Below are 111,939 nucleotides of genomic sequence, written 5' to 3'. Positions count from 1 at the left end.
TAAAACAGCAAAAAACCTGGGGAAATGACCAAGAGCTGCAGTCAAATAGTGGGAAGTGACACTAAAGTCATCAGCAGGGCTTCATGAGTAGGTGGAAGGCAGTGAAAAGGCACATAAAAATAGTCCTATGTGATACAAATGAGGGAGGATTTTCTGTGGCTCCAAGTCAGGACAAGAAGTAGCAGAATGACGATAATGTGAATTTGCGCAATCTGCCCTTCTCAAGCTCTGCAGTTTTTTCTCTTGCAAATGAGCATCTGTGGTATTTGGCATCCTACAAAAGGACCCCCCTTGTCAGGCAGCACTGGGGTGCCCCCTTCCCATGGGTGCTCCTGGTTTTCCTTTCCTGCATGCTGCAGGATGGTGTCATGTTCTTCCTGGTCCATGCAAACTACGGTTTCTGGTGCCTCCATTAAATGTGTCTGTATTGCTTCTATTTTCCACAAGGAAGGTCCTTTCCAATGGGCAGACAAAAATCAGTAACTGCTTTCAAACCATGGACAGACAAGATGTGATCCTTGGCACAGGATTTTCCTGCAGTACTATGGAGGAAACTGTAGATATTTGAAAAAATTGTCATTTCTGCAACAGGTGTGAATTGCAACACAGAATTTTACCAGTTTTGGATTTTTGCAACAATGCAGTTGCAAATTGAAACATGTTTTATATTTTGTGTTTTGGATTATTCCATTGAAAGAGGTGGGGATGAGGATTTACAGGTGTAATTACAGGATTGTGCAGTTACCTTGTGCACACACTGCAGATTTGGAAGGAGGACCTGCTGCAAATCCACAGAAAACCCCAGCTTAGGAATTGCATGTGCCACAAGCAATTACACAACGTAAAACTTCGTGAAACATTTGCTATGTGTGCACTATGCCCTTTTTAAATTTAGATTTCTGGGAAGAAGAGAATTGCTGGGGCATTTCTGTGACCTGATCCCTCATCTTGGTTGATCCGCGATGGAAAGGTGACCCCGGGCACGGCTGAGCTGGGAATGGATCTGGTGAGAGCCATCGCTGTCTGAGCCAAGCAGAGTGTTCCCAATTGCATCCCTGAATAGATTCACTTGCTCTTTCCCTGGCTCTATTTTAGCCACAAATCTGTTATTCTGCCCTGTGGGTGCCAACATTTTTTAAAAAATAACCAAACTCAGTAATATTGGATTTCTGGTGCACTTTTTTTTCCCCAAAAGGGTTGAAGTGAATATTCTTCTCACCTAGAACTTCACCTGTGTGGCTGCAACTCTGGTGACGTCCAGAAAGATACATGACCCTTGCTCCTTCAGTGGAGCAGATATATCTCAGCAACTTAGCAGTGTTGTAACAAGTATGAAGTGGAAGGCATTGAGAAAATATTATATCAATTTTTAGTTTGTATTTAAGACAATTTATACACACTTTTTGTGTTCTCAAGCTTGGAAAAAGTTCACTTTTGTCTACAAACACAGGAACCAGTTGTTACTTCAATTTTTTGTTGTGATGGTAGGATTGAGACTTGGATGAAACAAGAAGGATTCATACAGGGAAATGTATAGAATCAAACAATCATGGAATGATTTGGGTCAGAAGGGGCTTTAAAGATCATTTGCTTCCAACCCCCTGCTGTGGCAGGGACACCTTGCACTAGACCAGGTTGAATGTGAAAGCAAACACCTTCCAAAAACTCTTGTTTAAAACTGAGCATGAATGCATGTTTGTGCCATGTGCTTTGTTCTGTTTCCAGAGGAAACAAAGGAAGAAAATGTTGCTGAGAACACTAAAACATAACACTTTGGCAGTGGTGGTTATCACATCCTCCAGGCATTTTTACCTGTGGTGCTGCCCTGACAATTGTGGTGCATTGTGGAAATAAAGTGTGAAGTCATTCAGGACTGGGTCCTGCTGGTTGTGGATGAGGCAAGTACATAAATACCTTTTGACAGAGGTAAGAGGGAATGCTTGCTTCCACAGGGGAAAGGGAATAGTGGTTCTGAGAACTGAAAACACAGCAAATGTTTGTTAAAAGTGGGAGTTGGGGAGCAGGACAAGGTGGCACATAGAACCCAGTGAAAGGTCACAAAGGGAGAAATGCTACAATTCAGCATTTATTGGCTAAATGTTACCAGGATTTAGGAATGGGACCCTAATCCTTTTATAAACCAGGAATCCCTTTGAGCTGGGTGAATGGGACAACCAACAGCCACCATCAATAAATAAAAATCACACCCCTGTGCTTTCTGGCACACATTAAACTCTCAGTGGAACAGTCAGGGAAAATCCCATGGCAGGCTTTCCAGCAATTTCCCACCAAAGGTTACCTCCAGACTGCAACTTCCAGAAGCTCTGAATGATTTGTACCTGTGAGAACTGCTCAGAGGTTGCTTGGTAGATTCAGAGAGATGAGTTATTCACCAAAGGGAACTTGGTAAAGACAGTGCTACACTGTGTGATCTCATGCCTAAAACTGTCCCACATCTTGTCTATTTATTTGGGAAATTAATTTCTAGAACACTTGGAAAACAAAAACAGGAATTGAAATTGCCTCTCAATATTTCTTCAGTCCAAACCAAAAAACCAAAGAAACAAGCTCATTGTGTGTCTTACATGTTCAGTCAAAACATCTGTTATTAATGTTAAATTCCTGGGTACCTGGAGAACCTGTTCTTGAATAAGCTACAAAGCTGAAGCCTGGCTGAAAATATTAAAATAAGGTATCCCACCATCTGAAGGATTTTCTACACTTCTGCAGTGATTTTGGGAGGCAGAGACATGTGGCCAGAGAAAGAGAAAAGGCTCCAGCCATGAACCAGGGAGGTGGGGGCTGAGAAGCAGATTAATTGTTCCAAGTGGCTTTTTCCTGTCTGTTCATTTATCCTCTTTTACCATCCTCGTTTCCATTATTTCCTCAGCTTTATCTCTGTTGAAGAGCAGAGAAAATATTCTATTCCCCCTTCACAGTTGTAACACATATTCATTAAGTCTCATTCTATTATAGCTCAAATAACTATTGCCATGTTTGATTATTTATTTGGACCATTTAAGCTCTTAATGAAGAATTTGCACTTCATCTGCATCTCTTGCTACCTTTTCTGATTGTGTTCTCTTCACAGTCAGGTCCCATGGACTGCTTTTAGAGACACTTTGAGTGGAGGTGTTTGGATTTTTATCCAATTTTCCCTCCTGTCCTGTCTCACCCCTCCAGCTGCGCTGCTCAGACCAGGAGGCACCAACTCCATCACTTTGCTACAGCCTCAAATACCTTCTTCCAAGCCAGAAATGTGGGCAGGGCCCTTGGAGAGATTATCATCTTCCTAACCTCAGCCTGAGTGCAAACCAGCCCACAGCCCACTTCTGTCCCTAGATGAGCAGTTGTGCTTCTCTAACCATAGAAACTTCAGCAGCACAATCACTGCCTTCATGTTTCCCCAAAAAGGCAACACAGCAGTGACAGCTTAGTGGGAGGTCATTTCTTTCTCCAACAGAACAGAGCTTCAGGTGGCCACTGCCTGGAGCCCACCACCTCTGCGCTGCTCAGTGTCCTAGGAGAAGATGCAGATGTAGAATTTTTGGGCTGAGGTCTTATTTAAATTATATATTAGGTTAAAAAATGAACACACAGGAATGAAGGATGCTCCCAGTGCCTGTGGGTGCTGCAGCAGTGTGGAGCTGGCAGCGGGGATGGTCTGGACTGCTCCATCCTCCTCCTGCATCTCAAGGCAAAAACATGGCAAACGCTATGGGCTGAAAGAAGTCCCTTTTATAGGCCTCAAATCTTACAGAAAATAAAGAGATACAGGACTGAGGAAACCTCTTAGGCTGGAAATGTATTCAGTGTTTCTGCAGAATAGGGAGAGCACAAAGCTTCACTTACCAAAAGCAGCAAATCTACAGGACTGTGGGGTTGGAAGACTTTTATGTCTAGCAAGTAATAACTGTCTTTAATTAGCTTTGTTTACATGATAGATGTCAATGTCAAGCTCTCTCAGTGAAAAGGGCAGAATGTCCTTAGTGGGAAATGTGATTTTTGAAGCCTGACAACATAAAACCAGCGGGAAGGTTTGTGCTCAGACTGCTGGGGAGAAAAATCACCTTTGGCTCAACAAAACAGGAAGGATTTCAAGCCCAGAGCAGAAGTTTTTCAAGAAACTAATGAAAATGGAGGATTACAGTTTAAACTGTTTTGCAATCGCTGGCCTCAGTCCTGGAGACACTTTTCACACACACTCAACTTTATATCTGTGGTTGGTTTTGCTGACCCTCATGGGATTATTGACACCTGGAGATAGAAGTGAAGGCCAGACTGTTTACAGAGCAGAGTTTAAACCATAGCATTTTAATTTTTAAAAAAGCCATTATGTCAAGGTCTTAATAATCGGCTCATTGGGATCCTTTATGTTGGAAAAAAAAAAAAACAAAACCCTGAGAAATGCAGGAATTAAGATTCATTAGGTGGTCTCAGATCTGCTCCCTTGTGTGAATAGTACCTTTTGTTATGCTGGATCACAGCACTGGGCCACAAAACTTATTCAGCAAATATTGAAAAAAACACACCTTCATAAAATTTGAATTGATGGCTCACATGCAAATAATGTCTGCATTTCTTTCCTCTCTAAAAAAAGTATGTTTGACCACTATCTGAGACTGAAAGGTTTCCCCTCATCAATAGAGAGCAACTAATTGGGAAAAAAACCTGGTTTATAAATTTTTTTTTAATTTTGATTTTTTTTTCTTTTATATCTTAGCAGTATATTGTACCTGCCATGAAACAGCCTTTTGAAAACCCTTGAAACAGGAATAAATCCCCTCTGGTTCCACCATTTATCAGGCTGTTGGTGCAGGAGCCAAACTGCCATTGGGCTGACTCACATTTTGGCATTTTGTGTTTATGTACGTGATGACAATGTTTGCAAGCAACAGGGGAAAAACCCTGTGTTCATCAGCACCATGATCCCAGCAAAACCTTTCCCTCCTCAGTTGCATCAGCAGAGCCCAGGGATGTGGCCAGAGCCACAGGCTGGTGTGGACACTGTTGTCACTGCTCTTTGCCACTCAGCACCCATAATCCTCACGTTGCATCCCAGACCTCCAGCTGGCCAGGCCCTGCAGCTGCCAGAGCCCCAGATCTGCCCAAATTTAGGCACACCTGGTGCCCCTTTGCCCTGCCCATCCATCCTGACCCTCTGTGATTCTGCCAGCATCCTTCGTGGCTCTGGAAAGCCAGCTTTGGCAGTCAGGACATCTTTCACATGATCTTTATCCCTCCAGGTCCAAAATTTTCAATGTAGTATTCCTGGCACTGGTATCGTCCTTGACACTGGGTTTATTTTTATCTCGCTGCCAATTTTTATCTCCAGCTCCCTTGCCCTACGTCTTATCTTGTTTTCTTGCCTTTTCCCAGGCTTTAAGGACCTGATGGGGACTCTGGCCACACAATGACCTGGCAGACTTGGCTGTATGTGGCTGTCACTCTCACCCACCTCTCCTGGCATTCCCTAAACTTTAACCACAACTTCTGGCTTCATCACAGTCCTGTTGGTCACTGGGGAGAGGCAGAAGAGGTTGTCCCTTCAGGCCCTGCCACCACAGTTCCTCTTGGTGTCCTCTGGCTCGGGCTGACCCATCACCACCTGCCCCACATCCCACCTCTGACATCCTGCCTCATCCTTTTCCAGGTGAAGAACCACAGCTGAAGTAAAATGGGGACAATGCCATGGGGAAACCCTGTCCTGGGATGCAATAACCCCCCAGCCTGTTCAGCTTTGCCATGACTGTGCTTGTTGGCACAGCTCTGCCACAAAGCTCGGGCTGTAGTAGGCCCTGCAGGGTTGGAGGCTGGGCTGGCTCTCCTGGAGCATTTGGCTGAGTCTGTCACCATTTACCTTAGCAGGAGCAGGTCTCAGCTGCTGAAAATCCCATCCAGATCTGCTGCAAAGTGGAAATAATTTGTTAAATGCTTTATATTGGGGCAGTAGCACCCCTTCCTCTTGCCAAAGCATTTGGATTTCTGCCCACAGAGAGGATCAAAGAGAGCATCAGGATCCAACTAGGTGAGCAGATACCCAGAGTACAGCCTTGATTTTGGCTGGGGCTGGGGCTGCAGCTGCAGCTGACATGAACTTTCCACCGGTGGCAATGGGTCAGAGGCAGCTGGGGCTCCTTTCCTTCCCTCTCCAACCCTTGCCTTTGGGAGCTGTGGGCAGGATTAAGGAGAAAAAGCAATGTATGGGTCATGGGAAGAGGGAAAACAGAAGCAGCTTGGCCAGCCGAAGAGGAAACAGGGGACACAGATGTCTGTGGAAAGCTGAAGCCACTTACAGAGGATGCATTTACTTGTATTTCCTTCCAGTAGAGCTTAATTGCAATGTTTTTTAATGACAGGTAGGATGGGAGCTGGGCTTCTGCCTAAGTACTTCTGCGTCCTGCATAATATGCTGAATTTAATATTAACAACAATTAATCACAGCTACCAGGAAGCAGCCAGCAACATTCCCTGCCCTGGGAGTGCTCGGTTTGCATGCTCAGTCCCACAAACTCCCATCCCCAGGCCAATGGCACTGGAAAGTCACAAGGAAGCAAGGGCCTTCCCTTGTGCTGCTGAATTTTGATCTGGAACTGAACTGGTGGTGGCACCAGCACCCCCTTCCCACTCCTGCCAACAGCTTTTGATGGGAACACAGGTAGTTTTGGACACCTCTTGTGTCTCCCATGGGTAGGAATTTGCCACTTGCCACCATCTCACCCACATTCCATTTTCCCTCCCTCTGCCCCAAAAGGCTACTGGGATAATTCCAGATCAGAGCAGTCCGTGTGGGTTAGGGTGGATTGCAGGTTTGCCAGGATGCTGATGGATTTCTCCTGTTGTTGACACCGTGACTCGCTCTCTCATTAGCAGCATTAATTGCTCATTGCAAGTTTTGCACAGGTACATGAGTATTTTGGAACAGCTCATCTTTGCATCCTGTAATTAAATGACCACTAATGAATGTGTTAGAGAAGGAGGAGCCAAATGCTCCTGTCCGTGCTGGGCATCCATAGAATAACTGCTGGGAATTCACCAAGTTGCTGCCTGGGCTGCAGCAGCTCCTGGCCAGGGAGAGCAGCATGTGAGCACCCTGTCATCCCTCTGGCCTCTGCTCTGCTTAGAAGTACCCCCAGGCCCTGGCCTACCACCCCCCTGTTTTTCAGGGGTAACATTTGCTGGACACCTCATGGAGTGAAAATCCCCATCCCAGGGCTCCAGGATGCCCTGGCTTCTCTGATGCTTGCCCTGAATATAATGTAGGTGTACTAATGGTGATCCCTTGGGGCCAATATCCAAGCTTTTCCCATCTCCCTCAAGCAGACAGTCCTTTTGGACATTCCTTTTCCCAAGGCAGACACCTCCAGAAGCGGAGCTGTCCCCTTCCTTCACCCTGTCTTCTCCAGGAAACACCAACATCACGTGCAAACCCCAGTTCTGGGTCTGAACCCCTTTGCAGTCTGCAAATCCTCCTCCCATGGAGACACATGGATGTGGCAGTTGGGGACATGGTTTGGTGGTGGCCTTGGCAGTTCAGGATTAACAGCTGAATTTGATGATCTTAGATGGCTTCTCCAACCTGTGATTCCATTGGTGTCAACCAAGGGAAGTGCTCCCAAAGCCTGCACACTCTTCAGGACATGGCTTTACTTGCCTTCCTGGTTCAGTGTCCTGCACATCTTGGGCAAAATGTGTTGATTTTGGGTTTCTTCACAAACACAAACTGACCTCAGTGCTCTGGTTTGAGGTGGGAGGTATCTGTCCGACATGTCCTGAACTTAATGTTGAAACTCTTCCAACTCCCAGCCTGAGCCTAGACCCTGTCCTGGGAAGGGATGCCAGAGGGCTGGGGTCTGTGCAAGCCAGAATGCTTTTGGGGCTGCATGAAGTTCCACAGACCTAAAAAGGAGTGACTTACATGGAAGGGGGTTTTCTTTGCTCCAGGAGCTGTAAATGGCAGCTTGAATCTGCTGACAGCAGGGAGAGTGACAGCCCCAGCTCTGTGATGGACAGCCAGGTGGGCAGATTTTTGGGACCACCTAGGCAGAGAGTGAGTGTCTTCATAAACATGTCACAGCCACTGGGGTCTTATAATTTGCAGCACAGGGAGTTTTGGGAGGCAAGGTTTGGAAGGAGTTTGGCCCCAGCATTGGATGCATGGGAACAGCAGAAAACAGACTGGGTGGGGACCTCCACCATGCAGCAGGCAGAGCACCAGCGCTCCCCTCAGCTCCCAGCAGACCTTTCCAAAAGCTTTTATTCTGTTTCTGATGATTGGATGCAGGATATTTTCATGCCTGCAAGAGATGCCACCGAGGGGCTGAGGTGGTAGAGGACAACCAAAAGGGACTGTAAACCCCTTGGCTGGTGTTTGAGGAACTTCAGGAGACCTCGGGAAAACTTGGTGGGAGCACCATGGGCGCTGGCAGGATCCGGCCACCGCCAGGCTCTCGGCAGCACCGGCAGCTCTTCCCCAGCAATGTCACTATGATAAATGTTTGTCTTTTCCGTCCAAGAGATACAGCGGAGCCACTGCCAGCACCATGTCTCAATGGAATTGGGGTTTGCACTGCCAGGAGCGTTACCGGCTCATGATTCACATCTTTACAGCAGCTTTGGAAGGAAAATGTGCTTCTTGCCAGGCAGACCTTCATGCACGTCGAGATGCCACAGTTTTTCCAGACTTTCCAAAGGAAGCCACAGCCAAATGAGACATTCCTTCTCTTCTTCCAGCTTTCTTGGAACAATCTTCTTTGATTAGTGAGTGAGACAGATAGTTGGAAAGAAAGACAGACAGACAGGCTGGGAATAGGGTTATAATGAGCAGTTTGCATGAGCCCCAAGTCGCTGGTGGGAGGGATTCTCCATCCGCCCCTTGCTGGGTGGCTGCTGAGAGCCCCTGCTGTATACTGTAGTCCCCCACCCCTTTGTCCTCCTCCATGGTCCCCAGCCCCTGTCCTCCTCTGTGGTACTCCATTCCTGCCCTCCTCTGTGGTCCCCGAATCCTTGCCCTCCTCCATGGTCCCCAACCCCTTTGTCCTCCTCCATGGACGAAAAATGGGGAGTAGGGAGACATCCATGGAGGAGGACAAACCCCCCCACCTCTTTCCTCCATGGTCCCTGACCCCCTGCCTTCTGCTGGGATCCCAACCCCCCTGTCCTCCTCCATGCTCCTCCATGCTCCTCAAATCCCTGCCTCTCTCCATGATCCCCAACCCTGCCCTCTGCTGTGATCCTCAGTCCTGGGTTCTTCTCCGTGGTCCCTGACCCCTGCCTTCTGTCATGGTGCCCAGTCAGCATGTGCTGAGGCAGGTGGGATCTGTCTCACCAGGGAGGATCACACTGCCCTGAGGCACAAAGCAAAGGAGTTGGGGTTCACTTTGCCTGTATGGCACAAGGAGACAAGTTGGAAAAGCAGCCAAATGACACAGGCATGGCTGGCAGGTCCTGTACAAGGGACAGAGGCCAAAGCTGGGGTGCAGGGAAGGAGATGGCAGTTCCTGCCTTGCTCCCTGCAGCTGCACCCCCTCAGCCACCCCAGTCCTAATGCTCTCTCTCACACCAGGAGGAGAAACAAAACAAGCATCTCCAGGGAGTGTGTTTGGAAAATATCAGTTTTTATTAGACAGGCTGATGTTCAAGCTGACAGTTTTATCCCAATGCACTTGATCACGGGCATCTACAGGGCCTGTGTCCCGGCTCCCTCCCTCCCATGAAGCTCTTAGGCAAGATGTTCAACCCCCCCCACATTCTGCGGGGGTTTGGGTTTCTGAGCAGAATGAAAATGTCTCCCTGCTCCCCATTTTTCCACTCCCAGATTCCCAGAGGTCTCCTAAGAAAGCTCAGTGAGAACTGGGCGGGGAACTGCAATCCTCTTGGGACTGACAGCCGCCTGGATCCGTGGGAGAGGAGGCATCTCAGTGGCAGCATCTCCCTGAGGCAGCACGGAGCTGGGTCAGTGTGTGTCACAGGGAACAGACCACCAATGCCATGGCTTTGGAAGGAGAACCCAAAAGAACCATACTGGGGGGGAAAAGGGTTTTGGCTGTCATGGGGGTGCCCCATCCAGCACACAGGCACCACAGCTTTGCACAGGGCGTGCAGGTGCTGCAGGGAGGAGGAAGGGAGGAGAGGAGAGGATGAGGTCTGGAAAATAAAGCAAGATAAAAGGAAACCAGAGAAAGGGTGGGGAGAACGATGGGAGTGGCCTGAGAGCAGAGTAACAGTGCCTTCAAGGTCAATACTCCTTGTGGGACAGGGGGCCTTTCCCTGGGTACCCCATGGGCTTTAGTGCGACAGAAGAACAAGGAAAGAGATGGTGCAATACAGTGCTTGCAAACAGAAATGTTTAAAGGCCTTTGCCTTCTGTGACAGTGACACACAGTGTGACAGCAGGAACAGTTACAACATCAGCCAGTTTCTGTTGGTGATTCTATTCCATTAGCTCTTAAAAAACCATGCAGACCAGTCCAACAGAGGAGAGTGAACGACAGATGGAGAGGAAAACTGATGAGCAGTGGGATCATGGACAAGAAAGAAGGAATGACAGTGGAGGGGCAGCAGCACTGGGGCAGGTTTGAGACCTCACAGTACTCACAAGCACATCCCTTCTCTCCAGACTGCTCTGGCTGCTGCTCTCTCTGACACTGCTTGCCTTCCCTTGCACCCTCTGCTCTCTCTGCACTGCAGGCAAAATCCCTCTTCCTGACCCACGCCCTGCCCTGTGCTTGGACGTAGATTTCAGTCTCAGCTTCATTAGTTCAAATGTCAAGTCCTACCTTGAGGCAGAGGCAGAGGAACATTCAAGTCCCTGCAGCAGCATCCCCTCAAACTCACCTGGACTCAAGGGGACCTCTTCAATGGAGCGCCTGGGGGACATGGAGCTCTCCCAGGCCTCCTGCCATAGCTCATGTCCTGTTGCACATGTAGGGATGCCCTTCACACCCTCCCCATCACAACACAGCCTTCCATTTCCAGCTTTCTCTTTCCCTCTTTCATTCCTTTTGCCTTTTTCTTGCTTTAGCCAGCACCTCCACATCCTCTTGCTTCTGTTAAAGTAAGTCCCTTTTCTCCAGAGGTTTCCTGGAGAGCAGTGCTTGCAGTGGGTGTTTGGCAGGAGGAAGGACTTTCAGCAGGTTCTTGGTGGGCTTGAAGGTGTCGGTTTGCCATCCAGGACATCTATAGCCTGGTTGTTTTGGGCTCAGCTTGGCAGACAGCAATGCTGTCCATGAGGGCCAAGTTTCAAGGTCAGCTGTCCATGGGGAACTTCACCCTGCTCAGGTGCTTCCAAAGCAATACTCCTTCAGGACTGAGCACCGATGCTCAGAGATGAGCCAACAAATGGCTAAAAAGGGAGGAGTTTGGAAAGCAAGCCCCAGAAACCTGCCTGGACTGTCCTGGGGAGGACAGATCAGCAGGTAGGCAAAAGGGATGTGGCCTTTTTAACTTCACAGCTAATGACCTCCCTTCCTGCCTCCCTCCGCAGAGCACAAAAACACAGAGGGCTGACTGAGAAAAGAGCAACATGGACTTGAACAAAGGCAAACTGCCAAACCCTCACCCTTGGAGCCCTGCTGGTCCACAGACAAGATTTGCTAGCATGGGTTTTGAGGTTAATGACACACATAGGCATGAAATGCCTTCTTCTGTGCTGGTTCAGGGAAGGAAACCCTGCTCACATCTCCTTGTGGGACCATCTGATTTGGGGCGCTGGCCCTCCTCCTCCAGCACAACTCAGCCAGTGCTGGCTGCTCCTTTCCACCCCATTTCTTCCTTTGCCATGGACTTGCAAATCCCATCATGGCTGCCTGTCTGGAGATACAAACACCCCTGCAAATGCTCCTTCTTAAGTCAAACACCCGCATGAAAGCTGCAGAAGATCAGCTGAGCTGTCAGGTGAAAACAGAACTCACCAGGTGACCTAGAGGTCTCAGAAATAAAAACAAGATCAGTATTTGTTGAGATTTGTAGGTTTGTGCCTGAAAACAACAGCTGGGACATGGCATATCTTTCCTTGACCAGTGCTCCCGGTGATGCCTGGGTTAGTGTGTCACTGCTCTCCCCTGTGCTCTCACGCCGTGCCCTTGTTCTCACTCCCTCATGGCTTCGGAGATGCAGAGGTTGAAATTCCTCTTCATGCACTCTTGGCACCAGTGGAAAAGCAGCTGCAGTCCTACCCATGCATTGCTCATACTTACAGCTTAAACATTGCCTTCTACTCAAAAGAACAAAGATAAAATGTTAGGAATTCACAGTTTTTATTCTCTTCCTTATGCCCACCCATCTTCCCCTGCCATCGATGTCAATGACTCAAAGTCCTCATCGTACGGTAGCCTTTGCCAGCATGCCACTCAAAGGGTTAACAAACCACGGCTTCTTGGACAGATAAGACATAAGCTCATTCACCAGTAGGAACACGTGGACAGTTGGGTTGCAGATCACCTTAGGGTTTCCTGTAGCGATTCTTTGGGGTTTCGCCACAGCCAGTGACGTCGCAGGAGAGGACATTGGGCTTCTTCCCCAGGCCGATGCTTCCCAAGAGATCGGGAAGCTCACGGGTGATGGCCTTCTCGATCTTCTCTAGGAAACACCCTCCCATGTAGGAACACTGCTGAGATAGCAGCTTAAAACTGGTGATGGGATTGATGCCAAAGAAGTCCTTGTAAGCCTCGCGGTTGGGGAGGTCAAATTTGCTGACATTGGTCTTTGCCAGAATGGATTTAAAGATAAAGAACCTGTCAGGATCTTCCACAATGTCCCTGAACACCAGTTCTCCATCACTAAAGAAGGTCATTTTGTCCTTGTAGGTCTGTAGATAGCGATCGACTAGCAGGGCGTGGATGCGCACCCGGATGGCGTGCTGGCGGATGAAGGCAATCTTGTTTTCCATCCTGTTCTCAATCACCTGGTTGAGATCTTCCAGGAGCGATATCTCTTCTTTGAGGAACAGGTCTCTGTGGGTTTCCGGATGGTAGTCATGGGGCCAGAAGGAGCTAACGTACACCCTGGGAGGCTCTGTGACATTGATGAGAGGAGCCAGGCTCCAGAACAAGGCGCCATAGACTCTCATCAGCTCCTGGGTAGCCAGGCTGTCAGCTTTGTTCAGGATGATTCGGATCTGAGACTCGCGGCCCTTCAGCTGACGAAACAGCATCTCCAGCTCCAAGCCCACGTCCAGCTTCGTGGGGTCAAATACAACAAAGATGAGATCGGCTCTGTCAATGAACCACTGGCACACGTCATTGAATGGGTAACCTTGAGGAGAGGAAACAGGGAAATCAAATGCAGGATGAGTCCCTTCATCAAAGGATTGATAAACCGTGAGCCTGCTGTGCCTCAATCCCCATTTGGGTTGCATGGGTTACAGCGGACTTCCCCTGTAGCCTAGAACCTCTTTCTCACACGCTAAAAACACTTCGGAGCTTCTTGGCATGAAAAGCCATCCATGGGTGTCTGAGCCTCAGACTGTTTGTCTCTCCCACCCTTATCTCCATACCTTCCTCCTCCCTGATGCTGACCACAGGTTCCTGATGTTCCTGTGAGCAGATACTGAATCACAGGATCAGAGAATCATTATGGTGGGAAAGTCCTCTAAGATCATTGAATCCAACCATTCCCCCAGCACTGCCATGTGTAGGGAGCGCCATGGCCACCAGTAAACCATATCCCCAAGTGCCACATCCACACATCTTTTAAATCCCCCCAGGGGATGGTGACTCCACCACTGTCCTGGGCAGCCTGTGCTGTGTCAGGACTCCATTGTGCTTCAGCCACCTCTGTCACCTCAGATCATCATAGCATCTTTTCTGGGGTCCCTTAGATGAGCCCAGTGAACCCCTACCTCTTTCTTGCTGCTTGCGGTTTTCAATGATGCCTGGTGTGTCCACGAAGGTGACTCGCTCCAGCAGTTTGTGGGGGACCTCAATGCCTATCAGCTTCTCCAAGAAGTTCTGCCCAAACTTCTCCAGGGGTGAGAAGGAGCGGGCGCTGTCAGCAGCCATCACGATGCCCTCGATGGTCTTCAGCTTGGGGCCGTGCATGATGACAGTGAACTCAGAGGTGGTGGGTTCTGCCCCTGTGCAGCAATGAGAGGAGCAGCAGAGGCATGAAATCCGTGCCAGGCTACAGACACAACAGGGCTGGCCTGAGACTGGGATTGTGCGCTTCTCAAGAGATGCAGAGGCAAGGCAAACAGCATGAAATTCCTGCCCTGACTTCTTGGGAAGATGTCAGTGGGGTTGTTTTCTGTGGGGACTGGTTTCTCTGGAAGTGACCTGACTGCACAAGGTGTCATGGAGAACCGTCTCTTGGGAGCCCTCATTACCACAGCACTGATCTGGCCATGGACATTTGCCCTTAGCTGTGAGATGACATCCATGGGAGCAGGGAGGAAGGAAGGGGTATGGCTTTTCTCCTGGAAGGGTGAATTAGCTGGCTGCACATAAGGAGGGATGGGGAGAAAGATGGGCTTTTAACATGACTGCTGCTCATGGGGTTGGGAGCTGTGAGCCCTGTGCTGCAGGATGCTGATGTTGTGGGAGAGATGCTCTCCTCCACCCTTGGAAGGGTGGACAGGCTGTGATGGGGAGCCTCTCCCTTCACATGGCACCACAGCCATGTGGCACGGAGTAGATCCCAACCTCCCGGCTGTAAGGAGGGATTGAAGACACACGGCTGGGAATTGCTGACTGCACGGTTGTGGCAATGCAGGTGTCGGCACCCCCTTGGCAAAGCAGTGAGTGTGGTACCTGTGTAGAGCTGGTAGGGAGTGTTGTCCAGCCCCAGGAGGTAGTTTATCATAGAGGATTTGCCGACGCTCCACGGTCCCAGGAATAGCACCATAGGCTTGGAAGTGATCTCCCCATCTGCGGAGAGGGGAAATAACAAGAGGAAGTGAAGGAACAATAGCCGTCGCCGCCGTGCGATTAACTCCCGGCTGTAACGAGCATCCCATCTGAGCGGCGCGGTGCTGCTGCCGGGGAAACAGCCGCCCTTCGGGGGCCACCAGCCATTCGCCAGCCAAGGCAGCGCCCCGCCGGCTGCGGGAGCGGGACGGCCCCGTGCTCTGCGGCAGAGCCCACCTCGCTGCCTGACCTTCTCCGAGGTTAAGCCCTTCTTAGACTACGGAGGACTGGAAGGTCTTTTGAGCCTTGTCTCGGTTTGTTTCTGGTTTAGCCGGGTGAGTCTGGGGCTGGCTGCGGGGTGGGGGTGTTGTTTGAAGGCAGCCGCCGCAAAGCACGGGACATGCCAAGGAGGAGGCCATGCCGCAGCCGGGCCGACGCCTCGTGCACAGGGAGCTGCCGTGGGTTCGGGAGCAGCGCTGCGGCGCAGGGCTTGGTAAGCGCGGTGTGAGCCTCGAGCCAGCTGTCTGCAAGCCTTTCCACCATGCCCTTGCAAGGACCTACCCCCGGGCCGTGCCTCCCGACCCTCCGGCCGAGCAGGAGGTCACTGCCCAGGTGTGCGCTGGGTGTGAGGCTCCAGCTGGATGTGGGGAGGTCAAACAGCCCCACTTTGGGCTTGGGGAAAGGCAAGAGGAGAGTGAGCTATAGTCCCCATCCTGCATTCTTCAAGTCACACAGTTTTCTCCATGAGGATGGTGACCTGTCCCCATGCCATGCCATCAGTCCAGGAGCACAGAGGTCCCTGGACACACACAGCCAGCACCCCCAGGAGCAATCCCTGCTCAAACAGGACTCATGCATCAGCCTGTGCCCACACTGCTTGACCACCCCAGCCCCCAGGACCCCAGGTAGGCAGCCGGTGGAGCCAGAGGAGCCCAGGGCCTATGCCAGCCCTCAAGGTGTGCCCGGGACACATGGGAGCCCGTGAGTCTGAAAGAGGACAAGAATAAAGCGGACAAGAATGGAAGTAAAACTGGGTGAGTTCCCACTGGTGAAAACCAACCCCATCCTATGCTCAGGGTGGGAGAGGGTGCATCCCGTTGTTGCTAGCAGGAGTTCAGCCAGGGGATGGATGACACCAGAGGAGCTGGGAGCTGCTATCTCAGCTGGAGCAGAGCCTTCCTCCATGGCCCAAGGCAAGGAGATGCCCTGGGCAAGCTGTGCTGCCCTCAGCACCTTCTCTTCATCCCCGTGCCTAAGGCAGAACTAATTTCCATGAGGTAGCTGAGAGCCCCTGGTGCTCCATGGCTGCCACCCATGCAGGAGCCAGCAGCATTCCAGCAGGCCAGGGATCCATCTCCAAGGTGGGGGAAAACACAAAGCCCCCATGGTGCTGAGCTCCTGCCCCGAGGGTGCTGGAGGGCACTGCATGGCAGCTTCACACTGAACCCATCTGGCCATGGGAGCGGGTGCTGGGGAGAACATTCCAGCCTCCTCCTGCTGTATCTGCCCATCACAGGCTCACCGTGTCCTCTCTGGGGAAGGGAATGGGCTGGGGACATCTCCCCATGAGGCACTGCTGCATCCATACAGCTCAGACCTCCTTCACAAAGCAGGGCAGCACCTCTGAAGCACGCAGAGCATGGCTCTTCCTGCACCCTGCTCCCTGCCTGGCAGCTGCAGGAATCCAGCCTTGTCTTCTCACATGGGACCAAAACAAGTGTTGAAACCTTGGACTCTCATTATTAATCATTCCTCTGCCGCTGCTGCTCTGCTCTCTTGCCAGCTTTAATTAGGTTATGGATGGTTGTTATTATTACTATTATCCCTGTGATGTTGTGCCAGAGGTTTGGGGTGGGTCCCTGTGCGCTCTTTCATAACACATCCCTGGCCAGGTGTGACTGTGTGAATGTGGGCATCTGTGAGCTCTGGCTCTGCTGCACATCCCCCTCTCTGCTCCGCGGAGCCAAGGTGGGCAGCGACGTGGGCAGCCTCCCTGCCTGGTCACCCACAGCCCCTCAAGCACGTCTCTGCCTGCCATGGGCTGTGTGGGCAGTGCCGGGCACTTGCAACTCTGCAGGAAGTGCAGGAGCTGCAAGGATGTGAGACCGGGTATGGATTCCCTGCTGCTTGCCCAGAGGATGGGAGAGAGGGAGCATCTCCCACCCGGGAGGGTGCTGGCCTGGCATCTGTCCCTGCTATGTCCCCGTGCCACGTCTGTCAGCAGCAATTCGGGTTAGCCTGATGGTCCGGAGAGCAGAAAAGAGCCGGGGCTCCCTGGCGGCCGGGCGGGGATGGCGGCAGCTCCATCACAGCGGCTCTCTCCAGCCACCCTGTGGCTGCTCGCTCTCAGCTCAAGTTCAGACGAGCCTCAAGCTCATCTCTCCACAGAGTCTGGGTCTGCTTGGGCTGCTCAGCTCTGGGCATAGGAGCAGTTCAGATGTCCAAGTAGTTTTCTTTCCTAGAGTAGTGGCTTTCTGTGAGGTTTTGCCATGTGGCAGTAGCAGACTGCCCTTGGCTGGAAGCACTACTGCTGCTCTGGGGTGGAGAAGAGACAGCTCTGGGGAGAACTTGGAACCCCTTCCAGTGACTAAAGGAGATCCAAGAGAGCTGCAGAGAGACTTGGATGAGGGTCTGGAGTGACAAGGCACAGGGAAATGGCCTCACACTGAGAAAGGGCAGGGTTAGATGGGATTTGGGAAGAAATTCTTCCCTGTGAGGATGGGGAGACCCTGGCTCAGGTTGTCCAGAGAAGCTGTGGCTGCCCCTGGATCCCTTGAAGTGTCCAAGGCCAGGTTGGATGGGGCTTGGAGCAACCTGGGTTAGTGGAAGGTGTCCCTGCCCATTGCACAGGGTGGAACTGGTTGGGCTTTAAGGTCCTTTCCAACCCAAATAATTCCATAATTTTATGATTAATCCTGGGCAGGGCCTTGTCTCCCCTTGTCTCCCCTTGTCTCCCCTTGTCTCCCCTTGTCTCCCCTTGTCCTCAAGCCCAGCAGATGTGCCTACTGTGGTTTCTCCCCCAAGTACAAGTCTGTCCTGAGGATGCTGAGCAAAGCAGAGGACCTAGCAAAACCTCCTTCCTCTCTTGGTTCCAGCTGAGCCACGGGCACCAAGGTCGTCTTTGTCCTCAAGCCACCCAGGAAGGCTGGAACACCTGGGGAGACTCCCAGCATCACCCGGACTTTTGTCCCACCCCTGTGCCACAAACACCACCGTCCATGTGCCCATGGCACGGATCCAGCAACCCTTGCTCCCAAAGCTTCCAAATCCGTGAGTATCCTCACAACACGTGTGCCCACAGACGGAGGGACCAGCCCACGTGGCTGCAGATGGCCTGTGCCTCCTCCGTGTGCCCCCCCGTGCCTGCACCCACCCCGGCAGCACGTGTGCGAGCGCCTGAACCCGAGATGAGATAAGACAGCTATCGGAATATGCTATAAATACCCACAGCCCTCTCCACTGCTGGCACGCTGGCACGGCAGGGAGCCACAGGCTCTCCAGGCACTGGCAGGGCTCTGCTGTGCCTGTGTCCAAAGGAGCCTGGTTTGGCAGGGTCTGGCAGCGTGGCCGTGGGGCAGGATAGGAGGAACAGAAGATGGGAATTCCCTGCAGGAACATTGTTCCCGTGGCTGAGCACCAGGCCCAGGGGAAGGGCTGGGTGTTGGCTGGCATTTTTTGGACTGTCTCCCATCTCCTGATCCTCCTGGGGGACCTGGCAGCACACCCTGAGCAGGATAGGCAGGGAGAGGAGCCAGCTCGAGCTTCTGAGGGGACTGAGGCTACTGGGCAGGGGCCAGCCCGTGTTACTGGGACAGCTGCTGTGGGATCAAGGGTGGACATTCAGGAAAGTTTCTGCACGTAGGAGAGTGAAGGGTGGGAAGAGATCCCCTCTATAGGACAAGATATCTTCTGGGTGCCTCCAGTTCATGCTGTAGGTGACAGATCAACTTAAAGGTCCAACACATACAGTCATGGAATTGTTTAGGTTGGAAAAGCCTTCTAAGATGACCAATTTTAAATGCTCCCGCAGCACTGCCAAGGCCACCACTAACTCACGTCCCCAGGTGCCATATCCACAGGACTTCTAAATCCCCCCAGGATTAGGGACCCCACCACTGCCTTGCGCAGACGTGCCAGGGCCTGACGGCCCTTTCTCTGAAGAAATTTTCCCAATATCCAATCCAAGCTTCCTCAGGTGAAACTTGAGGCCCTTTCTTCTTGTCCTGTCCATTGTTCCCTGGGAGCAGGGCCCAGCCCCTACCTGGCTCCACCCTCCTGTCAGGGAATTGAGATTGAGTAGGTCCCCCCTGAGCCTCCCTTTCTCCAGACTGAGCCCCCCATCTCCCTCTCTTAGGAGTACCAGAAACGCCTTTGAACCCTGGCCAGAGGAATATGCTGCCTCTCAGTCTTAAACCAAGAGAGAAAGGTGTCAGAGCCTGGGCGAGGTGAGGATTGGAGGGAAGGACGCTATCGGGACACACAGAGTCAGGCTGCGGGCTCTGGAAGGGCTGGGGACACTGTCCCGGTGGGGATGGCAGGTACCGGCCCTGCTCGGTGCCTGGGCAGCGCGGCTGCATTGGGCCAGCAGCCCGGGAAAGCCGGAGGGCAGCGCAGAGCAAAGGCAGAGCCGGCAGCATGCAGGGAGCAGGCGGCGATACCAACCTGTGGCCGAGGAGCCCAGGGTGCGTCCGGGGTAAGCTGTTAGCGAGGGACACGGGGAGAGAGAAAAGGAACCGTGAGTCCGAGGAGGGATGCGACAGCCCGGGTGTGGTCCAGGACAAGGAGGGAACCACATTCCCACCAGGAGACAAGGAGTTACAGCCTGGGAGTGACCTGCAGCTCCCAGGACAAGCACTGAACCCCTGTCTGCCCTGCAGGGCAGGGACGTGGCTCGGGGTGCTCTGCATCCCAACTCCTGCTCTGCGGGGTTGTTGCCTTCCCTGGCATCACCCACCGAGCACACGGAGCCCAACAAGCCAGGGTTAGACAGCCACCAACCCAGCAAGTGTCCTGACAACCCCAGTGATAGGGTCACCTGGACCCAGCCCCTGTGGCTGGTGATGGCACCTGAGAGGTCATTCTCTACACAGGGACACTTGCTAATTAGCATACATCAGTAACTAGGGTCACCAGCATGCGCCACAATCTGGTGTGACCTCACAGCAAGCTTTCCATGGCTGGACTGGGAGAATCCCTCACCCTCAGCTAGGGATAGTCCCTCCAAGCACAGAGTTGGACCCAGCCAGAGCATGTCTGCATCCACGTGGGATGGCAGAGCAGAGAGGCGGGAGGGTGGCAGGCAGGGAGAAGGAAATGGCATCTGCCAGGCTTAAGCAGAGGGTGTGTGGGAGATTTCTGAGATGCACCCTGACAAGTCAGAATTGATGGTGACAGCCACAGCTCCCACAGGACTCCATGGGAGTTTTCACATGTTGTGGGGACCAGAGGAACTCTTTGGATTACACTGCAGTGAACGGAGCTGATGGGAAGGGAGACAAAATGGAAGGCTGCCACGTAATGGAGGGGCCAGGGTGTTTGCCACGGCACCCCTCTATATTGGTTTACACCTCCAAAGGTCACACATATTCCATGACAGGCCTGCCCCAAAGCTCCCCCAGCTGTCCTGCTCCTCCCAGCCAGCTGAGCTGGCTGCTCTGTGCCCTCCAGCCTCCATCCACCATGGAGAGGGGGCTCAGGGGGGAGCTGAGAGCCCCTCTCAGCCTGCAGGGACAGCACTGATGGAGTGAACCCTCTCGGGACACAGGCACTGTGCAGGGGAAGTGTTGAGAAGGCTCCCTGAGCTCCACTGTGTCCTCACCTGCCCTCCAAGGTCAAGAGAGTTCCCTGGGCCAACCCTGTAACTAATGTGCAGGTTTCTCTGATTACACTGTTAATGAGGGACTGGGGAAAGTTGGATCCGTGGGTATGAAAGGCAAACTGCTGAGCTGTAGGTTTCCAGATAGGGTTGTGCATGCCAGGGTATGGCTGGGCTGTCAGAGATCATTCAAGAAGTTTGGTGTCAATACAAATTTTTTGCAGGGAAGCATGGCCAGAGTGTCTCACAGCTGAAACAAGGACTAGAAGCAGTGCAGCATGCCTGTGCCCTTCCCTGGGGGCCAGGAGGGGACTGTGGGTCACCAGCTCCAGAGTCACAGCACCGTGAGGGTGCCCTGTAGGACACAGCGGGGTGTGCTGGGACCTGACCTGGGGACTGTCAGCCTGAGGGGTGGCTGCTCCTCACAATGAGGTGGAACAGACCATGGAGTGTTAAGCTGAGGCCAGGAGGAACACCAGGACCTGCTGTCCAAGGTGAGTCCTGCTCAGGAGCTGGGTTTGAGAGAGTCTGGGAAAACACTAGGGTTAATGGTTGTTTCCTCAGGAGCTGAGAAAACCAGCAGGAGCCCGGGGAACACTTAAACACTTGTTTCTTTCCAAAAAGGGAGCAGAGAGGCAGGGAGGTGGATGCTTGGGCATGAGATGGATTAAGAGTAGGGTAGGGTAGGATGTCCTGAGGGCTGGAAACTGCAGCTGGGGGCTGCATCATCTGGCTGTGAACACCAAAGTGGGGGTTAGAGCCCACCAGCTGCCCCTGTAACACCAAATATCCTCCTAGACTGTGTCCAGGTTGAGTTGACAGAAAACATCACAGACCAGAGAAGCTCGGAGAGAAGTTGGGGTGTTGCCAGGGGACAGGCCAGCAGCCATGGGGTGACAATCAGGACATGTTGTGAACCTCAATTACCCTCCCACAGGGTAACTTCCCTGTGCTCCCCACTGGCTCTACACTGGAGATGGCCTGGCTGGGTAGGGAGATGTCCAAGCCTGCTTAGAGAATGTCTGGCCCAGACTTAGGAGTTGCAGGCAGGATGCCTGGAAAGCAGTTCTGCTCTACAGGGATGTGCCCCAGCTGAGTGTGGAGCCTCTGTGCTGGTGGAGCAAGGCCAGCTGTAAAAGAAAGATCTGTGAGGAGGGTGTATTCCAGTCCTGCCTCAACAGGAGGGAGGGCATGGCTCCAGGAGTGTGGGCCTGGAGACCTGGGGAGGCAGGCAGAGCTGCAGGACAAGGAGGACAACTTCAGGAGCTTGGCAGGAGGGTGACATGGGCATGAAGTCCTGGGACACTGGCAGCAGGGACTCCCGCAGCCCCTGGATACTCAGGAGACATCTGGCCCTGGTTCCTGTGCTTGAATAGATACTCAGAGGAGAATTACTGCAGTGAACAAGGAAGTCAGACTTGGGTTTGAGCCATCTGTGCTTGGAAAATGAGGCTGCTTGTGTTTCTTGGGTCACAAGAACTTCCTGTATCTTGTGAGCATCTTGGGACAGGGCTGCACTTTCCTCTTCTGGAGGGACACATGTGTGACCTGGCTCAGCCCACACCATGCAGGGGCCACGGGGACCTGCTCACCCCATCCAGTGTGTGTGAGATTGCCAAGGGCTGGGATCTCCAACTCTCAGGATGAGTGAAGGCTGTGGAGCTTGAGAAACACCCTGCCCACATGGCTGTGTCCTGTACCCAGCAGGAAGGATGCCAGCTCCAGCCACCCCCAGGAAGCTCATCCCCAGCCTTGAGAGGTCCTGAGCTTCCTTGCCAAGCCTGTTTCATTGGGCCGTGATCTCTGCTTGGCAGGGGTACAGGGCATTGATGCTGAGCAGGTGGGAGACCCAAGGCAGGCAGGGCTCAGTGCTCAGCCCACACAGATGGCCCTGACAGCAGATGGGCTGAGGCAGAGGCAGGAATTCCTGCTGCTGGGTTCACTAGGGCATGGCCTCTAAGCCCAGCGTGGACTGGGAAGCCGCAAAGGAAGACACACTATCCATGATCTGCTCTCTCTGCTGTTATCTGCATCCCAAGGACCTGGTGGTGCTGGAGACCCCAGTGCCCGTGGCATTACCTGTGATCTCGTGCTGCCTCAGCTCGTTGTATCTATAGGAGTGTTCCAGGGGCTTGATGGAGGAGTGGTAGATCTTCCTCAGCCGCTGCAATACTCCTGGGGGGAAAAGCATGTGGGCAGGTGAGAGGCAAACCCCACCAGGCTGGGTGACACCCTCCTGGGGCCATTCCCTGCAGGTCCTGAGGGTGGCCCAGCCATGGATCAAGGGACTTGGCTTACAGCTGAAATCTTGGCCGAACTGATCCCAGTCACACATTTTGCCCAGAGGAGTTGTGCCTGCCCCTGAATCCCTGGAAGTGTCCAAGGCCATATTGGTCAGGGCATGGAGCAACCTGTTCTATGGAAGGTGTCCTGCTCAAGGCAGACCATCATGAGATGGTCTTCACCGTCTCTCCCAACTCAAGCTGTTCTAGGATTTTGATGCCTCTCCCCTGCTAATGTTTCCCACTGGGCACTGTCCCCATCTGCTCCTAGCAGCTGATGGGAGGAGCATCCTTCCTAAGTGCTGTTCAGCACTTAACACCCACGATCCCAAAAAGCCCTCCACTATGGTGCCAGGGCCCCCTGGCATGGCCCCTGAGCTGCTTGTTAGAAAAAAAGGAGGCGCTTTTTCCACAGTATCTCTTATCACTGCCTTTCCATCCCAAACTGCCAGCGGGGCCAGAAGAAGCAAACCTTAGAGTAGCAAAACACAATATATAATTGGAATAAAAATCCCAACCCTTTGTTACAAGTTGCTCCAGGTTTCTTTGAGCAGGGATGTGCCTGATTCACTGTCTGCATCTTCCAGCCTCTATCTCTCCTAATTCTTATATGCCCTCGGGGATGTCCTTAAAATACCTAAAATATGTTAACCCAGAAGCAGCAAAAGGGCTGTTATTGAAGATCTGGCATTACTAGACCTGCAAGAAGTAACGTTAAAATCAAAACACAAGAGAAGGAAAATCCAGTCCATGATCTTAGTGCAGGGCATGCATGGCCTCCTCACCTGAGACATCATCGGCAGGTTTTTCCTCATTGAGCTTGAGGGTGTTCTCCAAGTGGGAGCGGTCGCGCTTGGTCGGCTCACTGGCATCTTCAACTTCTTCTGGAGGAGAAAACAAGGAGACCTGTTACTGCTGGAGGGGGGAACCCACACAGGAGCTCACACAAGCGACTGCCAGGGAGAGGGCATGGGGAGCACACATACCCCGAGCCTGCGGGCACACCATGCCCACAGCAGCCGCTGTCACCCTTGGCATGCCACGTGCTTTCCCTTTAGCACAGGCTCCTGGAGGCTGCCAGGGCTGTGGCTGCTGGGAGAAGCGTCATGGGCAACTGCTTGGCTCCGAGGAGGGGCTGGCTGCTCGTGGGGAATGCAAAGGATGTGCCTGGAAGGGGCTCCCGGGGTTGGGATGTAGCACAAGCACACACGGCAGCTGCTGCCCAGCGGGGCCCTGGTGCTTCCCCCGGCAGCTGCAGCTCCACGGGGCTCGGCCTCGGGTGCAGGCTGTGTGCTGCTGCCTCTCTGTCTGCCCACTCCCCTAGAAAGCTGCACGGTGAGCTGGAGACGTGGGCTCCGAGGCTGGGGCTGCCTCCGGCTCTTGGGGGACAGGCCAGCCGGGCCCATCCTGGCTGTGCCACCTTTGCCAGTGGGGCTGTTCCCTCCCAGTTCACCCACCTCTGTCTCCATGTTGCCCTGGAGCCCTCTGCACAGCGCCCTGGCCCTCATGGCTCTGTACCGGGCATGGGGAGCATGAGGCAGCTGCCTCCACTGGGGAAGGCACCCCACTGTCCCCAAAACAGGGAGACAGAGGTGTCCTTGCCATGGAGGTGCTGGCACACCAGGAGCTTCCAAGAGCTTTTTGATATGGGGAGCTGGGTTGGACTTCAGCAGGGGTTTGGGGACAGGTCTGGGGACACAAGGATCAAGCAGGGCACCACTAAGCCCTGAGACTGTGTTGAGCATCTACTGAGTGTTGGGCTGAGGAAGACCTTTTGACTTGCCAAGTGAAGACACAGAGACCAAACTGGGTTTGCCTTCTGCGTAAAATGGGAGGCTTTTTGAACTGGGACGTTACAGATGAAAACAACAAAAATACTAATCTGGGTCCAAAGGTCACTGCCCAACCTGTGGGCCAAAGTCTACAAATATTTCTAGGAAATCGTGGTGGGGGGTGTCCCTTTCCCCTAGTTAGCCTTTCACTGATTGAGCAGGTCTGGTGCCTCAGCAGCTCATTGGCCTGGATTAGTTCTTCACACCTTTCCTACGAGCCAAGAAGTGGTGGAGAGGAGCCCCACAATCCTAGGAGCCCCACCATCCTAGGAGCATCCTGCCCCTGCACAAGCTGAGGGCCCGGAGGACTCTGTGGGTGGTGGATAAAGAGTCTTTAAGATATCTGCGAGTGCTGAAAGGGGCCTGGAGGTTAAACATTTTATCCATGTCCACATCCCTGAGGAGAAATCATGGACTTGGAGTGGAGAGAGGGGAACATCAGTCAGTTTTGGCACCACTGCGATGAGTGCCCGCGTGATGGGCATCCTGCTGCGGCCTCGCTGCCCACGGCCGAGCGCTGTTAGGGGCGGGCAGGGAAGCAGAAGCGTTAAGAGAGGGCCATGCACTAGGTCAGGTTTAATGTGCCAAGCTCAGCTCCGCCGGGTTGATGGGAGGTCACTCTTGCTGCTACAGCACACCCACAAGAAAAGACTCCAACCTATCTGGCTGTGCCGGGCCTCGGCGGCAGCTGGGGTAGTGCTGGGGCCCTCTGTTCCTGCCAGTGGGGTCTTGTCTGCAGGGGGGTCTGCTGCTGCTGGAGGGTCTTCCTGTGCTGTTGGTGGGTCTTCTGTTACTGGTGGGTCATCTTTTGCTGGTGGATCTTCCACCACTGGTGGGTTTTTCACTGCTATTGGCAGGTCTTCTGCTGGTGGTGGGTCTTCCACTGTTGCTGGTGGGTCTTCTGCTGCATCCCCACAGGGTGGGTGATGGCAACTGGCAGGGCCATCCCTGGCCTCTCCTGTGCCAGCAGCTGCTGGTTTGCTGTGGCTCTTTTTGTTGGAAGTGCTGGCTGCTTCCTTGTCATTCTCTTCAGCTTCATTCTCTGGCCTGTCACCATCTTCGTCAGATTCTTTCTCCTCCTTAGACTCTCCCTCTTCAGACTCTTCCTTGTTTCCATCTACCTCAGACTCCTCGTGTTCACCTTCCTCAGACTCTCCTTGCTCGTCATCTTCCTCTAAGCTCTGCTCATCCCTTTCCTCCTCTCCCTCAGGAGCAGATGCTGCTCTTGGCTCCTCTGTTTGCTCTTCCCCTGGCTGCCCTTCCTCCTCAGAGCCTCCTTTCTCTGTGCCAGGCTCCTCATCCTCCTGGGCATGGATGTCATCTTGTGTGCCAGGCCCATGCTTCCCTCCATGATGAGCTGCCATGAAATCCTCCCCTGAGCTCTGTTCTTCCTGGCCCTGGTCCTTGCTGCTCTCCTCTGTCTGGCTGTCCCCTGGCCCCAGGCCCCTCCTCAGGCCACCCGCCGGCTCTTTCTCCCCCTCTCCACGTCCCTCCTTGGTGACGCCGGGCAAGGAGGCATTGGCAGTGCCACTGTCTTGCTCCTCCTCAGGGCTGCCATCGGCCGCCTTCTTCTCCAGCCGGGGCTCCGTGCCTGGTGGGGGGCTCTCGGCAGCACCGTCCCCATGGCCCGTGCTGGGGGCGCGTGGCTCTAAACGATGAGAACAGCTCAGTCAGTCCCACCCGTGCTGGCCCGCGGCCACCGGGACACCTGCCAGGGCCCTGAGGGACGAGTTGTGGCTGGAACCAAGAGGTTTAAACTCTTCCCTAAGCCTGCTCTGACTCCAGCTTAATTTTCTGTCCCTGTCGCAAGGAGTTGGGTGCAAAGATGTGTTTGTGGGGGGGGAGAAGCGGAGCTGGCAGGGGCTCTATGGCTCCACCAGCCCTGGCTGCTGCCCACCCCAAAGCACTGCAGGAAGGTGGCAAAGCTGCCCTAAAGATGGGGAAAGGAGTAAAAATGGCAAATTTTGAGGGGCTGTGGACACTTGGCAGGTTAAAAGAGTCCTTCCCCAGCCCTGACTCAAGAGAGCATCACACCAGCCAAGGTGGGCGGTGAAATGAGGGAGAGGAGGAGGAAGGGGCTTCCTGGTATGAGGGGCTGCCCAGCATGAGGTCCTGCCTTCAGGCAGGGCCTAACCCTGGCCACGGGGCTCGGGAGCTATTTATTATGAGTGTCCCTTCACTAGGAAAGCATGTGCTACGCCGTGCTGCTGCTGGGGACACAATGAGTGTGTTCTGTGGCCCAGGAGAATCCATCCGTATTTTCCATAGGCTCCAACTGCAATTTAACATCAGTCAGTGGATGCCAAAAATAAAAGATCACGGCTATACTGTCTCTGTTACAAACAGTTGCTGCTAGTCTAAATAATCTCCCCAAACGTCTCATGCCAGGGGAGCATTTCAGAGGAAAATAATTCCTTTGTACTCCAGCTGGCAAGCAGAAGCCAAGCAGGAAAAAAGGCCACCTCCACCAGGCTGCAGGAGGAGAGCGGGCACGGCCAGCCCTTTGCTCTGGCTCCTGCACCGTGTCCGTGCAGGAGCCACAGGACTGTGTCCAGCAGGACCTCGGCAAAGCTGGAGCTCACTGGGCTTGGACACAGGGCCTGTGGTGACTGAGCACAGGAGGAGTTGGGCTGGGGTCAGTGTGGGGCCAGCCCCAGACTCCTCAGCCCAGTTTGCCCTGGGGATGCCAGCGGGTGGTTTTAGCTCCCTGGCGCCGGGGCTGGTGGGGCTGTGGGCTGGGATCAAGTCGCATTGGGAGGCTCGTGCCATGCCAGCAGCGGGCACTGGGAAGGACAGGCTGCCCCCCAGCCTGCCCTCGTTGCCAGTGGCTCTTGGTTCCCTGGCACAGCAGAGCTGCAGCCGCTGCCACCGCCGCCACAGTCGCTCACCCTGCCCAAAGCGGATGCACAGGTCACCCTTGCTCTGCCCTCGCTGACCTCCCTGTCCTCTGCTGGCACACAGCTCACAGGTGCCTCCAGCCACCCAGTTCAGCTCCCAGAAGGAGGGAGATAGCTGTAGGCAACTCCCACGCCCCTCCCTTCCACCCTGGTCCTTCAGGTCACCTTCCTGCAAGACCCCTGGGATCCTGCAGGAGCCTCTTGAATGGAAATATCTGTATTTGACCTGCAAAGCTCTAAGTGGCTGGGGCCAGCATGGCCCTGCCTGACCCTGGTGGCCTGGGAACCAGTTTGAGTCATTAGAGGATCCCCTCAGCTGATGCGAACAGGGATATTCTCAGTTTGGCCCCAAAACAGAGGGTGACCTGGAGAGCTGGGAGAGGAGTGACGGTCAAAGCAGAGGAGGAGGGCAGGACCAGGCAGAGGAGACCATGAGAGTCCTCAGGGCTTTGTCTGGGGTCTGTGTGCCCCCTCTGACCCAGAGGGGCCATCACCCACCATGGCCAGGTACAACAGCAACGCCAGTGCCCACCACAAGCCATCCCTCGAGGAAAAAGGGAAATATCCCCCAGGCGCTCAGATGGGGATGTCCCTGCCGGCGTGCTGGTCACGGGCTGTATTTCCTGTGACCTTCAAGGTCTGACATAAAGTCCCTGTCCCCTCTCCACCTCCTTCTCCCTGTTTCCCCTACATGGTCGCCCGATCCACGGTGAATTGTGCTGACCTGCACATGGCGGGCCGATGAGTGCAAAATGGGCCGAAGGTTACGGGCTTAACACCCTCCAGAGGCTAAAAATACGGCACGGCAACTGTACGGGGCATCGGGAGGAGCAGCCCCGATGAAGCCCCCGCCCCCGCGGCCGCTGGCCCCAGCCCCTCGCCCCGCTGCCAGCCAAGGGTGACGTCCGCACCTGGGGGCCCCCGTGGGCCCCGGGAGGGGACAGCCACGGTGTAAAGTGACACCGGGGCTCCCCGTGTTCACACCTTGCATTGTGCCAAGCAGATGGGTGGCATCAGAAAGGAGACCTCGCCCTTTTCCCCTCGGGGACTTGACCTCCTTGCGAGTCCCTTGCTTGCATTGCCCCTGCCCGCTCCTTTCTCATGCTGGGACTTTATGAGCTACCAGGGGACACTTTTTCAGGTGGTGACAGCGGGGATAGAGACCCCACGGCACGGTTCTGAGTGCCACAAGATACCGTGGCTGGTTTGCACCCAGAACAGCCCGTGCGGGAAGGAGGGGCCTGGCTGAACATCACGGTGTCCCCTCCATCCCTGCACGGGGACGTACAGAACAGCAACGACCTGACGGCAAAACGGGTCCTCCAGGAGGACGGTGAGAAGGGACAGATGGGCACAGGTGGCTCTGGAGGAACACTCTCCCCCTCCAGCAGAAATCGGAGCCCTGAGCGTGGGGCCGGCGATGGCAGGGCTGCGGGGATGGCTTTTCACACGCCCCCTTCCCCTGCCCAGATCCCAATCCCTGCTTCCCTGGGGGTATTATCCACTGGCTCCTGCAAGTCCTGGTGCTCCCCGTGTCCTCCCAGGGGGGTCTTGGCGGGACCTTGTATCCCAAATATCCAACCCTGCCTTAATTCTGGCAAAGCTCTTTAAAACCTCACAGAAACTGACTGGACACAAAGAAGCTGTCAGGGAGTTCCTGGGATTTTCCAGCTGGACCTGCTGTAGACCCTGCCTTTCCTGTGAGACCCCTTTTCCTGGCGATGTCCATTCCCTCTAGGCTCTGTGGGGCTCCCATGGCCCTCGCTCAGGGCCACCCCCCAGCTCGTGGCCCTGCCAGCCCAGGACCCAGAGCAGGGCGAGCCCGGCTCCAGCTCCAGTTTGGGGTCAGCTGGGCCAAGACCTTCAGAGGGAAGTGTCCCACGAGGGCTCAAGCAGCCCAGAGGACACAAGCACAAGGATGGGGCTGAGGATGGGGCTGGCTCTCCAGACCTTTGTGCACCCCAGGATGCCCAGACACATCATCGCGTCCCAGAAGGTTCATGATCCCAAAACTCCAGCATAAAGCAAATCTATTCCTGGTTCTCAATGCAGAGGGAGGTCTAGGAAACAGTTTTGTCAAATTAACTTGACCTCATTTGTACAGAAAATTTTAAGTTTAGTTAAAAAAAATTATGAAGTGATTCAATTTCTGTAAATGATTGGATAGAACCATATGATATTTTTATTGATATGTGGTAAAGAAACCTCACCAGGATCTACCAAAGGGTTTAAAACTAGGCTTGGAGCTTTCTAAATAGAGATTAAAATAGGGAATCACTGCTGCAAGGTGTTTCCTTCGCTGTCTCCCCACTCTTAAGGTCTGTAAGGAACCCTGAACCCTGACTTGCAGAATGCACTATGAGGAAGGTGGGAGATTCAGCACCCACTGCTTCCAAGCTGAGGAGATCTGGGTCCATCAGACGGCCAGGAAACATCAGGTATTTTGGCACAGGCAGATGTCACACTCTACATCGAGGAACATCCACCTGCGGTGTCCCTTGCAGCTTGGGGACATGCTGAGGGCCCCAAGGGACATGCTGTGGCATGGCTGGGGCTGGAAGAGCTCCTTCTTCCAGAGGAAAGGTGTCCAGGAAGTCTCACTGTTCCTGTCCCCTGGCCTCCAGCCATGGGAGGCTTCACCAACCTACCCCAGGGACGTTCCCTGAGGGACATCCTCTGTCCATTCAAGGCCAGACTTCCTGGCTCCCCATCCCTCCTTGAGTCATCCCAAGCATTCCTGGTCACCCAGTCACCCCTTGGACTTGCCAGCCTGGATTCTAATGCCTGATGTCCCACAAGATCCTCAAATCCATGGGAAGGTGGGGGCAGACCCTGCCTGGCCATGCTGAGCCAGGGGACCCAGCCCTGGGGTGGCAGCACATGGACAGGGCCACACAGCTCCGAGCCCTTTCCCACAGTGTACCCCGGGCTGTGTGACCCCAAGGGTCGAGCCATGTGCCCGGCTGGCATCAGGACCACGCTGCCACTGCCAACACCCCGTCCTGGCTCGGGGTGCCTGTCCAGAGCCTCCCCTGCCCCTCCTGCAGCCCCCACCAGCACAGGAGCTCACAGCTCCCTCCAGCAGTCGCTTACAAGGGAAATGTCCCCGTGAGCTGGAAATAGCTCCCTGGAGTCCTGCACAGCCCCGGGGCCACTGCTATTCCTGCAGAGCTCAGGGAACAGGCAATTCCAGAAGAAATCTGGTCACCCTGACCTAGTGGCCGGGCTGGGATTTCACCAGCTCGGTGAGTGGGACACAGTGGGAACGTGGCAAGAGTGTTGTCCTTGGGCATGGCACAGCCCTCCCAGCCTGGTGCCAGCCCACAGAGACCTGCTGGTACCTCTGTGCCACCAGGGCCATGCACAAGCAAGGTCTCCTGGCGTTCCTGCCAAGCTGGATGCCACCTACACACCGGGACAAGGATGGCTGATGGAGAGGGCAGAGCCCTCACAGCTGAGCCAACCTGCCTTGGCATCTGCTTTGCTTTGCTTCGCCAACACCTTTGGAGTAAGATGGGGCACCCACAGGGACCAGGGTCTCCTTGGGATGAGGCACCAGGGGTGTGACCAGGGATGTAGGTGGCACAAGCACCCAATGCACCCGAGGCACCCCAAGTCCCTTTCTCACACACATCCAATGGCAGTGCTGCCCATGGCTGCACTGGTGTTGGAGGGTGGAACAAGTCCAGTGAGGTGTCACTGGGACACAGAGGTCCCCACCTCTGGGGACATTGGTTACTGTGGGGGCCATTGGCCTGGGATGGTCAGGGTGAGGTGTCCCCATGGCTGCTGTGCCCAGGACCCTGAGCCCACACAAGGTGTCACAGTCCCACTCCCAAGATGTTCTGACCTGGGAGGTGGAGCCCACCCTAAAGTGACACATTCCAAAGTGATGGAGAACACCCCAAGATGCCACGAGAACGTGGTGATGGAGCTCATCCTGAAGTGACACCTTCCAGGATGAGGTAGATGAGGACTCCCAGAAGCTGAGGCTGGCACAGACCCCTCTGCTGTCACCAGGAGGGGTCTGTGCCAGACCTGCAGTGCCTTGCAGGAGGACACCACTATGCCAGGGCTTTCCACAAGTCCTCTCTCAGCTCAGAGGTGGTGATGGCACAGCCTGGAATTGCCCTCCCACTCAAACCCATGGTGGCTGCAGAGCCAAAGGATCCCCAGGGCAAAGCTGCTGAGCAGTGTCTGGGCACTGCCCTGCCAGCATCCCTGTAGCCCATTGCTGGTGGCCACAGGGGTCACCCAGCCTAGGAGGGATGACTGGGCTCTGCCTGAGATGTGAGTGTGTTCCCCTGGGCAGGAGCAGATGGAGTATTGGGCGAGTGCTCTCACCATGAGCCACTGCCCAGCCCCACGGTGGGTGCTGGTCCCTGCCAGGCTCTCGGCAACCCCGGGGAGCTTTGCCAGCCCCAGCCACGTGTGCAATGAGCTGCCTCAGCGGGGGCTGTAAGAGCACAGGCACAGGGCAATTCCCACCCCCAGCTTCTGGGAATGGTGGCAGGGTCCTGGCAGCACCAGGTGCCACTAAACCCAAAGGACCACGCATTGCCATGACTTTCCAATGAAGCCCCTGGTTCTCCACTGGACTTTCACCCCTTCTCTTCCCATGGGCACCTGCAGCCCCATGTCCCCATGGGATCCCCACAGTCCCACAGGCACCAACAGGGATTGAATGGGACAAGTTGTCCCAAAAATGGAAAAACACTGCTTCCAAGCCATTTCCTGCACCCCAAAGGAGCCAGGTCTGAGAGTTCAGCTTGGCACCAAAGGAAAAGCAAAACTCTCACTGGTCTCTGAGGAGCAGAGGACAGGAGACATGCTACTGCTTAGAGCTTTTTTGGAAACCTACAGTACTGGGGTGAAATATGTGACTAAACAGGTGAGCACTTGGGGGACCCCTCAGAGCTGGTTCTGGGGCTGCCAGACCCCCATGTGCTTCCTGGCCCCAAAGCCTCCTCTGGGATGGGGGATCCTGGTGCTGTGCCATGCCAGCCTCAGCCAAACCAAGGCATGGGCTGGTGATCATCCACCATGGAGACAAGCTTCTGATGTCCCACAAGGCCACCAGCCCCGCTTGGAGCGGCAGCAGCCACCAGCCATGCCCGCAGAACACCTTTCCAACCCCCCTCCACAGACTGCACCCGCAGCTCCATGGAGGGCACCCCACCTCTGTCGGGGTGTGTCGCCTGCCCCCAAACCCATTCACTCCCGAGAATGGCCCAAGATGCCCTTAAAAGGCCAAAACTCGGCGGGGCCGGGGGTGCCGGGCGCTGGCAGGCGGCAGCTGCGGGTGCCCGCGCGGGGCCGCGGCGGCGCGGGGCGGGGGGGGCGGCGGCCGGGGGGGCTGCCGGGGCACAGTGTCCCCTTACACGGCTGTTTCCATACTTAGCCGCCCCCCTCCCGGCTGCGCGGCCGCCGGAGCCCGGCCAGGCAGAGAACCAGCCCAAATTAACTCAAGGGCAAGCAAGGGTACCAGCGATGCCGCCCCGCCGCGCCGCCCCGGGGACACCCGGCCGGGCAGCGGGCTGCGAAGTGGGGATGGCACAGCCCGGGGAAGGGGATCCGGGGTCTTCAGAGATCCCCAGCACCCTGGCACCCCCCCTCACAGTCCAAAATCAAGCCACCACGGCAGCCACAGGTGACACTGCCGCAAGGCATGTCAGCGGCAGCACGGCCCCTGTGCCCAGCGTGACTCTGTAAGAGGGACCCCAATCTGCACCTCCCGCCATCCCCTCCTGTCCACAGCTCTCCAACACCTTTCTCTGCACATTTTGGGGTAGCTCTGCAGCCCTGGAAAAGGTGCTGGGGAGTCCAGACCACTGAACCCCTGCCACCCTGTCCTGCTCCAGGGCTCACTGGGTGCCCCGGAGCTTCTCTGCACTCTCAGTCCCACAGGCACCCACAATTCTATCTGCAACCCTACAGGACCCCCACAGACACCCACAGACCGACAGGTACCTGCAGCCTACAGGCACCCACAGTCTCAGATGTCCTCACAGCCCCACAGGCACCCCCTCTAGGTACCCACAGCCCCATAGGCACCTACTGACTGCCCCACGGACATCCATGGCCCCATGGGCACCTGCAGCCCTACAGGGATCCCACAGTCCCTTGGGGTTCCCACAGCCCTGTAGGAGCCCAGCCCCACAGGCGCCTGCAGCCCTGTAGAGACACCCAGATCTGTGGGGACCCCCAGCCCCATGGAGACCTGCCAGCCCTGTGGGGTTGCCACAGTCTCAAGGGCACCCACAGCCCCGTGGGGACCCCATAAGCCTGGGCACCCCCAACCTCAGAGGCACCCACAGTCCCACAGAGTCCCCACAGCCCCAAGGGCACCCCCAGCTCCACGGGGACCCCATAGCCCTGCCAGCAGCCCCAGCCCTCGGGCACCCCCAGCCCCCGGGAGCCCCAGCCCGGCGTGCGGCCGTACCTGCGGTGCCGAGGAGCAGGAGCGAGGCCACGCAGCAGCAGAGCAGGTTGAGGCCCTTCATGGTGGCTGCCAGGAGCTCCCTGCCGCTCGCTGCCTCTATTTATACGGCGGCGGCGCGGGGCAGGGCAGGCAGCGCGGGCAGGGCAGGCAGCGCAGGCAGCTGCCCGCACAGATGCTGCCGCCGCCGCTCTTCCGCTCCCGGGGGCCCTGGGCATGGGGACAGAGATGGGACACAGCTGGGAATGGCTCGTGTCAGGGATGCGAGGGCACGGGGCACCTCCGGGCAGGGGGGCCCTGGGCTGGCACTGCTCGCGCGGGGTCACAGCCCCATCCCGGCGAGAGAAGAAATGGGCGCCTCTCTCCCTTTATTCGAATAAATTCCTGCAGGGCTCCTCTGGGCACTGTCCCCTCCAGAATCCTGCTCACATGGTGTAGCGGGGCTCCTTGGGCTGCCCCAGCTTCGGCAGCTCCTTTTGGGCTGGAGCAGGGGTTTGTGGACAGGGAGAGCTGAGCATCACCGCACTGCAGTGTCCTCATCCGTCCCCAAAGGTGGCTGTCCCCAAGCATCACGTCCTGGGCTAATTTGATGTCCCCTCCAGCCACCACAGGTCACCAGCTCCAGGCAATGCCATACACCCCAAAGGAAACAGGCCATGTTCGGGCCACCCTGATGGTGTCCCCACTGTCACTGCACTGGCAGTGTGGCAAAGGGCACAATGTCACCAGCACCTGGCACCCTTGCTCGTACAGAACAGCCTCCCAGCGCTGTCCCCAAAGCCTGGCCACGGCAGAGTGACCCTTGGGCTCCATCAGTGCAGGAGCCATTGCTGGGGGGCTGTGACCCAGCTTTTTTCTCAGGGAAGGTGGCAAACAGTTCTCCAAGAGTAGGAGCAGGGGGAGCCCCTGAACCCGAGATGGGGGGTGGAAGGGGGCAATGATGTGGAGCAGGGGGTGGGGGAGAGGGGGTGATGGCTCAGAGCAGGCAGGAGCCACCCCTTGGCCGGACACCACAGATGCCATGGAGTGGAGGGGCAGTGGGAGGGACCCACAGCCATGGGAGGATGCTGAGACATGGGTGCTCCATGGGAAAAGAGAGGTGCCTCCCCCCAAAAAAACATGGAGAGAGATGTGTGACCCCGAGTCAGCTCCATGGAGAGATGGATACCCCCATCCCTGGGGACAGGGGACACAAAATCTGACCCCAGTTCCCCTCAGCTGTGTGGCCTCATTAAAACGAGCTCAGATGTCCCCCACCTCAATCTCAGCACTGAGCCGAGCCCCAGTGTGCCCATCACATGTGGGCAGCACTGGCAGGGCTGAGCCTTTAAACACAGCCTGGCTGCTGAGCAGGAACCACACCAGGGCCAGGGCCAGGGCCAGCATCCTCTGCCTTTGCCTCCTGCCGTGATTCCCAGTGCAGGCAGCACTCCCTGCCCTCCCCATGAGCCCCAAAGGGACCAGTGTCCATCACGATGGGATCCATCCCCGTCCCCACAAACATTAACGCTGGGACGGAACTTCTAAAAAACCAAGTACAAACTTTATTTTGTTTCTTTACAAAGGCACGAGCCTCTTTTTTTTTTCAACTTTCTTAACAAAATAGAATAGCTTCTCAATCAACACAAAGACCTGAAAATTGTAAAAAAAATACAAAAAACAAACAAAAAAAAAACCAAAAAAAAAAACCAAAACAAAACAAAAAAAAAAACAAAACAAAACAAAAAAAAACAAACAAACAAAAAAAAAAAACCACAAAAGGGGAAAGGAACCGAGAAACAGCTGCAGCTGGGGGGAACCTACTGAATACCACCGAGGCTCTACACACAACTGGCCTAAAATCCTACAGCCGGGTGGGGGGCAGTGGGGCGAGGGGGGGACGCACAAAACAGGGACCCCCCACCCACCACAACAGACCCAAGCGACACAATCACAAAATAGAAAAGCTCTTTGGAGCTGACAGACCCCACAAACCAGGTTAAGTGCTTAAAGGAGGGATGGGAACAGGGTGGGGGGACAGGAATGGGCACAGGGACAGGGATGGGGTGTAAAATTCAGCCCCCAACCTGCCATCCCTGTGCCAAGGAGGTGGGTGTTGGAAATGCCAGGGAGGGATGGCATATGCCAGCCCTCCTACCGTGCTCCAATGGCATCATCCCAGGATTATTTTACTCTCGAGGGGGTTTTCCCTGCCCCACGTGGGGTGCAGGAGCCATGGTGGTACCCTGAAGCCAGGGATCCCTGTCCTGCCCTTGCTGCCATGTCACTTGGCATCTCCCCCCTGCTTAAAAACAAATATTTAATTAAAAGAAAAAAAAAACACAAGAGAAGGAAAAAACCAAATTAAGATCCCAACCAAAGGCCCTGTCCCAAGGGAACACCATCAGGAACAGTGGGACTGCTGCCAGCTTGGCAGGATTCCTGTGGGTTGGCAGGTGGGGGGTGATAAACCAGAGTGGGGGGGCTGTGACCCCCATCCCCAATGCCCCCCACCATGCCCCGAGCCCCCCATGCCCCACTGTGGCCACCCCCAAGCCCCTGCCCCCCTGGGAGCTGAAGGGTGACCTTTGCCTGCCTCTAACGCTCTGCTTTACAGTATTGGAAAAAGGTCATAAAAGAGACCCAAATCATGTTGTATTTTTTAAAAATTTCAGCATATTCTCTGACGTTTCCCCCCCTGCCCCAGCTTCCCTCCCCAGCTGCTGGCCGGGGGGTGTCAGGGCAGCTCCCCGTCCCCCGAGGGCTCTTCTTTGCTCTGGTCCATGGAGTCACTGTCGTTGCCCTCGGTGTCGGAGGCGGTGTCGGAGGCGGAGGGCTCAGGGCAGGCGCGCGCTGGCGTTACGATGACGGCGCGTCTCTGCTCCTCTTCCTGCAGCTGCTTCTCCTGCGTCCCCTCAATGTGCTGGATCGCCTGCCCAGGGCACACACCGGCTGTCAGGACACCTCTAACCCAGCCCGGGGGTTAGGGTCCCCCCCAAGTCCCCTGCTGCCAAACCCCCTGCTGCACCCCCACTCACCTGAACGATGGTGTCCAGGTTTTGCCGGGACGTGGAGACCGTGTTGATGACCGAGGATGGGCCCATGGTGACCACGGTGACATGATGGGAGGGAGGCGGCGCTGGAACGATCACGGTGGGGTGGTGGGTGGGCGCTGGGGGAGCATGTGATGGCAGGAGCTGGGGACAGAAGGGAAAACCCCGGTGAGCAGGGCACAGCACGGCAGCGTGGGGAGAACATTGCGCTTGTTCACAGAGCCTAAGCTCCATAAAAGCTGAAGCACCACTCGGCTGCTCCAGTTCTCCATCCCAGTGGGTGCAGGATGATGCCAGCTGAAAGCTGCTGTCACCTCAGCTTTGCAGAGCAGAACATGAAGGATTCCCCATATCCCAAAGGACAATGATTTGGGCTTTGAAGCCAGGAGAGGCAAGTGCCATTCTCTGCGTGGCCAGGAATTTCTCACACCCCTCGGAGATCCTCGTTCGAGCAGCGGATGGAAGATCCACCCTAGCAGGAGGCTACGGAGAGTTCACCTAAAAATAGGCTGAACTTCCCTGGGAGGCAGCCGGCAGGGACCCTGCAGGGACACGGCTCTGCAGAAGCCCAAGGAGCAGGGAAGAAGCTGCTGTTTGTCCCTTTGAAGCTCCCAGAGTGGCGTGGCCCCGGGCTGGGCTCGAGGGTGGCAGCGCACAGGGACCGGTGCTGGCACAGCACTCGTCTCCTCCCTGCACCACTGGCAAATCCAGCAGTCTCGGGGGAAAGGCTGAAGGTTTCCACCCCCTCTGCCTGCCAGCTTGACACTCCCCTTTCCCAGCCTGCTGGATGGCAGGGAGTGGATTGGGGATCCCTGAAATTCAGTGGGAGTCACCCAGAGAAAGGTGAAGCCCCTGAGATGAAACCCTCTCTGGCAGCAAGTGACCTTCCCTGTACAAACCCCTCTGTGCCAGGGAACAGAGCCACCGGGAAGCCACCACGGGTGATCCAATCCACAGTCCCTCCCTGAAACACAGGGTGCCCGCAAGCACGGCCCCAAGCACTGTGGGGGGCTTTGGGCCACCCCTTTCCCAAATCACTAAGGATGACAGCTTTGCTGGAACATCAGTGCCCACAGGAGGTGCCAAGTCCATCAGCAAACCCACGCCCCGTGTTCCAGTACCTGGGGGTGTCTGGGGTGCACTCACCTGGGTTCGGATCTGCTGCTCACGCTCGAGCTTCTCCTGGTGCAGCAACCTCACCTGTTCCTGCTGCTGCTGGAGCTGCACCTGCTGAGCAATCACCTTCAGCTTCTCGGGGTACATGTGGGCCTCCAGGGAGCGAACCTGCAGGCCAGAGAACCCCAACATCAGTGGGGAGTTTGGCATGGCCGCGCTGAACCCCAGCTGTCCCCTCAGTGGGAGCCAGGAAGCCCCGGACAAGCACGGAGAAGCGGTGTCCAAAGCAGGTGTTCGGTGACCCCACAGCACTGCTGGTGTCCCTGGGGTTCACTGGGGACATGGCAGAGGCTGCAAGAGGGCACCTGGCCTCACCTGCTCCTCCAGCATCATGCGGACCGAGCGCTCCTTGTCCAGCTGCTGCCGGAGCTCAATCATCTCCCGACGCAGATCCTCGGCCTTCTCATCTTCCCAGATGTCCGGCGAGCCAATCCCCTCGTCTTTGTCCTCTGCCCGTCGCCGTTTTGGGGAGGAGCCACTGAATTCCTGCCGTGGGAATGTGGTGTCAGGGAAAGGGGGCTAGCACAGATGCTCTCCCTGCCATCCAGACTTCTGGGTGATGCCATTCCCCATCAGAGCTCCATGCAGGAAAAGGTGTCCCTGGGCTTGTGTTGGATGCCTGGGGACAGATGGGCTCCTGCCCGTGTCCCCCATCCTGGTCCTCATCTCCCCAGCCTTGTGCCAACCTGATTCTCACACTGTGACACCCAGGGCAGTTCAACCAGTTCAACCAGCGCCATTACTGCCACCAGGCCATCCCCGACACCCCAAATGGGTGGAAATAATGGAAAATGGGACCCCAACCCTTCTCCCCCTGCCAAGTAAGAGATGCCAGGTTGAATGGGGCTCCCTGCCCTGCCAGGGGAATGGAAACATCGCCACTCTCTCTGGCTGAGCAGGGTAGAGGGTCCTACCCTGAGCCCAAGGAACTGCAATGACATCCCCACCCTGGCCAGCCAGGACTTGTCCCACCCCCTCCTGTCCCATCCCTGGGGCACTACCTGGATGAACCGCTTGAGCTGGGTGTTCTGCTGCAGTAGCCGAGTCTTTTCCTGCTCCAGGGAGAAGATGTACTCGGCCGTCTGCTGGAGGATGGCTGCCTGTGGGGGAGCCAGGAGGGGCATGCTGAGGCAGGAGACCCCGGTGTCCCCCCAGGCCTCCTCCTGATGTGCTCTGCAAGCAGCACTGCTCCTTGCCCGTCCCTGGTGTCTCCTCCCAGCGTTTGCCTCATCCCAGGTTCCCCCCCTGGGATTTCCACCATGGTGAAACCCTCCAATGCACCCACCTCAGGAACCCGACCAGCTGCCTCCTCACCCCACTCCCCTCTGCAGTGGGGTCCCTCCTCACCCAGGAACATGTCACCCTGCTCCTGGGGCACTGGGGGCTGTCACACACTTCCAGCCCACTCCAGGACACCGGGCCGGGGATGCACATCCACTCCTGCTGGGAAACCTCCCCAGGAGAGAGCGCCATCACCGAGTTAACACCCAAATGCCCCCAGCTCCACTTTCAGCCCCTCCACGTGTAGAACCAATGTGTGAATACTGCTCACCTTGCTGAGCTTCTCCCCATCCGTGTGTGGGATGAGGGTTTTCAGGGACTGGAAGCCAGCATTGATGCTCTGCATCCGCCGTCTCTCGTTGCTGTTGGCGATTTCCCTGCGTATCCGCCGCTCCTGGTCCCGCTGGGTCTCTGGAGTCAATGGGATGTTGGCCAAGCTGTGAGAGAGACCCGGGGTTAGGGAAGACGGGGCTGCACCCCTGCTGCCATCTCACTGCATCCCCCCTTGCTTTGCAGTGATGGTTCCAAGCTGCCAAAAGGACGGGTGACATGGAGGGGACGATGGCTGCGGTGCTGGGAATCACCAAAGCAGGTGAGTGGGTTTCTCCAGCCCTGTGTCCAAAGCTTTGGGGGATGCACTGGCCAAACAATGGCCCTGCTGCAGCCCCCTGGTTCCACTGGGCTCAGACACACTGCCCAGTGCCCAGCCTGGGCGAGGGGACCCCCAGGTGGGCGAGGGAGGCTGCGGGCTGGCCGGCGTGTGTGGCCCCGGGAAGGCGGCTCCCTCCCTCCCGCCCTGCTGATGGCTTCCAGATGACAGCTCCCAGCAGAGAAGCCCCCGTCCCACCCCAAGCCGCAGCTCCTGCCTGCTTCCTGCCGCTGCCTCCTCACCCCCCACGCCCTTGCCCCGCAGATGGGCCGGGAAATGCCAGCATGGAGGGCGAGGGCTCCGGGCAGCCAACACCCACGGGTCCAGAGCACAAGACCTGAGCAAAGCTCGCTGCCGTGGGGTCTGGCTTCGCCCACACCCCGAGGGAAGCAGGGCAGAGGTTTTGGATCACACCGTGCCAACTCTCCCCAGAGTGCAGGCACCCGGCACCCGCTGGCGCCGGGGATGCTGCGAGGCACCAAAGACTAAACACAGGAGCCGGGCCGCCGGCACGAGGCGAGATAAGACGGGCTCCAGCCGCCCGTCCAGGTGCCCGGCGGCTCTGGGATGGGGAGATGGGAACATTCCACCCTGAGCCTTGCCAAAGCCAGCCTAGGAAGCAAAGCCCAGCATCCTGCCCTCCTTGCCCTCCTGGTGAGGCCAGGGAGGAACCACGGAGGTTTGGGAGCGCAGATGATCTAAGGGATACGTGCAGCTCCACCGTGTGCCCAGGCAGTGACCGGAGACTCTCAGGCCACTCACTCATCACTGCCTGCTGCAGCTGGGGAATGCACCACAACTCATCCATGATACACAGGGATGGGGAAAGACCCAGCTCATCCCAGAGGGATGGGAAAGGATCCTCGCTCAGCCTAAGAAAGGGATGGATTCCAGGTCTGTCCAAAGGCACTGGGAAGGATCCCAGCTGTGCCCAGCAAGACAGAGAAGAATCACAGCTCATCCCAAGCAGATGGGGAAAGATCCTGGTTTACTCTAGAGGGATAGGAAATGATCCCAGTGCATCCCAAGGGGATGAGGAAGGACCCCACCTCAGCCCATGGGGGTCAGGAAGATGTGTGTCCCCAACCTCTGGAGCAGTGTCCCAGCACGGGCTGACACTGTGTGCCAAGCACGCGCTGCACTGGCTCCCTCACATGCAATCCTGGGGATGTAGAACTGTGATGGGTGCCCAGGGGTCTGCCCCCCTCCCTGGGAGCAGCCTCTGCTGCATGGACCAAGAGCTGCTCACAGTAGGATTGTGGCACAGGGCTCCCATCTGGTGGTGGCTGTCACCCACCACCCTGCTCCTGCTGAAACTAGCCCCAAACTTGTCCCCAAAACACACCAAACTGTGCAGGTCCTGGAGACATCGTCCCTCTTGGGGTAAGGAGGTGGCTGGAGCACTGCTCCAGGATGTTGGACCACCACACACTTAAGGGGAATGGGATGGAGAGGCCCAGGACTGGGCAGCGCGGAAGTGGTTTCTTAAATACTGGGAAAGGAGGAAGAGCCTGCTTCCTCGCCGGTAGACCTCCCGCAACCTGCCCCAGCTGCTCTTCCTGGGAAGAGACCTGAGAAGTGACAGCAAAATACAGAAAGGGCAAAAACCCATGGATTCAGACACCCAGCTTGGCCAGGGATGGGGCAGCACAGAGGCAGGGGGAGCAGGTGGCACCCACTGGAGCCCCTGGGGTGTCTCCAGCCTGGTGCTGCTGCTGTGGGGTTTCTGTCAGGCAAGCAGAATTTGGTCCTCCCCACGCTGGGGAGGACATTTCTCTCGCCTGGACCTTGAGAGAAACAAACCCATGTGGGTTTTGGAGCCAGGCACAAGGCAGATGCCCCACTGTCTACTCATGTCCAACACTGATCACAGCTTGTGCTGTGGGCTGTGCTGGAGAGCAAGGGAGGCACGGCCACATGCAAAGGGTATCCCCAAGCTCCTTGAGGTCACAGGTAGGGTATTCCCCAACCTGCAGGCAGGGCATCCCCAAGTTCATAGGCAGGGTATCTCCATGCTACCATGAAGGGCACTTCTAAGCTTACAGGGTCAGGGTACACCTGAGTGAACAAGCAGGATATAGCCAAGTGTCCCCTGAACCCCCGGTTCACAGGCAGGCTGTCCCCCAGCACCCTGAGCTTGCAGGCAGGGTGTCCCTGAGCTCCTCGAGGTCACAAGCAGGGCAGCTCCCGGCACCCCGAGCTCCACGCGTGGGTGTCACCCGGCGGCCTGAGCTCTAGGCAGGGTATCCCGGAGCTCGGGGCAGTGGGAAGGCTGCTCCCCGAGCTCTGCCCCGTGCCGGGGTCAGTGTGGGGCCGCGCAGCCCCCAGTCTCCGGGCGGGACAGCCGCACCCCCTGCCCGTGCACTCACCCCCCAAGCCACGGGCCCGCGGCGACCCCCGCGAGGGACCCCAGAGAAGCCGCCCCCCCCCCGCCCTGGGTCGCTGCTGCACCTCCGGGGGGGCTCAGGTGAGGCCACTCCCCGGGATCGCGGGGACGAGCCCCCCACGCCGTGGGGCAGGGGCAGCACCCCGAGGGGCCGGGCTCCCAACACGTGCCGTGGGGCCCGGGCCGCCCCACAGCCCCGCGGGGCCCGGCCGTTCGTGCGGCCCCACGGCGGCCCCGGGCCCGGGGGGGGGGGGGGCTCAGCGCTCCCGGGGGCGGGAGCTCAAGGCCCGGGAAGGCTGCGGGGGCTCAGGGCCGCCCCGCGTGGCCCCGGGGCCCGCGCCCCCCCCCCCCTCGCCCGCCGCCCCCCGGCGAGCCCCGCGGGCGCAGCCCCCGTCCCCGGCCGCCCCCCCGCCCGCCGGGGCTCCCCGCGTGTCCGCGGGCTTTGTGCCGCCGCTCCCGCACTACATGTCCCGGCAGCCCCGGCCGCGACCCGCCTCCTCCGGGCGGCTGCAGAGTCACGGCCAGGCCCGGCGGTAAACACACACCCCCGCGCCCCCCGGACCCCCGCGCCCCGCGCCCCCCGCCCCGAGCGCGCCCCGCCGCACCCGCGGGGGCCGGGCGGGGGTGGGGGCGCGGCGCTCCCCGCCCGGGCCACGCGCGGCCGCCGGTCCCATGTGCGCGGCCGGGACCACGTGCGGGCGGCGGGGCCGCGGCGGCCGCGCCGCTCCCCCCGTTCTCCGCTCCCCCCTTCCCCGCCATCGCCCCCCGGTCCTCCCGAGACCCCCGAGCCCGGGATCTCCCGGCGCTCCCCCACCTGCAGAGCCCACCGATGACCTCCTTCTCGGATTTCCTGAAGTGCTGCAGGGCCGGCACCTTGGGGGCCGGCACCATGAAGTACTCCATAACGGGGGCGGGGGGCCCGGTTCAGCCCAGCCCGGCTCGTCCCGGCCCGGTTCAGCCCCTCCCGGCCCGGCTCCGGCCTCTGCCCGCGGCCCAAGGCGGGAAACAGCTGGAGCGAGCGCGGCTCCCGCCCGCCGCCGCCGCCGCTCCCCCGCCCGCCCCCGCCCGCCCGGCGCCGCCCCCGCCCCGCACCGGCCCCGCGTAAACAAAGGCGGCGGGAGGGGCCGCAGCGCGGCCGGAGCGGCACCGGGACACGGCGGCGGGACGCGGGGCGACTGGAGCGGCCGGGACGGTACCGACCCGTGCTGGCACCGGCCCGTCACACCGCGTCGCGCCCTGACCTGGCTCCATCCTATTCTACTCTATTTTACGCTACTCGATCCTATGCCTCTCATCCTACCCTCATCCTGCCCTGTCCTCATACCATCCTGAGCTGTCCCTATGCCACTCCATACCCATCACATCCTATCCTATCATACCAAACCCTACCCTATCCCACCCCGACCTGTCCCTGTCCCATGCCACCTCATTCTATCCTGCCCTAGTTCCATCCCATCCTACCCTATCTTATCCTGCTTTATCCTACCCCATCCTTACCTGTGTCCATTCCACCCCACATCATTCCATCCTGCCCTAGTTCCATCCCATCCTACCCTATCCTATGCTATCCCATCCCACCCTGGCCTGTTTTGTCCCTATCTCATCCTATCTCAATGTGACCTGTCCCCATCCCACCTCATCCCAGCCTATCTTGCCATAGCTTTGTCCTATCCTGCTCTATCCTATCCCATCCTGACCTGTCTTGTCTCCATCCTATCCCATCCCAGTCCTATGTCATCCTACCCTGGCCTGATGTGTCCCCATCCCATCCCCATCACACCCTGTCCTCACTCCATCCTAACTCATCTCATCCTATCCAATCCAATCCTGTCCTATCCTATCCCATCCAATCCAAAATCCCATCTCAGTCCATTCTGACCTGCCTCATCTCCATCCCATCCTATCTCATGGTATCCTGACCTGTTCCAGTCCCAGCTAATCCTATTCCATCCTGTCCTGTTCCCATTCTATCCTGCTTTATCCCCATCCCACCTCATCTGCTGTACCCCATCCTACCTTATCCTGACCTGTCTTGTCCCTATTCCATTTTATCCCATCCTATCCTGTCCCCATCCAATCCTCTCCTACATCCAGTTTGTCCCACCCCATTCTACCCTATCTCCATCCCATCCCCATCCCAATCCTGCCTAATCCCCTCCCCATCCTATCCTACCCCACCCCGGCCTATCCTAGTCCTGTCCCATCCTCTTCTATTCAATCTGATCCCATTCCTATCCCACCCCATCCCATCCCGTTCCTGTTTCCAGCAGGGTCTGGCTTTTGGGGGGCTCCCGTGGCTGGGGGGAGGGGGGGTCACAGCAGCCTTGGGGCTGTCACAGGGCTCAGGGAGCTGGGGGTGACAGGGATCCCACGGCTGGCAAAGGGCTTTGGGGAGGAGGCTCTGGGGGCTGCCAGAGGCATTCTGAGGGCCGGGAGCTGGTGAGGAACTTGGGGAGTTGATGGGGGGCTGGGGGCTGGCGGGGGGCTTGAGGATCTGATGGGGGGCTCTGGGGGCTGACAGAGTGGCTCTGAAAGCTGGCAGGGGACTCGAGGAACTGCTGGAGGGGTCTGGGAGCTGGCAGGGGGCTGTGGGGCCTAGCAGGGGGGTTGGGGGCTGGCAGGGGCATGGAGCTCACAGCAGGCACGGGGGGCTCACGTGTGCTGGCACAGGGGGCTCCAGGTGGGGGTTCAGGGTTTGGGGATGACAGGTTCCTGTGGGCAGGGGGCTTTTAGGGGGGCTTCTGGGGGGCTGGCAGAGGAGTTGTGGGGAGGGGGGAGCTTAGGGGGATAATGGGGGGATATAGAGGCTTTGGGGGCTGTGGAGGCGTAGAGAGTGGCAGGGGGGCACAGGGCTAGCAGGAGCCATGGGGGGCTGGCAGGGGCCATGGGGGGTTCACAGGGGGGCACAGAGCTGGAAGGGGAGTCTGGGGGACTGGTAGGGGAGCACAGGGCTGGCAGGAGCCACAGGGGGCTGGCAAGAGCCGTGTGGTACCTGAGGAACCTACCTGTGGCAGGTGGCCTCCCCCCAAAGCCCCCCCAGCACTGCCTGCGTGGGTCCAGGGCCACCGGAGCAGGAACACCAGGGGGTCCTGGGGGTGGGCTGTCACCCTGGAGGGGCAGGACCCGGCCCTGCAGAGCAGGGTGGGCTCAAGCCCTCCCCCTCCCACAGCCTGGCCCCGCTGGGAGCTGCAGGACAGGTTCTGCCGGGTGTCCCCTGGGCCCCCTGCCCGGCCCCCGCAGGGGCCCCACTGCGGGGGCTGCGCGTCCCCCCACGGCAGGGGACCACCGCGTCCCCCCTCCCCTTCATCGTGAGCCTGTTGGGGACACAGCGGCTTCTCCCCCTCCCGCAGGAAGTCCCTCGGGCAGGGTGGGATTTCGGTCACCCGCGTGGGACAGTGCTGCCCTCCCGTGTCTCTCCTGCTTGTGGCGGGGATGTTGGGGACACAACGGCTCCCCGCACAAAAACACCCAAACCACGGGTAGGATGTGGCTTCAGCCACCTGTGGGCATCAGAACTGTCCCTCCATTCGTGTCCCCCGTTCTGCTGCGCGGCTGTTGGGGACACAGCAGCTCTGTCCCCGCAAAAGAAAACCCCAAACCGCGGGTGGGATGTGGTTTCAACTGCTCGCGTGATACAATTCTGTCCCTCACTCGTGTCCCACCTTTTGTGGGGCTCTTGGGGACGCGGCAGCTCCCTCTCCACCCAGAAGTCCGCATGGAACGGAGCTTCCTCCCTGTGTGTCCCTCCCTTGTAGGAAGGACACCGCATCTCCCGCTGCAAGGAAAAAAAAAAAAAAAAAAGGAAACAAAACAACCACGGGTGCTTTGGTGGGGTGTGACTTCAGCCACCCGCCTGGGACAGTGCTGTCCCCCACGCGTGTGCCCTCCCTTTTATAGTGGCGCTGTTAGGGTCATTGCAGTCTTCCCCGTAAAAAAAAAAAAAAAAAAAAAAAAACCAAATAAAAAACGCGTGGGGTAATGTTGGGTTCCCCCCCCTCCCTGGCCCCCCCATTTCGGGGGGGCCGTTGAGGACACCGCAGCTGCATTCCGGCCCCAAAATAAAATCACGGGTGGGGTGTGCCCAGCCACCCGCGTGGGCCCCGGGGGAGGGACCCCCCCGGCGAGGCTGCAGCATCCGGGCCGGCCCCGCCACATCCTGCCGCCGGAAGGAGCCGCGGCCCCGGGACAACCCCCCGCCGGTGACGTCATGCGGGGGCCCCCGCCAGGCGTGACGCCAGCCCCGCTCTGTGACGTCACGCGACGGGCGGGCGGCGCCGCTCCTGCGGGGAGGGGGATCCCCCCAACCCCCATTTCCCCGGTGTGACCCCCCCCACCCTCCCTCCCCGAGCCGCCCCGGTACGAGGTGGGGGCTCCGGTGGGTGCCGCCCCCCGCCCCGCCACGTCCCCGGGGGGGGGGGGGACAGGGACACGCGGAGGGGACACGGACACGCGGGGGAGGGGGGTCGGCTCTGCCGCAGCGTCGGGGTGACCTTGTGCGGGGGGGGTGGCGGGTCTCCCCCCGCGGGTTCCCCCCCCCCGGGGCGGGGCTCGGTGCCCCCCGGTGCCCCCCGCGGGGGCGGGGAGGGGCCGCCCCCGCCCCCGCCCAGCGCCGCCCGCAGCCGGGGCCGGGCCGCTCGGTGCGGGGCGGCCATAAATCACGGCGGGCAGAGCCCCCGCCCCGCCGCCGCCCCCGGGACCGGGCAGGGGGGGCCCAGCCCCGCCGCCGCCACCCCCGCCCCCAGCCCCTGCGGATGTGGCGGAGCGGCCCGGCCGCCCCGCACCGGCCCCGGCACCGGCCCCGGGGGGCCCCGCTCCGCCGAGCCCCGCACCCCGCCCCGCTTCCCGCCCGGCGCTGAGCCCCCGCCGCAGGTACGATCGCGCTCCGGGCGCCGCGGAGGGGAGGAGGACGATGAGGAGGATGCTGCCACCGCCGGGGGGAGGGGGGACCCTCCGGGGAGCCCCTTCCTCGCCACCCTCGGTGATGCGGGGGGTCCCTTGGCACCTGCAGCCCCCCCACCCAGGGAGCGGGTCGGGGGGGAGGACGTGGCCCCGCCGCACCCCCGAGGGAAATGAGGAGAGGGGGCTTCCCCGCTGCCCGGTGGGAGCCGGGGGGTGGCCGTCACCCGCCGTCCCCCCGCACCCCGGGCGGGTGTCCTGACCTTGGCCGTGGGGCGGGGGCTGCGGCGGGGACGCGCTGGGTGGCTCTGCCCGGTTGCGGTCACCTCCGGGGACACACCAGTGTCCCCATGGTGCGAGAAGGGAGAAAGGGTGGCATTGGGTGGGGGGTGCAGGGCGTCCCCATCCCGGTCTCACGCCGGCGGTGCCACCGCCCGGCAGCCGCCCGTCACCCCGGTCCCCTTTGTGGGGGCCTCCCGATCCCCATCATGAGAAGTGACAGTCCCCACCATGGGGGGTGACAATCCCACGGCCTCGTGGGGCTGAGGCGTGGGGTGGCCAAGCCCAGGCTGTGCCATTGCGGGGTGTTCTGGGGACTAGGACGGTGTGACCCTCTCCCTGAGGTGCCAGCAGCGGGGACCACAAATTGTCCTCGGTGTCCCTAGGCACTGCTGCAGGCGCTCGTTCCCTGCCCAGCATGGAGAAACCCTGCAGCCAGTGGACACCTCCCCTTCCCCATGCCTTTGTCACCCTGCTGTCACCGCCTCCCCCAGCTAGGGTCCCCATGTGCCCCCATCCCCACGGTGCTGCCGCACCCAGGGTGCTGATCTGCTGGGTGCTGGGGACCACCCCGCTGCTGTCCCCGCCTGCTCCAGCTGTGTCCCCAGGCAGGGGTGGCAGGGGCCCTGATGCTGGCGGCTCTGCTGTGGGGTTGCTCCCGGGGCGGCAGGGCTGCTGTCAGCCCTCGGCCAGGATCCCCGCGGCTTCCACATGCCCGGCAAGGGGGAACCATGGCATCGACCACAGCCATGTCCACTCCTGGGGACACCTTTGGCAGCTGCCGGCAGCCCGGCTGGCGTGGGGTGACGGGTGCTGGAGGGTCACAGTGACAAGATGGAGCTACCAACAGGATGTGACCCCCTCCCAAACCCGTCCGGCACCGGTGGGCTCCTGTGAGGAGTGGCTGTGGCAGTGCCAGCACCATCTGCGGCGATGGCGGGTCCCACGGGCGCCCGTGTCCTGCCAGCAGCCGTGGGGACAATGACCCGCATCCTGCCAACCCACCCACGCTGCCCTGGCACGGGGGGCTCCGGGGACTGCCCCCCGTCGCGGCGGTGCCAGCCTGCCGCTGCCAATTGCCACGGCGGCGGAGACCGAGCCCTGCCTGCAGCGCTGGCGCCGCTCCCACTCCCCGAGCCCCGGGGTCACCATCCCCTGGCGATGGCACTGACATCCCGCACCGCCGCCATCCCCGAACCCACCGCGCCTCGGGAGCCTCTGCCCGCGGTCCCTCTGTGCTATTCCTGGCGGGTTTGGGGCTGGAGGGGGGATACGCGACACCCCGGCAATGCCAGCAGCGTGGAGACCTGGCACCCCGCCGGCTGCACCGGGGTCACCCCGGGTCCCCCAGCCGTGCCGGCGGCCAGGCAGTGTAGGGGGCCCAGGGGACCCCAGCCTGGCCGGTGGGGATGGGAGGGCTCCCCCCGCGCCCGGGCTCCATCCCAGCGGCCCCCACCCGGACTGGGAAGCCCCTGGGCCCAGCCCCGCGACGGACTGGTTTGAACTGGTGTGGCGGGGGGGAAGCTGGGCTGGGGCTGGGCTGGCAGCGCCTGGCGCGGGCAGGAGAGGCCATGGGGGGAGAGCAGGCAGGAGCAGGCAGGAGCGGGCAGGGGCCTCGCGCGGGGGCCGCAGGTGCTGGGGCGTCCGGCCAAGCCACCGCAGGGCTTGTCCCCGTCCCCATCCCGGCGGGGCCCCCGCGGCGCCCCGTTTCCCGAGGCCGCGTGGTTTGGCAGCGTCCTGCTCGCCCGCCCGCGGCCGCGCTGGGAGCCCTGGCGTCAGCGGCTGGAGGCCCCTTTCCCACCCGTCCCGCCCGGGGATGGCTGCGGTCCCCACCCAGCACCACCCGCACCGGGACCCCCAACCTCCCAACCCTGAGGACGTGAGGACACGACCGTCGTGGTGGGACCAGCAGTGACGCCCTGCCTGGCCCCACTGCGGGACCACCATCGCCGGACGGTTGCCAGCCCCCCGTCCTATTTCCTGGGCTGGGGGGTTCTGCTGTGCCACCCCAGCTGTGGGGTCCTGCCCCTGTGTCTGTCTGTCCCCGAGCTGTGCCACCAGGCTGTGGGGCACATGGGGGTTGCTGGAGCCCGAGAACCGTGGTGGGACTCAGGGTGGGGACACCCCATGGGCACATCCCGCAGTGGGGTGCAGGGTGAGCCCCCCTCAGAGGGGAAGGGCCCCACTGTAGGCAGGCCGAGAAAGCTCAGTGAGTGTCCCTGTACCGGGAGATGGGACGCTGAGATGGGGCAGCCTCCACAGCGGCGGGAGGAGGTGGATGCTCAGGCCAGGACCCCCCCCCCCCCCCCCCGCCTCGCCGAAGAGGAGGGACCCGCCTATGGGGCTGACCCCACGGCCGCGGGAGGCTCAGGGTGATGAGATGCCGTGGGGCGGCTCCTCCCACCCTGGGAGCCTGGGACAGGAACCCCCCCCTGGGGCCGGCCCCTCGGCCAGCACAGGGGTACAGGCGGGGGGTCCCCCGCCCCGCCGCCCGGGCCCCATGCCCCCCGCGGCTCCTCCGCATTCCTCAGCGTCTGAGCCGGGCTGGACCCCCGCCAGCGCGGGGGGCCCCTCCGGCGGGGCAGGGCGGGGGACGGGCCCCCCGGGGCGGGGTGGGGATGGAGGGGGGCCCCCCCCGCTGCCACGTGTGCTGGGTGCGCCGTGCCCCCCGACACGGCCCCTCGGCCGCCCCCACCCTGCCCTGGGCGATGCGGGTGGCCGCGGGGGCACAGCCGGGGGACGGCATCGGCTCTGGCTCGGGCGCTCACTGCTGCACCGAGCTGCCCGTTCTCAGCTGCCCGCCAGATGTGCGGCGGCCGAGCCACGAGGGTGGCATTGTGTTGTGTGCCGTCCCATGCCATTCTGTGCCACGCCGTGCGGCCGGCAGCCCCTGCTCGGCCCCGGCAGCAGCGGCGTTGGCCGGCGGGGAAGGGGCCCCGGCGGGGGAGGAAGCTCTGCCGCCTCCGGGGCTGGGGCCAGCGGGCTCGGCCGCCCGGGTCACCGCCGGGCTGGTGGCCGCCACCGCCCTCCTCTGCCGCTGGGAAAGGCCTCGCTGGGGCAGGCCCGCGGGGACTGACGGACGGACGGATGGATGGAGGAACGGATGGGGGGGTGGAATGGGGACACCACAGCTCTAGCTCGGCGGGTGCCCAGGGGATTTGGCAATCCCCGGCAAGGTTTGGTCGTGGGCCAAGGGGCTGTGCCGGCGACACGGAGAGGACACGCTGGGGACACCGAAGGGCCGGGGGGGGGGGGGGGGGCCCGGTGCCATGCCCTGCCCTTTGCCCGCTACGGGAGGGGGCCGCGGCAGGGTGGCCAGAAGGGACGGCACGGTCTCTCCGTGCCAGCACCGTGTCCTCCGGCCCGGAGCAGAGCGGGCATTGCCATGGGGCCGGGCTTGGGCGATGCTCTGGGTGTCACCGATGCCCCCCGGCCCTGCAGTGACCCCTGGGTGTCCCCCGCAGAGCCCACCCCGGCACCATGCATTCCCTGGAGGAGCCCTTGGACCTCAAGCTGAGCATCTCCAAGCTGCGAGCTGCCCGCGAGAAGCGGGGCCCCTCCGGCCCCCGACCCCGCGTTCCCCAGCGCCCGGACACCCCGCCGGCCGGGGATGGCCGAGGGGGCAGCCGGGGGGGTCGCCGGGCCGTGCCAGCCTCGCCGTCGCCCGGGCTCCTGGGACACTCCAGGCTGGTGGAGCCGCGGGATGGACGCTTCCCGGCCGCCGTGCCGGTGGTGGACCTCAGCCTCTCGCCCCGCTCCGGGGGGGAGTCTCCGGCTGGCAGTGCCTCGCTGTCCCCTGAGCGCCAGGGCAGCGGGGACCTGCCCGGCCCCCTCACCCCACACGTAAGTATGGCCGTGGCCCCCCCGAGGTGTCCCCAGCTGTGGGGACTGTGCCCGGACGGCGCTCCCGACCTCGGCAGCGTGCCCGGTGCTGCCGGTGTACACACAGCCCGGGGTCAATGTCCTGCCTGGCCCCCCCGGCCCCCGACCCCAGAGGTATCCCCGGGGCGGCTCCTGGGAGGTCTCTTTGGGGTGTCCCTGGGGGTCTCTGTGGGGTTTTGGGGTCCCTGGGTGGGGGTGTGTCAGATCTAGGGGTTTTCTGGGGAGCGTGGGGGGATCTCAGGGGTGGGATCTCTGGGGGGGGTCTCTACGAGGTTCTGGGGTTCCTGGGGGGCTGGGAAGAATCTCTTGAAGGGCTCGGGGGGCATCTCTGGGGGGTCTCCATCCAGCTTGGCCCTGTACCCCACTGCTCCTCCCTCTGGACTCTGCTCCAGGATTTCCAGTCCCTGCGCTACATCGATGGCCTCCCCAGCTCCTTCCAGTTCTTCCTGCCGCTGGGGGCCGGGGGGGCCCTGCACCTGCCCCCCGCTGCCTTCCTGCCCCCCAGCAAGGAGAAACGGCTCCCCCCCGAGCTGCCCCTGCCCAAGCAGCTCGTCTGCCGCTGGTCCAAGGTCAGCAGGGAGGGCTGGGGGCCGTGGGGGGTTATGGTGGGGGTGTGTGGGAGCTTTGAGGGGGTGGAGGTAGTGATGAGGGGCTGGGAGACCACATGGGCATTGCATGGATGGGGGGCATGCAGGGAAATTGTGGGCTGGGAGAGGACATGGGGCTGGACGGCCATGGCAGAGCTCTTTGGGGCTGTGGGCAAGTTTTGGGGCTGGGAGGCCAAGCAGGGACAGTAGGGCTGGAAAGGTGGTGGGGGGGAGTGGGTGCTGTGCAGCCATGCTGGGGGGTGATACAGGGCTGGGGGTCCTGCAAAGGGCCATTCCCATTTCCCCAAATGCTGGTGCTGCTGCACACAGGGTGCAGGTGGGAGCTGGGATGGGGGGCAGGTGCTGGCCATGGTGGGAGGACAGGCCCCCCTGGTGCCCACCCTGCTGGGCTCCCTCACCCCCAGCCTCCTGCCCACAGTGCAACCAGTTCTTCGACCTCCTGCAAGACCTGGTGGACCATGTCAACGACTTCCACGTCAAACCTGAGAAGGACGCGGGGTACTGCTGCCACTGGGAGGGCTGTGCCCGCCATGGCAGGGGCTTCAATGCCAGGTGGGCATGGGGGGCTCCAGGGGATCTCTGGGGGGCTGCTGTGGGGAGGCAGGAGCCCAGCACTAGGGATATGCAGGGGAAGCTTCCATCTGTCCCTCCCTCCCTCTCATGCAGGGTGCGAGGTCCTGGGGGGGCTGGGTGACTGTGCTGGCCTGGATGTCCCTGTTCTCCCACCCCACAGCCAAGGCACGGGGACAAGGACTTGCCCTGGAAGTCAGGACTGACTCCCTCCCTAACATTCCCTCCCTGATGCTTCCACAGGCAGATGATGATAGGACAAGGGCGAACAGTTTTAAGCTAAAAGAGGAGAGATTTAGATGGGGTATTGGGAGGAGATTGTTCCCTGTGAGGGTGGGCAGGCCCTGGCACAGGGCCTGGGAGAGTGGAAAGTGTCCCTGCCCGCAGCCGGGGGTTTGAATTATACAAGCTTTCAGGTCTTCCCAACTGAACCCATTCCATGATTCTGTGATTGCCCCAATCCTGGCAGGTACAAGATGCTGATCCACATCCGGACGCACACCAACGAGAAGCCGCATCGCTGCCCCACCTGCAACAAGAGCTTCTCCCGCCTGGAGAACCTGAAAATCCACAACCGCTCGCACACAGGTCAGCGCAGCCCCCGCACTGCGCTCACTGGGGCAGCGGGGGGCTCGGGGGGACACGGGGGACACGGCAGGGCTGGTGCCCCCTGGCAGACCCGGTGCTGTCCCACAGGTGAGAAGCCCTACATCTGCCCCTACGAAGGCTGCAACAAGCGTTACTCCAACTCCAGCGACCGCTTCAAGCACACCCGCACGCACTACGTGGAGAAGCCCTACTCCTGCAAGATGCCGGGCTGCCACAAACGCTACACCGACCCCAGCTCCCTCCGCAAGCACATCAAAGCCCACGGCCACTTTGTGTCCCCTGAGCACCCGGAGATGCTCAAGGTCCACCCGCCTCCCAAAACGCCCCTGGGCTCGGCGGAGGTGCCCTACGTTAACGGGGCGCAGCTCGTCATCCCCAACCCCGCCGCCCTCTTCGCTCCGCCGGGGCTGCCGGCGCTGCCCATCCCTTTGGCACCGGCGCCGCTCGACCTCAGCGCCCTGGGCTGCGGGGCTGCGGGCGCGCTGCCCGCTCTGCCCGGCCCCGTCCTGCCCCTCAACGGCGGCCCCTTGAACTTGGCCAAGAGCCCGCTGCTGCCCTCGCCCTTCGCGGCGGGGCTGGGGCTGCCCGTCATGTCGCTGCTGGCCGGCGGGGCCAAGGCCGAGGGGGAGAAGGGCAGCGGGGCCGAGGGGCGGCCGCCCAAGGCGGGCAAGGGGCTGGAGAGCCGGAAGGAGAGGGGCGAAAGGACGGAGCCGGGGCGGCCGCGGGTGCCCCCCGAGAGCCTGGCACTGCTGCCGGGGGCCGTGCTCGACCTCTCGGCCGGTGTCAGCTCGGGGGGCAGCCCCGAGGCGCTGCCCCCCGGCTGGGTGCTCATTCCCCCCGGCTCCCTGCTGCTCAAGCCCGCCGCCGTCAACTGAGGGGCCCGACGATGCCCGGGGTCAGCCGCCGGCCCCGTGGGCAGATCCCGCTCCCTGGGGACGGGGGGCATGGCCCTCTCCTCCCCCTGCAGCCCCGGCGGGGCCTCGTTCGTGCTTTTACCCGTCACGAAAGAAGAACGGACTCTTCTGAGAAAAGCAATAATCCCTCGGCGGCCGGAGCCGGCTGCGACCCCGTGCTGGGGGCAGGTTGGGCACGGGGGGGGGGGGCCCCCTGCCCCCCCCCCCCCCCCCCCCGGCCCTAGGCAGCCGGATACGCCGCTATTTATTTCTCGACCAGCCCCCTGCTCCGACAGGGTCCCGCTCGGGCTCTCCTGCTTCCGCTGACTCGGCGTCTCCCTGCCGAGGCCTCGGTGCTGCTGTGGGGGGCTGCAGCCCCCAGGCTCCTGCCGCACGGACAGCGGGGTGACAGCCGGGGGACCACCCGCTCCGCAGCCCCGAGCCGTGCCCGGCCGTGCCATCCCACCCCGCACGGCCGCGGGCAGTGCCGCAGCCACGGCACCCCGAGCCGGGCCCAGCTGGCTGGGCACTCGCCGGCCCGGCGTCCGCCCGCCTCCAACCCTCTCCCTCCCCGCTGCCGCCCCCGTCCCGCCGCCCCCCCGGCCCTCCCGTGACAAGGCACACGGCCGCGTGTGCTGCTCGCCGGGGCACAGCCCCGCTCTAGCTACGCTCATACCTAACCACGCACCGCGAGCGCATGCGGGCAGCGCGGGCACGGCCGGCAGCGGCTGCCGGGCACCCGCTCCTCGGGATGCAGCGCTGGGATGCTCCCGGGTGAGCCCCCGGCCGTGGGGCAGCGTGCCCAGCCTCAGCGCGGGCGGAGCTCGGAGCTCCCCACCCCCCCCAATCCCGGGGGTCACACGCATCCTGCTCGCTCCGAGCCACGGGGGTCTCCCCGGTGCCGCCTTCCCGTGCTGAAGGAGCCCCGCGTGCCCCGCAGGGAGCCGGTCTCCCTGCCCTCACCGGCGGCCGCCCGGCGCTGCCCTAGCCCAGCATGGCCGCGGGCCCTCGACCAGGCCGCCCCGGCCGGTGAAACGTCTCCTCGCTCCTCATCGGTTTGTTGTTGCACATTCCAGGACATCAGTATTTTAACGGTCTCGAAGTGCCTTTCTATCGTAGTTTCTGGGTTGTTTTTATTTTCCTCCTGTTGGGCTCCATCGCTGTTAGCGTAGCGTGTAAGGACTGCACAAGTACGAGATAAGCTAACGACTGTAACACTATATTCGTCCAGGGGAGAGGAAGTTTATTAAGAAAACAATAAAGTGAAGTTGAAGTAAGTTCCTGTTTCAGCCCTTGGTCGTGGTGCCAACGGCGCTGGGGACAGGGGGGTGCAGGGGGGGGGACGGGTGTGACCTTGGGGGCACAGCTGACCCTGCCTGACCCCCAGCCGTGTCCCCACGCTCCTGCTCAGGCGGCCTCGGCACCAGTGAAAGCCTGCCAGCATCGGCGGGGTGAGCTGCAGGTGGGGACAGCCACAGCGTGTCCCCTCACAGCCCCTCACCCCGAGCCAGCAGCCATCCACGCTGGGAGAAGGTAACGGCACAGCACTCCCAGGGTACGGAGCCAGAGGTAGCCGTGCGCTCCATCCAAGAGCATCCAACCTCCCCACCAAAAATAGCTCCTGCAGCCTCCCCCAGTGCCATTTGAGCCCTGGCAGCCTCAGTGCCCTGGGGACACCCCTTCTTCCCCAACTGCCTCCTCCTCCTCCTCCTCCTCCCGCCCCGGGCAAACGCAGCCCCTCGGAGGGGCCGATCCCTGCAGGGATTGCTGGGCAGGCAGGTCCCCGCTCCCTCCCCGGGCGTGGAGCAGCCAGGCCACGTGCTGGAGGACACGGTGTTTATTGGCTACCTATAAGTTAAGGGTGAGGGGCACGGGGGGCAGGGGTGGCAGCAGTCACGTCTCGGCTTTCCGCCCCTTCTCCTTGTCGCCCTTGGCCTGGATGCGCAGCTCCTCGTCCAGCCGCTCCTTGGCTCTCACCACCTGTGGGACACGGGGTGACACACAGCGATGGGGTGACGCACAGGGATGGGGTGACACACAGGGATGGGGTGACACACAGCGATGGGGTGACACACAGCGATGGGGTGACGCACAGGGATGGGGTGACACACAGGGATGGGGTGACACACAGCGATGGGGTGACACACAGCGATGGGGTGACGCACAGGGATGGGGTGACACACAGGGATGGGGTGACACACAGCGATGGGGTGACGCACAGGGATGGGGTGACACACAGCGATGGGGTGACACACAGCGATGGGGTGACGCACAGGGATGGGGTGACGCACAGGGATGGGGTGACGCACAGGGATGGGGTGACACACAGGGATGGGGTGCCCACTCCCCTCCCTGCCTCATCCCTGGCTACATCCAGGCTCTGCCTGTCCCAAAACACAGGCAGGGGAAGGAAGGTGCAGCCCCTGCCCTGCTCCTCCCGGCGCTCACCTTGGACTGCAGGTAGAAGGAGCCTCCCACTGATTTGTCGTTCACCTTGAACAAGTGGTCGTAGTTCTGCCGAGAGAAGCTCTGGCTCAGAGGCACCCCCGGCCTTGCCATTTCCACTCCCAAACCCTGGCAGCCTCCCAGTCCCCAGAGAATTGCTGAAGAGTGATCCTGGGGACACGGCTACCTCTGCCTGACACCCCTTGGGAGTCCCCATGTTCCCAGCAGGGCACCTCCAGAGATCCCACGTCCCTTCCCTGAGCAGCCGTGCTGGGCAGATGCAGAGGCCAAGTCTGGAGGGCTGCTCCAGCTGGGGCAGGGAATCCTCAAACTGTGATAACTGAGCCCAAGACAGCGCGGGGGACCAGCTGCCACCCCCGTGCATAGCAGCACCCTTGGAGAGGCCAGGCCCTGCCAGCACCATCCCTCCCTGGCTCCAAGGAAGCCTCTACCTTCTGGATCTCCTCAGGGTTGAGGCTGGACACGTTGAGGATCTGCTGAGCTTCCTGGAGGCTGATGCCGATGATCCTGGAGGCAGCAGCGGACTGGGGCCTCTCGGCGCGTCCCCGTGCATCGGCTGCGGCCTGGCTCGCTGGGGACACCAGGGCCTGAGTCCCCCTGAGGGCCACCCCGGCCCTCAGGCAGCAAAGCCTGCGCACTTCCAGGTGCTCGGACCCCGGTGTCCCCCTCTGTCCCCATCCAGCCACCCCGGGGCCATCCGGACGCTGTCCCAGCGCCAGGGAGGTGGCAGGGACCAGGCTGGGGCTGCCACATCCCAGGGATTATCCCACTCTGCCCTTTGGGGTGCCGGGATCCCTGGGAGCCTGGCAGCGGGGCCAGGGCCAGGATGGAGCCCGGTGACAACCTGGCAGTGTCCCCTGCAGGCACAGCCCGGGATGGGGAGCGCTGGGGTGCCCAGGGAAGGGTGGGGACGTGGAGCAGCGCCCAGCAGGGCAGCGTGGGCACACGGAGCTCATGGAGCAGCATCCCAGCTCCTACCTGCAAACTCCTGGCGCAGCGCCCGCATGAAGGCCCGTCCCACCACCTGGGCCCCCACCAGAATGATCTGTGCCAGGTACTTGGCCTGCGGGGACACCCTGCTGTCACAGCCACCACGGCTCCTTCGCCCTGTCACCTCCCCATGGGCTCTGTCACCTCTCCCCATCCCCTGGGGGTCTGCTCTGACCGCACCTGACTGCTGTCATGGCCGTACCTGGCCCCGTGCCCCCTTCTCTGTCCCTGTCCCCGCACCCAGGCCCTGTGATACCTTTCCCAGACCCTGTCCCCTCCCCAGGCCCTTTCCACTCTCCCCTGTCCCCCGTCCCCATGCCTTGTCCCCTCTCCGCTGGTCCTGTGATCCCCTCCTCTGTCCCTGCTCCACTTTCACTGGCCCTGTCCCCCCTCCCCATGACTTCTTCCCCCTTCCCTGGTCCTGTGACCCCTTCCCCTGACCCTGTCCCCTCTCCACCGGCCCTGTCCCTCCCGGAACCCGCTGCTTCGCACATTCCCGAGCCCGCTGCCCCTGCCCGGGCCCCGTCCCGATGTCCCCCCCGTCCCCTCTCACCATGTCCCCGCCGCCGCTTCCGCCCCGGCGGTCACGTGGCCGGGGCTGAGGGTCACGGCGGACACCGAGACGGCGGCGGCGCGGGCGGAGCGTCCCCTCTGCAGCCACAGCGCCCTCTGGCGGTCTCCCCGCGCGGGAGGCCCGCCCGCGGGTGGGGCGCGACTTCCCCGGCCCCGCTGTCCGTGTGCCCCCGGTCCCTGTGCCCCCATCCCCGGAACCTGTGATATCCCGGTGCCGGTCCCGGTGTCCCTCCGGTCCCCGTGTTCCCCCCAGTGCCCGTGTTTCCCCCTGCCTCGATCCCTGTGTTATCCCCGATTTCCGTGTCCCCCGGTGTCGGGTCTCCATGTCCACCCGGGGCCGGTCCTCATGTCCCGCTCGGTTACCGTGTCCCTCCACTGTCGATCCCCGTGTCACCCCGATGCCCGTATCCCCCCGGAGCCTGTCCCTGTGTCGCCCCCGTTCCACATGCCCCCTTGTTCCCTGTGTCTCCCCCATTCCCGGTCCCCGTGTCCCCCGCGGTGTCCCAGGATCACGGCAGGACACGGTGCTGGTGCAGCGGCTTTAATAGCGGGTCCTGCCCGCGGCGGGCCCTGCGCCTTCTCCATCTCTTCCTCCTCCTCCTCCTCCTCCTCCTCCTGGTCGCCCCGCCGGGCCCGGCGGGTGCGGGGGTCCCGGCTGCTCTGGGGGTGCGGGTCCAGCCTAGTCCTGCGGGAGGCCGGGGGTGAGGGGCGCGGCGGCGCCGGGTGCGACCCGGCCGGGGGTCGTGTGTCCCCGTCCCGCACTCACCCACTCGTCCTCGTCGACGCCCTCGAAGGAGTCCTGGGGCAGCGGGTCGTCCCTGTTGCCCAGCCGGGCCACCATGGCGCTGAGGAGCTGTGGGGAGAGGCCGGGCAGAGCCGTGGGGCGCGGGGCATCACCCCCGGCCCTGGCGCAGGCTGCTCACCCCAGAACCCACCTCCTCCTTCTTCTGCTCGTCGGTCTTCTCCTCCAGGTACACGGACGCAGGGACGAACTTCCGAGCGGGAGCCTCTTTGGGGGCCTCACTCACTGTGAGAGTGGTGTCACCATGGGGCGGGAGGGCTCTGCCCCACCGACTGAAGCCCCCCCAGCCACCCCTGAGGGCCGGGGGTCCTCGCCCAGCCCCTGCACCCACCTGGCACCATGTCTGCGGGGCGCAGGCTGGCGCGGCGCTGCTGCCCGTCCTGCCCGTCCAGCCAGGCACCGGCACCCAGGGCCGGCTCCCACCACACGCGGGTCGGCGGGTAGACATCGTCCTGGAAATACTCCTTCTGCGGGGCCGAGGGGCGCTCAGGGGGCGCCCTGCCTCCTGTCCCCATCCCCAAACACGGCCAGCCCCTCGCCACCTACCTTGACGCGTGGCACGTGGAAAGCCACGGGCTCCAGGGTGCTCTGCCCCAGGCGCAGCGCCCGGGCAAACTCCACCTCCCGCACCTCGCACGCCGTTTTGGGCAGGAAGACGAAGCCCTGGTGGGGCGGGGGTGTGAGTGGGGCCTGGCAGCACAGGTAGGGGGTCAGGGACAGGCAGCATATCCCCCCTTTACCTTGTGGGGTTCATTGGAGGCGAAGCTGTTGCACTCGAGGAAATAGGGGGGCTCGGGGGTCACTTCATAGAGGAAGACTCTGGTGTCACCCTGGGGATGGAGCGAGATGGGGACATGGAGGGTCCCTCCACAGTGGGGTGCTGCAGGCAGGGAGCCCCACAGTTTTTTGGAGTGCAAGCCCTCACCTTGCCGGTGAGGAAGACGATGCTGGTATCCTCATCGTAAAAGGGCAGGAGGGTGGAAGGGGCCACATCCAGACCAAGGACAGACAAGGGTCCTTCAGGCAGGGCCTGTGCCCGGTACAGGAGGATCCTCCTCTCGCTGCGGCTGTGGGGAGGTGACAGTGAGAGCAAGCAGTGTCCTCAGGGACCCCTGCCCTGGTATGTGTCCCCCTCCTTACCTGTCAAAGCCGGACACCAGGAGGTAGTCACCACCACAAACCCAAACCAGGCGCGCTCCGCGTCCCCCCTCAGGCCCTGGGCCCTCCTGCATGGGGTGAAGGTAACCCTGCCTGCTCCGAGAGAGCTGGGGGTGCAGTCGTGTGCCCACAGGGAGGGTTTCCTGCCCACACCCCCAGCTCTCCAGCCCGTCCCCAGTGCTGGGATTGTACCTGTTGAGGCTGAGAGCTGCACCGTGGCTCGTAGAGCCGTATCCGTCCGTCTTTGCTCACCGTTGCCAGCTTCTTCCCATCCGGGCTCCAAGCCATGCTGAAAATCTGGAGAGACAGATGTTGTGCAAATGTCCCAGAGTTGCCTCTCAGGTGTCCCTGGGTTTGTCATCTCATACCTGATCCGTGTGTCCCTGCAGGCACAAGACTTCCCGCCCGGCGCTCAGCTCCCAGATCCGCACGGTCATGTCGTAGGAGGAGGAGACCAGGAGATCGGATGCCACGGGGTGGAAGCGGATGGAGTAAATCTTTTCCGTGTGACCTGGTGAGGTTCAGTAGTGCGTGGTTGTCCCCAGCTGTGGGTGTCACCAGGCTGGTTTGTCCCCATTGTGGGGTGCTCAATAGGCCCCTCACCTCGGAGAATAGCTTCAGGCTCCTGCAGGGTCTCCTGCAGCCCTCCCTCAGGGATCCGCCACAGCCGGATCCTGGCGTCCTCGCCCGCTGCGCACCAGAAGGGACGGGCAGTGGTTAATGGGGTGAGCCGGAATGCCTGGAGCTGGGGGACTCTCCGGGCACGCCCTGGCAGGGCTGGCACGCACGTACCGACAGCGAGGCGCCGCGGGTCGAAGGGGTCCCAGGTGAGGTCGGCCACCGCTGCGCCATTCTGGATGGTGGGCACGGCCGCGTCGGGGAGACGGCCGGGCTTGGAGAGCTGCGGGCGAGAGCCGGGGGTCACCGGCACGGCACGCACGGCGCCGTGCCGGCCTCCGCACCTCCCCGGGCTACCTCGAGGACGGCGATCTGGCCGCCGGCAGAGAGCAGGGGCAGGGCGACACGCTGCTGGTTGGCGCAGAAGCCGTCGCACTCGCCCGGCGTGGTGAGGCTGAGCCCGCGCAGGTTGGTGAGGTGCTGGTCCCGGTGCAGCACCCGGCCCTGCGCGTGCCGGAAGCGGGAGCTGGGCCCTGCAGCGGGCGAGGGCTGGGTGAGCGCCCTGAGTCCCCCCAGTGGGGCACCCCGAGCCCGCCCCACTGCCTGCTCACCCAAAATGCTCTGCAGGGACTTCTGGCTGGGGCTGCTGGCAAAGCCACTGGAGGGGCCGGTGCTGGCTGAGAGCGAGGTGGCCGTGCTGCCTGGTGAGGCCAGTGAGGACGGTGAGGAGTAGCCACTGGCTTCCTACGGGAGAGAAAGCCCAGGCAGGGGGTGCTGGCACCCTAGCCTTGTCTTATGGGATGAGGGCAGCAGGGACCCCACCCCTTCAGCATTCAGTGCAATTTTCCAGCGCCCCATACTCACGCTCTGGTCTGCGTCGGTGTGGCCAGTGTCGGTGTCTGTGTGGCCGGCGTTGGTGGGGCCGGTGCCAGCAATGATGGGGGATGTGAAGGTCTCTGTGGGTCTCCGTGCAGGGTGCAGGCTGACCCTCCCCACCTGCAGCGAGCACAACGGTGAGCATGGCGCCGCGGCAATGCCACCAGGAAGGACACCCCCCCGGATGACACTGACCTGCTGGCTGTCCCCTGCCCACCAGCCTTGGGCGTCGGTGGCTGGCAGCATCCCTGTGCAGTCAGGGAACAGATCCTCGTGGAACTCCTGGACAGACTGGGGGAGAGGGAATGGGGTGAGATAGATGTTCTCAAAATCCCACAGCCTCTGTCCTGCTGCAACTGGGGCACCCCTGGGCACCCCTAGACACTTCCAGCACCCAGACCCCACTACCCAGCACCCAAACTTCTGCTGCTTGAAGTGCCCAGCACCCATTGCACAACAGCACCCAGCAGGTGGCACCCAGCTGTCAGCATCCACTCTCCAGCACCCCAATCCTGCATGCAGCACCCGGCTCCCCAAATCCAGCACCCAGACTCTGCAACCCACCTCCAGCATCCAGGTTTGACCTCCACTCCTGCTCTCCCCAGGCTGGGGACTGCAGCCAGGTCCTTTTTGTCACCCAGTGCTGGTGAGGTGTCACCCATGAGATGACACCAGGCATCTACACCCACAGGGCCCCCTTACCTTGCGTGGCACCAGGTAGCTGACAGGGACGAGGGCGGTGTCAGTGAGCTGCAGGACACGGAGCACCTCGCAGGCCATGACATCCAGGGCCAGGCGTGGCACGGCCGCCAGGCCCCGCGTGCTGCCCTCTGTCCGGCACTGGGTCACTGCGGGACAGGCAGGGTGGCCGTGGGGTGGGTGGCCGGGCAGTGGTGAGCCCCCCGGGGGAGATATGGGTGGGATGGGACCTGCTTACCCTGGGTGAGTGCTGGCTGTGTGGGGGCCACCTCAAAGCAGTAGAGGAGGTTTTCTCCCTGGAAGAGAGATGGTAGGGACAGGGAATGAGCAGGGCTGTAGGAAGCACCCCACTGCACCCACATGCAACCTCCTGTACTCCACTGGTGCACCCACACGTACCAAGCTGCACCTCACGATACCCCCCTGCATCCTCCTGTCCCCCCAGTGCCTCCCTACACCCCCCAGCCATGGGACCTCACCTTCCCTGCCAGCACCAGCAGTCCCGTGTCGGCGTCGTACAGCGGGATGGTCACCCTGCAAGGGAAGGGGGGTGCTGAGCCAGGGGCCCCCATGGGCACAGCACCCCCATGGATATGGGGCTGGATGCTGGTGCACACCCCAAACTCCGTCCTGGGGCAGCGTGGGGCAGGATAAGGCCATGCTGCGATGGGAGGGCAGCGCCGTGCCCAGGGGTGCAGGGTGCTGGGCTGGTCCCCAGGTGACAACCCTCACTGTCCCAGCCCGGGCTGACAGGCTGACAGCAGGATGTCACTGCCACCTGCTTCCAGCCCCGGCTGCACAGTGCCCAGCCGTGGGGCATCCCGCTCCCTGCCCTGCTCCCTGTGCCCGGCCATGGCCTCACCTGGGGAAGCCTCCGGCACCCGCAGGGTTGCCCCGAGGCCGGCCGGGCCGGCTTGGCCAGTTCGGGGAGGGCGCGTGGCACACCCGGCTCACCGCCCGCCTCCCCCGGCACCTGTGGAGCCAGCCAGCCCCGGGAGTGCCCTGCGGCCCGGCTGTGCCAGCTGGAGCGTGTCCCTGCTCCCTGTCCTGCACCCTGTCCCACACCGCGCAGGGGGACAGGAGGGGACCACAGGGAATACTCGGTGGCCTGAGGGGACAGTGGTGAGAGGGGCACAGAGAGACTCTGTGCCTTCCCTCGGCAGGGGTGGAGGAGGGAGCGCCGCAGGCAGAGACCAAAGGGACAATCTATTACTTTCGGTTGACGTTCCTGTGGCTGTGCCAAGGGGAGGGAGTGCTCCGTGCCATCCCATGCCATGAAGGATATCTGCGGGTGGTATGGCATGATCCTGCCCCAGGACTGTTGGCACAACCTCGGCAAACACTGCCAGGATGCCTGGGACAGGCACCGGGGTCCCCTGCCCTGCTGTCACCACAGTCACCAGCACTGCCAGCACCACGGTGGTGCAGGTCTGGGACAAGGGCACCCTGAGTGCCTGGTTGTCCCAGCCCAACCCATGCCATCGTCACCATGCCAAACAGGGAGCATTGCTCTACTGTCACAGGGGCATGCGAGGGCCACCCACTTTCCCCCTGTCCCCTGGTACACGGTGGCAGAAGCCCTGTGGACGCCAGAGGCATGGGGGGACTGGGACCCCAGGGCACTGGGGCTCATTGGTGCCAGAGTCCCTGGTTGCCCTGGGCACACTGGATATGGGAGTCCCTGGGGGTGCCAAGGACACCCAGCCCAGCCTTTTTTTGTTACCAGGGTTGCCAGGGGTCCCATGGGTGCTGGGGATACAAGGGAGATACTTATACCTGGATTTAGCCCTATACCTGTGTGTACACACACCAGGGGTGCTGGGGTCCCAGGGATCCCGGCTTCAGGGTTGCTGAAGGTCCTGGGGGGCTCTGGAGGGTTTGGAAGGTCTGGGAGCTTCCAAAGGTCCTGTGGGTCCTGGGGATCCTTGTGACTCTGGGGAGCCCTGGGGTCACATGGAGCTCCCAAGGGGTCCTAGAGGTCCTTGTGACTCTGGAGGCTCCTGAAGTCTCAAGGTCCCTGTGACTCTGGTAGGTCCTGGGGTCACGGAGTCTGGAGGTCCCTGTGGAGGCCTCTGGAATCCTTGTGACTCCCAGGTCCCAGAGGTCCTGGAGGTGCTGGGGGCTGCTGTGACTCAGAGGTCCTGGGTGCCCTGATGGTCCCTGTGACTCTGAGGTCCCAGATGTCCTGGGTGTCCCGGGGGTCCCTGTGACTCCAGGGTCCCAGAGGTCCTGGGTGTCCCGGGGGTCCCTGTGACTCCAGGGTCCCAGAGGTCCTGGGTGTCCCGGGGGTCCTGGGTGTCCCGGGGGTCCCTGTGACTCTGAGGTCCCAGAGGTCCTGGGTGTCCCGGGGGTCCCTGTGACTCCAGGGTCCCAGAGGTCCTGGGTGTCCCGGGGGTCCCTGTGACTCCAGGGTCCCAGAGGTCCTGGGTGTCCCGGGGGTCCCTGTGACTCCAGGGTCCCAGAGGTCCTGGGTGTCCCGGGGGTCCCTGTGACTCCAGGGCCCCAGAGGTCCTGGGTGTCCCGGGGGTCCCTGTGACTCCAGAGTCCCAGAGGTCCTGGGTGTCCCGGGGGTCCCTGTGACTCCAGGGTCCCAGAGGTCCTGGATGTCCCCGCGGTCCCCGCGGCTCGGGGGCTCCCGGGGGTCCCCGCGGTGCCGCCCCCGTCGGGCCCCAGGTGAGCGGGGGCGGAGCCTCCGTGGCGGCCGTGCCCCGCCCCACCCCCTCCGTGCTCTCAGCCAATGGGCGCCCGGCGGGAGGGCAGGCCCCGCCCCCGCGCTTTAAATGCCGCCCCCCGCGCCCGGCGCCGCCAGAGAGGGGAGCGCTCGCCCGGCTGCCGCTGCGCTGCCGCCATGGACTGACCGACCGCCCCGCACGGCCCCGCACCGCCCGCCACGGTGAGTCCCGCGGCCGCCACACCGCCTGGTACTCGGCATGGCCACCGGGGCTCTGTGGGGAGGCAGCCCACGGGCGGGAGGAGGCTTTGCCGGGCATCCGCGGGCTCATGGGGTGATGGGGCCCGGGGGACCCTAGTGGGCCCGGGCCGGGCGGTGGGACACCCGGTGTGGCCTGGGCACCCAGAGTGACAGAGTGTCACCGGGGCCTCGGCTAAGGGTCGGTATGTCCTGCTCCCTGCGGGGCCTCAGCTGAGCCAGGGGCACCCGGCTGGCCCCTGCCTCGGCTGATGATAGGGCCTTGGCTGGGCTGGGGCGGTGGCACTGCAGTGGGCTGGGACAAGGCTTCATAGAAGGCTTTTGCTTCCCTGTCCCTGCCGCATCCTTGTTTTACCATGGGATGCACTGGGGTCTGGCCCTGGGATCCTGGTCTGGTGCTGCATCCATCACGGGCAAGGGCAGGGATGTATTTGGGGCTGACATGGAGCACGGCTCCATCTGGCATAGCCGGGTGGCGGTGAAGTGCTCTGCCAGCAGAAGGGCTCCAGACCCTTACGGTACCAGCATGGTCTTGGGCCCGTCCCATGCTTGCTCTGTCCTGGCAGATGTGATGGCTGGGGTCAGGCAGAGGTGGGAGCTGCTGGCAGCAGTGTCCACCACCACCCCCCTCAGTGGAGGGCTTGGCTGGGGTGGGGTTTGGCTGCCCTTGTTCTGCTTGTTCTCAGGGGCTGCTGTCTGGGGTCACTGACCTGCTCTGGGGCCAAGCAGGTCCCCCCGCGGTGGCGACAAGGGTTTTCCTCTGGCTGGCACAGAGGGATGGGTGCCAGCAGGGCCACCGGCCAGCCTGGCACTGGGAGGCAGGGATACCCCACTGCTTCTTCTGCCGCCAACGCACTTCATCGTCACCTGGCGTGAGTTCTAAGGGTGCTGGTGCCTGTCACCCTCTTTGGGTGTGACTTTGGGCCACTATGGGGTAAATGTCCCTTTCCACGCCTGGCTCCCTCCCAGGCTGGCAACTGCCACAGGAGCCAACACATGCCAGCAGAGATGCTCCAGTTCTGAGACTCTTCCCAGCCAAATCCCCCCAGTTCTGTCCCCCCATACACCTACCCTTGCCAGCGTGCCCCACGCCCACAGGTCTTGTCCTGCTGGGGCTGGGGCAGCCGGACTGCCCTGACCCAGCTGTGCCTCTGCCCACACGGCGCTGGGCAGTGCCGCCATCAGGGATGACACTAATGACTGTTTTCCCCCGCGCCACGCCGAGGCCGGCCGGGTGGCCCTGACGCAAGCGCTGCCTGCCCGGCTGGCTCTGCCGGCGGGACGCGGCACGAGGAAGCGCTCGGGGACAGCCGCGGCCGCCCCAGTCACTCCGGAGGAATCTGCCCGTGCCGCCCGGGCCACGCGTGGCACCATCGCCGGCCTCCTCCCACCCTCCGCCGGCGTTCCGGCTCCTCCCGAGGCGGTTTGGCTGCCGGCAGAGCGGCTCTGCTGGTTTTTCTCCTTGCCGGCACCTGAGATGGGGAGCGCGGCCGGGTCAAAGGGGCAGGAGCGGGATGGAGGGGCTGGCGAGTGCTCCGGGGAATGCAATAACCAGGCCTGCATTCCTGCGGGGCTGCTGCGGAAACTTTAATTAAATAGGGAGGGGAGCCGGGAGGAGGTAGGAGCTGCGGCGGCGCAGGGTGGGTTGAAGGGGAGGAGGATTAAGGGCTTAATCCTGCACATCCCCCCGGCTGGCTCGGGGGAGGGGGCACGTGCTGACATCGGCTTGTTTTGAGGGGTGTAAGGCAGGGGAGCAGCATCTGCATCCCGCCTGGCAGAGGCTCTGTGTCCCTCCCTGTCACCGCACACTGCAGGGCCCCCGTCCTTCCTGCTCTGGTGCCACCGGCCAAAGTGGCAGCCCACGGGCCAGCAACAACGCTGGCTTTGTTTTGTCTGCACTTGCCGGTGCGGGAAGGAACATCCCGGCTGTGCCTGCTTCCCTGAGGTCCCCAAGCAGAGGGGAAAGGCCGGGACTCTGCAGCTCCTCCAGCCTGCACAGGTGTCACCCTGAAGTGCCGGGACGCCATCGGCCTCGTCCTTAAAAACAGGAGGCAAAGCAGGGCATCCCCCTGCCGAGTGCCAGCCCTGGGCAGGCAGCGGGGTGGCCCAGCCCGGGGGGCTGCAGGCGGGGAAGGGGGTGACACGGCACTCCCACCCCAGCAGGCTGGCAGGGAAAGGCTGAGCCGGGACTGGGGGAATCTGAGCCCAGATTCTCCCCGCAGCCGGAAAATATGAATAATTCGGCAAATATCTGCGGTGCAGGCGTGGGGGAGTCCAGCCAAGGCAGCAGCAGGCTGCTGGCAGGGCGGCCCCAACACCTCCAGCAGGAACGGGGCCCCCTCTCCGCCCTTGGGGACCCTGCCAGGACCTGGGGAAGCGGTTCCCCTGCCCCCCGTTTCTGGGGGTGTCCTGGGCTGGGGTAACTCCTCTCTGCCTTGAAGCAGCATCGTGCCGGGGAGGCGGGGCGCGGGCGGGATGTTGGCGTGTGCCGGCGGAGCGGGCGATGCCGAGGGGCGGTGGCGGAGGCTGCGGGGCCGTGCCAGCCTGCCCGGCGCTCGTGGCCAGGCGCGGATGCGCGGCCGTGGCCGGGCTGGCCGAACCTGCCCGGAGCGGGGAGCCTGGCAGACGGGGAGGAAATGCCAGCGTAATTAAAGGGACGAGAGAGTCTTGGAGTCAGCAGCTGGTTGCAGCACGGGACACGTCAGCGAAACCCGACCCTGGCATTGCAAAACCAGCCTCGGCCTCGCCAGCATCCCGCAGGCCTGGCCCCGCTCCGGCGCTGCCCACCCGGGCGGGCTGGCACTGCCGTGGCACCGCTGGCACCCTGCACCCAGGGCTCTCCCACCAGCCAGCACGCTCTGGATGCTGGAGCCACCTCGAGGGGTGCTGGGTCTGCCCCCAGCCCCAAACAGCACTTCACAGGGTCTCCATGTTGTGTTTTTAACTCTGCTGGCAGCCTGACTGTGATGTGGGGTGCAGGGGCACCCGACACTGGTGAGGGGGCTGGGGGCTGAGCTGGGCTTGCTGGGGAGGGGCTGCAGTGATGGTGACCCCTGGGTGACAGTGACCTCTTGGATGTGGCACAGCTCCTCCCCAGTGTCAGGGGCTGACGGCACAGGTCATGTCAGGGCAGGGCCGGCCAGGCCAAGTGACTCAGGCAGTTGTGGTGACCCTGCCCAGCCGTGGGCTCACCCCACCCTGGGGGGGGCCGCTCGGGAAGAGGCAAGGACAGAGCTGGCCGCAGTGTTAACCCTGTCCAGCACCTCAGGAGGGGGACAAGAGGACACAGCACGGGTCCAGACCGTCCTGGTGCAGGATGTGTTGTCCCTGCACTGCTGATGGGGCCGGGGCAGGCGGCACGTGCTGCTGTGTGACCTGCAGCCCCCCACACACAGCGGGGGCCCCTTGTGAGCCACAGGGGGGGCGTTTGCCTGGAGTTCCGACAGCTCTGAGCAGGGAGGAGGTGGCAACAGATGGGGCTGGGGAAGGGTTCGCCCCTTTCTTGCCCAGGGATCCCACTTTGCCACCTCCCCCTGACCCTGAGATGGAGTGGCGGGAGATTGTGAGTCTCTGGCCCAGCCTAGTGTCATTAAAGGGGCTGAAAGATGGGGCTAAGAGAGGAGCCCTTTGGGACACAGACAGCAGCTGTGACGTCTGCCAGGGCCTCCATGGGGAGCTGGGGTTGGGGTGGTTACAGCCTTGGTCACCCCAGAGCCTCCTCCCTCCATCCCTGCTACCCAGTCCTCAAGGGACAGGGGCACAGCCCGCAGTGCTGAGTGTGGGGAACAGCAAGGTGATCTGTGAGGACAGGGGCTGAGTGGGGGTGAATATGAGCCCCTGGACTCTGTGGGGACACAAATGGCTCCTCCAGCCCCACACTCTGTGCCCTTGTCCCCAAGAGGGGCTGCTGTTGCCGGTGATCTGGGCAGGAACAGCCCCGGAGGGTGCAGCTGCTGCGAAGGCAGCACAAGCAAAGGGTTAAGCTGAGCTCTACTCAGGGGAGGCCGGCCAGGCTCCCACCCCTTCCCGGTGCTCTGATTCGCATCCCCTGTGTTTGATTTGCACCCTGCTGAGCAGCTGGGGAGGTTGGGGCCCTTGTGAGTACTGGAAAAGGTCTTGGTGCTTCACCGAAGACAGCCCCAATACCAGTGGGAGGTGTCTCATGGTAGAGTCCGGGGTGTGCAAAGGTACCACATCCCCAAATCCTGGGGGTCTGGGGAGGGGAGAGCATGGAGCTGGGGTGGGCAGCCCTGGAGGCAGCGTGGGGTTCAGAGATGCCCCACAGCCCTGCTAGCTCTGGGTACCCCCCAGCAGAGCCCATCCCCTAACCCTGACTGCGCTTGTCTCTCCGCAGAGCTGACACCATGAACCAGCTGATCCTTTGCACACTGCTCCTCTTGGCCGGTGGGGAGCTGGCCAGGGCATGTCCTGCAGGCTGCCAGTGCCATGACCCCAGGACCATCCTGTGTGCAGCCAGGCGGGGCCAGACAGTGCCCCAGGGGCTGCCCCCCAGCACCCTCTCCCTCTACGTCTTTGAGAACGGCATCACAACGCTCACTGAGGACAGCTTTGCAGGGCTGCCTGCCCTCCAGCTCCTGGACCTCTCACAAAACAAGATCACCAGCATCCAGAGAAACATCTTCCAGCCCCTGACGGAGCTTGTCAACTTGGACTTGTCCTCCAACCAGCTGCAGGAGATCACCAATGAGACCTTCCATGGGCTGCGGCTGCTGGAACGGCTCTACCTGCAGAGGAACAGCATCCAGCACATCCACGCTGCTGCCTTTGACACGCTGGAGAATCTGCTGGAGCTAAAGCTGCAGAACAACCAGCTCAGGGCTGTGCCCCCCCTCGACCTGCCCAACCTCCTGCTGCTGGACATCAGCTGGAACAAGATCCCTGCCATTGCACCAGGGGCTTTCCATGCTGTCAGCATTGAGTCCCTGAAGATCGCAGGGCTGGGCCTGACGAGCTTAAACGAGGAGCTCTTCCAGGTCCAAAACAACCTCCACGAGCTGGACATCTCTGACAACCTGCTGGAGCGCGTCCCGGCGGTGCTGCGGCGGCTGGGCAGCCTCACCAGGCTCAGCCTGGCCGGCAACGCCCGCATCTCCCAGCTGCCAGCTGAGGACTTCCAGAGCCTCCACAACCTCCAGGAGCTGGACATCAGCAACCTCAACATCAACACCATCCCTCGGGATTTCTCCGGCTTCTTCCCCAGGCTGCGGGCCGTGACGGCTGCCGGCAACCCCTTCAACTGTATCTGCCAGATGAGCTGGCTGGTGCAGTGGGTCAACACCAGTGGTGTGGTCCTGCGGCGCCCTGAGGAGACGCGCTGCCACTTCCCCCCAAAAAACTCTGGCAAGCTCCTCCACCACCTGCAATACACTGACTTTGGCTGCCCCACCACCACCCCCACGCCCACCACGCCCCGCACAACCACGCTGCCACCGCCTGCGCCGCTGCCCAGCACCCACCACCCGCCGCCACCCCCCAGCACCGCTGCCCCCACCCTGAGGCCCAGAGAGCCCCAGGGCAGCTCCACCTTGGTGCCCTTCAGCGGCACCCTGGCCCCCACCAGCCCCCCAGCGCCCATCTGTCCCCCCCGCACGTGTCTGAACGGTGGCACCTGCCACCTGGGCGCCCAGAACCTCCTGGAGTGCCTGTGCCCCGCGGGCTTCACTGGCATGTACTGTGAGGTGGAGGCGAGGGGAACGACGGCAGCCCCGGGCACACCAGCCCTGCCACCTGCACAGCGGGTCAGCATCGCCCAGGTGGGCAGCACCTCCCTCAAAGTGGACCTGCACAACTACATCCAGTCCAAGGCGCAGCTGAAGGGCATCCGCCTGAGCTACCGGAACCTGTCGGGGCCGGACAAGCGGCCGGTGATGCTGCGCTTGCCGGCCTCGCTCTCCGAGTACACGGTGCGGGCGCTGAAACCCAACTGCACCTACCGCATCTGCATCGGGGCGCTGGGGGAGGTCCCCAAGGAGGAGCACTGCGCCGAGGCACACACCCTGCCCCTCAGCCTGCAGCAGCACTCCCCTGTCACCCAGAGCCAGGACCCCAACCTCGCCCTGATCCTCGTCCCTGCGCTGGCTGCCATGCTGCTGCTGCTGGTGGTGGTCACCGCCGCCATGTACTACTGCCGGCACCGCCGCGCCAAGGCACACGCCGGTGCTGGGGCGGACACCGGCCCACTGGAGCTGGAAGGGGTGAAAGCCTGCCTGGAAAACGGGGATTTGAGCAGCCATGGCTGCAAGGTGCCAGAGGCAGCGATGCTTTCTGGCAGCTCTGAGTGCGAGGTGCCGCTCATGCAGTCTCACTACCCCAGCAACAACAACACCCCAGGGCTCAAACCCTCCTACTTCTGAAACCCACAGGGCTTCCAGAGCCTTGGACACAGGAGGGCTGAGCTGCAGTGGCAGCACCTGGCCATGTCCCTCTGGGATACGGATTGCCAAGGAGCTGACTGAACTGAGGCAGTAACCCCCCCCATCCCACAACGTGCAATTTCCGAGAGGCTGCCGTGCTTCGGGAGGAGACACGAGTTTTACTGCTCAGTGCCTTGATTTCTGTGACTCTACCTAGAATGTGGGTAGCGGAAGAGAAGGGGGGTTAATTTGGGGGTTGTGGGCTTTTTTTAGCTCCTGCTAAAGACAAAGCTGCTGTGACTGGGCTGAGGGACGCCCACGTGCTGGTAACAAGGGTCCTTCAGCAGAGCCTGGCCCATGACTCGACTCCCTGGAAGCTGATGTGAGCAATACAGCCCGGCCGAGGTGCTGGGACCCTCGGGACCCCCCGGGCCAAAGGAAGTGCCGAGCAGGCAAACCGGGAATTGAAGCTTTAAGAACTCAGAGAGAATATTTATACGTCGTTATTTCCCATTTCTTCTGGGAAAACTTTTTTTAGTACAGGTTTGTGTACATCTCTTTTGTAAGGCAGATCAGAAGGGTGTCTTTTTGTAAAAAAAAAAAAAAAAAAAAAAACCCAAAGTAATTAAAATAACAACACAAAAAGTTCTGTGCAGCCCTGAGCACCTCGGCAGGCACTGCCCATCGCAGGCAGGGGTGTGGGCAGCGCCGCGTGTCCCCCGCAGAGGAGCGGGAAGGTCAGCCGTGTCCTCCCGTTGTTGTTGGCGAGCGCCGGGGTGAGTCAGGCCAAGGGAGGGGGGAGTTTTCCCGACTCTGGGCGTTTTTACCCCTAGGGCGCTGCCCCCCACCTCGGGCGCTGGGGAGGTGTTCCCAAAGCAGAGGCCACGGGGTTCAAATCAGCCCCTGCCCTGCGCATCATCCAGCCTTACTTCATCCCTCCCCGCCTGCCAGATGGCTGCGGGGCCAGCTGCGGGACAAACAGCCCAGCCCAACCTCCTGACGTCACCCGCGGCGGCACCGGGACCCCCAAATCGCCCGTGACAAGTGTCAGCCTGCGTGGCCCCCCAGGCCGGGGGCCGCAGCCAGACCCCCCCGCTGCCCGGCCCCAGGAACAGCCGGTTTTGTGCGCTGGCCCCGGCGGGGTGGGCTGGGAGCCGACGCTCGGCAGGTTCCCGCTGCCAAGTGGTTTCTGCTCCAACCCTCTGGTTTTAATCGTTTTCCAATCCTTTATCTTTCGGGCTGGAATTTTCCAGGTTGGGGCCCTGCCCGCCGAGGTATGTTTGATTTGGAGAGAATGAGCGCAGCGCGGGGCTGAAGCCGAGGGTCACCGCCGTGCCGCTCCGGGCCGGCCGCTCCGCCGCAGGACACGGCCCTGACCCCCGGCCCCTCGGTGCCGCTCGCCCGGGGCAGGGAGCGGCTCTGGATGCAATTAGGGGCGCGGGGCGTCGGTGGGGCCGTCTGGCGCAGCCCCCTGGCTCCCAGGTGGGCTTCCGGCAGGGCTGGCTCCCATTAGGGCCGGCGCAGCGGCAGGAGGGGCCCCTCGCCGGCGCGGGCGGCTCGCTGCGATGGCCACGCTCGCCCGCTCAAAGGGCCCATTGTGGTCCTCTCCCCACAGATTTTTCAAATTAACATCCCAAATTCCTCCCAAAATTGCTGCTGTGTAAATATTTTCACTGCGAGCTTTGTATATTTTCCAGCCTCGCGAGGAGGAGAGAAGAAAAGTCCCTGGTGGAGCTGCGGCCTCGCGCCGGGTGCCCCCGGCCGGCCGCCGCCACAGCCCCCCGAGCCCTGGCGTGTCCCCGCGTCGGCACCGGCGTCAGGAGCCCTCCAGCCCCTCCTGGCCCCTCACTTCCCCCCTCCTTTGCCTCTACGATGTGCCCTTCCCCTAACGAAGCCAATTTCCCCACTTGCAAGTAGCTGAAGGTTTGCAGGGGACCCCCCCATGCCAAGTGTGTGCTGGGGACCCCTTGGCACCTCAGCTGATCCCATTGCTCTACAGGGCCTTCCAGCAGCTCCGGAGTGAGGGAGCTCCACTGGAGATGCCAGGAGGGCAGAAGCAAAGTTAGGGCTCAGCTTTGGCAGGTGCAGCACCCCTGGGACACCCCGAGCCAAAGATTTTCGGGGTGCCAGCTGCACAAGGGGGGCAGCAGGGCTCAGCTTTGGCACAGAGGTGATGGGGACACTGCAGCCAGGGCAGGGCTTGGCCCCCACCCACACCCACGTCTGCACCCGGGCAGCCCTGCGGGAGAGCAGCAGTGCCCAAAGTGGGACTGCCCAGCCCCTGTGGCTTCCTGAATCCCAGCACAAAATCCCCCTGGCCACTGCCAGCCCCGTCGTGCGCCAAGAGCCGCTCTAAGAGCGGCACATCGTGCGGCGCTGCTAATTCCTGTGAGCTGAATCAGCGCCGACAAGGATTGCAAAATCCCCTGAAATGGACCCAAAAAAAATCTCTCTCTCTGTGCGATTCAGCGGGGCCGGTAAGCGAGAGCCCCGGCCAGAGCCACCGGCAGGATGGGGGCTCGGCGGGAAGCCAGAGCAGGAGGAGCCGCCGGCTTCACCGGGGCAGATCCTGCCTGCACCCTGATGTGGCAAGGCTGGAGGGCTCTGGTCTCCCAAAAATCACCCCTGGTCCCAGGCATGGCCCCACAGATATCAAAGACAGGTCCCCTGGGTCCCCCAGGTCCCCAGGTCTGGAGCAGAGCCCCAAGGGGTCATGGCTCGGTGCCAGGGGTCTGGATGCCTGATCTCTGGGGGGAGGACCGGCGTGTGCCTCCCAACACTGACCCCAGTGCTGCCAGGAAGAGCTTTGGAGCTCATCATCTTCCCGCAAAGCTGGGGAGGCCAGGAGCACCGTGTGGCCGAGGCTGTGGCTCATCTGGGAGTGATTTGGGCGCTGCAATCCCGCCCCAGCGCTGGGCTATTTTTACCCAGTGGAATTACAGGACAGGCGACATGGGCTGGGTGGTTGCCCCGCCTTAACCCCTTCATGTGGCTGCCCACAGGGATGAGTCCCACTGGGGTGACACCTGATGGGGTGGGGTGGCCTCTCTCCTTCCTCATGTCTGAGGGTGGCAGCCAAGCTGGGGTAGGAAAAACCCCTTTCCCACCGATGGCAAGCACATGTCAACCCAGGCATCTCTGGGATCCACAGGGGGATGAGGACAGGAATGGACCTGTACTGCTCAGGATTCTTCCTGCTGAGGTGGGTTTTTTCAGAGACCCCCAAAACACCTACCATGACCCAAAAGGGCTGCTAAGCCCCAGGAGAAAGCAATGCAGAGGGTACCAGGCAGGACAAGAGCAGGTCCCATTCCAGCTGGTATCTGGGGAGAGGTGGCAGGGTGACAGTGGGAACATGTGCCTTGGTGGGGTTGGGTGCCCTGGTACTGGGAGATGCCAGGGCTGCAAGCCTGGCCCCAGGAGCTGGCTCAGCCACAGACTTTGGCAGGGGTAGGGGTGGGTGTTAGGGACTGAGCCTCCCTGGGCAGTGTCCCCAGGGACTCACCTGGGCCCCTCCATGTCCTGCTCCAGCGCTGAGGGAGCCAAACAGCCCCAGATCCCTCCACAAACATCCTGCTGGGCCAACTCCCTGCTACAGACAGGTCCCGGCTCCAGCACCTCCTGGCTCTGTCAGACTTTGTACCGTGAAGGGTGGTGGGGATCCAGCTGTCCCCATCCCTCAGCCCCACCACCATCCTGCCCTGCAGGGACATGCCCACTGTTGGAACACGCCATGGGGACCTCTGCTGACCCCGGCATCTCATCCCTACTGATCCAGCCCTAGCTCTGAGCCGGCCGTGGCACCCCAGCCTCCCTAGGGACATTTTCAGGACGTTGAAAGAAGCCGTGATGCAAGGAAGCCGCTGTTCTCCTGTCACCACGGTGGTGACAGCCCCGTCCCTGGGCAGTGCTGCGCCAGCCGCTGGGCGTGCGGCGGCGGGGTCTGGTCGGTGACCCCAAGTCGGAGCCGGTAACCCAACCCCGCTGGTGCTGGTTACAATTTAGGGCAACAATAACCTATTGAGGCCCCTTCCTGGCTCCTGCCCTGCTGCTCCTTGATCTAATTAAAGGGGGCCAGGCGGGGACAAAACCCGAGCTGAAAGAACAGCAGGTACGCAGGGGTGGCACACTGAGGACCAACATGCAGAGAGGGGCCATGGCCACCCGCACCTCCCACCTCGTGTTCCCTCAGGGTCTGGGCATTGGTGGGGTCAGCTCTTAAGCATGGCCCTGGCATGCTTTGAAAATGATGTTTGTGTGGTCAGAAATATCTCACCAGCTCAGGATTTGGGAAAGAGAACCCCCAGAAGGCACATGCTGATGTGGAGGTCCATGGGACCAGTGCCTCCCACTCTCTGCCCTCTTCCCGGGATGCTGGACGGCACAACCAGCCTGAAGGGTTTGGTGTTGCTGCGGGCATTGGGGTGAGCACACTGAGGTGTCCCCCACCTTGGGGCACGCCATGGCCCTGCTTTGGGGTGCCACGGGGACGCGTGGTGCCGGCTCGGCGGGCGCGGTGGGGATGCGGTGGGGATGCGGACTCCCCTTCCTGCCGGCCTGGCGTCAGTAATGAATGGTATGAGTTTCCTGCCCGCCCACTGATTGCTTCCTCAAAGAGCTTCAACGAGCTGCCTGCTGCTGCTGCAGCTCCCCACGCCCCGCTCACGGCCCGGCCGGCTCCGCTGCACTGCCCAACACCGCTCCGTGCCCCACACTGGGCACCCACGGCCACGCCGGAGATCCACAGCCAGCCCCGCTGCTGCTCGGCCGTCCCCGGGGACTCAGTCCCTGTCCCCCAGTTCTAAGTCTGCCCCAAGCAGATCTGGTGATCTGGTGACCTCAAGACCATCCACCCCGCGCCCTTGCCGCGGCTCCACGGCTCCGGAGTGTCGCGGCCGTGCTCGGGATGGTTCTGCGGGAGGGGAAACACGGCCCCCGCTCAGCACCTCCGCCGGGAGCCAGCCCAAATCCCCCTCCGCCATTTGTCATCTCCGCCAGATTTACAGGCGGGAGCGCTTGGGGCTGGAAGCGCGGTGGCCCCGGCGCGGCTGCCTAAAAACAGCACCTCCCCAGCACGAAGGGGGGGGGTCTCCACTCGCCCCCGCCGCCCCCAGCCCCTCTCGGCTGGCCCCGCCACGCAGCCGCGGGCCGGAGGGCCCCGGCGTGACGCGCAGGCAGCGCCCGCCAGCCGCATTCCTGAGCCGATAAAGCCGGCAGCCAAAATAACTGCAGCCTGTGCTGAGGGGGCCGAGCACGGCAGCGCCTGCATCCCTCTTACCCGGCTGGCTCGCCCCGGCCCAGCGAGGATTCGGGGTGATTCCCACTGGATTCTCCGCCAAGAGCAATAAAGGAGCCCAAGGTCCCCTTACAACAGCCCCAGCCTCCCCTGAGAGCATTCATTGGACATGGCCTTTGCTCACTGAACTGGCAGAGCTGGTGAGCAGGAGAGCTGGGAGCTGCTCCCCTGGCAGCTGGCAGGAGGCTGAGTGATGCTCAGGCAGCCTCTCCACACCAGCCTCACCCCACCATGCCCACGGCAGGTCCTCTCCTCTCCCTTCCTGTCTGTCCTGGCTGCCCCCAGCACTGGCCTGGAGCTGACACCGCTGTGGGGGATGCTGGCAGGGCAGCCACGGGGCTGTCACAGCGCACTCAGCCCCTCACCAGAGGCCCTGTATTGGCTGCAAATCACCCAGCCTGCCCCAGCAGCCCGGCCCGTCACGGAGCCAGCTCGGCTGAGGGTCCCAGCAAGAGAGTGCGTTGCCAGCAACCCTGGGAAGAGCTGGTGGCCTCCAGTGCATCCCAACAAGTACGGTACCCCCAACCCCCATCACCCTGGTGGGATGAAGGCACAGCCTCCTCCTCCTCCTCCCCCCATTTTCTTGCCCACACGGTGACGCCAGGCCAGCTCACTGGGCAGCGTGGGAGAGGCCAGGCCAGCTCCAACTGGAGGGTTCCCAGCCTTGGCAGCGCCCCGCAGATGGAGACGGCTCCATCGTGCCGTGACAGGGGGCGCTGACCCCTTACACCACCGGCTCCTTTTCCACTTCCCCGGGGGTGCCCGGTGAGCGCGGGCCCGTCCACGGCTGGGCAGCCACCGCGGCACAAAGCACGGCAGGAGTGGGAGGCCAGGGCTGAGCCGCCCCGGTGCTCCAGCAGCACCAAAGGGATTCACTCGCCTGCAGCATCTTGTGCTGCCCCAGTGCACAAGCCCACCCGGCCAACAGCCACCTCAGACACTGTTCCCAGCAGCGCCACCACCCACCGCGGCACTACAGAACACCTCTGTGCCCTCGCCAGCACTGCCTCTGCCCTCTCATCTCTCCCAAATGGTGATGAGGATGCAGCTGCACGGTCCCCGGCTTTGTCTCCAGCCTTGTGGCCGAGTGCTGCTGGTTCCAAGAGCTCTCTGCCAGCTCCTGCTCCACCATCACACTCCTGATGGATGCCTGACCATGCCATTTCCACTGCTCACCCTCCCACCCCATGCTGAGTCCCCATCCCTACCCAGGTGAGGTGTCCAGTGCCATGGTGAACATCGCTCCGCTGAGCCTCCGCGCGTCCCACAGCTTCACCTCCCGCTCCCGCATCTGCAGGGACACAAACACGGCGTCAGTGGGCACCGGGGCTGCCTGGATGGCTTCACGGTGCCACCGCCTTCGCCAGCCACCTTCCGCCATCCCAGCAAGGGCCAGGGCACCTGGCAAGGGGACCTCCTGCTCTCATGGGGGACAGGCCACCCAAAAAGCACTTGGGGTGCTTTGGCACAGCAGCCACAGGGAGTAGGGCTGAAACATCCCAGAGATACCAGGGCCACCTTCCTGGTGGGGACTGTACCTGGCTGAACCCCACGGAGATGAGGCAATCGCTGGAGCCCATCCAGAGCAGCCGGGAGTCCTTGTTGTTGTCGTGTCCCGGGACAGTCTGCAAGGCACAGGAGACAGGGCTGTCAGTACTGCTGCCAGCCATGCTGGACATGCTGAGGGGACGTGTGCTTCACCAGGGGACGTGTGGTTGTGAACTGCCCCGGGGCCGAGCACGTGGAGCTGGGTGCTGGCTCCGTGAGAGCTGCCCTGGGGACAGTGCAGTGGGGACAGCCTGCAAGCAGTGACAGCCCTGCCTCCCCCCATGCCAGCGTGGTTGCCTTGTGGAGCAGCTGGCCCAGCTCCCAGCAAGGAGTGGAGGGTGGGAGCAGGACGTGAGTGCGCCAATGCCTCCCATGCCCCCAGGGCTCTCCCCACACCCGGTCACCCGGGTGAGGGGGACAGAGTGCTGCGAGGAAGCTGCTCCATGCCACAGACACAAGAAGAGGCTCTGCCATGGCGATGATGACAGAGGGACTTACTTCCCTGGCTGCATCCCTGGGCTCTTTATTCATGCTGAATCCTGGGTCCTGGAGCTGGGTGCCCCATGTATGCCCGGATGCCACTGAAACACGGCAAACTGAGCCTGGCCACGTTCACCAGACTGCTCTAATCCCCTGCACCCTGCTTCACCTCTCCCCGGGCTCCCTGTGCCTCCGTATGGGGTGGGACCCCCAACCCACATCTTGTCCCCATCCTGGTCCTGCTGAGGACGGGAGGGAAGAGCTTCCACGGAGCTGTCAGCGGGTGTTTCCCGGCTCCCATGTGGTCCCCAGATGGGCCCTGCGGATCCTGGCGCCCCAGAGGGAGCCGGCAGGCAGCCCTGGCCCATGGCACAGGCAGCACTCGCAGCCCCTCGCTCTCATTGAGGAGCGCCAAGAACTGGCTGCTAACGAGTTCGGAGCTGGCAGGGAAAGCGGAGGGCTCTGCCAGAGCCAAACCTGGCACGGCGCTTCCAGGACCTCCGCGCGGGGCAGGGGCACCAGGCGTGGGGGCAGGAGGGGTGGGGTGGGCACCGATGGTGCCCACGGAGGAGCCATGAGCTGTGTCCCCCTTGGTGCGAGCTCTGTGACCACCGGCCACAACCGCACTGTGACCGTCAGCGAGGCTCTGCCACCGCGGCAGCCAGAGAGGGGCCATGGAGGGGTCACTCCTCACTGGAGAAGCTCTGCTGGAGCAGCCTCCAGCCCCATGGAGATGTCACTCTCTGGAGAGAGCCAGGGTGGGAGCAGGCACACGGTGCCAAGCAAGTCATGCCCTGGCTCCGTCACGCCAGCTGCCTTGCCAGCACAAACACAGCTCGCTCGGAAGAGGCAGCGCTGGCCGAGCCGAGCCCGGCGCTCCCAGCCGCAGGGCCAGGATGTGGGGCAGGAGGGGCCTGGCCCCCACCGCCAGCACGCTGGCAGTGGACCCAGCAGGGAAAGGACCTGGAGAAGGGAACATGTCCCAGGATCAGTGCCAAGAGGGATGGAAACTCCAGGAGCTGGGGCCAGCCTGCACGTCAGCCAGGAGAGCACTTCTGCACCTGAGCTGTGTGGCTGTGGCAGCCACAGCTCAACATCTGCAGATCCCATAACCGACGGCGCCGGCTCCCTGGCCCTGGGTCCCGCGGGTGCCCCGGACCCCCTGGCGGTGGTGGCAGCCCCGGGGCGGTGGCAGGGCTGGCGGAGGGCAGGGCGCTCCCAGCCCCCGGCATGCCGTCTGCGGCACAGGGCCATGTTTTCTGCATTAGTTCCATCCCGGCTGAGCTGTACGTATGGCAGCAAGTATGCGGGAGGCTGGGCTGCTCCGTGCTCAGCCTGTGCAGATGTTGCCAGAGGTGAGCGTGCGGACAGCAGCTCCCCGGTGCAAAGAGTCTTGGCAGGGACAGGGTGGTGTGGCCTGGCACTGAAGGTGGACACTGGTGTGGTTCAGCCCTGGGACACCCGTGGGGCTGCTGTGGAACCCCGGGGCTGGCAGAGCTGGGCAGAGACCCCGGCACTCTTCCTGGAGCGATGCTGGAGCCCCAGGAGCAGGGAACCAGCCACAACCCAAGGGACGGGTGTCCCTCCTGAGCCGCTTGTGCCCCCGGCAGGCTGCAAGGAGCCACCAGCTCTGGGCCAGCAGGTGGGGATCCAAGGAAGCCTCCCAGCTCTCTGCCAGTGCCCAGGTAGCCCAGATTCTTCCTGCCCATTGCACGGATCCAATCCTGCCAGTTTTGGGCAGCCCAGGCTGAGGGGAGCCTGTGCCCCCTCCTCAGAGCCAGATGGGCTGCATGGGGAGAGTTTCCAGCACCGTCCCTCTCCCAGTCTCAGCAATCCCTCCTAGGCAGGCTGGGGTAAGGTACTGGTTTCCATGGGGGTCCCCAGCCCTTCTCCCGTGCAGCCCCGGGGGCTGCGGGGGGCCCAGGGCCGGCGTGTCGGACGCAGCTGTTGGCAGCGATGCGGCGGGGTCGGGGAGCTGGGAACAGCTGCCCACAGGGAGCGGCCGCTCCGGCTCCGCGGCTGCCTGGGAGAGCCCCACACAAAGCCAAGGCTGCTCCGGCTCCCAGGCGATCTCTGTCTCCCCGGGAGCCGTCACCCTGAGCCGGATGCAGGGCAGGGAGAGCCGGAGGTGGGAGCCCAGGGCAGAGCCCTGGGGCTGGATGGGCAGGAGGTGGCCAGGGGGGGTCAAAGTTCTGCTCTTGGCAGAGCCCCCGTGGCTGGCAGGGCTAGGACAGCTCAGCCCTGCCTGTGGCTAACAGCCCATGAGCATGGCTAACAGCCCACGGACATCTGATCCCCGTGGGAAGCAACCCCAGCAGCAGGATCTGAGTGGGCACAGGAGGCACCAGTGCCAGGCTGAGCTACCCCTTTGCCAGGGAGTGCCAGGGCAAGAGGGGTCTCCCCTGGCCAAGGCACTGTAGGGGACTCTGGGGACAGACACCCACCCCGGGTCCATGCACATGGGGAAGCTGTTGCTCCTTGCACACGGAGGAACGGCTTCCCGGGAGCCGAGAGGGTTAAACACGCACTGAATCCTCCTCTCCAAACAAGAATGTGAGTGATGTCCTTCCCTTGCCAAATCCCAGTTACTCCAGAGGTAACCAGGAGAACAGAGCAGCCTCTCCCAGGCCAGCCCCACTCCTGGTCTCTGCCTGGAGCTCAAGGAGACCAGGAGCTGTCACCTGCCCCAGGGGAGTGCAGGGATCCCACATAGCTGTGGAGCTCCAGTAGCCATCACACTACCAGCACTGGCCCTGGCCTCTGCCACGTGTCTGGTATGTGTGTGTCACACTGGGCAGGGACCAGGACAATTGCCCTGCTACCCATGCCACCTCCCCAGTGCCAGTGGCCAGGGCAGCATTGCTGTGAGGCCCCCGTGCCCTGGAGAACTGGGCACCACCAGGCTCTGCCTCTCCCCCCACCACCAGCACAGCCCCCTGCTCCATCCAACCCCTCCTGCCCTTGGTGAGGCCAAGGCCATGGCCCAGAGGATGCTGTGGGCCCAGCAAGGGCAGGAAGGTGGGTGGGCTCCCAGCTGGCGCAGATGCCACAAGGCTGGGATGGAAGCAGGACCTCCCTCCCTGGTCAGGAGAAGGGGACTCACTGGCCAGGGGGGTGGGCAGGCTGCAGCCCCCAGCCCCCAGCAGCTATCCCTCCACTGCTGCCTCCTCCCTCTTCCTGCAGCCACCAGCCCCACAAGCCCTGCTATGACGCCATCAAATCCCAAAACACCTTTGCCCTCTGGAGAGAAGCTTGCCAGGAGTCCCAGGTCAGGCACAGGCTGAGGCTCCTGAAATACTGTGAGGAGCCCCAGCCCCAGTAATGGAGATGCCAACCTGTGTGGGCCTCAGCTGGTGAGGCCATTCCCAGTGGGAAGTTGGGCACCCAGGCGAGGGCGAGCCAGTGCTACCGCACACCCACACCCCCTGAGATGCCTCTGGCTCATTCCAGATCCTCCTCGACTTCCCCATGTCTGCCATACCAAGCGGCATTCCTGGGAAGGACGGCCGAGGGGGAAGCGGAGCAGAGGAAATATAAACAGTCCCGTGCAGCTACGCTGGGGAACAGAAGCATGAGAGCGCCGAGCGTGCGGTGCTATAAATAGGCTGCCCAGAGTCAGGCCAACTTTTTCATAGCTTCCCACGGTCTCCTTGGGAATGTGGGATGCTGTGGACCTTCCCCCAGCCCGGAGGAAGCTGCTGCTGAGGCTGGGAGTCAGGTACCCCCGGGGTGACCCCAGCGTGGGATACCATGATGATGGGGCAGTGGGAGGAAGGCTGAAGTCTCTCTATGTCCTGATGCACCTCCCCGATAATGACAAGCGGTCCCCAGCCGGCCCTGGGCTGACAGCTGGATCCTGGGCAGAGGTGACATGGCAGGATCCATAGGGTTCTGGCTGTGGGCACAGCCAGATCACCCCAAACCTGGATCTGCACCCTGCCACGGCATCACCCTGCCACCACGGCCACGCTGCCCCCAGGGGCCCTCTCCATGGCGTATCTCCCACTGTGGCACAGCTGATGTGGTCCGTGGGATGGTGGCCATGGTTTGGGACAGGGGCTGGAGTCCCTCTTGCCCCCGGAACCTTGAGCAGGGCTGCGACAGCACCGGCTGTGCTTGGGCTGTGAGCCCCGGCTGCTGCCCATCACTGAACTCTGCCCCCGGCACAGCCTGCGAGCTGGGGGGACAAGTCCCCAGGGACACTGTCCCAGCTGTCCCCGGGGCCCTCAGCCCCGGCCCCGCTCATTAGCACAGCTCATTACGACGTGAGCGGGGCGTGCGCTGGCCCGGTGCGCGCGGCCGTTCCCTCGCCCCCGGCCCTGCCCAAACGCGGCGGAGGAAGTTTCTCGTGAGAACGGAGCCGGCTCCTCTCCATCCCACACTGGCCGCGCTCAGCGGCTGCCCCGCAGCTCCACACGGACGGCGCCTGTCCCAGGCCTGTCCCGAGAACCAGGTGCTGGCCAGAAGCACACGCAGCCCCTCGCACCAGCCTGTGGGGAGCAGGATGTGGCCCATGGGCTCTGTACCCAGGGGAAGGTGGCCAGAGCAGTGGGCAAGCAGAGCTGCCACCTTAGTAGCCCAGGGCATATCTGAATCACTGCCCTACACTGCGGGTGACCCACCGGAGGCATGAGCTGGGTATGGTATGGGCATGAAGCTTCCCGGTGCTCAAGATCCCTGCCCAGCCTTGTGTCCCCTGCCCACCAAGGGCAGGACCGGGGGGACACAGGAGGGACCTTTGGTGGGGTTTGCCCGGGATTGCAGGAGGGTGAGGGCAGGAACAGCGACACTGAGCCTCGGCCGGGCCGAAGCCGCAAGGGAGAGGACGTGACTCGCTTCCAGGGGGAGGGTCAAGGCTAGGAGGGCGACCACCACCCTGTGGGAGGGGAGGAAAGGCGGCCGCGGCAGCGCGGCCTTGGGAGGGGATAAGGCAGAGCACAGAACTCACAGAACTCTTTGGAAGGACAGCGGTGCTTGGACCTGGACCCAGCCAGCAGCAGGAGTGTGGCTCCACGGGGTGGCAAGGCAGGACCCAGGGCAGCCCTGGCGTCTCCACTGCCAGTTTAGGGCACAGAGAGCAGCAATAGGGTGTGAGCACAGCCCTGACGTTCACAAAGGGGCTGCAACAAAGGGATGGGGATCCAGCAGAATGAGGCCACTGCTCTCCCAAAGGAAATCGTGGCCCTGGGTACATACCAGGCACCCCACGGGGTCAGCCAGACCCCGGCCATGCTGCGTCACACACGTCTGCCCGCTGCTGGGATATGCTCAAAATAGCTGCCACGGGCGTAGCCGGGAATGGGGGGTCAGGACCTGGTGGGGATATGGCCACAGGGTGTGGGCAGCCTGCCAGTCACCCTCCTTGTCACCCACCCTCGGTCCCCAATCCCGTGTGTGCCACATCCATGGTACCTGACCAGGTATCAGGAGGAGCGACCACTCCTCCCTGAGCTTCTTATTTTAGCTCCTTCTCATTCTTTTCCCCTGCTCTAAACAAAGGAATGTTTAATGAGGCAGGCTTGGCAAATTAAGAAATCCAGCCGGAGGAGCAGCCTGGGGCTGGCTCTCAGCTCCACAGAGGGACCAGGGTGAGCCAGCAGTGGGACCCTGCGCCGGCTGCAAGGAAACCCAGCCCACGGTGCTGCAGAGGCCAGCACAGCTGGGAAACCCATCCTGCAGCTCACCTCTGCAAAAAACCAGGCAACTTCAAAGCCAGGAGCCTGCGAGGTGCTGGCACCGCACGGCGGCCCCGGCATCACCCGGGTCTGTAACTGCGCTGGGCTGGGGGGAGAAGGAGACTTTCCAACCAACCCAGCCCTCCAGCAATGGGGAAAAAAGAAAAGAACAAAACCCAGGAGCGTTATTCTTCTTGGCTAAGCAAGCCCTGCGCTAACTTCCAGAGGATTTATGGCATTTTAAAGTTTTCCCCTTCAGCAGAGCACTTCTCCAAGACTAAACATCTCCATCCACTGCGAGCCGGCTGGGCAGGGCCGCGGCAGTGAAGGTGCATATTTCTCTTGGCAAACACAGAGTGCCGGCCCTGGGCTGGATCAGACAGCAGTGGAGGGAAGTGAACTGCCTGCTTTGAACAGCCACCATCATTCACACGTTATTTTTAATAGCTCAGCGAGACAGAGTCCACCCTCCCCAGGAGACTTGGCTCGAGCCCATCACACTCACAGCTCCGCCATCAGACAAGCCGACAGGTCTGGCAGGGGGAGAAGGGGGGCCAGGAGGGGAGGGGAGCACTGAGGCCAGCGGTGGATAAATTTTGGAGTAGACAATAGGATCTTCCAACCATGCTGAGGCAACTGGAGTGGGACAGGATTGTGGCAGCCACTGGAGTGCTGGGAGCACTTTGCCCCAGCTTGTCTGTACGTGTCACTGCTGGGTTTGTGTTTATTTTTTGTAGTGGGGTGTTTATAAGGCTGCATGAAGGGTCAGGACATCATTTGCACTGCAGGAAGCACCCAGGGGCCTTTGGGGAGCTCAGCACCTGGGTTATATGCAGGAGCAGGTGGAAAGTTCTGGTGCAGCACTGGAGCTCTGACTTCCTTCCATCACCGTGCCCGAGCACTGTCACCAGAGGCCATTGGCTCCTCGAGCCTACAGGCAGCAGGAGATCCACCACGAATGACAGAATCCACTGCAGCCATCTCACCCTGCTCTCCAATGCATCCCTCCCTTCCCAAGGGCTTCCAGCCCCTTCTGCAGCCAGAGTCCCCAAACCACAGGAAACCTCTAATAAGAGGCTGTTTGAACTTGACGTCAAGGCTTAAATTCTCTCCTTATTTCCTAATCACTGTTATTTGCTGAGTTGTGCGGATCCTGCTGCTCAGCCCTTGCCCTTGGTGGGTCCTCGTCCCCAAGAGCCTTTGGTCCAGCTCCCACTGGGCAGGGCAGAGCCCAGGAGCCTGCAGAGCCCAGAGCCCTCACACCCACGGGGCTCGCCTGGCATGTGCCGCTGCACTGGGGGTGCTCCCTGGCCTGGTGGGAGGGCAGGGGCCCCCAGGGTTAAGGGGACAGCCCCAATTCCCCCTGCCCTCAGCTCCTTGCCTCTCCCAAGCCCAGCCAGGGCTGGGATGGTTTGGGGGACCAAAGCTCACCCCCTTGCAGGCAACAGGTTGGGCAGGGCTGCCTGCAGCACATCCCGAGGGGACATACCTGGGAGGCAGCTGGGCCTGCTCGGGGGTCAAAAATCCGCAGTTTCTTGTCCTGGTGAGATAAAAGAAAACAGAGAAGGGTTAAGGACCTTGGGGCCAGCGGGATGTCAGGATGCAAAAGGCAGAAGGCTGGAGTGAGCAGCCCTCCCCTTCCTGCCCATCACTCTCCTGCCTGCAGTGCCTATTCCTATGGATGCTTGCACTGTGTCCTCCCACATCATGGGCAGGGGGCAGCCCCAGCACCCCCAGAGCCTCACCAGCACCCCAACACCCTTAAAACTGCTCCCAGAAAAGGAGCAGGGAGTCTGACCCTCAGATGCCATCCTGACAGTGCTGCAGGAGAACGAGCCCCTTCCTGCCTGGCACCCCTCTGCCAAATGGGGCATGGCTGGCAGGGCACAGAGGCAGCAAAGGGGTGCCCGGGTGCCAGCCCTGTGCCAGGGTGCTGTTTGGAGAGCACGCATTGTGCCAGCCAGAACCACACGGCACGGGAGCTGATCCTGCACGCCTTGGGCTCGTACCCCTGAGCCCATCTCGCACGCCGGGCACGGGGCTTCATCCATGAGCTGGGACTCCGACTCATCCCGCAGCCTGGCCCCGCACGCTGGGCCGGGCTCCGGGCTCATCCCGGGGCTCCCCCCGCAAACCCTTCGCTGTCCCTCGGCACGGTGCGGGCTGCGCTCCCAGCCTGGGGCTGGGGCTGCGTGCTCAGAGCTGCTTGCCGAGCCCCCGGGCACGGCCTGCGGGGCTCGTGGCTCGCACACTCCCTTGCACGCTCGCCCCGCCCGCCGGGCGCGGCCCCCGCGCGTTCCCGGCGCGCCCCGCAGCGAGCGGCCGGCGCCATCTAGTGCTGCTCCCTGCCCGCCTCCCCACGGGCTCGCTGACCCGGCTCCTGCCCTTTTCCACCCCAAAACTTCCCGTCCCTCCACGCTCCCCATGCCTGGAAGTGTTCCAGGCAAGACTGGATGGAGCTCTGAGCACCCCGGGCTAAGGTAAGGTGTGGTGGGTGGAACGAGACGAGCTTTAAGGTCCCTTCCAACCCAAACCATTCTGGGATTCTGTGAAATGGGTGCCCCCCCAGGATCAGGGTGCATCCAGCAGCTGGCAGACAGCCCATCCCTGCCGTGCCACAGCGAGGTTCCCCTTGGGCACTGCTCACCTTGCAGGAGGTGCCGAGGAGGCGCCCGTCTCGCTTCCAGGTCAGGCTCTGCAGCTGGTCCCCGTGGGAATCCAGGACTGCGGGGATAAAGCATGGTCAGGGCCAGGATCAAGCAGGGTCCCTCCTGCAGACAGGGCAGGAGCCATCACTCTCCCACCCAGAATATTTCCCAGGAGAAATCTGGCCTTTCCAAAGGGGTGGTGGCAGCCAGGATGCAGTGGGACGCTGCTGTGTCTGTGCAGGGAGTGTTCCTGTGCTGCTGGCAGATGGATACAAAGAGCAGGAGCCCCGGGAAAGCCACAGGCCTATGCTGCTACCCATCTCCTCTCCCCCCCAGGATGGCTGAGGTCTGGGCAAGACTGGTCAGCAGCCACCCACATCTACCCATGCCCTAGGACATGCAGAGAGAGGGACGTGCCACCCAAGGGATCCCCAGCGGAGCTCCTGTGGACACCTTGGGCAGTACCAGAACGTTTCACACCACTGCATCAGAGTGCAGGGCAGCACAAGGCACAAGGGGTTGTGGTGCCCTGGCCAAAAAGCCACCTGTACTGCCTGTTTGGTGACACCGAGGTCAGGCCTTGGGCCCAGGCACTGGCACGGTGAGGACACATGGAGCAGACACATGGGTAGGACACGAGGGGAGGACACGAGGGGAGGACACACGGGGAGGACACATGGAGAGACACACAGGGAGGACACCTGTCATTGGCAGTCACAGCCATGCCTACCTGTCAGGGGCTGCTGCTGGCCCAGGTCCCAAACGGTGACTCTCTTCCCCGCACCGCTGGCCAGGACAGCGTCTGCCGTGGGGTGGAACTGCAGCGCGTCCACCGGGGCCCCCCCGGGCCCCAGGGTCTGCCCCGCGCCACCAGGAATGTCCTGGCCACTCTCGGGCAGGCGCCACACCTTCACCTGCAGCCCCAGGAGAGGAGGGGGGTCAGTCTCAGGGCAGGTGAGCAGGATCCTGCTGGGTGCTGGCAGTGCCCCACCTGGGCTTGCTGCTTTCCCAGGTTTTGGTCCCTGAGGTCCCTGAGCATTCCCAGGGGATCCCTCATTGCAGCTCGGTGGGATCAGGTCCCATTTGGGAGGAGGCTGATCCTTGACCATCTTCTCTGTCCCCCTGGGGATGTCCCACTCCGCTCTCCCAAAGCTGGCACCCTCCACCGCATGCTCCTCTCACTCCCATCGCTCCAGCTCTGCAGTGAATTCCAGAGACACGCTGGGGGTCACAAGGTGTCCCCTTGGGACCCCTGTCCCTGAGCACTCACCGTCTCATCAGCAGAGCCTGTGGCCAGCAGGAGCTGATCAAAGGGTGAGAAGTCAAAGTCTGTGACCACATCTGGAAGGAGAAGGTCAGAAGTTTGTCACCACCTTCCTCTGCAGACAGTGTGTCTGCCCCTCTGCTCTTCCCAGCCTGATTCCTTCCCTACACACTCAGCAGTGGGAGGCAGTTTCAGCCCCATCAAGGTGTTCTGGAGCAGCTCAGCTTTGCTGTGACTGCCTGAGCCCCTCTACTCTGTCCCTCAGGGACTTGCACCCCTTTGGCAGGGGTAGGAACCCTGGAGGGGGCATCCCCTTATCTGATCCAGGCACCAACACCCCCACAAGGCGCAGGGAACAGCACGGACAGCACCAGGGTGTCTGTGCCATGTCCTGCTGGAGCCACACTGGTGACAAGGCTCCCTTTGTAACACCCCGGGCCGGCATGCCAGCAGCAGGGATGCTCCCGGCGGCAGGGCCCGGCGGGAGGAAGGCTGGCACCAGCAGCACAGCCCCTCGGATGCATTTGGCACGCTCAGAAAAGTAGGTCACTGTGTACTTTTCCGCTTCCAGGAGACAGGCCCCGGAGGCATGAAGAGCAGGCAGCTCGCTCGGCTGCACCCACCCGGGAGCAGAGAAAATCCATTCCCTGCCATGGAGGCGTTGCTCTGCCTTCAAAGGACTCGTGCTGATCCCATTAGGAAGCCGTGGAGGTGGCGCTGCTCCTGTGCACCCCTCTGGCGCTGCCAGGGAGCTTTTCCACTGCCTGCTTTTCCAACCCAAGGAAGCTCCTGGTGCCGGGGCTGAGGTGGCACAAGCTGGGCACCCTGCGCAGCCCTGCAGCCATGCCAGGGCACACCTGCAGGGAGGTGGTGCTGGAACCAGCTCCCATCTTGCTGCTCTGATGTAATTTTGGGGAAATGGGTGGTCAGTGCCCCTCAGGTTGCCACTGCTGCTCCAACACCAGGTGGGCACCACCCCTCCCTGAGCCTGGGCAGGGCAGAGCCCTGCTTCTCTGCCAGCAGCGATGCTACTACTGCCTCTTCCCTGCTACACTCACTCTGCCCACATCTGGGCAGAGCTGCTGGTCCAGCTTGTTCCTCCTGCCACTGGAGGCAGTGATGCCTCAGTGATGCCAACTCCAGCCTGGCACTGGCTGTACTGGGAATTTCAGGGCATGCTGTGAGTAATGTGGAAAGGCTGTACTGGAAGGGTGAGAGGAAGAGCTACATGTTCAGGCCTCACTGCAGCCTGAGAGATGAAGGAACATGGATTGATTCCAGCCTGGCAGAGCCCTTCCTGGTGTCACCCTGCCCACGGGTGATGGTCCCTGGCAGGTCCCCATGTCCCTTGCCTGGCAGACAGCCCACCACAGCCTGCCAGGCTTGAACTCAGCACCTGAGCCCCCTCCACAGCCCATGCGGAGCCAAACACTTCCTGTGGAGGTGGGAGGTGGCACCTGACACCCACCTGAGTGGCAGCAGAGCTGAGATATGGTCCTCTTGCCCCCATCCTCACACTCCAGGGGCACAATGCCCAGCACACCTGCAGGAGAGGGCACAGGAGCAGGTCAGGAACCCCCCCAGCCTGGGACACACGAGGGGCACCCAGCTTTGCAATGCAAGCCAAGAGGTGTGGGACTGTCAGCACTTTGGGGGATCTCGGGGAAACCTTCCTCCACTCACCCTGGTGCCCCTGCGGTCAGGGGGACTGACCCACCACCCAGCCCCACAGGGACCCCTGGGACAAATCCATCCCACTCCCCAAGCAGTGCTGGGGACCCTTGTGCCTCACCGGCCGCCTCGGCGTTGAAGGCGATCCAGCGGCAGCTGGCCTTCACGTGGTTCCCACAGGACGGGACAGAGCCCGCTCGGATACCGCTGATCCAGGCCTGGGATGCACAGGGAAAAACCATATCAGGGGCTGCCTTGTTATGGCAGGGCCTGGAGCACAGCTGCAGGACCATGGGCACAGCATGGCCAGAGACACTCAGCCCCAGAGGAGCTGCCATGCCGATGGAGAGCTGGAGACTGGCCATGCCAATGGGACTATCCCGTCCTCTGGGGTGTCCCAGGCCAATGTGGCTGCTCCCGCTCCTGTCACAAAGCACAGCCACTCACTGGGGCTGAAGGGTGGGACACAGGAGCATCCCAGCTCCCACACTGTCCCATCTCTGGGCTGTCCCACTGTGGGAAGCGCCCAGAGGTCTTTGCAATAACTGGTGTCAGAGAATTTGGATGGGACAAAAGCTCTTGGGCTGTGAAGCACCACAGGGTCAAGCTGTGGCTGGCTGAGGCCAATAGACACCTCCAGCAGCACACTCCCCACACGGGCACACAGCCAAGGAGCTGCATTACAGCTCCAAAACCAAACTCCCACTCTGCAGTGTTTCCCAGGGCTGAGCACTGCACTCGTGGGGCCCTGGGACACCCTCCATCAGCCAGACCCACTCCAGGTGACACAGACGCCCCACCTCAAGCGGCCACCAGGGCCACGAGCTCCCTGGCACTCCCAGGGCCAAGTCCAACCCTTGACAGTGGCAGTGGCAGGTGTTTTATGGCTGGCAGCAGGCCTGTGTGCCCACAGCAGCCCCTGGAGCTGCAGCAGGTGTCCAGAGCAGTGGATACCCCACAAACTGGGCAGATACCTGGGAAGGGAAGGGAAACCCCGAGCCCCAGGTTTCCTCTCCTTGCACAACTTCCGCTTGAGGCCTGACAGGGAGCAGTGGTTCCTGCAGCACTTCCTCCCCTCACAGCTCAGTGCAGACCTGTTAACCCTTCTCCTGCCAAAGGCAGGTTCCTGTCCCCACACCCAGCATGTGGGCAGGGGGCTGCACTGGGGATGGGGAACAGGTCAGGAGCATCAGCAGGACCCTGGAATAAGGGCCCCACTATCTGCATCCCATCACCCTGCACTGGGCCCTCAGTGAGGGCGACACCAGTCACATCTGGCCCCCAGCACCCAGGGGTGCCAGCAGGACCCCTGCAGTGAGGTTTCACAGAGCTGGTCCATCCTGACCCCACAATTTCCCCACACACAGGCAGCAGCCCTCAAGGCAGTGATCCTTCCTGCAGCGTGGCAGCATGGCCAGGAAAGCACATGAAACCATCCTGGCTACATCCCTAGAACAAACTGTGAGCTCTCAAGGGCCATCTGCCAGCAGAGCCCTGCAGATGCTGCCTGAAGAGAAGACTCAGATGTGATCCCTGACGTTTACACTGCGCTTCCCGATCCAGCCAGGTCGGGTGTCTGCTTGTGCCTCCGTAAACAAGTGCTCAGCTGGGGACACAACAGAGCTGCCCGCTGTGACACCTGAGATGGGCTTGGTGACAAGACTTCCTTCTCCACCTGCTGCCCTACTGGGAGTGTGTGGCCTCACTTCCAAGGATACGTTTCATGCCTGAATGGGAAAAGCCTTTTGGAAAGGCCTTGCACAGCAGATCCCTCCCTGCACACAGGGAGAGCACGCTGCCCCTCGGAGTTCCCCCACCACAGAACCAACACCAGGACCAGAACCAACACCAGCAATGATGGGATGTCCCTGCCTGCAGGATGCCATGTCCCAGCACCCACACTCCACAGACGCACACACTCCCCGCTGCCAGTGACTCATCTGAACCCTGGGATTCCCAGCCAAACATTCATCCAAACTGAGATTTCAGTGACCTGAGACACACCGAGATTGGCATGCCATGGGCATGGGGGCACCATGTCCCCTCCCACAGCTGAAGCTCAGAGGATGTTTCGGGTGCTTGCTGGATTTGCAGAGGTGTGTGAGCACAGGCTGCAGGTGGGTGCAAGGACAGCTTGGCTGGGAAGTTACAGACAAGGAGTGTGTGCACACCCAAAAGCTGGGAGCAGCAGCAGCCTCACTCATGGCCACGGTGCTGCGTGAAGGGTGAGCCCCCAAAAGGGCTGTGTGTCCTGGTAATGCTCCTTGATATCACTCACCCAGCCCTGCCACTGCATCTCTGCCCCTGCCCTGCCAAATCTGTAGGGACAATAACCTGGGAGATTGCCCCAGCCCAGCTCTGTGGTTTGGGGGACAGCAGGGCCGGGCTACCCACTGCCAACACCGTGCCAGGATGGATCATGACACTTGGCATGACTGGGGCTGGTTATTCACGGAGCAGAGGCCAGGGCTGGGCGTGACTGCTCTGTGCTGCCCAGCAAGACTCCCAGAGCTGCCTGGCCGCAGCGGTGCCGAGCTCCACAGCTCATGGCCAGGGTGACAGGGCTCAGCAGCACCCCTGGGGCCCAGCACTTCCTCCGTGCCTGCGGGAGCGGGGTGGCAGAGCGGGGTGGCAGGAGCGAGGCCCAGCGTTTTGCTCTCGGTGCGTGGTTCCCTGGCTGGCACAGGCCAGGAGGGTGAGATACCCAACGGCAGCGGGCACCAAGAACCGGGGATGCACCGCGTGTGCCAGCCGTGCCCAGCGGCAGGAAGGGAGCAGCCACCACGGGACGGGTGCCCCATGCCAGCCGCTGCCGGCCGGGGGCTGCACCGGCCCAGGAGAGGGCTGGGCTTCCCCAGCAGCCCCACCTGCGGAGCGCCTCGGGGCCGGGATCCTCCGCGGACCCCGGGATGGGCAGCGGCGGGTGCCAAGGAGGGGCCGCCCGGGCGACGCACCCACACCGCGGCCGGGAGCCCCGGCACGGCCCCGCCGCACCGGCGATGCCGCGGCTGCGGGGCCCGGAGCCGCGCCCTGCCGGTGCCGCGGGGCAGGGCCGGTCCTGCCCTGTCCCCGTGCCCGTCCCTGTCCCTGCCCGCCGGCAGCCCCGGCCCCGCCGCCCCCGCCATCCCCCGGTACTGGCGGGTTCCGCAGCGCTCACCTCCCTGCGGGGCAGCCGGGCCTCGGTGTGCCGGAATTTGGACGCCTTGAAGCGGTTCATGGTGCTCCGGCTGTACCGCTCCGAGCCGTGCCCAGCCCAGCCCGGCCCGGCCCGGCCCGGCCCCGCCCGCCCCGAGCCCCGCCCCGCGCCCCGCCCCTGGGCCAGCCCCGCCGGACCCCCTCACGTGTGTCCCGTGTGTCCCGTGTGTCCCGTGCCTCCGCCGTCACCGTGAGCGGGGCACAGACCGCCAGCCCCGGCTCCTCGGGTCCCCGCCAGACCCTCCAAGCCCGGCGTCGGAGCCACCGCTGGGGTGACTGTCCGGCGGTCCCGGGGATCCCGGCCGCTTCCCTGCCTCCCCCAGAGGCTCGTGGTCACCCCGTGCTGTGACCCCCGGCTGGCACCCAGCTCTCCTCCCACACAAGGGCAGCGGTTCCGTCGGGCTCTGGGCCAGGAGGACGAGGCCAGCGGGAGGTTTGCAGTGCCGTGGGCTCAGCGTGCTCGCCTCCTCCGCGGCCCGGCAGCCGGCGGCGAACAGAGACCTTCGTGTACTCACGGCTGCGGGGAGGGAGGAGGAGCAGGGAGCGCTGGACCTGAGCCCACTGAGCCCGGCTGGGACCCGGTGGAGCCCGGCTGCCACCCGCGGCGGTGGAGGCCAGGCCTCCTGCCCTGCTTTCACCCGGGCTGTGACAGCGGCGTGTGCGCAGCCGGAGCTGGCACGTCCCTGTCGCCGCTGAGCCCGGCGGAGCCTCCCCCGCGCCGCAGGCCCGAGCCTGTGCTGAGGAGCGCGCGGAGGCGCCAGCCCCGGTGACGAGGGCGGGAGAGAGACACGCTTGGCACGAATCGTCCTCCCCCTCTCCAGAGGAAAGCTGCTGCTGCCTGGCTGTGAGTGCCGAGCCAGGCTGCTGTGCCGTGTGAGTGTGGGCGTGTGGCACTGCACCCGCTGTGCTTCCAGAGCCTTTATTCCACTCCTGTGAGATACGTCCCCTGCTAGGGGAGAAGAGGAGCGGCCCTGGAAGGGCGCAGAGCAGAGGGCAGTGTGCCAGCCCCGCCGCACGAGGCTGTCGCAGGGGGCAGTTCCCGGCTGTCCCGCCCGTGTCCCCGCGCGTTCCCTGCCCGGCACCCACGGCCGCTCCACGGCCCCTCCCGCTCCGTCCCCGCCGAGCCCTGCGCATGCGTAAGCGTGCCGCGGCCGCGGCGCCGTGCGCCTGCGCGGCCCGTCCCCGCCGAGCCCTGCGCATGCGTAAGCGTGCCGCGGCCGCGGCGCCGTGCGCCTGCGCGGCCCGTCCCCGCCGTAGGGTGCGCAGGCGCAGCGCCGCGCGCGGGCCAAGATGGCGGCCGGGTGCGCGTCGCGCTGGGTCGGGGCGGCCGCGGGGCGCGGGGCGGGGAACGCGCGGCCGCCGCCGCTGCTGCTGCTGCTCCGCGGGCTCCGCGCCCCGCCCGCCCGCGCCCCGCGCCGCCTCCTGCTGCTCCGCGCCGGGCTCTGCGCCGCTGGTGAGCGGGCTAGGCGGGCCGGGCCGGCTGGAGGAAGGGACGCGGCCGGGGGAAAAGACCCGCGCCCCGCCGGCCCGGCCCTCACGGCGGCCCCTCTCCCTCCTCTCCCGCAGGGACGAAACGCGCTGCCGCCGCCGCCGCCGCCGCCTTCCACAGCAGCGCGGCCCGCGCCAAGGAGGACTATTACCAGGTGCTGGGGGTGCCCCGCACCGCCACGCAGAAGGAGATCAAGAAGGCCTATTACCAGGTGCGCCGGGACCGGCCGCGCCCAGGGCCCCGCGGGCAGCGAGAGGAGCCGGCGCTGGGGCAGGGAACAAATCCATCCCCGTGTTTGGAGCCGCTAGAGACAAGGGGAGGAGGCAGTGGGAAAGCTCAGCACGTGGCCTTGGAGATCGCTTCCAAAGCATGGTCTGCCTGTGCTGTCATCGCTTGTCTCCTTCCAGAAGGATCTGGGATTGCTGAGAAGATAAGGAGCAGCTCCTGTACTTCCTTGTTTTGGGTTGATAAATGAAAATGAAGGGCTTTAGTTCCCAGGAATGCATCTAGTGAATGCCAGGCTCTGCCTGATGTGTTTTTCCTGGCACGTGAGATATGCTTAAGTAAATAACTCCTGCCTGTCCCTAATGGTTGGGTTTTGTTTTTTAGTTGGCAAAGAAATACCACCCTGACACAAACAAGGACGACCCCAAAGCAAAGGAGAAATTCTCTCAACTGGCAGAAGCCTACGAGGTAATAGCAGGATTTTGTTGTGATGAGAAGGAGGAAAGACTAGAGGGTGGATGAGGGGAAACATTTCCTGTAAAACCGTGGCTGTTTTTTGATGCACTTCAATCTGGGGCACCTCTGTCCCAAGAAATTACTTGGTCCAAGTATCTGATTTAGCTGCTTTGGGCTTTTTCAGTTTTCCCCTTCCTTAGCAGTGATTGGCATGGATGTCACTTCTATGGAATTATTGTCAGTTTAAATAACCAAACAAAAAACCTGTCAGCAGGTTTTTGAGACAGAGGGACTTTCACTGTGCTCCCCCAGCCCTGTTTTTTGATTCCAGCACTCTTCAGCTGATATAATAATGATCAGCTACTTAATGTAAGTTATTTCTGCTTTTTATAAATTAGTACAATTTCACAATTTTTCTGGTGATGAGCCAAGAAACGCCAGGGAAGCAGCAGCTTGTCCCTAACTCCCGTGGTGCTGAGAGCTGGGCGAGACCTTGATGGAAGGTCTGAGCCCAGAGCCAGGGATTCTCCTGGGTCCCACAGTGCCCTGATGGCCCTGTCCTTGCCCCAGGTGCTGAGTGACGAGGTGAAGAGGAAGCAGTACGATGCCTACGGCACGGCGAGCTTCGAGGCCGGCGCGGCCGGGGCCGGGGCTGGCGCGGGGCGGCAGTACTGGAGCAGCGGCCCCTCCATCGACCCCGAGGAGCTCTTCAGGAAGATCTTTGGGGAGTTCTCAGGATCCCCTTTTGGCGATTTTCAGACTGTCTTTGACCAGCCACAGGAGGTAGGAGGTGCCTTTATTTAGGAATGAAATGAGGAACTCAAAGCAGTGTCTCTCCCCAGCTTCTGTCACAAGCTCTGGGAGCTTCAGCAAGGAGTTATTTCTGAGAATGTCAGTGTGTGAGTGTCCCATGGCATGGGCAGAGTCTCATAGTTTTGCTCAGCTGTGCAGGAACACACCCCACACCTCCAGACAGGATATTTTTTCTGGGCTTGAGCTACTTCTCTGGTGTTCACTGACACCACCCAGTACTGCCGAGCAGTTCCATCGCTGGAGAGGCATCGTTTCTGCTGCACCTTGATTTACCTATGCCTGCTTTGATCTGTAATGCTAAAACCCACAAAATGCCTTGTAACTATAAACCAGGCCTTCCAGCAGTATGTTTGGCTGCTGCTTAATTGGCTTAATTTTGCAACTTAATTAGCTTCATGTTGCAGTGAGGCCCATAATAAAATGTTTTGTTCTTTGTGTTGCAGCTAAATGCTCCTTTAAGTGTTGCTGATTCATGTGTTGTCTTCAGAAATGTTTGGTGTTGGGTACTCTTGGTTTTACTAAAAATGACATCTTTCATTTAAGGAGAATTTCCTCTTTTGGTCAGTCATCTTTATTGAGAATTTCTATTTTTAGCATTGTTTGGTATTTAGCCTAAACTGTTCTCAGTCTCCTTAAGACCCTGTCACACCTCAGTCATGGATCTATATCCATGTTTCCTGTGCAGTATATCATGGAACTGACATTCACCCAAGCTGCAAAAGGTGTGAACAAGGAGATTGTGGTGAACATCCAGGACTCCTGTGTGCGCTGTGATGGCAAAGGACACGAACCTGGCACCAAAGCTCAGCGCTGTCACTACTGCAATGGCACGGGCATGGTAAGTGCTGAGCAGGACACCAGTTCTGTGCTTTCCCTTCTTGGGGAGAGACACTTCATTCCATGGTGAAAAATTCTCACCACACTCATCAGCCTATCTTGGGCAAAGCTGAGTTAATGTCAGCTTGATGCTAATAGGCACTAGGAAGATTTTCTTTGTGTTAAAGTGCTGTGCTGAGCTGAAAGCATGAGCCTTCAGGCTGGATCCTCTGCTACTGCACATCCCACAAGCCATATGAATATAATGTAACAGCTCTGAAATTCCTCGAGCAATAAATGGGTATCTTTTGACTTGCGGATTGGAGGAAGGTGGTGAGAACCCAAGGGTAATCATAAAATAAGAAGATGGAGGTAATGATGGAGATGGAGCTGCAGGCTTTGGGTTTCCATGCATCTGATTCCTTGTGTGCTTCAGTGGTTCAGTCCAAGGCTTAGTCACCATAAGGTTTTCTTGGACACTGGCAGTAATCCATGTAAATGGATTGTCCTTGGATTCATCTGAACACAGACATTTGTAGCACTGTAAGGAGCTTTGTTCCTTCTTGTGCATTAAAGCCTAGACTTTGAGGGTGATGTGTTTCGCTTGCCCTCACCACCTGACACTTGTAGTAGTGGCGGTGTTCAGTGGAAGTCAGAATGCGATGGTGAGTGGATGTCAGAGCCAGCTTTCTGCTCCAGCCCTTACTGAGGGGTATCTCTGTTCTGACATGGTGTGTGTGTGATCAGAGCTCAGATGTGCCGTGTGAGAAGCCCCATCTCAGTACTCATCACTTGCTCAACGTGTGTTTGTTCCTGCCCAGGAGACGATCAACACGGGCCCGTTCGTGATGCGCTCCACGTGCCGGCGCTGCGGCGGCCGCGGCTCCATCATCACCACGCCCTGCGTCATGTGCCGGGGCACAGGGCAGACCAAGCAGAAGAAGACAGTGATGGTTCCCGTGCCAGCTGGTCAGTGCTGTACCTGTCTGCTGCTCTCTCTTAAAGAACTGTAGTTATTTACTGCCTCTGTGGGTACAGTGGGGGAGCCGTGTAAGACCTTTTGCTGCAGAGAAATGATCTTTAAAGCAAAGCAGGTGAGAGCTCAGCAATGGAACGGGCTAGTGATGAGATGGACCTTCTGGCCATGGATATAAGTGTTTGCTCTGCCCTCCCTGAGCTTTGGTTCTTGCCTGGGTCCTCCTAGGCAGGTTTTGAAGGGTGAATCTCCAAAGGTTTTGTTGCCATGGGTCTCTCATTTGTCCTTGAAGCTTGGGGAGATGATGGGAATCCTGAAAAGCTTGGCTTGGCTCAGAGGGGTGTGCTGATTGCCTTCCTCACCAGAGAGGAGAATTCAGTGGTGAGACTAAGACTTGCTTCTTTGAGACCCTGGATGAGCAGCCTGTAATTTTCCTGCAGCTTGTGGAGGCTGCTGTGTTCCTTAATCCAATGCATTTGAAGAATGCATAGAGAATTCTGTAAATATTGAAGTAACAAACATGTTGGGGGCATAGAGATCACCTCAGAGGTATAAACATGTGCTGACCCCTCCTCCTTTGGGCTGTGGTGGCCAGCTCTTGGGATTGGCAAGAGTTGTAGGTATCCATGTCACACATGGGTTATAAGCCAAGGTCACATTCCCTCCTGTTCTGATTGCAGGTGTGGAGGACGGGCAGACAGTTCGGATGCCTGTGGGGAAGAAAGAAATTTTCATTACATTCAGGGTATGTATCCCAAGCTGGTTTATTATATAAGTTGGTTGTTCTCAACTGCCTTGGAAAGGACTGCAGAATGGGCAGAGGAGGAAGAGCCAGTGATCCTTTGGAACAGCTGAGGTAACATGATCCCTGTGAACTTTCTGAGACAGCAGGAGATCTGCATTGTAGCAAGGAGGGTAACTTTGAATCTGTTCACGAAGAATTGCTGCTTGTTCCAGGACCAGGCCCTTAGGGTAGTGTGAATCAAAATGCAGAGTAGGTTCTTCATGCCTTGAATTTTTGACTTGGAAATGTGAGGGAGCTGCCTGCTGGCAGGGGTGGCAGAGCTGAGGAGAGCTGTGGGAGGTGCTGCAGGAGGCTGTCTGGTGAAGTGTCCTTCTGCAGATCCACCTTCAGGGCTGCTTTGCACCTGTGCTGTAGCTGGGCCTCTTGTCCTGTCAGAATCTTGCCACACACATCCCTGTTGAGGAGAAAGTTCTTTCAGCACCTCTTCCACGGTGCAGGAGGGTTTAATTCTGTTCCAGCTTGTGAGGCCACCGGAAAGGTGCTTCATTTCCTTCTCACTTTTGGCTTTCCCCTGTACAGGGTGGTGGACAAGGCAGTGTCTGTCTCTGCAGAACCGTAGTGACATGGATAAACTAACAGCAGGATTAGGGGAGGGAGTTCCTGAGGCAGGAAGCAGGGATCCTTCCAATCCTTTGGCTAAATCAGTTATCTCAATATCTGTGTTTTACTAGAACACCAAATATTAACTCACAGTTCTCAGCCATGCTGTTTGGGGATGGTATATTTTTTTCCTGAGACCCTTGGGAGCAGTTTTACCAGGAGAACACGGTGTGCTCACTGCTCTTTGGAACTTTGCTGCCCTGCAGGTTCAGAAGAGCTCTGTTTTCCGACGAAACGGAGCCGATATCCACTCGGATCTCCTGATCTCAATAGCTCAGGCCGTGCTGGGAGGCACAGCCCGGTGTCAAGGCTTGTATGAGACAATCAACATCACGGTGAGTGCCAATATTCTGGGCATGAATCACTGGGGCACAAAGGCTTCTCCTTTCCTGCAAAGGTGGGCAAAATCTCCAAGTCTGCCAGTATTGCATTTCAGACTCCTTCAGGACTGAGCCTTGGGTAGTTTGTGACCTGCCTGGTCACAGCTTCTTTCTTGTTGCTGTGTATGGACAGGGAAGGAAATGAATTGCTGGACCAGCCCCATCTAAGGGCTACAGGCTGTGTCAGGTTCTTTACTTATTCCTTCAGAAGCTTTTCCATCATTACTGGTTTAGCTTTGGGATGTGTCCCAATGCATGAGCATATGAGAGCTCTCCCATCCTACTTTGAAACTTGTTGGAGAAGCAGATAATTTTTATAGATGTGTAATTATTATATAAATGTTTAATTAGAGTAATAAATGTGATGCCTTTGTGTTTATAGATACCCCCTGGTATTCAGCCAGACCAGAGAATTCGAATGAGTGGGAAAGGCATTCCCAAGGTGAACAGCTATGGCTATGGAGACCACTACATCCACATAAAGATAAAAGTTCCTCAGTAAGTGGAGCTAAAACAACTTCCTGTGAAATCTTTAAAGCTTTGTGCAAAAAATGTTGTTTAAAAGGTGAAATGCAGTGGGTCCTATGGTCCCCTCTTCCACTGAGAATTCTTTAGAGATCATTCCTTATAGATGGCTCATTTAAAGAGCACGTGGATTCCTGGTGTATTCATACACAATGTACTCCAGTCCCTGCCCCTCATGGGTGCTGCTGGGGGAGGTTTGGGAGGCTGTGGGACCCCAGCCCATCCCTGACCCCGTGTCCCGGTGCCACAGGAGGCTGACGGATCGCCAGCGAGCCTTAATGATGAGCTATGCCGAGGATGAGGCCGACGTGGACGGCACCGTGAACGGGGTCACCAACACAGCGTCAGGTGAGCAGGGGAACTCCTGCCCCTTCCCTGGGCAGCTGCTGTGGGAGTGCACAGTGCTCCCTGAGCATTCCTGGGGAGCAAGGCAAGCCAGGGTCACATCAGGCCTGTGGCAGCGCAGCCTGGTTTAACAGAAGTAGTTCTAGTGTGATACTGACAGGCTGTAGCACACAGCAGGGAGGCAGCCCCTTCCCAGGAAGCTCTATTCCAGTACTTACTGGGCTAATCCATGTGTGAACAGAGTGCAGGCACTGAGTACTCCAGGGTCCAGACAAGCTGTGCTGATGAGTGCCTCCTGCTCCCTGCTTCCCCTGTGCCAGGACTTGCCTTGAGGCAGGAAAGCAAATGTGCTTCAGGCCAATTTGCTGTGTGATCCCAATCCAGTGTGTTTGTGAGCACAGCAGGGCTGCTTCTCCTGGAATGCTGACAGGGGTTTCTGTTGGGGCTGAGCTCTGTGTGTGTGAGGAAACCTGGGCTGGGAGTGTCCATTGGTGGCAGTGTCAGCTCTGGTCAGTGGACAGTGTCCAGCACGATGGAGGAGTGAAGGCAGCTGGGAGCTTTGTGGAGCTGCTCTCCAGCTCCAGATGGAAAACTAAGATTCAGCAATTGTGTTTTAAGTTGCAGGGCTGAGGTGCTTGGAAGAAGCAGCAGCTAAAGGCACAACACATGGTAAAATAGTAAGGAAGGAGCTTTGTCTCTCACTACTGGAAAGCAGTTTTTTCTTTGCTTAATTGAAACAATGAACTTCTTAAAGCCTGTTGGATTTTGGTTTTGGTTTGAAACCCAACAGGACATTTATGACTAGGCAAAGGTGAGAGCCTTTTGGAGCTGCTGAATGATCCCAGGATCTGCTCTACTACATGCCAAAGTGTGAGGAATATAGGCTTAAGTGCAGGAGCTGCCAAATACTTCCCAGTGTTCTGTTTTATAATAATTATACATACAGAAAATAAGTATTTCCTCTATTACAGTCAGCCTTGGGGGAAGGGCAGAGAGCTCTGAGCACTGAATTTCCCTTCCAGCTTTTTAAAGGCATTTGTGTGCCAAAGAGGAAAAAAAAAAACCTCCTCAAAGTAATTTCTTAAAAAGCAAACCTGCCAGTTTTTACCATGGTGAAGTAGCAAGGTGAATTAAAATGCCAGTAGGTTGCAGTGTAGAGACAGGCTGTGCTGAGGGAGGCGTGTCCTGCCTCGGGATTTCATCCCATTGCATCAGCCCCAGCCCAGCACTCAGCCCTGGGAGGCTGGGGAGCACCAGACTCCTTGTTCTCTGTGCACAAAGAAAGCTTGAGGAGGCATTTGGGATCTTGTTGTTGATGGTTTTACTGTAGAAAAAAACAGATTAGCAAAGAGGTCTCCTTTGTTCTCGTTATAGCCACTTCTGAGGGACAAACAAATTCTCAGGACCTGTTCATACAGGACAATTTTAACAATCCTTATCTGGACAGTCAGTCTGAAATACTTGTACTCTTTTTCATTTTACACAAGTTAATTTTCTGCTTGACACTGTCTAAGCATTGCTTGCAGAGACACAAACCAGGCTCCTGGTGTGGTTTTGCACTGCTTTGCAAGGACACAACCTTGAAACAGGAAGAACTTGTTTCAGGGACCACCAGTATAGATTTTTTTAACCCTGTAAAATCGTGGCTGGCTGTGATTGAGTTCACCACTTGTTTTTAGTGGCAGACTCTCAGTTCCAAGTACTTGATTCCAAAGCCTGTGGGGTCCCTGACTCAATTGTGCAGCACAAGAATTCCCTTGCCAGTTGGAGGGCTGGGGAGAGGGGAAGGGAACAGCTCAGCACCTGAGCTCATGGTTGGCTTTTCCACTTGTGGGATCCAGGCTCTCCAGTGCTTCCACTGCAAGGGGTCCAGTCCTGTGGCTCGCTGCCAGGAGCAGCCCTGGACGTGAGGGAGCAGCACAACCAGCTGCTTTCTCTTGGCCATTCGCTGTCTAAACCACCCCTCTGGTCCTGGTGGGAGATGTCTCTGACTGCAGCCCTTTGCTGTTTGTGTCCAGGTGGCAGGGCCACGGCTAGCGCTGACGCAGGCGGGGATAGGCCTGAGGCTCAGGAGAACAAGGAGGGATTCCTTTCCAAACTTAAGAAAATGTTTACCTCCTGACACCCCATCCGAGGTAGGAGGCCTCTTGTGTTTCACTGTCGTCTTTCCCCCACACTGAGCACTTCTTGGGAGGTGGAAGCACAGCGTTGCTTCTCACTTAGCCTCAGGCCTTCCAACGCGGATGTGCACAGCCCTAGCTGTCCCCTGGGACCTGGAGCAACAAGCCAGGGATTAAAGTGCATTGTTGCTGCAGCAAAGAGCAGCACAGATGCTGGGTGCCCCATTGGGGAGGTGGCTGGCTTCCCCTGCAGCTCTGCAGCTGGAGCTGTGTTCAGTTCCAAGCGCTGAGCTGCTCCCATGAGCTGGTCCCACTGGGACCGGGTTCTGCCACACAAATCCTGGGCTGCAGAGCCACTGGTGCTGGCACACTCGGGCTGGATTCACCCCTGCCATGGGCTTACAGCACCAGGGAGGAGCCAGCCCTTGTCACAGAGCACAGCAAAAGCAAACCCCACCATGCATCACTGCAGTGTAACTCAGGTGCTTCAGTTGGTGCTGACCTGTTATGAGAGAGCACCGAGACTTGGAATCATCTACCACAGACAGAGAGTGTGGGATTCCAGGGGCTCAGCTTTGCATCTTTGTAGGCTTCAAAGCTGGCTGTGCTGTAGGGCTGACAGCGTGACAGCAGGTCAGGAGGGGAGGTGCTCCCAGAGTGGCCTGTGTGCTGATACAGCCAGGAAATTGTAACCTTCCTCTCACTTCAACTGCAGGAAAGCGTTCTACTGGGAACTAGGAGCCAGCAGCAGCAGGTCATCTGTGCAGTTGGGGGTGAATCTTTCTGGCAGCCAGGCTCTGGAGAACACAGGATGTCAGTCAGCAGCACAGCAAGAATCCCAGCTGGAGGGGCCATGGACCACAGAGGCACCAACACAAACCCCACCCACTGTCCCAAGAACTGGCAGTGAAGGAAAACACCAGCTTAGCAGAAGTGTGGCTCTCTGGAGGCTGCTCCACAACCTTACTGCTACTGGAAGCTTATTTGGTAAAAGCTAAAGTAGTATTTAGAATCCAAACCAGAGGAAATGTGAAACAAATAGTCCAGCAGAGAGCAGCAACATGCTGTGTGGAGGCCAAGCACACCAGCTGCTCACTCAGGTGCCCTTTGGAATGCCAGATGTGCTTGGTGAACTCTCCAGGAGACTTGGTGGGTCAGGAAGGTCTAACCTTGTCTTCACAACAGCCCTGCTGCCCTGCACAGCTCCAGGTGGAATCTCCCTGTGGCTGGGCGTTGTCTGAGCCCAGCTGGCCTGGCTCCCTCACAGCCCTGGGCTTTCTCTATCCTGCTGATTGCCTGCACAGAGCAGTGATGGAATCTGCACTTTGCCTCAAGTGTATCCCCCACATAACTAAAGTTACCACACAACTGCTGTCGCTTCTGGACTGGTACAAGTTGATCACTGAGCCCTTTGCCAGTTGGGGACAAAAATCTTTTATTACTTTAGTGCAACACCCATAGCGTAAAGGATTGGTCAAAGCATCGTTGTTTTACTTGTGTGAGAGTGCAAGTGAGGTGGATCACTCCTTCCAGGTGGAGCTGAGCTCTTGCAGTGAGTATTCCATGGTTACTGTAGCCTGCTGTGTTTGTGATACTGTGCAGGTACCATCAGCCCACATACTAATCAGCTCAACACCAGTTAAACAGGGACGTGCTGTAGTCTTGCCCTTCTTAATTTGCTGAAATAAAGCACGTGTTGCCTCCTGATTAAACTTCTGTAAAGTGATTCTGTACCCATGTAAATAAGATGGACTTCATAAAGATATTTAACACGTGCTGTGCCTTGCTGCCTTGTCTACTCTTCCAGCTGCTCTGTCACCCCCTTTCCCTCCCCTAGTAACAGGAATGAAGGTCTCTGGGACAAGGAGGGGACAGGGTTGGATGGCTCTAGCATTGCTAGGGGCTGGGATTGACTTTAAACACAAAGCTGCCCTATCTCAGCAGTACTTTAGGCATGAGAGGGGGAAGGGGCTGTTCCACTGAACCTTGGACAGTCTAGAAAAAGTCGAGTTTTATCTCAGTTCCTTAGAACAGTGACTGAAATTAGCTCCAGGAGCCCAAGGACCAGGGCCAGAGCTGTATGATGAGGAATCAGGCTCACTTTTTGTGTTACAAGAAGGCACTGCAGTCCCTGCTTGCTGGGGTGACACTAAGCTTCCATTCTTTCCAGTGGCTCACCCGCAGTGCCCAAACCAGATCCATGGAGAAATCCCTGTCTTCTGTTTGCTTGTGAGCCTGCAGCAGCCCTGGCCATGGATACCTGCCACAAGGGCACTGCCTTTGGGGCCCTGGCTTAAACACCTTCAGCCTTTGGCACCTTCACCTGCTGCCATATGCTCAGAGCTGCCTGGGAAAGGAGGTGATCCTGGGAAAACTAGCCCCCACCACCCTAAAACACCCACAATGACTAAAGCAGCACCTCCCTGAGGACAGGGTGCAAAGGCAGTGCTTCTGCCACCCCTCTGCCTGTGCTGTCCGGCCCTTCCTCTTGTTCTAGCTGCCTAAATATTCCCAACCATGCTGCAGGAGCACACACATGGACCAGCAACTGGGCAAAGCTCTCCTCAGCTGGGGCAGGACCAGCCTCTCCCTGGGGCACTACTGGGAAGGCAGCATGGCTCAGGGCACCTCACCTCCTCAGCCAGGCCCCCCTACCTGCTGCAGAAACCAGGGAGGGAGAGGAGGCTCAGAAGGCATTCTTGTTGTCCCCCACCCACTGCTGGAAGGTGCGGGCCTTGGGGTTGAGCTTCATGGTCAGGGCCACGTTGCGGTCTGGTTTTAGGGCATAGAAACGGAACATGGCAGCCGTCTCCTTGGCCCCAGGGAAGTCCTGCTTCTCATACTCCTCAGGGGAGATCTGTCAACAGAATTGGGGAAAAAAAAGTGTTTCAGAGGCTGCTGGGGCTTCCCCTCAGCCTCTGAGGGGATGTGATGAGGGCTCTGGTAGAGCAGCCTGTCACAGCATTGCCACTGGTGCAGAGGGCTCTGCAAGGCACTTCTGCTGGGGTTGGGCAAAGGATGCAGCCCCGCCTGGCAGAACAGCCCAGCCAGCCTAGGGCCAGCACCCAGGTCTGGCACACAGCTGGCCAGGGTCTGGAGCAGCTATGAGGGAGCCCTTCCTCACACCAGAGCTATGGCTGAGGGGTTCTAGAAACTGAGTGGTCCAGGAGGCAATTCAGGTTGCCACCTGGCACCCCAAAATATCCTTCCCTGCCTGAATCAAAGGGTTTGGTTCACTGCACTTCTGGGAGGGCAGAACCTGCAGAGAGCATCAGAGGAGCTTTGTTTCTAATGAAATGCACTTTGTTCTCAGGGAACCACCATACCCCTCATCCATTGTATTGGCTGCCTGAGGCACAACTGAAATGCAAAGATTAAAAATAAGTCATGAAGGGACAGGGAGTGGTCAGGGGTGTTGTTAACAGTGACACAGCACAGAGGCCAGATCTGTTGTAATGGTGACACAGCAAAGCCCTGGGGGAAGCCCTGCTGAAGGGAAGGGCACCCAGCAGAAATCTGTTGTGTAGGTGCCCATCCCTGTCTCCCTTGGAGACTTCCCAGCTCGGCTATCCCTCAGAACCAGGCACAGACCTGCCCAGGCACATCTGTGTGCTTCACAGGCATGAGCTCAGTGACAGTACCAACAGGGCAGTGTCGGTGCTGGCCTCTACCAAAATGAGCTGTGAGTCCCTCAGGAACATCACCTACACCAAGTGACACTTCCTACCTTGCTGGCTGTCACAGTCTTGCCCGTCTGCTGGGAGAGGATGGCAGCGTACTCTGCCTCGGTGAGCTTGCCCGTGCTCAGTCCTATCACTTGGCCGATGTACTCCCCTGGGGACTTCAGCAGGCAAAGTACAATGGGCCCAAGGTCCTCCACAGCCATCCCATCCATGGGGGTGTCCCCCATGGGCAGCTCTGTATGGAGAGATTGATCCCAGCTGCAGTGCAGCCCAGCTCTGAGGAGGTACAGCGGAGTTTTCAGCTCTGTCTCTGGACACGAGGTGAGGGAGGGATGAGAGCACTCGTCAGCATGGCAAGGCAGGAGAGCAGGGCTGAGCTAAGAGCCCTTGACACCAGAGCAGCACCGTGAGTCGTCTGCAGCCCCACAACCTCCACCATCCCAAATGCAGACACTTGGGGTGTCCAGAGCTGCTCTGGGATCTGCGGAACAGCCCTCAGCACCACAAACAGGCCCAGGATCCTGGTGATTTCCTGCAGGCCACCAAACAGGTCTGAAGACCACAATGCAGCTTGCTGTGGTCAAGCTGGAAGAGGCCTCATCACCCTTACCAGCCCCCAGCCCTGGCAGTCTCTCCACCGGCACAGTGGGAGCAGATGAGGACAGTCACAGGACAGTGACCCACAGAGCAAGAGCTCCTCCTTACCCAGGACAAAGGTGTCTCTCTGCGGGGCCTTCTGCGGCTTGAAGATGGAGAGGAAGTTCTCAAAGTAGAACGGCAGCCGGATGATGGTGGTGGGAACCCCAATTTTCTGGAAGTACTCTTCCACCACACCTTTGCCATCAAAGTGCAGCACCTCCAGCCGGCCCCCCGTCAGCTGGTGCACGTTCTCCAGGCCGCTGAACACGACGTGGTGCAGACCCTGGCGCTTGGACAGGTCAGCGAGACGCTGTCCCTGGGCCAAGGGAGAAACCAGCCATGAAGAGGGGAATGGGACATCCCCATCATCCCCACACCCCCCCTTTCCCTCTGGGGAGGATCCAGCTCCCACAAGCCCTCAGCTAGGAGCACAGTGAGCTGTCCAGGTGGAGCTGAATTCTCTCCTTACCCCATCCTACTTCAGAAAGACCACACACCCTCCAGCTTTGGAGCTCACTGCTCCACCAAACACGCAAGCACCAGCATAAAGAATCCGCCTGGCCAACATACCTGCCCTAAACTATCTTTTCTTTTGTTTGTTGCCATCCAGGTGTGGCAACTCTGCCACCTTGCAGTATCTGTCCTGGCATGAACACCACCCTTGGGATCTCTGATACTGAAAGATTTTGGCCGCAAAGCTGCAAGCACAGAGAGCTACAGGTCTGCAGGCAGCAACTGTCCCAGCTCTGCCCAGGGAAGGCTCTGAGGAGCCAAGTGTTCCCACTCCTGCTACTCCAGCTCCTGGGAAGTGCTCTCTGTAACAAATTTATCAACTCCCTGAAGGCACCAGACCCTGGAGCCATGCAACTGCGAGGGAACAGAGAACAAGTCCTGGTTTTGCAAGAACTGGGACCTGGTGTTTGTGAGGCCTTGGGTCTTCTGGACTGGCCACTCAAACTATCAGGGCTGCCACAGATGCTTCAAGAGCAGTCCCCACTTTGATGCTGCTCACGATCCACCCTGCCAGATCATTCCGCACGTGGTCCCAGTTAACGTCAGGACAGGTACCTGCTCGATTTCCTTCTCCTTGCTGCAGTGTTCCCAGAAGTTGGTGACAATAAAGGCTCCGTAGGCACCCGCCAAGGCCCGCTCCAGCGATGCCTCATCGTCCTGATCTGCCTTCACCACCTCGGCTCCCCTGCGCCTCAGCTCCTCCGCCTTCTTCTTCCTGGGGCTCCGCGTCACCGCGCGAACCTTGAAAGTGCCATCGTCCAGCAGCGCCCGGGCCACGCCGCCCCCCTGGGCCCCTGCGGGAGCAGCCGCTCAGGGCCCCGCGTCCCCGGGGCTCCGGGACGCGCTGGGGCCGCGGGACGGAGCGGCCCGACTGCCACAGGCACCGAGCCGCGCTCGCTCCCCGCACTGCTCACCCTCCCGGCCGCTTGGGCATCACCGACGCCTCCGCCCCTCGCCCTCCCCGCCCGCACAGCCCAGGTCTCTCCCCGAGCACTCACCGGTGGCCCCGAACACCACGATCAGCTTCTTCCCGGCCATGCAGCAGCGCGGGCGGTCCCGGGGCTCTGACAGGGCGAGAAGCAGCGAGGTCGCACGGCCGCGGCTCAGCCCCCACAGCGGTCCCGGGAGGGAGGGAGGGAGGAGGGCAGGGAGCGGGGCGGCTGCGGGGCCATCGCGGGTCCCGGGGAGCAGGGGGCCGGGAGGGAGCGGGGCGGCTGCGGGGCCATCGCGGGTCCCGGGGAGCAGGGGGCCGGGAGGGAGCGGGGCGGCTGCGGGGCCATCGCGGGTCCCGGGGCACCGGGCGCGTCTTCCCTCACACGGCTCCTCACCTCGGCGCTGCTCGGCTCCAATCGGCTATGCCCGGCTCCGTTCGAGTCCAATCGGCTCCAACCGGCTCCGCCGGCTGCGTTCGGCTCGGTTCGGCTCTAGCCGGCTAAGCTGGAGCGGCGTGCGTTCGTCCGTTCGGCGTGACCCGATTGTGTTCGGCTTCACCCGACTGCGCTCGGCCATTCCCGTATGGGCGGAGCTCAACTGTCCATCCCCGCAGGCCCCGCCCATCAGTGCCGGGCCACGCCCACCGCTGGCGCGAGCCTCCGCTCCTATCCCCAATCGCTTACCCAATCCCATCCCATCCCAAATCCCCGCCCCAATCCCCTCCCATCCCCAATCCCATCCCATCCCCAATCCCCTCCCATCCCAAATCCCCTCCCCAATCCCATCCCCACTCCCACCCCAAATCTCATCTGTTGGCCCAGCCGCCTGCTCCTTGCTCAGGAAACCCGCTTAAAACCCAAAAGCCACCGCATCACTCTCTGGGAGGTGGCTGGGGGTTGTGTCCCTTCCTCCCCCGGGACCCCCCGAGCGTCCCAGACGAGTAATGTCTTTCCAGGTTTCCTTGGAGTGGAAGCCGGGCTGTTCCCCAGGCTCGTCCTGCTGCTCCCTCTGGAGCTGGGACCGTTCGTTATTCCCAGGTTCGTTGTCCCCAGGCAGGTGACTCTGTGCAGGTCTGAGCTGAGGAGCTGTCCCCGAGCACCCTCCTGCAAGCAACCGCACGAGTCAACAGAGTCACCCTGGAGCTTTTCTCACCTCTCCTGCCAGCTCCAGAGGGGCTGCGGGCAAACCCACCCTGCCGGGAACTCCGTAGGTTGGATTTAGTAAATAAATACATTGAGAATTTTGAGGTTGAATCTGGTAAATGACCCAGAAAACGCGTGAGGGATGTGTAATTCACAGGGGCAAAGAAATATTTCAGATGTGTTAATTCAGATCAATGACGAATTGTGAAAGTAGGAGGTACAGCTCTGACTGGGGTTTCTGCACAGTCATTTTGGATGTGAGGGATTTGAGCTACAGGTTGGCTGCTGGGAATTACCAGCTACCAGCTCCTCTTGCAACCCCCCTGCAGACGGGGAAATTACCAACAGACCTCAAACTCGCCAGAGAAAAGGTTTTAACCCCTTACTGGGCACAGCCTGGGGCGGGCAGAGAGCGAGGCTGGGGGAGACACAGCCCAAAGTGGTGGCTGAAGGTCCCAGTTCCTGCTTGCCCCCACCTCTCCTCCCCAAGCACAGTTCAGTGGCCACGAGCCTACCCTGACCCTCACCAGCTCGCCACCACGAGAGCTCCACTAGCCACCATTTGCCTGAATGCCAGTGAAATTTTTATAGGATTTACAAGTGGAGGGTTTTGTCGAAGAAAATTGGAAAATAATCACCGAGCCCACCTGCGTGTGTGGAGCTGGGGAGGGGAGATCCCGCCGGTGCTGCTGCTCTGGTAGCTCTGGCTCCTTGGTGGGATGGGATCCAGCTCTTTGGAGACAAATCCTAATTCCAGGAAGCATTTGGCAAGGGCAGGAGAACGGCTTTGGAGGAAAAGGAGGCTATTCCTACCCTTTTATCCCACTTTTTCCAAACACCATTTTAATTTAATAATGGAATTATTTCTTTGCACAACCCAGCGAAAGGCAGAGCTGCTGCAAGTCCAGCCTCTCCCACGGGATATTCCCAGCGCTCCTGGCCAGCGCGGGGCCGTGCAGCAAAACCCCTCGGCTCTCCTGGGCCGCGGTGAGCGCATGGCTTTGCTCCGAGGGAGCTCGCAGCGGTGTGGATGTTGTTGGGGCGGGTTTGTGGCTTTCGGGACAGAGCGGCCGCAGCGGGGGAAGGGTCCGCGGGGCAGCCCCGGCCGCCGCTGCCGGGCTCGGGCGCCGCTGGGTTTCGGCGGATCCCTCACCGCGATTTGCATAGCCACCAGCCCTGCGCTGACAGGAAGGAAGACCTGCGAGACCCAGGGCAGGAAGGGGCGCGGAGAGAACGGAAAGAGACAAAAGCCACCGGGCTGGAAAGGGCCGGGGAACCCGGACCTACCTTGCCCAGGTGCTGCCCGAGCATCGCCCCGCCCCAGGTCCCATCAGGGCACACCAGCGGGAAGGGCGGCTTCTGCCTTCAACTTGAGCATCCGTGGAGGAGCAAGCAAAGCCCTGGGGATAAGGAGCTGAGCGGGACGCGGAGGGGCTGCACCCTCCCGGGCCACGAGGATGCCCTCGCCACCGCCCTGCTGACACGGCGACCTGGGGAAGGTGGCACGAGGCCAAGGTAGGGGCTTGGAGGGGTGTGGGGAGAAGGGGAGAAGGGGAGGTGTCACTTGGCTCTCCCTCGTGGGGACAAGCTGCTGCAGAGCTCGTGCTGCGATGGCCACGTGAAATGGGCCAAGGCGGCAGGGCCGGGAGCTGATGGGCAGAGATCCCTGGCACGGCACGGCACGGCACGGCCATCCGGCTGGCAGGAGGGGGTGGAGCCCGGAGTGATGGATATGAGCGTGGCACCCCACAGGGAACCTGGCACATGTCACAAATCCTGTCCCCTTGCCTGCTCTGCCTGCCGGGGCATGAAGGCAGCCACAGCCAGGCTGTCCTGCCTGCCCAAAGC

At 60.7% G+C, this 111,939-nt stretch overlaps 7 protein-coding genes across 17 annotated transcripts; 3 read left to right on the top strand and 4 right to left on the bottom strand.

Annotated features, from left to right (window-relative positions):
* Positions 1-9,634: 9,634 nt before the first annotated feature.
* SRL (sarcalumenin) lies at positions 9,635-34,172 on the bottom strand. Of its 7 annotated transcripts, XM_053957905.1 has the most exons (7): positions 34,112-34,172; positions 23,726-23,824; positions 22,738-22,833; positions 19,506-19,541; positions 14,748-14,864; positions 13,841-14,074; positions 9,635-13,254 (listed from the first exon to the last, which is right to left on the bottom strand). In XM_053957905.1, the coding sequence occupies exons 1-7, from the start codon at positions 34,170-34,172 to the stop codon at positions 12,443-12,445; spliced, it is 1,455 nt and encodes a 484-aa protein (XP_053813880.1). In that variant the 3' UTR covers positions 9,635-12,442. The 7 variants fall into 7 exon arrangements, with proteins under 7 accessions (XP_053813880.1, XP_053813881.1, XP_053813878.1 ...); XM_053957906.1 differs by lacking the exon at positions 19,506-19,541; XM_053957903.1 differs by lacking the exons at positions 23,726-23,824; positions 34,112-34,172 and having other exon boundaries at positions 22,738-23,461.
* A 2,483-nt stretch (positions 34,173-36,655) lies between these two features.
* Positions 36,656-43,638, bottom strand: TFAP4 (transcription factor AP-4). Its single transcript, XM_053957702.1, has 7 exons — positions 43,447-43,638; positions 39,869-40,034; positions 39,318-39,416; positions 38,632-38,802; positions 38,287-38,424; positions 37,126-37,284; positions 36,656-37,019 (listed from the first exon to the last, which is right to left on the bottom strand). Exons 1-7 carry the CDS (start codon positions 43,533-43,535, stop codon positions 36,825-36,827), a joined length of 1,017 nt encoding a protein of 338 aa, XP_053813677.1. The 5' UTR covers positions 43,536-43,638; the 3' UTR covers positions 36,656-36,824.
* Positions 43,639-47,299: 3,661 nt separating this feature from the next.
* Positions 47,300-55,646, top strand: GLIS2 (GLIS family zinc finger 2). Its single transcript, XM_053957224.1, has 6 exons — positions 47,300-47,501; positions 51,272-51,650; positions 52,082-52,258; positions 52,716-52,849; positions 53,337-53,455; positions 53,564-55,646. Exons 2-6 carry the CDS (start codon positions 51,288-51,290, stop codon positions 54,349-54,351), a joined length of 1,581 nt encoding a protein of 526 aa, XP_053813199.1. The 5' UTR covers positions 47,300-47,501; positions 51,272-51,287; the 3' UTR covers positions 54,352-55,646.
* Positions 55,592-93,913, bottom strand: CORO7 (coronin 7). 4 transcript variants are annotated; one of them, XM_053957222.1, is made up of 31 exons: positions 93,594-93,701; positions 90,558-90,654; positions 90,234-90,308; positions 88,772-88,842; positions 88,232-88,415; positions 87,501-87,577; positions 86,343-86,393; positions 78,689-78,775; positions 78,359-78,441; positions 63,031-63,085; positions 62,790-62,847; positions 62,555-62,700; positions 62,048-62,143; positions 61,841-61,972; positions 61,588-61,720; positions 61,334-61,509; positions 61,151-61,259; positions 60,962-61,048; positions 60,727-60,869; positions 60,551-60,655; positions 60,341-60,426; positions 60,126-60,267; positions 59,941-60,030; positions 59,747-59,863; positions 59,532-59,667; positions 59,334-59,425; positions 59,165-59,251; positions 57,814-57,898; positions 57,267-57,406; positions 56,818-56,883; positions 55,592-56,349 (listed from the first exon to the last, which is right to left on the bottom strand). In XM_053957222.1, the coding sequence occupies exons 1-31, from the start codon at positions 93,651-93,653 to the stop codon at positions 56,263-56,265; spliced, it is 3,153 nt and encodes a 1,050-aa protein (XP_053813197.1). In that variant the 5' UTR covers positions 93,654-93,701; the 3' UTR covers positions 55,592-56,262. The 4 variants fall into 4 exon arrangements, with proteins under 4 accessions (XP_053813197.1, XP_053813196.1, XP_053813194.1 ...); XM_053957219.1 differs by lacking the exons at positions 55,592-56,349; positions 56,818-56,883; positions 57,267-57,406; positions 57,814-57,898 and adding an exon at positions 58,848-59,083; XM_053957220.1 differs by lacking the exons at positions 55,592-56,349; positions 56,818-56,883; positions 57,267-57,406; positions 57,814-57,898; positions 93,594-93,701 and adding exons at positions 58,851-59,083; positions 93,770-93,913.
* On the top strand, positions 65,332-72,487 carry VASN (vasorin). The gene is made up of 2 exons (XM_053957223.1): positions 65,332-65,444; positions 69,835-72,487. Exons 1-2 carry the CDS (start codon positions 65,332-65,334, stop codon positions 71,852-71,854), a joined length of 2,133 nt encoding a protein of 710 aa, XP_053813198.1. The 3' UTR covers positions 71,855-72,487.
* Positions 93,914-94,763: 850 nt separating the features above from the next.
* Positions 94,764-104,956, top strand: DNAJA3 (DnaJ heat shock protein family (Hsp40) member A3). The gene is made up of 13 exons (XM_053957866.1): positions 94,764-94,805; positions 94,898-95,084; positions 95,198-95,331; positions 95,730-95,813; positions 96,372-96,584; positions 97,300-97,452; positions 98,252-98,399; positions 99,087-99,151; positions 100,018-100,146; positions 100,574-100,689; positions 100,967-101,064; positions 103,080-103,196; positions 103,897-104,956. The coding sequence occupies exons 1-12, from the start codon at positions 94,764-94,766 to the stop codon at positions 103,181-103,183; spliced, it is 1,473 nt and encodes a 490-aa protein (XP_053813841.1). The 3' UTR covers positions 103,184-103,196; positions 103,897-104,956.
* On the bottom strand, positions 104,841-110,153 carry NMRAL1 (NmrA like redox sensor 1). Of its 2 annotated transcripts, XM_053957371.1 has the most exons (6): positions 109,345-110,153; positions 109,015-109,080; positions 108,572-108,810; positions 107,570-107,819; positions 106,909-107,174; positions 104,841-106,038 (listed from the first exon to the last, which is right to left on the bottom strand). In XM_053957371.1, the coding sequence occupies exons 2-6, from the start codon at positions 109,052-109,054 to the stop codon at positions 105,868-105,870; spliced, it is 966 nt and encodes a 321-aa protein (XP_053813346.1). In that variant the 5' UTR covers positions 109,055-109,080; positions 109,345-110,153; the 3' UTR covers positions 104,841-105,867. The 2 variants fall into 2 exon arrangements, with proteins under 2 accessions (XP_053813346.1, XP_053813347.1); XM_053957372.1 differs by lacking the exon at positions 109,345-110,153 and having other exon boundaries at positions 106,909-107,099; positions 109,015-109,314.
* Between the last annotated feature and the right edge of the window lie 1,786 nt (positions 110,154-111,939).

Source organism: Vidua chalybeata, chromosome 16, assembly GCF_026979565.1.
Source record: "Vidua chalybeata isolate OUT-0048 chromosome 16, bVidCha1 merged haplotype, whole genome shotgun sequence".
NCBI classification, from domain to species: Eukaryota; Metazoa; Chordata; class Aves; order Passeriformes; family Viduidae; genus Vidua; species Vidua chalybeata.
Note: the sequence above shows the minus strand (reverse complement) of the source record. Positions and strands in the feature narration are given on the sequence as shown.

Coding starts and splice junctions, on each gene's coding strand:
- SRL (XM_053957903.1), bottom strand. CDS start 23,047: ATGGCCTTGGACACTTCCAGGGATTCAGGGGCAGGCACAACTCCTCTG. Junction 19,542..22,737: donor GAGGCAGCACGAGATCACAG/GTAATGCCACGG, acceptor CCTCGCTAACAG/CTTACCCCGGACGCACCCTG. Junction 14,075..14,747: donor TCCCTACCAGCTCTACACAG/GTACCACACTCA, acceptor ATTGCTGCACAG/GGGCAGAACCCACCACCTCT.
- TFAP4 (XM_053957702.1), bottom strand. CDS start 43,535: ATGGAGTACTTCATGGTGCCGGCCCCCAAGGTGCCGGCCCTGCAGCAC. Junction 39,417..39,868: donor ATGGGGAGAAGCTCAGCAAG/GTGAGCAGTATT, acceptor GCTCCCCCACAG/GCAGCCATCCTCCAGCAGAC. Junction 38,803..39,317: donor AGCTCAAGCGGTTCATCCAG/GTAGTGCCCCAG, acceptor TTCCCACGGCAG/GAATTCAGTGGCTCCTCCCC.
- GLIS2 (XM_053957224.1), top strand. CDS start 51,288: ATGCATTCCCTGGAGGAGCCCTTGGACCTCAAGCTGAGCATCTCCAAG. Junction 52,850..53,336: donor GGCAGGGGCTTCAATGCCAG/GTGGGCATGGGG, acceptor CAATCCTGGCAG/GTACAAGATGCTGATCCACA. Junction 53,456..53,563: donor CCACAACCGCTCGCACACAG/GTCAGCGCAGCC, acceptor GCTGTCCCACAG/GTGAGAAGCCCTACATCTGC.
- VASN (XM_053957223.1), top strand. CDS start 65,332: ATGCCGCCCCCCGCGCCCGGCGCCGCCAGAGAGGGGAGCGCTCGCCCG. Junction 65,445..69,834: donor GCCCCGCACCGCCCGCCACG/GTGAGTCCCGCG, acceptor GTCTCTCCGCAG/AGCTGACACCATGAACCAGC.
- CORO7 (XM_053957222.1), bottom strand. CDS start 93,653: ATGAACCGCTTCAAGGCGTCCAAATTCCGGCACACCGAGGCCCGGCTG. Junction 90,655..93,593: donor CCCGGCTGCCCCGCAGGGAG/GTGAGCGCTGCG, acceptor TGTGCATCCCAG/GCCTGGATCAGCGGTATCCG. Junction 63,086..78,358: donor GCACTGGACACCTCACCTGG/GTAGGGATGGGG, acceptor CTTCCCTTGCAG/GGTGACCATCCCGCTGTACG.
- DNAJA3 (XM_053957866.1), top strand. CDS start 94,764: ATGCGTAAGCGTGCCGCGGCCGCGGCGCCGTGCGCCTGCGCG. Junction 94,806..94,897: donor CGGCGCCGTGCGCCTGCGCG/GCCCGTCCCCGC, acceptor TAGGGTGCGCAG/GCGCAGCGCCGCGCGCGGGC. Junction 96,585..97,299: donor TCTTTGACCAGCCACAGGAG/GTAGGAGGTGCC, acceptor TTTCCTGTGCAG/TATATCATGGAACTGACATT.
- NMRAL1 (XM_053957371.1), bottom strand. CDS start 109,054: ATGGCCGGGAAGAAGCTGATCGTGGTGTTCGGGGCCACCG. Junction 107,175..107,569: donor GAGAGACACCTTTGTCCTGG/GTAAGGAGGAGC, acceptor CCTCGTGTCCAG/AGACAGAGCTGAAAACTCCG. Junction 106,039..106,908: donor AGACTGTGACAGCCAGCAAG/GTAGGAAGTGTC, acceptor TTCTGTTGACAG/ATCTCCCCTGAGGAGTATGA.